The sequence below is a fragment of the Loxodonta africana genome, chromosome 16, assembly GCF_030014295.1.
Source record: "Loxodonta africana isolate mLoxAfr1 chromosome 16, mLoxAfr1.hap2, whole genome shotgun sequence".
In the NCBI taxonomy this organism is placed as follows: Eukaryota; Metazoa; Chordata; class Mammalia; order Proboscidea; family Elephantidae; genus Loxodonta; species Loxodonta africana.
The window spans coordinates 82,468,415-82,612,593 of NC_087357.1; the positions used below are offsets into that span (position 1 = coordinate 82,468,415).

The window sequence follows — 144,179 nt, forward strand, 5'->3', positions numbered from 1 at the left end:
AGCAGGATTGGGGGGCCAGGCCCCACGCAGTGGCTATCAGAACTCTCAGTAGTGGTCAGCATGGGCTCTGTGCCTCCTCTGGGCGAGGGATGTATTCTGCCCTTCGCTTTGTGCCATTTTGACTTTCTGGGTGCTTCCCCACTCCCCTTCCCTTGCCCTTTTAGGTTTCCCATGAAAACAGGCCCCAACAGAAGGTATCCCCTGCCGTCACAGCCCCTCAGGACAATCCCAACTCTGACTCTCTCTGAACTGCCTGCTCTTTCCCAGCTGCAGACACAGGGTGCCCCCTTAGTGCTGGCTCAGGGCCTGGCCATCCCCTTGTCCCAGGCGCTCTCAAGCCAGCTGCTGCTCAGGCCCCAGGCCGGCAAAGAGCCCTGCTCTGTGCCCCTCCACCCCACTTTTAGTCTGAACCCAAGCAGAGATGTTTGGGCTACTTTTTTCTTTTTCTGAAATTAATGTCATAGTTGTTTTCTTAAAAACCAGCAAACAAAAACAGAAAAAAGAAACTCTGAAGCAATGCTCTCCCTCCTCCACAGGTGTAACAGGCCACCTCTGGGGCACATTTTGTGGGAAAGGGAGCAAGAAAACAACCAGAAAGAGCACAGGGCAGGGCCCTTGGTAAGTGCTGGCCCCTGCATCCTTACAACGCACCCCCTGCTGGGCTGTTTGCCCCTTTCCCTCCATCCCTGGCTGTCCCTGAGGCCACGGAAGCAGAGAGGAGAGCGGCAGTGACTCTGGGTCAGCAGAGACTAATGCTTCTTTCCTCTCCGAACAGCCCAGCTAGATTTTCTGACTTCAGCTGAACGCTCCCTTTGGAGAGGAAAGAAGAAAGGCATGCGTGGTTCCGGGTCAGTGTGCTCTAGATCAACCTAGGCTTTAAGTGTGTGTGTGTGTGAGGGCGTGTATACCATGTAAACCCACTGCCCTCGGGTCGATGCCGACTCACAGTGACCCTACACAACAGGGTAGAACTGCCCCATAGGGGTTTCCAAGGCTGTAATCTTTACAGATGCTGACTGCCTCATCTTTCTCCCTCAGAGGCTGGTGGGTTAGAACTGCCCACCTTTGGGTTAGCAGCCAAGCACTTAACCACTGCACCAGTAGAGGCCATCCTTAATGCCAAGATCGGACTGTCTGGGACTTGAAAACAAAGCCCCTACCTACCCTTCCTCTGTGATTCACTTACTATATTGCAAGTAATATAGTGACTCATTCTTTGGTTGTACAAAAACCTCACCTGGACAGACCGGGTCATGCTTGGTGGGGAACAGAGGTGCTAGGCTTCCAGAGGGGCACGGACAGGCCCTACCTCCCCCAGGCCAACCTGAGCCAAGCTGGGCTCACTTCCCATGCCCAGGCCAAAGGGCCCCTTGACAAGAAATGACGATGTCCATGCACAAGGGGGACACTTTTCTCCTAAAACTCCAGCTTTTGTGATGCCTCCAGGTAGTCCGTGAATTGGGCATGAGGATTGGGGGGCTGTAGAAAGCTGGATGAAGGGTGGGAGCAGGGGTTTGGAAGGGTCTGGCAGCTGCAGAATGTGGAGCATAGGGGAAGGGAAACCTAGCAGAAGGAGTCAGGGCTAGGCCTGGTGGCCTTTTCCTTGGCTGCCTGCGGCTTGTCCGCAGCAGGAGGGGGCAGGAGGCAGAGCTCTCGCATTGCAAGCAGGCTTTCTTCCACCGCTTTTGCAAACTTGGTAGAAGAGGTCTCTTTGCAGCTGTGGAAGCTGGAGATACAGAAAAGGATGTTCTCTGGCTGTGGGTTGTAGCAGGCACCATACCCGTCGGGGACCACAGGACCATAGCAGCAAAACATCTCCATAGTAGTGGGCACCTGGAGGGGAAGACAGGTCAGGGGTGCTTACTCTGAAATATAACTTGAGAGCCAGGTAGGACGTGGGGTGCTGGAACAAAGTGAGATACTTGGGCAATGTGGAGCGCTGGAATAATGTGGGTGCTCAGACAACATGGGGTGTTCAGACGACGCAGAGCACTCAGATGACAAGGGGTGCTCAGACAACCTAGGAGCCTCGACTTCATGTTTGTTCCTTTCATGCTCTCCCACCTGTGTGTGACCAAATTAACCAAATCCACCAATTGTCTGAGCACGAACGGGCACAGCTACGGTCATAAAAAGAAGCCCATCTAACTTATCTTTTAGAGGTTCATCTGCATGAGGTCAGAGGAAGAGGAGCAACAAGCCCACTCCCCTTAGGAAGCACGCCTTCCTTGTGGAATCAGCCGCTCCCGGAGTGAGCTGGTGCAGCATCTAGGTGGAGTGTCTCCTTCATCTGGGGCCGTCGGAGGCACCGAGGCAATCAAGTTAATTTACTAACTGGCCCCTGATGGCACCTGACAGTTAAATGACTTCCCAGAGGGAGTCATTTACGAATTGGAAGAAGTCTGGCCCATCTTCTCTGTTGCTTTCCCCCAGATCCTTAATTACCGTCAGGGTTGCCTGGCTGGTCTGATGTCCCCCCACAGCCTGGCCATGCACAATTACCCAGCATTGGGAATTTCACAGATTGCCATTAACTGGAGTCTTAGTTATGCGCCTAATATGCTTTGAATTCACAGCTCTGAGATTTTGTAATCTGGGATCACATACCAAGGAAATGTGTTTCTGAAGGTATTCAAGTCATAAATGCTATTTTTCTTTGCAGCTGAAAAAAACCACCACACCTCAAATTACATTTATGAGCTGCTCCTAGGGGAAAATAGCATTCATGGGCAGGTGCAGGGTGGGGTTTGTTTTAAACACACAGGTTTGTGGTGTTGTGTGCTTGGGCCTTCAGAAGAGACACTGACCATTTTAATGGGGCAGAACAAGCCATTAGTCTTGCTAAGAGTCACCGCATTGTCAGATAAATTTGCCGTGCAACAGCCGCAGGCCATAAAGCCGGTGGGAAGCACTTTTTGCCCTTGGATGGTTTCCTAAAGAACTAATGTTGTGCCCTGCCCTCCTTCATTCATGTCTGCGGACTCACTCCTATCATGGCAAACCTGAATTACTGAGCGGGCTTCTATCCGCCAACACAACCTTGTCAGTCCCTTTGTCCACATCCAGTCTTTTCCAGATGAGGGGGGTTTAGTAAATTACAACGGGGGCTGTTCCTCTTCTAGGAGTCCCTGGGTGGCACAAACAATTAAGTACTCAACTACTAACCCACAGGTTGCAGAGGCAGGAGGGGACAGGAAAGCTGGTAATAGGGAACCCAAGTTTGAGAAGGGAGAGTGTTGACATGTCGTTAACCAATGTCATAAAACAATATGTGTACTAACTGTTTAATGAGAAACTAGTTTGTTCTGTAAACCTTCATCTAAACTACAACAAAAAAAGAAAAAGTGACATATAATAGAGAAAAGGAACCCACATTGTATTAAATACTTGACATGGCTAAAAAAATGTTGCAGGTTCAAATCCACTCGGAAGTGCCTGAGAAGAAAGTCTTGGTGATCTGCTTCTGAAAGATCACAGCCCCTGAAAGCCTCGGGTGCAGAGTTCTACTCCAAAACCCATGGGCCACCGCGAGTTCTACTCCAAGACCCATGGGCCACCGCGAGTTCTACTCCAAAACCCATGGGCCACCGCGAGTTCTACTCCAAAACCCATGGGCCACCGCAAGTTCTACTCCAAAACCCACGGGCCACGGCGAAGCAGAATCCACTGAGGGCAATGGGTTATTCTCTCTCCTAAACTGTTGCCCCTCTCTAATGGGGCTCTTCCTGTCATGGGGACAGTGGTCTTCCAACAGAACGAGCCATAGCCCTGGTTAAGAAACACTGGGGTGCACTGCTTATCTTCACTGGGCTGTTGCTTACAGAGCCCTTTGTAATAATGCCCAAGACCGGCTTGGAGGGCCTTGTCTAGCCAGGCATGGTGCTGGGCTTTCCACCTGCTTTGTTGCATCTGGCTGAGCCAGAACTCCACTTTCAGCCTGGGGGCCTTAGAGCCCGTGGCCACCATGATGGGATGCTACCTTCTAGGCCATGGTTTGAAAGGTATTCAGGCTGGGTGGGCTCCTAGGCTGTCTCCATCTCTGCTAAGGTAGAGTCTAGGATTCTGCCATTTGGAAGGTGGGGACACCTGAGCTCTGAGAGTTTCAGTCATTTTGCTGAAGGTCACATGGCTCATAAGAAGCAGAGGTAGGATTTACCTGACACCTACTAATGGGCTCTTAGTGTTAGGGGCTGAATTGCATCCTACCAAAAGGTATGTTCAAGCCCTATGAATGTGACTTTATTTGGAAGTCAGGTTTGTTGTAGATTAAATTGTGTCCCCCCACCAAAATATGTGTTAGAATCTTAACTCCTGTACTTGTGGATATAATCTTATTTGGAAATGGGGCTTCCTTTGTAGGACGTGTCCTAAACCCAATCACTTCTGAGTTAAAAAGAGCAGATTAGACACAGACATAAGCACAAATGGGGGAAGACAGACACCACATGAAGATCACCAAAGAACTGAGGAATGCCGGGAGACAAAGATCTTTTCCAAGAGCCAACAGAGAGCCTTCCCCTGGAGACGGTGTCCTGAATTTGGACTTCTAGCCTCCTGAACTGTGGGAAAATAAATGTCTGTTCTTTAAAGCCACCCACTCGTGGTATTTCTGTTATAGCAGCACTAGGAGACTAAGGCAGGATCTTTGCAAATATCATTAGTTACTTTAAGGTTAGGTCATACTGGAGTAGGGTGGGCTCTGTGCCAAAATGACTGGTGTTCTCATAAGAATAGACGCAGAGACAGACACGTGACGATGGAGGCAGAGATTGGAGTGATGCTGCCACAAATCAAGGAATTCGTGGGGCTGCCAGAAGCTGGGGGAGTCAAGAAAGGATCCTCCCCCAGCGCCTTCTGAGAGAACATGGCCCTGCTGACACCCTGAATTTGGACATCTGGCCTCCAAATGTCAATAAATTCCTGTTGCTTTAAGCGTGCAGGTTGTGGTGCTCTGTTACGGCAGCCCCGGAACACCCATACAGGCGGTAAGCCCTTCAGAAAGCCAGCTTGTGATGCCAAGTGCACATGGCCTCTGAGTGCTGGCCATGCTACGACTGTACCTGGCTGGTGGAGAGGACAAAATGGTTGCTCATCAAGTACGTTTCCTCCGTGAACATCTCCGGCAGCTCCTGGCACACTTCCCGGGCCAGCTCCCGCAGCGCCAGCAGGTGGTTGTCGATGGCCATGCCTGTTAAGGCCTGGGAGTTGGGGACAAAGAACAGGAAAGGTGATGGGGATCCACTGGCCTCCTCCTCCCCTCTCTCCAGTTCACTGGCGCAGCACGATGATGGTGTGCGGTCGCCCAGGGCGGCTGTTCATGCCTTGTGTGGTGGCCTGTGCTCCCTCCTGGGCCTGCGCATTCCCACATGCATGGAGTGAGCTCAGGGCTACTTGGGCTTTACCTTCAGGAGGTTCCAGTTAAAGGTCACTGACACACTCCCTCCCTCTCCCCACACACACAAAGCTGGTGCTGCTGACCCGACATATGAACAACCCGATGGTGCTCTACATGGGAAGTGCGTGGACCTGGCCATCCTTGGCACTGCCTCCTCGGGTAGAGTGGGGAAGGCCGGTCCTTAAATCTTGTCTGCTATTTTATGGGCCCAGAACCAATTCAACTAAACTGGATTCATAATCTAAGAAATTATTTTGAAGCAGGAACGAGACACCTTACCAGAGGCTTACTTGATGTTCTCAAGGGAAATCTAGTGGAATGATGAAAGGGTTTCCCCTTTTTATCACAAGGTGTTTCAGCTCTTATCTGGAAATAGCAGGGATGAATCCCAAATTGCTGTATAGGAGGGCCTCAGGAAAGGGAATGTGGAAGGAATTAGGGCTAGGCTACATTTTTTTTTAGTTGTGCTTTAGGTGAAAGTTTACAAATTAGTTTCTCATTAAACAATTAATACACAAATTGTTTTGTGACATTGGTTGCCAGCCCTGCTATGCGTCAACCCTCTCCCCTTCTCCACCGCGGGTTCCCCATTTCATCCAGTTTTCCTGTCCTTTCCTGCCTTCTCTTCTTTGCTTTTGGGTGGCATGCCCATTTAGTCTTGTGTACATGGTTGAACTACGAAGCACATTTCTCACGTGTGTTATTGTTTGTTTATAGGGTTGTCTAATCTTTGGCTGAAGAGTGAACTTCAGGAGTCACTTCAGTACTGAATTAAAAGGGTGTCCAGGGGCCATACGTATGAGGTTTCTCTAGCCTCTGTCAGACAGTAAGTCTGGTCTTTTTTTTGTAAGTTCGAATTTTGTTCTATATTTTTCTCCCACTCTGTCTGGGACCTTCTATTGTGATCCCTGTCAAAGCGGTTGGTGGTAGTAGCTGGGCACCATCTAGTTGTTCTGGACTAGGTCTGGTGGAGGCTGTGGTAGTTGTGGTCCATTAGCCCTTTGGACTAATCTTGTCCTTGCATCTTTGGTTTTCTACATTCTCCTTTGCTCCAGATGGGGTGGGACCAAAAGGTGTATCTTAGATGGGTGCTCACAGGCCTTTAAGACCCCAGACGCTACATATAAGAGTAAGTGTTTTATACCTCTTCCATAGTAGGCATATTGTTCTTGCTTGAGTTACATGTTTATTTAGGGTCACTTTGGGGATGATGGAGATTTGGGGGACACCCCGGCTTCTCGCAATAACCTTTGAGCCAACATCAGAGTAATGAATGATTACTCTATAACCTCCCACTCCCACCCCATGACACCACAAGCCCCATGAGGGCTGACTCTACAAGTTAAACTTTTGTGAGTTTACCAGTTATATAAGATGGCCATTTTGCTGTTAAAACTCACAAAGGAAGAAACCTCCAATCACAATTGACTTTGCCTTAGTTACAAGGCACGTTTTGGGTTTTGACAGCTGTTCCTTTCAGTTGAGAATGAATGCCTAGAGATGAATCTGAGGCCCCAGTCACTCCAAATGCACCTAATATGTGGAACAAAATAAGCTATACAACCACAGTTCGTTTTAGATGTGACCCCATTAGGATAGAGGGGGAGAACTGTGAGCTGATGTAAGAAGTAGAGTTAATTTCTGTGGTTTCCTCAATTTAATCCCTGGATTGTGAAGGTACACAGAAGTAGCTGCTCTGTGGAGCGGTCAACCCACCCCTGTTTTTACCATCTCTGAACTGACTGTAGCACCTGGCGCTCAGTTAACAGGTTGTTTGGATTAAAGCCATGAGTAGCAATGAGTAAAATGGCTCATCATTCAGTCTTTCATTCCTTCTGGGAATCTGAGTGCTTACTGTGTCGGACGCTGTTAGGTTCTGGAGCTACAATAAAGACAAAGCCATTGTACACTCAATCCTCATGGAGCTTATGTGTCATTGGGGCATAGACAGTAATCATTCATACAAATAAATACGTGATCATAAATTGAGGCAAGTGCTATGAAAGAAGAGAATAGGAGGCTGGGAGAGCTTGTGATGGGGGACCTGGACCACATTTGGTCCTTCACTGGAATTTCCTTTTTCCATTACCATTTGTTATGGATTGAATTATGCCCCCACAAAATAGGTGTTGGAATACAAACCTATACCTGTGGACAGAATCCTATTTGGAAATAGTTCTCTTTTGTTATGTTAATGAGGCCATATAACTATGTATTTATATAGTTTAAAAAGCCTAAGAAGCCAATGGATTATATCACCTTGCCACTGCTGATTGTCATTCTATAGAGGTAACTACTTTCAACCCTTTTAGCTATTTCTTTTGGCATTTACTTCCATAGTTCTAAATAACATGATTAGACTGTCATTACTGCATTTTTTCAGTTTCACTTATAATCTTCTGACAGTAGAAGAGAAAGCTTTAGCTCTTTTGTATCCTTCTCCCCAAACACGGGTTGGGTTCCCCAAACACACTTCCACTATCCCATTCTCCCAACAGAGTTACATTTTAACTCTGTTGTTTGATCAACACTCAGTGTTTACATGATTATAACCATGCAAATATTTACAACTGAGCCATGTAATAGTGTACTATAATTAGATTTCCTTTCTTTTTCAATTTTTTGTTTTCCCTAGAATTGACAATTTTTAAAAATTATTAAATAGTAGGTTTTTTTTTTAACTTGCTTAGCTTTCTAAATATCTATTATTAGTTGCTTCCCAAATATTCAGCCAGAAGTGTAAAGCTTCCCTCAATACATTAAAATATATCATCAGATAGTCTATCAATTTCATTCCTCTGCTTACTTCTTGCTCCTCTATGGACTGATGGCTCCCTAGGTCTGTTGAACAGCTTGCTCACTTCATTTCATCCTGGGGAGTCCCTTTATCTCGTGCTGAATCTTCTGATTTTTTTTGGAGCCTATGACTTATTTTATCCTATATTCTCTCAATTTAGTGGTTTACATCCTCCAGTAGCTTTATAAGAAAAAGTACTTAGTAAATAAACATTTTTGAGACCTTGTCTGTTGGAAAATGTTTTCATTCTACCTTCAAACTTGGTGATGGTTTAGCTGGGTATAGAACGTTTGTTGAACGTAATTTCCCTCAGAAATTGAGGGCCTTTCTTCCCTGTTTTCCACCTCAGTGATGCTGTTCACAAATTCAATTCTGTTTTGATTCCTGGTATTTGTATTTATTTTTCCTTTCTGAGAGACTCTAGGATCTCTCTCTCTCTTTTAGGATCTCTTAATATTGTGAAATTTCCTTGGTATGAGTATTTTAATCTATTATTGAAGGAATTTGTAGGTTCTCTCAATATATAAACTCATGTCCTTCAGTTCTGGGAAATTTTCTTGAATTATTTTGTTGCCCTCACCCCCCTCCCTCAGCCTCACCACCACCACATACCCCATTTTCTCTTCCCGAACACCTATTATTTGGGATGTTCATCCACCTGAACTGAGCCTCTATTCTCTTCTATATTTCACCTCTTTGTTTTGTTGGTATTGAGGGGAGATTACCTCAGCTTTATCTTCCAATCTTTCCATTGAATTTTTTCAACCATCATATTTTTCCCCAAGAGTTGTTTTTATTTCCTGAAAAAGATTTACAGGATTTTCTGTTCTTATGTATAAGGAACCCTGGTGGTGCAGTGGTTAAAATGTTCAGCTGCTAACTGGAAGGTTGGCAGTTTGAACCCACCAGTTGCTCCTCAGGAGAAAGATGTGGCAGTCCGCTTCCATAAAGATTTACAGCACTGGAAACCCAATGGGGCAGTTCTACTCTGCCTTATAGAGTGGCTATCAGTCAAAAGGAAACCCTGGTGGTGTAGTGGTTAAGTGCTATGGCTGCTAACCAAAACGTTAGTGATTCAAATCCACCAGGCACTCCCTGGAAACTCTATGGGGTAGTTCTACTCTGTCCTATAGGGTTGTTATGAATCGGAATTGACTTGATGGCAGTGGGTGGGGTTTTTTATGAGTCAAAATCAATCGATAGCAATGGGTTTTGGTTTTTGGCTCTTATTTATGAATACAATAATTTCCCTCATAGAGGATCTCGATTACAATTAAAAAAAAAATTTTTTTTCTGTTTCCCGCATTATTTTACTTCCTTTGAGTTGTTTTTAAAATATCTGTTTGTTATATTGGTCTCAGTCTTTCATGTTAGCAGCTTTCCTCAGTGTCTAATGATCTATGGCTATCTGTTTATATTGAAGAATAAAGCACTGAAAAGATGATTAAATTATATGTGTGTGAGAATGTGCTTGTCAACTGGTGGGCTTCACTGCTGGGTGATCTGGTTGGGTGTTTTCACTGGAGTACCTCAAGTGTCAGCAGCTGTGAGTCTGTTCTCTTGGCCTGATGAGTTTCACTAAAGAGAAATCTTTTAATCTCCTATTTGGGGGAGAGGGTGCTAATAAAGTACCCATGGAGCTGGGTGGCTAGAAGACTTACTATTGAATAAGTAGACTTTCATTAATCTCCCTTTTTTCTGCACAGTATCCTCTCCCTCAGCTGTACCTGGTATCCCCAAGTCTCTAGTTCCTCTTGTTCAATCTCTCCAGAGAATAATGTCTAGTCCACCATTGAGGATGGGGGAAAGGTAGTAGGCTGGCTACATGTGTGGTGGAGATGATCTGAAGGCCTGCTTCTTGTATAGATCATCAACCAATCTTCTCTTCAGCCCTGCACGCACCCCCACTTTTGGTGGATGTCAATGCCTGAACCATCCTGAGGTCCTGCAGTACAGTTCGTTGGGCTCTTGAGCTACTACCCCCACTGTTTGCTTGGGTTTCTACTTTCTCTGGTCTGCTAAGTCAGTTACCATCTGTTCTACTTTCCAGTTCTAAAATTTTTGTTACCTCCCTTCCCATTCTATTTGCCTTAATGGATTTATGGCTTTGCTATTGTTTTAGAAGGGTTCAGGATGGTGTGAAAGTAAATGCTTATGTTCAATGCACCATATTTAATCAGAAGTTTGTCTCTTCAACCCCCACTGCTCCAGCCCCGTTGCTGTTAGCTGCTTTTGAGTGGCCTGACTCATAGCGACTCCAAGTACTACTTCAGTCTTTATACCAACTCTTCATAAGTATTACATAGACTCCTAATTAGTGTCTCTGCCTCTTGGAAAATCACACCCCCACCCCAACCAATTCTTCTTCTGCCTGAAATCTGAAATCATGAACTTTCCTTCTTCTCTTTCCCTTGCAAAGAACGCATCCTGAACCACTTGCCTTTCCTTGAATGTATCTTATTTTCTCAAGACTTTTTGCCTTTTCGCATGCGCTTTTCTCTTCTTTGGCCATGCTTCCCTTTCTATGTCTGTCTGACAAACACCTCTTCATCCTTCAAGTTTCATATGAAGCACCAGATCCTCTGTTCCCAAGCAGAGTGAAGAGCTTGTCCTCTGTGCCCCTTATTCCTTCCACAGGGGCTCTCTTCATAAGGGATTGTACTTATCTGCATAACCCCCCTAGAGGACAAGCCATGTGGATTTTCATCTTTAATTTCTTGGCACCCAGCGCCTGGCCTGCCATAAAGCAGGAGTACAAAAAATACTTGTGGGATACACAAGAGTGTGCTTTATTTCCCTCAAGCAGAACAAGCACTTCACTATTCAGGTGAATTAGGGACCTAGCAACTGCTTTAGAGAAACGTCTAAATTGGCTAGTTCTAAAAGCCAGAGATGTCCTTGTTCTTAGTATACAGAGTGAAATTTAGTCAAGACTTTTTCACAGATCCTATGATCCTTCAAAGGCTATATCGGCATGATTTGCAATTAACACGTCGATCACTAGCCCAAGCAGTAGCTTATTCTCTGTGGTTTGTATGCAAATGACAGCTTTGCAGGGCTAGAAAATAAATTATTTCCCCAACCTAGGGAAACTTTTCCTTTCCCATTTTGATGTCACTATTAATTTTAAGCAAATATTTTTATTCATAGGTAGTGTAAATACATACATGGAGAACCTGAAGGTACGCCCAGCCCTAGGTGTGGAACAAATATTGCTCTACCTGTGCTTGTGCAAGGTGTGCAAGCCACCACCCTTTTCCAGGCTCTAGCCCCACCCCCTCACATTTGACTCTCTTGCTACATAAACTGTAGAGTGCTCTCTCTGTATAGCAGGTGCTATTATTATCACTGTTGTCATCATTTGAAAATCACTCATTGTATGTTTATAAGATCCGAGTGGAAAAAAAAAAAGAGTAGTTTTATCACTATGAGCGGTGGGGTGGCACTGCCATCACTGGGCAGCTGGTGGCTGAGCTCACACACAGTGTGGTGCCATGCTACCACTCCTGAAGGCCCAGGCACCACAAGCTGGCATAAGCTCAAGCTTGAGGCCACGCGATGCCACTCACCATGACTGTGTACTCAGTCTGCGCACGGATGGCATCCTTGAAGAGCAGCAGCTTCTCTGAATCCTGTCAACAGACCAGAGAGGGAGCACACAGGGTTTTAGGAGTCTGCTTAGCAAGAAACAGAGCAAAGGAGCTGATCATCCAGGAGCCCCCAGCTGCTGTGCCAGCTTCTCTGGGTGACTCCTCAGGACTCACCGAGGTGGCTGCCGTGTGGTCAGTCATGGCCTTCACAAAAGCCAGGGCTTCTGGAGTAGCTGATCGGATGTTGTCCACCCGCCCCTCCTGGAATCGGCGAATGGACGCGCTCTCATAGGTGGGCATGAGTCTCCCGTGGCACCTGCGTGAGATGAAGTAGAAATAGCAAACAGTAATTTATTCCTGGGGAAACATAAACGCTGAAAGAAAGATAGCTGCAGCAGGTTTTATTTTTACAGCCCTGACTTTGGTTGGCAAAGTATTTCGTCTTAATGTTAATAGGATTCTGGAGGAGATTTCCCAAAGATCAATGTTGGGGAGTCTCTAATGTGAAAAGCTGGGTGCACACTTAGACATATTTGAGATTCTGTGTGGATATAAAAATTTTTAAATTTGACTAGTAGCTTTGAAAAAATCCAGATCTAATAGGAACCCTAGACTTTTTTGTGATAATCTGATGAGCGTTTGATTAATAGCACAGAATGTAATAACTGTATAATTAATCATTCACACTCTTGAGGGAATTGTGCTTTATTTAAAACAATTCAAGCACAGCCTATGTCTCCGGGAAGGGCAGGGGCCTGAGTGGTTCTGGGGTGTGAACTGCAGCCCAGGTCCACATCTCCAGGGTTGTTATGGATTGAAGTGTATCCCCTCAAAAGGCATGTTGAAATACAACACCTCCCATCAAGGGATCTGGAACTTGACCTTGTTTGGAAATAGGGTCTTTGAAAATGCTATCAGTTAAGTTAAAATGAAGCTATACTGGGCTTCATATTGGTGGTTCAATGGTAGAATTCTTGCCTTCCATGCAGGAGACCCGGGTTCAATTCCCAACAAATGCAGCTCATGCACAACCACCACGTGTCTGTCGCTGGAGGGTTGCATGTTGCTATGATGTTGAACAGGTTTCAGCAGAGCTTGCAGACTAAAGACGGACTAGAAAGAAAGGCCTGGGGATCTGCTTCTGAAGTCAGCTGGTGAAAACCCTATGATCACAACAGTCCAATCTATGACTGACTATGACGATGGCTCAGTACTGGGCAGCATTTTCTTCCTTGTGCTTAGGATTGCTGTGAGTTGGGGGCCGATGTGACAGCAGCTAACAAAACAGCCCCAACACACTGGAGGAGGGTGGAGCCTAATCCAATCTGAGTGATGTCCTTGTGAGAGAGAAGACCCAGAGAGATGCACAGAGAGGGAAGACCACCATGCGAAGATGCACCTTTGAGCCAGGGAAGCCTGGGGCTACTGGAAGCTGGGAGAGACAAGAAAGGATCTTCCCCTACAGCTTTCAAAGCCTTCATGGCCCTGCTGGCACCCTGAACTCGGACTTTTAGCCTCCAGAACTGTGAGACCATAAATTCCTATTGTTTTAAGCCATCCACTTAGTGGTACTTTGTCATGGCAGCCCAGGAAAAGAAGACACAGGGGCAGCCAGGCTTCCAGCAGACCTATGTGTACTGAGTCTCCTCAGCTGATTCCTGGGACCAGAGTAGCAGTGACCTCTCCACCTTTAGCCAGAGAAAGCCTCTTTCCTTAAGCCCATAGGCTGAGTCCGTGCTCCTCAGCTAGCACACTCCTTTCTCACCAGTCAATAAAGCCCCTTGGTGTTGGAGGTAGGGGAAGAGAAAAACACAGAGCTCAGAGAGGGGTAGTGACTGTCCATTGTCACCCAGCATGTAGCGGGTCCTGTACCTTGGCCCTGTCTACATGCCTCCCCACACAGACTGAGCTCTGGGGCAGGGAAGTCATGTCTAATTCAGCATTGCTGGTGCTGTATTACTTGGGGGATGAGTGAATAAACTGTGCAGACATTCATGTCTAGTCTCCTGAAGACTCTGGCAGAGGCACGTTTTCTGTGTCTCACGGTCCCTGATGGTCTCTGGGTGGTGCAAATAGTTAATGTGCTTACTGCTAACGAAAGGGTTGGAGGTTCAAGTCTACTCAGAGGTGCCTCAGGAGAAAGGGCTGCAGATCTACTTCCAAAAAAATCAGCCATTGAAAACCTTATGGAGCACAGTTCTACTCTGACATATGTGGAGTCACCATGAGTCAGGACTGACTCGATGACAACAGGTTTGGTTTGATCTTCATGGTCCCTAGAGGCAAATACTATGCTGAGCACAAAAGTGGATGCTGTCATTGGCTGCTTTTAGGCTGCCACTTAGGCAGCTTCAAGGTCTCTGCCAAATCTAGGAATAGGTTAAAAATATTTCTGTTACAGCTTAGACTCTGAAGATGTTGGTGGCCTGGGAGAAGCCGATGGCAGTGGAGGTGGAGAGGACAGATTGGAGAGAAACTTTGGAGGAGAATGGACATGGGCATGTGGGGAGTGAGAGAAAGGGAAGAATCAAGGATGAGTCCAAAATCTTTGACTTGCCCAACTGGATGGATCTGGTTCCCTTTAGTTATCATGTTTGGAAAGAGTGGGAAGGAACAGCTTATAGCTACGAGAGCTGGAGGGGAGGGGTAACGGCCAAATCAGGACGAAGAGCAAGCTCCTTAACCCAGCTCCTTGGGCTCCTGATCTGGCTCCACCAACCTTGAGTTCTTCACTGCTCACGTAGCCCACCCTTAGCTCTGCTCTCAGCCACTTTGGGTCACCTGCCGCCAGGCCCTTGCTCAGGCAGTTCCTTCAATGGGAGCATTTTTCCTTCTCCTATCTGAGGCCGGATTCTCACTTTGAAGTCCAGTTCAGATGGCCTCTCTTTCCATGATCATCCTCCCCTCCTCTAGGCCCACAGAAGGCCCTCACTCCCTCCACTGTGCTTCTAGATGCTAGGATCTTGAGCACTTTGTCTGTTAGCCCACTTGGCAAGGACTTATTCTGCCATCAGGCTTGGCTTACCTGTAGAAGGCCAGTTGGAGGGCCACCTGAAGGAAGGCATCGGGGCTGCATTTCTGCTGCTTCATGAATGTTTTCCCATAGTAGTTGAAGTTATGAACAGTGAAGTCAAGGTTCTTCACGATCCTGTGGAAGGAAGAGAAGAGGCTTTGCTTGCATGTAGAGCAGAATGCTTGCACCCCTGAGTCTGACCAGCTTTCTCTAGCACAGTTGATGTCCTAGCACCCTGAAGACGAGGACCAGTCCCTGTGCCCCAGGAATGTGCTGGGAGTCAGAGACGGGCCTTGACACATAGCAGTGGTGGAGGCACACCACACCATGGGTGACTCTGAGCTGAGGGTGAGGCTCACTGGGCAGGGTGGGCTGTGCTCTGGGGGGACAGGCGGACAGGTGGGCCTGGCTGCAGCAGGGAGGGGGACAGGAGAATAACAGACATTTGTATGGGCAGAGAGAACACTGCCCATAAACAGAATTCTAGAAGTCCACGCCCACAGAAGTGGCTTGAAAGAGGTCATTCATTGGGTCTGTTTGAGAAAGTGTGTCCAACATCCCTGAGGATCCTTTTGGCATCGGCCGTCCTGTTGGAACGTGGCAAATTCCCTGCAGCGAGAAGTCTGCAGACTCTTCCCCCTGTTCTGCTATGGAGAGAAGAGGCCTAGGGAGGATGGGTGGCCACGGTCACCACGGGTGCGTTGTCTGTGGCTTTGCCGCAACTGAAAACCATTTTACCCAGAAGCTTTTGCCTCTGCCGCCCTCAGGTCATTGCCTGTCTGCCCCGAGATGCTCTGGGACTCTGGTTCCCTCCTCTCTAGCCCCCCTCCCCCAAGACTGACCTTTCATCCTTAATAATGACATTTGGAGCAACGTCCAGCAGGGTGACTGCATAGTCCCAGTGGGCAGCCCGAGCCCCTCACCCTTCCTGCTGCCCCTCCTTGAATTGTTCCTCACTGTTTGTACCACCCTTGCTCAGCTGCTAACTAACTGAATGGTTGCAGGTTTGAGTCCACCCAGAGGTGCCGTGAAAAAAAGACTTGGTGATCTATACGGAAATATCAGCCATTGAAAGTGCCCTGGAGCCCAGTTCTACTCTGACACACAGGGTTGCCGTGAGTCGGAATCAACCCTAGTTCTACTCTGACACACAGGGTTGCCGTGAGTCGGAATCAACCCTTGCCACAGCCACCTGGAAACCTCTCCCTCAGCCCTGCCCCCTCAGACCTACCCACCCTTCCCTGGGCAGCTCAGGACTCCCAGGCTCCTCCTGCTCCCCACCCACAGGTCTCTCCTGGCTCCCTTGTCCTGTGGAAAGAGAAGCTGAGCGCTTTGCTAGCATGTGCGACCTGTTGGAATCCCTGAAAGTGACAGGCTTCCCCTTAGCCCAAGATTCGCTGACCCACCAGTCCACTCACCTGGCAGCTGACTTGTCCTCTGAACAACCCTGTCAGGGTCCACAAATCAGCGCATTTTATAGATGAACAGCTGAGGCCTCCCCACCTGCCCCAGGGGAGCCTGCTACTCCTCCACAGCGACTTGCAGCCCCCGTGTCAGGCCGCACTCTATCCCGCCCTCCAGAGCTGTGACCAAGTCTCCCCTTTGGCTTCCAGAACCCCTGCTCCAAGTCCTCCAGGGCTTCTCACTGCCAGGCCCCAGAAGGTAAGGGCAGTGATGCTCTTCACAGTTTAGCCTCATTTTCTCTTTTGTGCCCAACTCAGGCTGTCCTGCCCCTTGCTGACCTCCTAACCAGCCTGGATCATCTATAAACCTGCATGTCGGAACAAGCTGTCTTCTGCCCTCTTCCCCACCCACCTGCACCACACACTCCTACACATTCCTCAGGGCCCGTCTCTCCTGCAGAGCCCCCTCACCCTCCTGGCTCCGTTCAGCTCTTGCCTTCTTTGTTTGTTTGGCTCAAAAGCACTTACCTTATTGTATCTTATGTGTTTTGGCCTAGGGGTCTGTATCCTCCACTAAAGAATAAATTCCTTGGTGTATTCATTTCTGTGTTCCCAGACCCTTACCACAGAGCCTGGCACTCACTAGAACCCCACACGTTTGATGAACGAGTGAATGAATGAATGAAGAAGGAAGGAATTAATGAATGAATGAAGCTATCTGCCCCCAGGTCACAATGCTAAGGTGTGGAATGAAGTGATGAACAATTAGGAACCAGGTCTGCTTGCCAGCCTCTGGCTCCCTCCACACCTTGCCAGTATCGGCTCAATACCAGGAACATGGTACCCTCCCCAGACGGCCCATGCTATCCCCAGCCCTCCTATCTGGGCCCATTAGGGCCTGAACTGCCTTCCTCTCCTTGGGGAAAAGGGCCTTTTGTCAAATTGCAGTGTAAATTCAAGCAAATTGAAATGGCTTGGATTCAAATAACCTATTCAAACCAGTTGTTTACTATTCCCCCAAAAGCAGGGGGAGATTTCCTGGCCTTGACTCTGCTCAGTCAGGTGAAACCTGTGGGAAAAAAATAGCTTCACGTTTGCATTTTATGGAAATGATGGCTACTTCAGCAAGGTTATTTCCCAGGGAGTTGTAACTTCCCTTTAGTCTGACTACATTTACATGATGGGGGGCAGACAGAGAGGCAGGGAGAAGCTGGGATCTTTGGAAATTTCGAGGTGCCTCAGCAGCTGCTGGGGGGCACAGTGACTCCCGGAGGAGCACCCCCGGAGGAGACCGAGGCTTCTCCTTACCGTTGAAGCTTTTCTGCAGAGGAGGCTAGGTGGCCTTGAATTTCGGGGGAGCATTTCCACCGGAGCCTCCTGGGGGCTGGGAGCTCACTGACGGAGTCGGCTCGGACCAGCTTCTGGGTGCTTTTCTTCCTGCAGGCACAGAGGGGACATCCTGGGGCCCCGCAAGATGAGAGGTGGTAGTATCTGCCAGCATTTTAACTGCTGGTATATGCAGCCACGGAGCTTCAGTGTGTGTGAGCTGCCCGCCAGCCATCACACAGAAGAAACACGCTCAGAGAAGCCACCAGAATGAGCGAGGGGCGGAGCCCAGGTTCAATCCTGCTCCATCTGACTCTAAGACCCATTATTTCTGTTTCTTCCTTCCTGCTAGCCCACGTTACACCTCTAACACTTAAACAATATTTAAAGGAGTATTTAAGGAGCAAAGTGTATTGTTCTGTCTACAAGTGTTGTCCCCCCGCCCCGTGGCTGAGATCTTTTGGAAGTAGATTGCCAGGCCTTTCTTCTGAAGTGCCTCTGAGTGGATTCGAGCCTCCAACCTTTCGGTTAGCAGTCTAGTGCTTATCTGTTTGTGCCACCCAGGGGCTCCTGGTTTGAGTTTCAGTGATCCTAAAGAATGGAAGGGACTTAGAACTTAGAGCAGAGAGGGTATTCTAGGAGTAGAGAATGAGCAACATGGTGAATGCAGGAAGAAACGTGGGATGTCTGAGGGACAGGGAAGCCCTCACAGCCTGGCTAGGTCTGAAGCTAAAAAAAAGACCCGACCCGAGGAAGGCAAGGGGGGCCCAACTCAGAGACCTCCCCTCTGTGCTGGGTCATCAGTTGGTAGGGCCTGACCCAGGACAAGCAATAGGTATTGATCTGGGCATCCCTGGACCAAAGCAGACTTTCCCGTTTAGCTAAAATTCTTTGCCATGCCTCTCCCTAAGTGCCCCAATCTTTGGCCCAGCTGGCCCCTACTTCTCCTGACTGATAAAGCACATGGTACCACATTAAGCTGGTTTTCAAATTCATCTTTTCCTAGGAGACTTTCTAGACTAACACAGCCTCCCAGTGACCCCCTGAATCCCTGGCCCAGCATGGCAGCAGGGCTTTGCCCCCGTGGCAGCTCCGGAAGAGCCCTGCCCTCCAGACTTACACGTGCTTGAGCAGGTGCTCCACGCACTGCACCAGGATGATGCCGTCAAAAGGGGAGTGCTCACACACCACGCCACAGACCCCGTCCCTGCCCACCACAAACTGCAGAGAGAAAGAGGGGAGTGACAGGACACCTGTGTGGTCAGCATTCCAAACCAGCCCCGTGGCTCCAGACCAGGTCTCCTCCAAACCAAAACCAAACCAACCTGCTGGTGTTGATTCCGACTCATAGCGATCCTATAGGACAGAATAGAACTGCCCTCTAGGGTTTCCAAGGAGCACCTGGTGGATTCAAGCTGCTGATCTTTTCGTTAGCAGGTGTAGCTCTTAACCACTAAGCTACCAGTGTTTGCAGTCTCCTCCAAGGACACCAAAAATACCATCTCTTAAAAAGAAGGCTGTGCACAATCGCTGCAGCCTGAGACTATGGGAGTCTCAAAGCAGCTCTAAGCTGTGCAGCGTCCTTCCAATAAATGTTCTGGGCAGTGAAGGTGGAGCCCAAAGTTTCCCAATAGAAACAATCTAGTGACTCTTGATGAGCTCAAGCTGAGTCTGCACACAGGGTTCCAGGTTGTGGGCAAGCTCTCCAGGCTTCTTTGAGCCCCATTTCCGCTCCATTGGGCTCATTGCAGCCATAACTCTTAGTTTTGTTCATCTGAGTATGTGTTTGATGGACCCTGTTGGTTTTGGCCACTGTTGATCACGTTCCCAGAATCTACACCGCTGTCCACCCATAGTAGGCACACCACAGCTTTGTTTAACAAATGAATGAAAGAGAACTACTCAATTTGGATGGCATGCAGATTCCTCGGGGGGGCGGGGGGGAATACCCCGTAGTGTGGGTAAAGGAAAGGTGTACTAAGGACATTCCTTAACTTGATGCCTGTGCCTGGGGTCAGGATTCTAGTTCTGCTGCTGCCTCCTGACAACTGTGTGACCTTTATCAAGGTGCTTCAGCTCTCTAGACTTCTGTTTGCTCTCCTTTAAAATGGGCCTAATAATGCCCAGCTCACAGGACTGATACAGGCGATAACGCCTGTGGAAGATCTACATAAACTGTCAGGGTTAATTATGGCTTTCTGACCCCCTCTCTACAAATGCTGTGTTGAGCTGACTTGGAAAAGAAACACACAGAGTGCACAAAAGGACTGGCGGAAAATAATGAGGACGAGCTTTGGTTCTTCAAGTGTAATCCAAATAAAGCTGGGCTGCCTTGTTGGCCATCTCAGCACAGCATCTAATATCCATAAACAAACAAAAAAGCGATGGCAATCTTTCCTGAAATATCCTCCAAGGAGCAGAGGGGAGACCATAACAGAGCACACACCCCGAACGGCCTTTCTCCATGTCTTTTCCCCAGGCTCTCCCAGAGGGTGGCAGTTGCCCGAAACTTCAGTCCCATTCTTCAAACAAGCAAGCACATACACCTCCCACAAAGTTTCTCTTAAAACTCATCCCTTACAGGGCTTCCCTCTCTGCCCTATTTCTCCTGTACTGAGACTAGCTCTCGACCTTTCAAACTCAGGTCCACACAGCCTCTCTGACTTCTCCAACCCGCTATTAATCTGTGCAGCCTAGGAAAAGGTTCAGCAGGTAAGCACATGTGAGCAGTACCAGGAGGTCCCTTGGCCAGGTGAGGGAGGAGGGAGGGGGGCTGTGTCCACCCTCGTATTATTGCTTTCTGTCCCTGTCACTAAAAGAAAGGGGTGAGGCAGGGGGGAGAAGGAATGGTGCCTTTAAATAGCTGCTACCAGGGCTTACTCTGTCCCAGGTCCTGGGCATCCATTACTTTATTTAATTTCCACAGCTGCTCCATGAAAGATTGCAGGCCATTAGCATCAGGCGGAGGCTAAAATTGCCTGCACAGCAGCAAGAGAACTCATCAGAAATAACAGAATCAATATGCAAATGAATAAAGAGCAGATCCTGCAGAATGTAAGGGAGGGAGAAAGAAAACGAGACAGTCCCTGGGAATGCTCAGATGTGCAAGCTGCAACCCAAAAGACTGAGACCGTTTGCCCACTTAACACGGCATTCGTTCAAAGCGCGGTGGCTTTAAAAGCAAATGAGATTAGACTCAGAATCGGCAAGTGGGGGGAAAGGCGGGGAGCAGGGATGAAGGGCCCGACTTTACCTTCATCTCCTTCTGCATGGTTGATTCTCTCTAGACCAAATAAATGTGCAGGGCAGCTTGTTTCTAGTCTGATGTCACAGGAATGAAAAATATATAAATTGTTTTATTTTCTGTTACGGCTTTTCTTCCACAGAGATGCTGAGCTGCTCCTTCCTCACAGGGCTTTGAGGGAGGTGTGCTGAAATGGCCAGGCCAGGGTGGAGGATATGCGAAGAAGCCGACATCTCTGTGCATCAAACATCTGCTGAACGCGTTAGGGCTCTTTGGGGAGGGACTGCTGTGCTCGATGACCCTGGCGTGACCCACATTGCAGTGTGTGTGACAGGTGCTAAGAGCATGGGCCCCAGGTCTGACCACAGGCTGCAAGAAGTTTAGGGTAATTTGAGTTTAGCTTGGCCCCTTGCCCCAAGAGAATCCTGGCCAGTGCAGAAGCTGACCCAGTAGAGCACCTCCATGCCCTTCAGCTCCCCTAGCCCTGGCAGTCCAGCATCCTGGGTAGCTGAGGCCAGGGAGAGAGCCGGCCAGACATGACACTGCTACTGGGGCTGGCTGTGTTGTACACTGGGAGGCCAGGCTCACGCAGCACTTACCTGCAAGGACTTGTCATACCAGCGATTCGCCCCATTCTTGCTGCAGCCTCCACCATGGAGGAGCTGGAGGGCCATGTTGGGATCGCTGAGCTCCACACCCCCTGGGGTGTCCAGGCACACCAGGCAGATACAACGCTCAATCATATCCAGTGAGTCTCGGTTGGTGGAGTCTGGGGGGCAGGACAGGCAGGAGCTGAGCACCTGCCCTGCCTGGGATCTTCTCCCAGAGGCCCACACGCTCCAGGGCTGGTGTCCACCCTGTTTTCCCTGAGCACAGAGCTACCCAGATCTAGAGCCAGGCTGACCCCCACTCCCAGTGCTGGGCAGTAATGTCTGCCCCTGTCCTGAGCCCCTCCCTAACTACAGTGGCTCAGCTCCCCCTCAGGGCCCCTGCAGGAGCCCCCCAGATTGTGAGGCTGTGGTTCCTGCCTGCCAGGACCACGTGCATTTGTGCAGGGAGCTACAGAGGCCTCCACAGACACTTAGACCTCTAGGTAGCCCCCCTCAGTGGAGGTGGCTCAAATTCCCCATTCAACACCACCCCCATCTTGGCAGTTCTGGTTCAGAGATGTTTTATTTGTCCTGAATGATAATTTTCAAACATTCAAATCAGCTGTCAAAATTTAAAAATCAGGCAATTTCACATGAAATTCTGAAGTTATGGTGTTACCTTCCCACAGCCATTCAGCTGTTGCTTCGGTGTCAGGGGCGGGTGGGAAGGGCCCAGGCTGCAGGGCCAGCTTGTTGGGGGTGGTTCACGTCCATGGAGCTCGATGGATAAGTAGTCATTGAGCTGTGCAGGAGACGCATTGCCAAAGGGACCCTAAGCCTGGCCTGCATCTGACGCTAAACCCCTAACAACACCCAGACCTCTGCCCCCGTTCCTACAGGAAGGGGCTTTGAAAACTGTGTGGTCCCCAGAAGGTAAGCACCCAATGCCCACCTTGGTGTGGCAATTGATGAATATGGACAAGGACACTGGACATGCAGGTTCCTCCCTGAGAGTAGACCTGGGGATAGCCAGGTGGGCTGCCCCAGGGAACTGCCTCTACTCAGTACGGAAGGCTTGGGAGCCTGCCCAGTGGGACTGATCACCGTGCCTGGTACCTGCTTGGTGTCTCCCGGTCTCCCTTCTCTCAAACAAGAGTCTTTATTGTGGAGGATTCTTTCTCCACTATCAGATGCTGGCGTGTGGGACAGAATCACAAGGTCACAAATCACAAGGAGTTCCATCAGGGCCTGATGGTGAGGCTTGCACTTTGCCCAGAGACTCTGGCCTCTGGGCTAGTTGCTGTACCAGGACGAGGCACAGGGTTGCCCCCAGGATCAGGGAGGAGAGGGGTGAACACATGGGAAGATGGGGTGCATGGATATCTGAAGGCAATGAGGCATGATGTGGCACAGACTGCTAGTTGTATACCCCATACCTATTCTCCCCATAGTCATAGAGCTCCTGGTTTTTGTCTTGGCACATGGACAACCAGAGCTAAAGTTACATTTCCCAGCTTCCTTTACAGCAAGCAGTAACCAGGTGTCTAAATCCAGCCAAGAAGATCCAGAAACACTGTATTGCAGCTCCAAGGAACCCCCTGGAAGATAGACAGCATGTGCTCTTTGCCCATCTTCCCACCTTCTTCTATCCTGCCGCCTGGAAGAGAGGTGTGATAACCAGTGCTCTAGCCTCCATTCTGGACCATGAGGATGAGGGCCACACTCTAGGCATGGCAAAGCAGTGAGATGAAGAACCCTAGACTGCTAATGACCTCTTGAGCCACCAGGTATCGGCTCTCAACAGTTCACCTCTGGTCCACATGAGATAGAAACCTCTGTTTTCTTTAAGTCACCATTATTTTGGGTTTTCTGCCATATGAGGCTAAATTAATCCTAACTTTTACCATGTGGTAATGTTGGGCTCACATTCCTACACTGAGAACACCGTGGGTTTGCCACTGCACCCCCTCACTCATCTCAGCTGCTGGCCATTCTCTTTGTCAGGGAGAAATATCCAGGGGCTGTGGACTCTCTCCAGGATGGCAGTCCCAGCCCTTTCTGCCCCCTGTGGTTTCCAGCACTGGGATAGGCTTGGCCCGTAAGTGTGGTCTCTTGCTATTTCCCACAGCCAGCTCTGTGCCCTCAGATTCTGAGCCTAGGCCTGTGGTCCTCTGTGCAACCTTTCTGCACCACACTTCGAGGTCGCAGCTTGCCGGGGTGTGCCCTGTGTGGCCCTACACCCGTCTCAGCTCCTGCCTTTCCCTGTGACTGCTGAGTTGGAACTCCTCTTTCCAGAGCCCCCTTCGCCCCCCGCCCTGGAGGCATCACTCCTAGATGTTGAGCCTCAAGCCCATCGTCTCTCTGAGTCTTTGAAAATCTGCCTTCCTGAGGTCCAGGGACATGTCCGAGGAAGTCAGGCGTCCACACCCTCATGCTCAGGGTCTTCACTCAATCATGACCACTCCTTCTGCCTCTGTCCACCAGCCAGTTTCTTCCCATGGCTCTGAGCACAGCCCAGTAGTGGCCCCAGTCACACCTGAACTGCACCCCCACTGCTCTCCAACAAGCTAGTGAGGCCCTGCCTGCTCCTCCCAGGCCCTGGTCTCACTCCTGTCTCCCTGGGCTGCTCCTTCCCCTGTAGTCTGCCTTGAGGGGGTAGAACTACACTTGCCCTGCCTGTTGTAATCCCTCAGACCCTCCTGGGGTCTCCTCAACAACTTCAGAGCACACCGCTGCTAAGCCACTTATGGAGACCTGCTCTGCACAGATTTCTCCAGTTTCCTGGTAGGTGTCCACAGGTGTCCTCTGGTGAAAGCAGTCTCCAAGTTCACTGCCCATCCATCTTTTTCCTGGTACTTGCAAATCCCAGGGAGATGTCAGGGTCACCCCATGTGGCCGGCAAGTCAGTTCCCCCTTCCTCTCTAGGATGAGGGTTCAGGGAAGACTGGAGTTGCAGGATGCTTTTGGTACCTAGGCAGCTAAGGGGCCTTGTAACCTTCCTCAAGGCCTCTTGGACTTCGCTGCCCCAATCCATGCAGTCAAGTCAGTTCAATAGGCCCAGGCTTGGTGCCTGCCTTTGCCAAGGTCTCCTTAGAAACAGCCACTTGTCTAGACCTGGGAGAGTGGGCCATAGAGGACAGGCTGCAGCTCCCCAGGAAGCCCATAGCAAGCCTGTCCAGCCAGGAGGCAGGTGAGTGGAGGCTGTGCGGCAGTGCGAGGCTGGCAGCCAGAAAGGACAGCTCCCCTAGGCAGCACTGCCCTGCACCTCCAGGCAGAAGAGAGGGATCCGTGAGGTGGGGCCGATGTCTCTTTGCCACTGGGAGACATGCAGGCTTCTCAGGGCCCAGAAGCTCAGGGCCAGCCAACAGGAACCAGGTCCTGGCTCATTAGACAGACTGAAATGGGAGAGGGACAGCAGTGCCCGGGAGCCAGGTGGCCTTGCAAATGAACTCCCTGAATACAAGGAGCTGATCGGTCAAAATGCTGACAAGTTTATCGTGTAAGGCAGAAAATGAACTACAGCCGAACTCACGCACCATGACTCTGGCCCAAATGTAATGGAAACACTGGGCGGTGGGCTGGAGGCACGCCGCAGGAGCCGTTTGTCTTCTGACATCCTCACTGAGCACACTGAGGCTGGCTTAATGTGGCAAATCCATCTTCCTCAAGGAGCTCCCACTTAATAGTGAGAAGTGGGAGCTGGTAAGAGCAGGAGCTTGCTCTGCCACCCACACCCACTAGAGTTGACAGCTCTGGCAGTGCAGAAATTCCAGAGGCCACAAGACCTTTGAGAGCCCCGATGTTTCTGTCGGAGGCTGAAAACATTCAGACTGTGACTCAGGTGAGTAAAGATAAAATGAGCACTTAGCACCCCTGCCTTGGGAGAGCTGGAGATCTCACAGGTGCTTCCGCCAACATGTGCCTGTATGCCCGCGCACACAAACACACACACCCCGGCTGTGTCTACCTGGACAGATAGTCCTCTCTGGGGCACTTTCTCTTTCTGGTCTAATTCCTGGGAAGCTGGCACAAGTCTTTAACGGCCTCAGATTTCTACTCTCCTGTCCATCTTCCCTCACATGGCCCCTGGAGCTGGAGGCACTGGGTTCCTTCCGGGTACTTAGAGCTTCTAAACCTCTGTCAGTCCCATCCGAGGGTCTTCCTTCCGCAGACAAAAGGGTTTTCCCTCTGTTTGAGAGGGAAACCTGCCATCACACTTGCTGTATTCTTCCCTACTCTATGGCCTATAAAACAAAAAACCAAATGCGTTGCCATAAAGTCGATTCTGACTCATGGTGATCCTGTGTGTCACAGACCAGAACTATCCTATAAGGTTTTGTTGGCTGTAGTCTTTACAGAAACAGATTGCCAGGCCTTTCTTCCATGGCACTGTTGGGTGGGTTCAAACCACGAACTTTTAGGTTAGAAGCCAAGCACAAGCCATTTGTGCCATCCAGGGGTCTTATGGAGCCATGGTGTTGTAGTGGTTAAGAGCTATGGCTGCTAATCAAAAGGTTGGTAGTTCAAATCTACCAGCTGCTTCTTGGAAACCCTCTGGGGTGGTTGTACTCTGTCCTATAGGGTCACTATGAGTCAGAACTGACTTGATAGCAATGAGTTTGTTTTTTGAGTTTAGGGACCTTATGTTTCAATGGGTATGGCCTGTAGAGTAATCTTTATACTCCCAGTTTCCAGAGGCAAAGCCAATTGTAAGGATTTCAACAAAAGTATTTCTTGTCCGTTGAAATCTGGCTCTTGGAAACCAGAAGTGCTTTAGCATGACTTATAGAGCCTCTTTTAAAGAACTCAGGAAGGAGGGTCTTCTGCTTCAAAGAAGATGAAGTAGACTTTTCCCTAATTCTCCCTCTACAAATCCTGAACATCACATATAAATCAAGTACAGGAAGACTCTGAAAACTGGAAAGAGGGAGGAGGACCAGTAGGGGTGTCAGACTCAAGGAAAAACATGGTGGTGAGTTCCCTGGGGTTTCTTTTTGCCTCACGTAACCCAGACTTGGAGCTGAAGAAGCCAGCAACACAGAGACACAAATGGGTGCAGACAAACAAAAAGCCCAAACAAAGAAAGCACCAACAAAAGAGTCCTCTCTCTGGCCAAAAGAACAGGAAAGGGGCACCTGAGCAAGGAAGAAAACTTTTAGACAAAAATCATTCTACTTTAGCCGAACACCACAGATAAAACTCTGCCTTCCAACCCTGATGCCAACAAAGGCCTAGTGCAGAACTTAGACCTATATGATCACCAGGCTGTAATGAGGCATCCCAACCTCTGATGTTGTCAGAGAAGCAGCTACCCTCCCCATAGTATCAGTATAGACCATATGGAGAGCATGAACTCCCACCGCCACCCAGCAGTAAGGGGGAGCTCTCCCCACTACCCCAGCCCAGGGGTGTCAATAGACAGCAAGTGAAGAACCTGGACTCCTAACCCCACCTAGGGCAACACAGTGCTTACTCTTCTCCCACTGGAGCAATGTCAGAAAAAGCCAGCTAAAACAGAAGACAGTTTAAGTAAGATCCAGACTCATAACATAATACAAAAATGTCCAGGATTTGACAGAAAGTCACTTGTCAGACCAAGAACCAGAAAGATCTCAACTTGAATAAAAAAGACAGTCAATAGATATCAACACTGAGATGACAGAGATGTTACAGTTAGTTATTTGACAAAGATTTTTAAAGCAGTCATCATAAAAATGCTTCAAAAAAGTAATTATAAATACACTGAAAACAAACAGAAAAAAAAAAAAAAGGAAAGTCTCAGCAAAGAAATGAAAGATATAAGAAGAACCAAATGGAAATTTTGAACTGAAAAATACGAAAACCAATATCTAAAGCTCAGTGCAAGGACACGACAGCAGATCAGAGGAGAAAGAGAAAAGAATCACTGAACTTTCAGATTAAATAATAAAAATTAGCCAATCTGAACAACAGAGAGAAAACAGATTAATAATAGTAAAAAAACAAAATAAAACAAAAAACAGAACCTCAGGGGCCTGTGGAAAAATAGATCTAACATGTGTCATTGCAGTCCCAGAAAGAGAGCAGAAAGACTGGAAGTGTGGAAAAGTACTCAGATAAATGATGGCTGAAAACTTCCTACATTTGGAAAAAGACATAAACCTACAGATTCAAGAAGCTGAGTGAACCACAAACAGGATATATCCAAAGAAATCCACACCAACACACATCATTGTCAAACTTCTGAAAACTAAAAACAAAGAAAAAATTTTGAATGCAGCAAGAGAGAAATGACACCTTATCTATAGGGGAAAAACAATTTGAATGACAGCAGAGTTTTCAACACAACCCGTGGAGGGCAGAAGAAAGCAGCACAACACTTTTCAAGTGCTAAATGAACTGTCAATCTAGAATCACATACCCAGCAAAAATATCCCTCGGGAAAGAATGGGAAAATCAAGACATTCTCAGATGAATGAAAAGTAGGAGAATTTGTCAACAGCAGATGTACCTTAAAAGTATAGTTACAGAAAGTTTCCTAAAAAGAAAGGGAATAATAAAAAGAAAAATATTGGAACAACAGGAGTAAGAAAGAACAACGGAAAGAGTAAAAATCTGGGTATATATAATTCATTTTCATTCTCCTTTTGAGTTTTCTAAATTGTTTGATGGCTGAAGCAAAAATTATAACACTGCCTAATGTGGTTTTAAATGTATGTAGAGGAAATACTGAAAACAATTGTTATAAATGTCGCAAGATTTCTGTACTTTGCTAGAACTGGCGAAATGTTGACACTGATAGACTGTGATAAGTTATGTGTATATAAGGCAACACCTAGAGAAACCACTAAAAAAAGCAATACAAATAGAAACACTAAAAATCAATCAATCAATCAATATGGAATTCTAAAATATGTTCAAGTAATTGATAGGAAGCAGGAAAAAGAAAACAGAAATGAAAAACAGAGAAAACAAAACAAGCAAACAAAAAAAGATGGCAAACTCAAGCATTATCATATCAACTATTAAGCTCACTTCAAATATAATGATATAGATTGGTCACAAGTAAAAGAATGGGAAAAGATGTATCATACAAACATTAGTCAAAAGAAAGTAGGGGGTAGCTATATTAATGTCAGATAAAGCAAACTTCAGAGAAAAGAAAATTAACAGAGTCAAAGAGGGTCAATCCACCCAGAAGATATAGCAATCCTGAACGTATATGTACCAAACAACAGAGCTGCAAAATACGTGAAGCAAAAACTGACTGAACCAAAAGGAGAAACAGACAAATCCACAACTGTGGATATTTGACCCCAAAACAGCAGAATGCACTTTCTTTTCAAGTGACCATGGATCATATGCAAACATAGACCATATCCTGGGCCATAAAACAAACCTAAGAAATTTTTAAAGAATTGAAATCATACAGAGTGTATTCTCTGGCCACAATGGAATTGCAGAAAAAATAAGTGACATAAAAATAATAAGAAAATTTCCAAATACTTGGAAACTAACTGTTATGGACAGAATCGTGTCCTCCCCCAAAATACGTGTCAACTTGGCTAGGCCAAGATTCCCAGCATTGTGTGGTTATCCACAATTTTGTGATCTGATGTGATTTTCCTATGTTTTGTAAATCCTAACCTCTACGATGTTAATGAGGCGGGGTTAGAGGCAGTTATATAAATGAGATAAGACTCAACCTACAGGATTAGGTTGTATCTTGAGTCAAACTCTTTTGAGATATAAAAGAGAGAATCCAGCAGAGAAGAGAAGGGACCTCATGCCACCCAGAATGAGGAGCCGTGAAGGGAGCACTTCCTTTGGACTCAAGGTCCCTGCAATGAGAAGCTCCTAAACCAGGGGAAGATTGATGACAAGGACCAGAGCGAACAGAGATAGAAAGCCTTCTTTGAGAGCTGGTGCCCTGAATTTGGGCTTCTAGCCCCCTAAACTGTGAGATAATAAATTTCTCTTTGTTAAAGCCATCCACTTGTGGTATTTTTGTTACAGCAGCACTAGATAACTAAGACACTAACCAATATACTTCTAAATAATCCATGGGTCAAAAAGGAAGTCGAAAGGGAAATTAAAAAAAAAAAAAAGATTGAACTGAATGAAAATAAAGATACAACATATCAAAATGTGTGAGACACAGCTAAAGCATTGATGAGAGGTGAAATTTATAGCACTAAAAGCTTATATGAGAAAAAAAGAAAAATCTAAAATCAATAATATAAGCCCTCACCTCAAGAACCTAGGAAAAGAAGAGTAAAATAAACCCAGAATGAGCTGAAGGAAGGAAATAAGAAAGATAAAAGCTGAAATCAATGAAATTGAAAACAGAAAACAAAAGAAAAGTCAATGAAAAAAGAAAGTTAGTTCCTTGGAGAGATCAATCAAATTGCTAAACAAGGGATACGACTACAGACCCTGCAAACATCAAAAGGATAATAAGACGATACTATTAATAACCATACAACATAAATTTGACAACTTAAATGGACTAATTCCTAGAAATATAAAACCACCAAAACTCACTGAATATGAAACCAACCATTTGAATAGCCCTATAAATATTACAGGTACTGAATTTTTAATCTTAAAACCCCCCAAAAAGAAGTCTCAGGCCCAGATGGTTTCACTGGAGAATTCTACCAAACATTTAAGGAAGAATTAACACCAGGTCTACACAATCTCTCCAGAAAATGGAAGAAGAAAGAACAATTTCCAATTCATTTTATGAACCAAATGTTACACTGATACCAGAGAAGGAGTGTACAAACAAAACTATAGACCAATATCCCTCATGAATATAGATTTAAAAAATGCATGACAATGTATTATTAGCACACAGAATTCAGCAATATATAAAAGACATTATATACCCTAAGTGGGGCTTATTCCAGGGTTGCAAGCTTTGTTCAATATTTGAAAATCAATCAATATAATCCACCGTATTAAAAGACAAAAGAAAAAAAAATCACACGATCATATCATTTAATGTAGTAAAAGCATTTGACAAAATTCAGCACCCATTCATGACAAAATCTCTCCAAAAACCTAGAATAGAAGGGAACATCCTCGTGTTGGTAACGAGCATCTATAGAAACCATGCTAACGCCACATTTTATGGTGAAAGACTGAATACATTCTCCACTTAGATCGTGACTAAGACAAGGATGTCCATTCTCATCGTTCTCATTCAACATATTACTACAAGTTTGGGCCAGTGGAATAAGACAAGAAAAGAGAACAAAAGAAATACAGATCAGAAAGAAAAATATAAAACTGTCTCTATTTTCATCTGACCTGGTGATTTATGTAGAAAATCCCAAGCAATCTGCAAAAAATAAAAATAAGAAATGGTTAAGCCTGGGAAAAAAATTTTTGACTAGGACATATCCGATCAGGGTCTAATCTCTAAAATCTACAAGTTACTGTAAAACCTCAACAACAAAAAGACAAATAACTCAATTAAATAACGGGCAAAAGATGTGAACTGGCACTTCACCAAAGAACGCATTCAGACAGCTAGCAGATGCATGAGGAAATCCTCACAATCATTAGCCATCAGAGAAATGCAAACCAAAACTATGAGACACCATCTCACCCCTACAAGGCTAGCATTAATCCAAAAAACACAAAATAATAAATGCTGGAGAGGTTGTGGAAAGACTAGAACACTTACACACTGCTGGTGGGAATGTAAAATGGTACAACCATTTTGGAAATTGATTCGACATTTCCTTAAAAAGCTAGAAATAGAAGTACTATACAATTCACCAATCCCACTCCTTGGGATATACCCCAGAGAAATAAGAGCCCATCAGTCACAGGAATATATGCACACCCATCCATGTTCATTGCATCACTGTTCACAAACACAAAAAGATGGAAACAACCTAGGTACCCATCAGTGGATGAATGGATAAACAAATTACGGTATATTGACACAATGATAAAGAACAATGACGAATCTGTGAAACATCTCATAACAGGGAGGAATCTGGAAGGCATTATGCTGAGTGAAATTAGTCAGTTGCAAAAGGACAAATATTGTATGAGACCACTACTATACTATAAGAACTCAAGAAAAGGTTTAAACACAGAAGAAAACATTCTTTCATGGTTATGAGGGTGGGGAGGGAGAGGGGTATTCACTAATTAGATAGTAGACAAGAATTATTTTAGGTGACGGGAAGGACAACACACAAGACAGGAGAGGTCAGCACAACTGGACTAAACCAAATGCTAAGAAGTTTCCTGAATACAACCAAACACTTCAAGGGACAGAGTAGCAGGGGCGGGGTCTGGGGACCATGGTTTCAGGGGACACCTAGGTCAATTGGCATAACAAAATTTATTAAGAAAATGTTCTGCATCCCACTTTGGTGAGTGGCGTCTGGGGTCGTAAAAGCTTGTGAGAGGCCATCTAAAATGCATCAATTGGTCCCAACCCACCTGCAGCAAAGGAGAATGAACACTAAAGACACAAGGAAAATATGAGCCCAAGAGACAGAAAGGGCCACATAAACTAGAGACTCCATCAGCCTGAAACCATGAGAACTAGATGGTACCCGGCCACCACCAATGACTGCCCTGACAGGGAACACAACAGAGAGTCCCTGATGGAGCAGGAGAAAAGTGGGGTGCAGAGCTCAAATTCTAGTAAAAAGACCAGACTTAATGGTCTGACTGAGACTAGAGGAACCCACGACATGGCTCCATGACTCTCTATTAACCCAGAGCTAAAACCATTCCTGAATCCAACTCATCAGACAAAGAGTAGACTGGACTATAATACATAAAATGATACTTGTGAAGAGCACGCTTCTTAGTTCAAGTAGATATATGAGACTAAATGGGCAGCCCCTGTCTGGAGGTGAGATGAGAAGGCAGAAAGGGGCAGGAGCTGGTTGAATATACGAGGTGGAAAGGAGGAGTGTGCTGTCACATTATAGAGGGGGCAACTAGGGTAAGATAACTATGTGTGTATAAACTTTTCTATGAGAAACTAACCTGAGCTGTATACTTTCGCTTAGAGCACAAAAAATAATAATAATAATAATTGAAAATCGCCCCCCGCCAAAAAAAAGATTAAGCACTTGGCTGTTAACTGGAAGTTTGGCCATTTAAACTCGCACAGTGGCTCTGCAGGAGAAAAGACCAGGCAATCTGTTCCAGTAAAGATTACTGCCTAGGAACCCTATGGGGCAGTTGTACTCTGTCGTATAGGGTCCCTATGAGTCTGAACCGACTCAGTGGCACACAACAACAACAGAACTTATAACTGAGCTCGGAAAGGTTGCAGGATACCAGATCAACATACAAAAAGCAATTGTATTTCTGTACACTAGCAACAAATACATGAATATGTGGATACCAAAATTAAAAATATAATACCATTTACAATCATGCAAAACAAAAGAAGTACTTCACCGTAAACCGAACAAAACATACACAGAACTCGTACACTGGAAATTACAAAACAAGAATGAAAGAAATCAAAGAATAAATAAATGGGGAGATGTACTGTGTCCATGCACTCGAAGACTCAGCATAATAAAGATGCCACTTCCCCCAACTGATATACAGGTTTAACAAAGCTCCCAGCAAGATTTTTTGTAGATATAGACAAGATTATTCTAAAATTTATATGAAAGAGTGAAGGAAATAGAATACCTAAAAACACTTAAAAAAAAAAAAAGAGCAAAGTAGGAATCAATATATGTTAATTATAGACTAAATGATCAAGAATATGGCCACTCCATGTATTACAGAGTAGAACGGCTCCACAGGATTTTCTTGGTTGTAATCTTTACAGTTACCACTAGTCTGTCAGTTTGTTGTACTGTCATGCTTGCATGTCGCTATGATGCTGCAAGCTATGCCACCAGTATTCCAAGTGCCAGCAGGGTCACCCATGATGGACAGGTTTCAGCTGAGCTTCCAGGCTAAAACAGACTAGGAAAAAGGACCTGGCGATCTACTTCTGAAAAAACTGGCCAGTGAAAACCTTATGAATAGCAGCAGAACATTGTCTGATATAGTGCTGGAAGATGAGCCCCTCAGGTTGGAAAGCACTCGAAACACAACTGGGGAAGAGCTGCCTCCTCCAAGTAGAGTCAACCTGATGACATGGATGGAGTTAAGCTTTTGGGACCTTCATCTGTTGATGTGGCATGACTCAAATGAGAAGAAACAGCTATGAAAATCCATTAATAATCAGAACATGTAACACACGAAGTATGAATCTAAGAAAATTTGAAGTTGTCAAAAATGGAATACAATGCTTGAAGATTGATATCCGAGGAATTAGTGAGTTGAAATGGACTGGTATTGGCCATTTTGAATCAGACATAGGGTCTACTATGCCGGGAATGACAAATTGAAGAGGAATGGTATCACATTCATCATCAAAAAGAACATTTCAATACGCATCCTGAAGTACAATGCTGTCAGCAATAGGACAATATCCATGTACCTATAAGGAAGACCAGTTAATATGACTATTATTCAAATTTATGTACTAACCACTAAGGCCAAAGATGAAGAAACTGAAGATTTTTACCAACTTCTACAGTCTGAAATTGATCAAACATGCAGTTACAGCGCATTGATAACTACTAATGATTGGAATGTGAAAGTTGGAAACAAAGAAGAAGGACCAGTAGTTGGGAAATATGGCCTTGGTAATAGAAACAATACTGGAGATTTCATGTCAGAATTTGGTAAGACCAACGACCTATTCATTGGAAATACCTTTTTTCAATAACATGAACGGCAACTATACACGTGGACCTTGCCAGATGGAATAAACAGGAATCAAATCGACTACATCTGTGGAAAAAGACAATGGAGAAGCTCAACATCATAAGTCAGAACAAGGTCAGCCGTTGACTGCAGAACAATCAATTGCTCATATACAAGTTCAAGCTGAAGAAAATTAAAACGAGTCCACAAGAGTGAGTACGACCCTGAGTCTAACCCACCTGAATTTGGAGACGATCTCAAGTACAGATGCAGCTTACTGAACACTACTGATAAAAGACCAGATGAGATGTGGAATGACATCAAGGACATCGTACATGAAGAAAGCAAAAGGTCATTAACAAGACAGGCAAGAAAGCAAAGACCAAAGTTGATGTCAGAACAGACTCCGAAACTTGCCCTTGAACATAGAGCAGCTAGAGCAGCTAAAGTGAACAGAAGAAATGATGAAGTGAAAAAGCTGAACAGAAGATTTCAAAAGGATTCTGGAAAAGACAAAGTAAAGAATTGAAATGTGCAAAGACCTGGAGTTAGAAAACCAAAAGGCAAGAATATGCTCAGCATTTCTCAAGCTGAAAGAATTGAAGAAAAGTTCAAGCCTCGAGTTGCGATATCGAAGGATTCTAAGGGGAAAACCTTGCATGACACCAGAAGCATCAAAAGAAGATGAAAAGAATACAGAGTCACTGCACCAAGAAGAATTGGTCAACATTCAAACATTTCAGAAGGTAGCATATGTTCAAAAACTGATGGTATTGAAGGAAGAAGTCCAAAGTGCACTGAAGGCATTGGCGAAAAACAAGTCTCCAGGAACTGATGGAATACCAAGTGAGATGTTTCAGCGAACAGATGCAGTGTTAGAAGCACTTGCTTGTCTATGCCAAGAAATTTAGAGGAGAGCTACCTGGCCAAATGACTTGGAAGAGATCCATATTTGTGGCGATTCCAAAGAAAAGTGATCAAACAGAATGTGGAAATTATCATTAGTATCACATTATCATTAACATTACACACAAGTAAAATTTGCTGAATATCATTCAAAAGTGGTTGCAGCAGTACATCAATAGGTAACTGCCAGAAATTCAAACCAGATTCAGAAGAGGATGTGGAACGAATGATATTATTGCTGATGTCAAATGGATCTTGGCTGAATGCAGAGAATGCCGGAAAGATGTTTACCTGTGTTTTATTGACTACGCTAAGGCATTCAACTGTGTGGATCATAACAAATTATGGATAACATTGCAAAGAATGGAAATTCCAGAACACTTAATTCTGCTCATGAGGAACCTGTACATAGATCAAGAGGCAGTTGTTCGGATAGAACAAGGGGATACTGATTGGTTTAAAGTCAGGAAAAGTGTGCATCAGGGTTGTATCCTTTCACCATTTGTATTCAATCAGTATGCTGAGCAAATAATCTGAGAAGCTGGACTATATGAAGAAGAATGGGGCATCAGGATTGGAGGAAGACTCATTAACAACCTGTGATATGCAGATGACACAACCTTGCTTGCCTAAAGTGAAGAAGACTGAAGCACATACTGATGATCAAAGACCACAGCCTTCAGTGTGGATGACATCTCAACATAAAGAAAGCAAAAATTCTCACAACTGGACCAATAAGCAACATCATGCTAAATAGAAAAAAGACTGATATCAAGAATTTCATTTTCCTTGGATCCACAATCGACACCCATGGAAGCAGCAGTCAAGGAATGGTTCCATCTCAGAGCAACCCTACAGAAAAAAGAACTAAACGCTGCCCAGTTCTGCACCATCCTCACAGTTGTTGTTATGCTTGAGCCCATTGTTGCAGCCACTGTGTCAATCCACCTAGTTGAGGGTCTTCCTCTTTTTTGCTGACCCTCTACTTTACCAAGCATGATGTCCTTCTCCAGGGACTGGTCCCTTCTGATAACATGTCCAAGTGTGTGAACCATAGTCTCACCATCCTTCCTTCTACGGAGCATTCTGTCAGTACCTCTTCCAAGACAGATTTGCTCATTCTTTTGGCAGTCGATGGTATATTCGATATTCTTCACCAACACCATATTTCAAAGGCATCAATTCTAATCCAGTCTTCCTTATTCATTGTCCAGCTTTCGCATGCATATGAGGCAATTGAAAATACCATGGCTTGGGTTGGGTGCACCTTAGTCCTCAAAGTGACATCTCTGCTTTTTAACACTTTAAAGAGTTCTTCTGCAGCAGATTCGCCCAGTGCATATTGTATTTGATTTCTGGACTGTTAATCGTTTGCACCACCCAGAGACTCCTCCTAATATGTAAAAACCTATGATTCACGCTTCTGTTGTGGGAGGGAGGCATTGTCCCCAGCTCCTTGCAAAAGAAAGATATTCCGCCTCAAGAGCCCAGGAGGAATTTTTGGGCCAATTAAATCAGAGAGATTTTTATTGCTAATATGTAATTAGTTTTAAAACTAGCAGACTTGGCAAGCCCTGGATGACAATATTTAGATAGAAAAATGGCCCCATCTTGAGTGCTTCTGCAAACCATGACTGAGGCTTTCTGTGGCTGCAGCTGCCTTCTGCCAGAGCTCTCCTTGAAGACCAAGCTCGGCTCTAATTGGTAACTGGACATAAATGTTGACGGAGCTGTGCATACGCAGAACATCTGCCTTGCAAGTCTGCTGCTTGGGATGTCCAGGCAGGCACCCAGGAAAGCCAGCAGCTCAGGAGCTCTCTGAGCCGCCATCCTTTTCCCACAAATTGACAAGCACTGCTGTCTTCTAGACTCAGGGCCAAGTACCTAATTAAATTTCCAGACCAGGATAATTCTGTTGGCTCCTCCTGGGATCAGGAAGGCTCCGTGAGAGGGAAATCCTGAAAGGTCGTGCAGGTCCCTCTGAGACCCCCAGCTCTTCTTTAGCCCCTTTGGTGAACCCACCCAACCTGCTGGGCCCAGGCTTCTGGGCAGATGCTTCTAGAAGTTAACCCTAGCTCTGCCACTTCATCAGAAGGTGTTAACTCCTCTGTAGTGTTGGGCCAGAACTCTGGGGCATGCAAGTTCCTCTTGCGTTCTGTGGGGATGAAGTCCCCTCCTCTCAGGTTGTAATGAAGACTTACAGCACCAAGGGGCAGAAAGCACCCAGGACAGGGCCCAGCATCAAGCAGGAACATGATGCATGCCAACCACAATGTGACTGAATGAGCAGGTCCCCAGTTGGCTGTACATGAAACACCAGGGTGCTTTAGAAGTAGACTCCTGGGCCTCATTCCTGCTCAACTGGGTGAGGATCACGAGGACTCAGGAATTTGTTTTTGTTTTGGCTCTTTAAAGAAACTCTCCAGATAATTCTCAGGTAGTCAGCCAACCCCAGTATACAGCCAGGGGTTAAGTCACACTGACTTAAACCCACCTGGTTTTAGCCTTAAGTTCACTTCCTATAGGAAGCCCTCCTGGGTTATGGCAGGTGGGAGGGATGAGGCCTCTGCATCCTCAGAGGGACTTGCTGAGACACTCCTTTGGCTTTTATCTTGGACACTCTTGTCTTAACAACCCGTTGCCATTGAGATGACTCCGATTCACGGCAACCCTGTGTGTGTAAGAGTAGCACTGTGCTCTGTAGAGCTTTTAATGGCTGGTTTTTTAAATAATTTATTTGATCGTTGTTGTTGAGCATATACACAGCAAACATACACCAATTCAACAGTTTCTGCTTGTATAATTCAGTGACTTCGACTACATTCTTCAAGTTGTGCAATCATTCTCATCTTCCTTTTCTGAGTTCTTCAATTAACATAAACTCACTGTCCCTTAAGTTTCCCATCTCATCTTCTGAGTTGTTGTTGTCAATTTGATCTCATATAGATAGATCTTAAAAGGGCACAATGCTCAAGGCAGGCATTCTTTACTAGTTAAGCTAAACTATTGTCTGATTTTAAAAAGATTTCAGGGGATGTTTTTGGTTTAAGGTTTAAAGATTACCCCAGGGCAATAGTTTCAGAGGTTCATCCAGCCTCCATGGCTCCAGAAAGTCTGGACTTCATGAGATTTTGAAATTCTGTTCTGCATTTTCCCCTTTTTGATCAGGATTCTTCTATAGAATCTTTGATCAAAATGTTCAGTAACAGTAGCCAGGCACCATCCAATTCTCCTAGTCTCATGACAAGGGAGGCAGTTGTTCGTGGAAGCAATTAGCTACACATTCCATTTTTCTCCTCCTATTCCCAACTCTCCTTCTTCCTCTGTTGCTCCAGGTGAGTAGAGATCAATTGTTGTGCCTTGGGTGGCTGCTTTCAAGCTTTTAAGACCCCAGGCACTACGCAACAAAACAGGAGGTAGAACAGAAGCACTAAACACGTTATTAAGCCAATTAACTGGGATGTCCCATGAAACCATGACCCTAAACTTCCAAACCAAGGAACCAAATACCATGATTGGCTGATTTTTTGTAAACAGATCACCAGGCCTTTCCTCCAAGGACCCTCTGGGTAGACTCAAACCTCCAACCTTCTGGTTAGCAGCCTAGCATGCTAATTGCTCCTGACTCCCCAACAAGACCATAGGCTCCTCGAGGGCAGTGACAGTCCTTATGGGTCTTGTACCCATCAGCACCCAAAAAGGCCCTTTATGTCACCCGTGGATGACCAGGTGCTGATAGCAATAACAGTGCCCACGCTCATTCTGTGCAATACTCTGAGTGAGCTCTGTGCAGAAAGCCCATGCAAGGGGCTCTGGGATGCGAGGACATAGGAGCACAAGAGGGTGGTGGTCAGGGGCTTTGGGGGTAGACAGCCCTGCTTGACCACTGGAGGGCAACTTGCTTCTGTGAGCTCTGCCACCTTTCAGTATTGTGGAGGAGGGTCAGGTTGGGTGAGCAGCCTGTGGCTCCCAAAAAGAAGGGTCCTACTTGGGGGTGAGGGGTGATGCACAGGGTCAGGGCAGGCTCTCAAAGGAGAGAGGGTTGATGAAATGAACGGCTGGGGTGGATAAGCCCTGTCCCTGTAGGCCTCAGTTGGCAGCATGAGGATTCAGACACTTTTCTCTAAGCTCAGGCTCTTCATTGCAGCCCTCAGCCAGGATGAGGGAAGATCAGTCTCTGGTTGAGGCCTCCCGCTGGACAGCGCCTGCCTTAGGGTCCAGTGCCCCAGCCCTGGTCATATCCCAGGACCTAGGAAAGGAGCTGAGGACCTCAGGACTTCGGCCCAGAGGACTTGGGGACTACGATGCCCTCAAATGTTCTACCTGTAAGTCCGCATGTTAACTGGGACACTACTGTGGACCAGAGAGATCCTCTACCCCTAATACTATGGGCAGGTAGCCAAACCATTGCAGCCTCCCACAAGTTAAGAATTTGAGCTATCGTTTGCAGTGATTGCCCACCATCCCCAAGGAACCAGCAGGACAATCCCATCTCATGCCACATATCCATTTACAGGGACACTGTCAGAACCCCAAGCCTGTTCCATGTGATCCCTAATGGACACAGACCTCACCACCTCTCCTTTCCTCCTTCCTAAACCCTTCACCATGCCTGCCTTGGGACTGCCTGCTCTATTGTATCACTCACCTCCTCTGGAAACATTCCATTTACCTCAGCGTCCACGGGGTGTGGGGCTCCTCTTGGGGCCCACCTCCCCTACGGCCTCTTCCACTCTCCAACTTGTGGCCAGAAGGTTGGGGTGAGGGCTTCCTTGCTCTCTTTTTTCACTTCTAAACCATTCTCCTCCTTCTTTCCCTTCACAGCGGGAGCCACTAGACTTCATCCTGTAGCTGTGCTCTACCAATCTCCTCATAACTCCCTGTCATAGATTGAATTGTGTCCCCAAAAATGTCTGTCAACTTGGCTGGGTGACGATTGTGTGACTCTCTACCATTTCATCAACTGATGTGATTTCTCTATGTGTTGTAAATCCTATCACCATGATGTAATAAAATGGATTGTTGTTGTTAGGTGCCGTCGAATCAGTTCTGACTCATAGCGACCCTATGCACAACAGAACAAAACACTGCCCGGTCCTGAGCCATCCTTACAATCGTTGTTATGCTTGAGCTTATTGTTGCAGCCGCTGTGTCAATCCACCTCGTGGAGGGTCTTCCTCTTTTCCACTGACCCTGTACTCTGCCAAGCATGATGTCCTTCTCCAGGGACTGATCTCTTCTGACAACATGTCCAAAGGATCTTGCGATCCTTGCTTCTAAGGGGCATTCTGGTTGTACTTCTTCTAAGAGAGATTTGTTCGTTCTTTTGGCAGTCCATGGTATGTTCAACATTCTTCTCCAACACCACGATTCAAAGGCATTAATTCTTCTTCGGTCTTCCTTATTCACTGTCCAGCTTTCACATGCATATGATGTAATTGAAAATACCATGCTTGGGTCAGGAGCACCTTAGCCTTCAGGGTGACGTCTTTGCTCTTCAACATTTTAAAGAGGTCCTTTGCAGCAGATTTGCCCAATGCAATGCATCGTTTGATTTCTTGACTTCTGCTTCCATGGTTGTTGATTGTGGATCCAAGTAAAATGAAATCCTTGACAACTTCAATCTTTTCTCCGTTTATCATAATGTGGCTCATTGGACCAGTTGTGAGGATTTTTGTTTTCTTTATGTTGAGGTGCAATCCATACTGAAGGCTGTGGTCTTTGATCTTCATTAGGAAGTGCTTCCAGTCCTCTTCACTTTCAGCGAGCAAGGTTATGTCATCTGCATATCACAGGTTGTTAATGAGTCTTCCTCCAATCCTGATGCCCTGTTCTTCTTCATACAGTCCAGCTTCTCGGATTATTTGCTCAAAATACAGATTGAATAGGTATGGTGAAAGAATACAACCCTGACACACACTTTTCCTGACTTTAAACCAATCAGTATCCCCTTGTTCTGTCCGAACAACTGCCTCTTGATCTATGTAAAGCTTCCTCATGAGCACAATTAAGTGTTCTGGAATTTCCATTCTTTGCAATGTTATCCATAATTTGTTATGATCCACACAGTCGAATGCCTTTGCATAGCCAATAAAACACAGGTAAACATCCTTCTGGTATTCTCTGCTTTCAGCCAGGATCCATCTGACATCATCAATGATATTCCTGGTTCCACGTCCTCTTCTGAAACTGGCCTGAATTTCTGGCAGTTCCCTGTCAATATACTGCTGCAGCCATTTTTGAATGATCTTCAGCAAAATTTTGCTTGCGTGTGATATTAATGATATTTTTCTATAATTTCCACATTCGGTTCGATCACCTTTCTTGGGAAAAAAACCACCCAGTGCTGTAGTAGGCATAAATATGGATCTCTTCCAGTCAGTTGGCCAGGAAGCTGTCTTCCATGTTTCTTGGCATAGACAAGTGAGCACCTCCAGCACTGCATCTGTTTGTTGAAACATCTCAATTGATATTCCGTCAATTCCTAGAACCTTGTTTTTTGCCAATGCCTTCAGAGCAGCTTGGACTTCTTCCTTCAGTACCATCGGTTCCTGATCATATGCCACCTCTTGAAATGGTTGAATATTGACTAATTTCTTTTTAGTATAATGACTCTGTATTCCTTCCATCTTCTTTTGATGCTTCCTGCGTAGTTTAATATTTTCCCCATAGAATCCTTTACCATTGCGACTCAAGGCTTGAATTTTTTCTTCAGTTCTTTCAGCTCGAGAAATGCTAAGCATGTTCTTCCCTTTTGGTTTTCCATCTCCAGCTCTTTGCACATGTCATTATAATACATTACTTTGTCTTTTGGAGATGCCCTTTGAAATCTTCTGTTCAGTTCTTTTACTTCATCAATTCTTCCTTTTGCTTCAGCTGCTTGTTGTTCGAGAGGAAGTTTCAGAGTCTCCTCTGACATCCATCTTGGTCTTTTCTTTCTTTCCTGTCTTTTCAATGACCTCTTGCTTTCTTCATGTAAGATGTCCTTGATGTCATTCTACAACTTGTCTGGTCTTCGGTCACTAGTGTTCAATGTGTCAAATCCATTCTTCAGGTAGTCCCTAAATTCAGAAGAGATGTACTTAAGGTCATATTTTGGCTCCCGTGAACTTGCTCTGATTTTCTTCAGTTTCAGATTGAACTTGCATATGAGCAATTGATGGTCTGTTCCACAGTCGGCCCCTGGCCTTGTTCTGACTGATGATATTGAGCTTTTCCATCGTCTCTTTCCACAGATGTAGTCGATTTGATTTCTATGTGTTCCATCTGGACAGGTCCATGTGTTGCTGAAAGAAGGTATTTGCAATGAAGAAGTCATTGGTCTTGCAAAATTCTATCATTCGATCTCCGGCATTGTTTCTATCACCAAGGCCATATTTTCCAACTACTGATCCTTCTTCTTTGTTTCCAACTTTCCCATTCCAATCACCAGTAATTATCAATGCATCTTGATTGCATGTTCAATCAATTTCAGACTGCAGCAGCTGACAAAAATCTTCTATTTCTTCATCTTTGGCTCTAGCGGTTGGTGCATAAATTTGAATAACAGTCGTGTTAACTGGTCTTCCTTGGTCTTCCTTGTAGGCGTATGGATATTATCCTTTCACTGACAGCATTGTACTTCAGGATAGCTCTTGAAATGTTCTTTTTGACAATGAATGCCACACCTTTCCTCTTCAAGTTGCCATTCCTAGCATAGTAGACTATATGATTGTCCGATTCAAAATGGCCAATAGCAGTCCATTTCAGCTCACTAATGCCTAGGATATCGATGTTTATGTGTTCCATTTCATTTTTGATGATTTCCAATTTTCCTAGATTCATACTTTGTATATTTCAGGTTCCAATTATTAATGGATGTTTGCAGCTGTTTGTTCTCATTTTGAGTAATGCCACTTCAGCAAATGAAGGTCCCGAAAGCTTTACTCCATCCATGTCACTAAGGTCGACTCTACTTTGAGGAGGCAGCTCTTCCCCAGTCATCTTTTGAGTGCCTTCCAACCTGAGAGGCTCATCTCCCAGCACTATATCAGATAATGTTCTGCTGCTATTCATAAGGTTTTCACTGGTTAATGCTTTTCAGAAGTAGACTGCCAGGTCCTTCTTCCTAGCCTGTCTTAGTCTGGAAGCTCAGCTGAAACCTGTCCTCCATGGGTGACCCTGCTGGCATCTGAATACCGGTGGCATAGCTTCCAGCATCAGAGCAACACGCAAGCCCCCACAGTATGACTCCCCCACGTGTCTGTAAAAATGGATTAGCAGCAGTTCTATTGATGAGATGTACAAGATTAGATAGGGTCTTAATCCAGTCTCTTTTGAGATATAAAAGAGAGATGTGAGTAGAGAGACATGGGTACCTCATACCATGAAGAAAGCAGCAGCAGGAGCAGAGCTCATCTTTTGGACTTGAGGTTCCTGTGCTGAGATGCTCCCAGACCAAGGGAAGCTTGATGACAAGGAACTTCCTCCAGAGCAGACAAAGAGAAAAAGATTTACCCTTGAGCTGACACCCTGAATTTGGACTTGTAGCCTACTAGATGTGAGAGAATAAATTTCTCTTTGTTAAAGCCATCCACTTGTGGTATTTCTGTTATAGTAGCACTAGATGACTAAGACATTCTCCATTGTGGAGATTTAGGCTCCTAGTTCACCTTCTTCCTCCCCATCATTGCTAATATCATTCTCAGCAACTTTGATATCCATCTGGATGACCCAGACAATATTCTCATCTCTCAATGCCCCAACCACCCCATGATCACATCTTTGAACCTCTCATTTCCAGGAACTGACCATCTCTGAAATTTGTTTCAAGTCTCTCACACTCTGACCACACTCTTAACTTTCTAATTCAAAAGCTTTTCATAGCCCTCACTGAGATCTCCAAAATCCACCAGCCCACAACTTATTTTACAGTAATCTCCCCTTATCTGTAGGGATACATTCCAAGACCTCCCGTGGATGCCTGAAACTGCAGATAGTACAGAACCCTACATATAAGTTGTTTTGTCCTACACATACATACCTATGATAAAGTTTAATTTATACATTATGCACCGTAAGAGATTAACGACAATAACTAATAATAACATAGAACAATTATAACAATATACCATAATAAAAGTTATGTGAATGATGGAGCAGGATGGTGTGAGATTTCATCACGCTACGTACTCATTTAACGTTTTCAAACTGCGGTAACTGAAACCGAGAAAGGTGAAACCGCAGATGAAGGAGGGCCACTGTACTATCCATCCTCCTCCCGTCTTTCACTTCTCTCCTTACTCAGTTTAGATTCCAACATTGCAACCGCTTCCTTACCATACCTTCTCCCTCTCCCTTGGTTGCATTCATCTGGCTAAACCCAACAACCCATCTTCTCCTTTCCCAATCCTCAGGAGCTGAACATCGTGGGGGCAAAAGTCATGTAACAACACTAATTAGTTTCTCCTAAAATGTATGACCTCAAACTGTCATAAATATGAGCTCAACATAGTCCAGAAATCTTACTAAGTTTCTGAGTAAATCTCTTTCCCAGTTTCCTAGCGGCTGCTTCATATGTTCTCTTTCGTCTTCTGAGTCTCTGTGTAGCTTAAACGGTTAACATGCTCAGCTGCTAACCAAGACATTGGAGGTTTGAGTCCACCCAGAGGAGCCTCAGAAGAAAGGCCTGGTGATCTACTTCAGAAAAGTCAAAACATTGAAAACCCTGTGGACCATACTTTAGATCACAAAGCAGGTCTTGAAAAATTTAAAAAGACTGAAATCATACAAAGTGTTCTCTCTGAACACGACAGAGTAAAGCTAGAAATCAATAACAAAAAAAAAACCTGGAAAATATACAAAAAAAATGGAAGTTAAACAACATGCTATTAAACTACCAATGGGTCAAGGAAGAGATCACAAATGTCTTAGAGTCAGATGAAAATGAAAGTATAACATTCCAAAGCTTGTGGGATATGGCAAAGGCTTTACTCAGAGGGAAACTTATAGCAATAAAAGCCTGCATAAAAAAAGAAGAAAGATCTCAAATTAACAGCCTAACTCAACAACTCCAGGAACTAGAAAGAGAAGAACAAGTTAAGCCTAAGAAAGGAAATAACAAAGATCAGAGTTACAATAAACAAGATTGAAAACAGAAAAACAATAGAGAAAATCAATAAAACTAGAAGTTGGTTCTTTGAAAAGATCAATAAAATTGACAAATCTCTAGCCAGGCTGACAAAGAAGCGAATAACCAGAATAAAAAATGAAAAAGGGGACATTACAACTGACCCAATAGAAATTGCTACAGATTAAATTGTGTCCCCCAAAAATGTGTTACCAACTTGGCTGGGCCAATTGTGTAACTGTCCACCATTTTGTCATCTGACATGATTTTCCTGTGCTGTAAATCCTACCTCCATGATTTTTGATGAGGCAGGATTAGGGGCAGTTATGTTAATGAGGCAGATCTCAATCAGCAGGATTAGGTTATATTTTGAGTCAACCTCTTTTGAGATATAAAAGAGAGAATCCAGACGAGAGGAGGGGGACCTCATGCCACCAAGAAAGAAGCACCAGGAGCAGAGCACGTCCTTTGGATCCAGGGTCCCTGTACTGAGAAACTCTTAGACCAGGGAAAGATTGGTGACCAGGGTCTTCTCCCAGATCCACTTGTGGCATTTCTGTTATAGTAACACTGGATGACTAAGACAGAAATAAAGAGGATTTGACAGAATATTATGAACACCTGTATGGTAACAGACTGTATAACCTAGATGAAACAGATAAATTGTTAGACGTACACAGCCTACCCAAACTAGCTGAAAAGGAAACAGAAAGTCTCAACAGACCCATAACAAGTGAAGAGATTGAATCAGTAATCAAAAACCTCTCAACAACAACAACAAATGTCCTGGACCAGAGAGCTTCACTGGGGAATTCTACCAAACATTTAGAGAAGAATTGACATTGATACTCTTTAAAGTCTTCCAAAAGATAAAGAAGGAAGGAGTAGTCCCTAATTCATTCTATGAAACAAACATAACCCTGGTACCCAAGCCAGACAAAAAACCACAAGAAAAGAAAACTACAGGGCAATATCTCTTATGAATATAGATATAAAAATCCTCAACAAAATACTAGCTAACAGAATTCAACAGCATATTAAAAGAGTCATACACCATGACCAAGTGGGATTTATTCCAGGAATGCAGGGATGGTTCAATATTAGAAAATTAAATCAATGTAGTACACCACATATCATTGCTGATGTCAAATGGAACTTGGCTGAAAGCAGAGAATGCCAGAAAGATGTTTACCTGTTTTTTATTGACTATGCAAAGGCATTTGACTGTGTGGATCATAACAAATTATAGATAACACTGCAAAGAATGGGAGCTCCAGAACATTTAATTGAGCTCCTGTGGAACCTGTGCATAGACAAAGAGGCAGTCATTCGAACAGAACAAGGAGATACTACTGCATGGTTTAAAATCAAAAGAAAGGTGTGTGTCGGAGTTGTGTCCTTTCACCATACTTATTCAATCTGTATAGTGAGCAAATAATCGGAGAAGAACGTGGCAGATGACACAACGTTGCTTGCTGAAAGAGAAGAGGACTTGAAGCACTTATTGATAAAGATCTGAGACTACAGCCTTTAGCAAGGATTATACCTCAACATAAAGAAAACAAAAATCCTCACGACTGGACCAATAAGCAATATCATGATAAATGGGAGAAAAGATTGAAGTTGTTAAAGATTTCATTTTACTTGGATCCGTAATCAACACCCATGGAAGCAGCAGTCAAGAAATCAAACGATGCATTGCATTGGGCAAATCTGCTGCAAAAGGCCTCTTTGAAGTGTTAAAAAGCAAATATGTCACTTTGAAGACTAAGATGCACCTGACCTAAGGCACTGTATTTTCAATAACCTCATACGCATGCAATGAATAAGGAAGAGCAAGGAAGAACTGATGACTTTGAATTATGGTTGCTGAAGAATGTTGAATAGACCATGGACTGCCAGAAGGACAAACAAATCTGTCTTGGAAGAAGTACAGCCAGAATGCTCCTTAGAAGCAAGAATGGTGAGACTTTGTCTCATGTACTTTGGACATGTTACCAGTAGGGACCAGTCCCTGGAGAAGGACATCATGCTTGGTAGAGGGTCAGTGAAAGAGAGGAAGGCCCACAATGACATGTATTGACACAGAGGCTGCAACAATGGGCTCAAGCACAGCAACAATTGTGAGGAGGGCACAGGACTGGGCAGTGTTTTGTTCTGTTGCGTAGGATGCCTGTGAGTCAGAACCAACTCATCAGCACCTAATGACAACAATGACATACAGCTACAGTAATCAAAACAGCCTGGTACTGGTATAATAATAAACACATAGACCAATGGAATAGAACTGAGAGTCCAGAAATAAACCAACACATTTATGTTCAACTGATTTTTGACAAGGTTGCTAAATCCCTTCAATAGTGAAAGAAGAGTCTCTTCAATAAATGGTGCTGGGATAATGGGATTTCCACATGCAGAAAAATGAAACAGGATCCATGCCTTACACCATACACAAAAACAAATTCAAAATGGGATTAAAAACCTAAATGTGCAAATTAAACTGAAAAAAAACTGGTTGCCATTGAGTCGATTCCGACTCATAGCAGCCTATAGGACTAAGTAGAACTGCCCCATAGGGTTTCCAAGGGGTGCCTGGCGGATTGGAGTTGGCAACCTTTTGGTTAGCAGCCTAAGCTGTTAACCAGTACGCCACCAGGGTTTCCAAATGTGCAAACTAAAACTATAAAATTCTTGGAAGAAGAAGCAATGGCAATGCTGTCAGGCCTAGCTTTTAACAATGGATTATCTAATAACAAAAGCACAAACAACAAAACACAAAATAAGTAAATGGAACCTCACAAAAATGTAAAACTTTTGTTCATCAAAAGACTTTACCAAAAAAGCGTGAAAAGACAAGCTACTGACTGGGAGAGTATCTTCAGAAACCATGTATCTGACAAGAATCTAATAGACAAAATATACACGAAATTTCAACAACTTAACAACAAAAAGGCAAATAACCCAATCAGAAAATGGGCAAAGGACTTGAATAGACATTTCACCAAAGAGGACGTTCAAATAGCCACCAACCACATGAAAAGGCGCTCAGCATCATTAGCCATCAGAGAGTGGCAAATCAAAATCACAATCAAAACCTTTTCACTCCCACTAGAATGGCTAAGATTGAAAAAAAAAAAAAAAACCCAGAAAATAACAAATGGTAGTCAGGATGCGGGCAAATTGGAACCCTTATCCATTGCTGGTGGGAATACAAAATGTACAGCCATTGAGGAAAACAGTGTGGCAGTTCCTCAAAAAAAAACTAAAAATAGAAATACCGTATGACCCAGGAATACCACTCCTAGGCATACACCCAAAGACTTGAAAACAGAGACTCAGAAAGAGACTTGTACAACAGTGTTCATTGCAACACTATTCACAGTAGCCAAAAGGTGGAAACAACTTAAATGTCCATGAACAGATGAATGGACAAATGAAATGTGGTACATACATATACTCCGCCAGTTGGAGAAATGATGTCTTGATACATGCTACAGTACGGATGGAGCTTGAAGACATTATGCTGAGTGAAATAAGCCAATCACAAAAGGACAAACATTGTATGACCTCATTTATATAAGAAGATACAAACATATATATAAAGACAAGAAAAGACAAATGTTCTACTCTGCCACACAGGCAGTCACCATATAATATGAAGCCAACTCGATGGCAACTAGTTTCCTTTGCCTTCAGAATACCTCCTCCTGCCACCTGAGAAGTGACCGTTCAGGAGTCCCCCTCCATCAGCTGAAGTCCCACAGGCATCTGTCCCAAGTTTTCTGTTTTCCCTGCATCAATCAATGGCCTCTTAATCTCTGGGCTCCGTCTTCTTTTGCTTTTGAAAGAACCCCAGTCCTCCATTCATCTTCTCTCTCCTTGTCAACAATTCCTTTCTATTACTGCATAATTTCTGTCAGCATACAGCCATGTACTTACATTTCCTACTAAAAAACTTCACTTGACTCCCATCCTTTTCCAGTGACTCCCCCATTTCCCTGCTCCCTTTAATACCAAATTGTCTGAAAAGAGTCGTCTACACTTACTGGTTCTAGTTATTGGCTGTTTCATCAACACTTTCTTTCTGCAATTGAATCATTTCACTGTCCAGCATTCACATGTTTTGTAGAAGGTCAGCAAAATTGAAAGAAACCCTTGATGAGCTGGGTTGACACAATAGCAGCAACAATGGGTTCAAACATCAAAGGTCATAAAGATGGCTAAGACCAGTCAATGTTTCCTTCTGTTATACATTAAGTCGCCACGAGTCAGAGCTGACTTGATGAAAACAGGCAACAAAAACATTGGACCATTCCCATCAGCATCCAATCATTCATTCTTCAAACTACACCAGTCTGAATCATTGGACAAGATCACCAATGACTTCAGGGTTGCTAATTCCGTGTCTCCTCTCTGTTCTGTTCTTCCTTGACCTCTCGGCAGAATTCCATGTTGGCTGGCTGACTCCTTTTCCCCAAAGCCCTCTTCCCTATTGTGTTTTTGTGACTCATCTCCTGGTTTTCCCTTTACTATTCTGGCTGCTCTTTCTCCATCCCCTTCACGTCTTTCTCTACCTGACCTCAGGGCCCCTGTGCTTCCATTTCTGGATGATCTCATCCAGGCTCATGACTTTAAATATCACTTATGTGCTGATGGCTCTCAAATTTATCTCTCTGGCTCGACCTCTCCTCTGAGCTCCAGACACATAGATCTAACTTGACGTCTCCACTTAGGTGACTCAAGGCATCTCAAACCTAACATACTCGGGAACAATTTCTCTATTCCATAGCCACTCCCCCATCCTGTTTCCCATCTTAGTAAACGGTACCACTATCCACTCAGTTGCTCAAATGAAAAACCCTAGGGACCTTTCTCATTTCTCTTTTCCTTCCTGTTGCCTCTACTTTCAAAATATATCTAGACTCCATTCATCTCTTTCCATCTTCACTCTTTAGACAAAGCTGCCATAACCTTTCAAGTTTAAGCTGAAAGTCTCCTGCATGGCCTCTGTGTTCCTTTTCTGTGGACAGGAGTTGCTTCAGGGACCCGCAAGGGCTTCCCTATAGTGCCGACGACACAGTCATCGCTAACTGGCTTAATTGAATTTCCAGACGGAATGCCCATGTTTGTCCTCCTTGCTGTTGCCCTTCCTCAGAAACAGCATTTCCATTCAGAAAGCTGGATCAAATGCCATTAACAAATTAATTCCAATTAGTTCCGCCTAAGCACTCAGGCCTGAGGGCAATCCTGGTCAGTTCTGGAGGGAGATGTCGTGGGCCTGGCCTCTAATAAAGTGTAGACCATATTGGAAGCTGAAGTGATTATGCCTGTCTCTGTCCCTGGAGGGGAGAGGAGTGGGGTTGAATCACACTGGGATCTCCCATGGGAATGAACTCACTTTTAAATGATGTTGTTGTTGTATGCCATTGAGCCGATTCTGATGCATAGCAACCCAATGTGACAGAATAGAATCGCCCTGTAGGGTTTCCCAGGCTGTAATCTTTATGGGGAGCAAATCAAGTCTTTTCTCCCGATGAGCCCTGGTGGCATAGTGGTTAAAGTGATTAACTGCTAACTGAAAGGTCAGCAGTTCAAAATGACAGCAGTGGGCTTTTTTCCTCCCATGTTGCAGCTGGTGCGTTCGAGCTGCCGACATTTTGGTTAGCAGCCGAGCACTTAACCACTGGGCCACCAGGGCTCCTTTTTTCAAATGAGTTACTGATTTCCAACTTGGTGGTCAAGTCCATGGGAAACAAGGTCAATGTCACCTCCCTGTGGCCTGTGCAGCCTGCTATAAGAACTGAGCATTCAGCAGGTGCCCAATAATTAAAAGCTAAAACAAAAAACCCGTTGCTGTCAAATCGATTCCGACTCATAGCGACCCTATAGGACAGAGTCGAACTGCCCCATATGGTTTCCAAGGAGCGCCTGGTAGATTCAAACTGCCGACCTTTTGGTTAGCAGCTGTAGCTCTTAACCACTATGCCACAGGGTTTCCTTAATTAAAGGTAAGAAGAATTAACTGGGAAACATTTGGGGTCCAGTGCCATTAGTAACACTTCATCCTTCTATTTGACAGTTACAACGGGGCCCCTACCGTGTAGGGTACAGCAGATGCACAAGTGAAGCCAAACAGACAAGGTCCCTGTTCTCCTAGACCTCACAGTCAAGGGGAAGGAGACACACAATAAACGTTAATCAAAGGAATGGCAATCAGACTGCAGAGAGGGAGAAAAAATCAAGGCGAGGACACGGGGCCCTTTGAGAGTGTGTGGGTATGAGGGAGGAAACTCGCAGAAGCCTTGCTTCACCTCCTAGAAGAAGGCACTCTATCCATTGCCTGGACCAGGGCTGGCTCTGGATTTGAAAAGTAATTTCAGAAGATTACTGGTTTTCTCGCAGGAATGCCTTGAGACTTTCACAAGACCAGCGGCCAGCGTGAAGGATAAGGGTCCACTTAAAGATGAAAAGACTCAGTACCAAGAGATCACATGATAGAGATGGCCAACTACCCTCCAGAGGTGGCCTCCATCCTGGATCCCCAGTGACCAGGCCTCCAGAATGAGCACCACCCTTGCCCTCCAGGAACCAGCATGGCTTCACAGCAGCCCATCTTCCTCCAGCTCATGTAGCCCCCACCCCACATCCCAGAACAGCGGAAAATTCCAGCTCTGGTTAGCCTTGCCCAGAAAGCTAGGATATGCAGGTGGACACATGTGGGCACAAAGGATTTGACCTTCAGTAGAAGGCCCCTGTACTGACAGCAGGACTGGTTGTCTGTCCTGTGCTGTGGCCCACATGGATGAGTTCATGGCCCCAGACCCTGGAGGATGAGGATGGGATGAGCATGGACAGGAGCCGGGCACTGCTGCTAACCTTTCATGAGGACAGTCCTGGCCTCGGCCCACTCGGTCCTCCCGTCTGACGTCAGCAGGCCGATTGGAGGCAAGCGCTCGTCCTCGTTGGAAGCCATTTTGACTATCTTTCCCAACTGAGTGAACAGATCCCCCTCACTGAGACGGCGGAAATTAATGACAACATCTAAGACAAAGAACTGTGGGGGAAACAGGTCAAACACGTCACTCAAGGCTGCAGAACTCCTCACCGGGACCTAACTGCCAGCTTTCACTGGGCCAGGGAATACTCAGATTCAGGTCCCCAAGGGATTTCATATTCTGGGTGGTCGCAATTTGGAGACCAACCCAAAGCTGTTGACTGTGCTGGACCCCAAGCTGGACCCCCACTCAAAGATCAAACATCTCTAAAAGAAAGTTTGTTTTCGTGGTTCCTAGTTTATGTAAAACCACTGCATTTGTGGGGACTTGGGCTCTCAGACACTGCATGACAAGTGTAAATTGGTAAAAAACCCTTTTGGAAGGCCATGTGTATCCAAACTAAAAATGTGCATACCCTATGTCTCGGCAAGTGTACTTGAAAGACATACGTCAGTCTAAGGCTTAGTGACACGTCCACGTGTTGCCCCAGAATGTGCATATCAGTCTTGTTTGCAACAGTGGAAAAGTAGAAACAGCCTAAGTGTTCTTCACTTAGGGGACGGCTAAGTAGAATGTACTTGTCCAGGGCATTTCTACCCAGCAATTAAAAGGAATGAGCTCATTCAAGGTAGTGATATAGGGTTAGCTTGAACACACTGGTGAGTGGACCAAAAAAGCCAGTCAGTGAATAATATGCAGAGAAAGATTCAAAATGAAGATCAATACACAAAAGGCTGTGTGCATACATGTGCACGTACATTTGTATACGTCCCCGTGCTTTATGTGTAAGCCTGTGGGGCTTCAGCCTGCAGCTTTGATGCAAAGGGTCTTATTCCTTGGCACAGGTCAAGATGCCCTTTTCACCTGGTTGAATGAATCCTCTGCTCAGCCCTGAGCCATGCACACGTGGCCGGGTCCAGAGCAGGAGCTCCTTGAGCACTCCTGGACTGGACGGAGACTGGGATGGGTGGAGGCTGGGAAGGGCTAGTTTGGACTTCGAGAGAAAAGTCTTTGTTTTGTGGCCAGCCAGCCTGGGTATGAGGTGGACTGGGAAGTGTCTGGTTGTCCTTCAGGCCTGGGACGGGGCTGCAGCTGCCCTAATATGGCAGACATTCTCTGAGCTCCCAACTTGCTAAGAACGTGAGATAAGCCTGAGAAGAAATCATTCCAGAGCAATTTCCAGGGGACCCACCTGGTGGGTGTCATCATATGTGCTTTTTAGCAAAAACAAAACGAAATGAATTCTACCTTTTTGTCAGATGAAACATGGAGTCTCGATATGTAGAATCTAGTCTGGTGGGCAATGAGAAGGGGTCTGGAGCCTCCATGCTCAGCTTGTCCCCCTGGCCCCACGGGGCCCTTGTTGGCCCCTGGAACCCAGTCTGAAAACCTCAGCTGCGGGGGACAGAGAATGCAGATTTTGAGGCCCAGCCTGCAGGATCACTGTGGGATCACATGAACGCGTGTAAGTGCTGAGCCCACGCCCAACATGTGGTTCGTCCAGTTGGTCCTTCTGTAACTCTGTCTGTGCGTGGTCTCCAGGAAGATCATGGCTTGGGTGATGGTCTGAGGGTAGAGGGGCCGACACCATGCTGGGCTCTCGTTAAGGACCTTCAGCCCAGCAGGGTCTTCTTCCAACCTGACCTGGCTCTTGGGGGCTCAAGTGCAAGTCCAAGGGAGCATCCGCTAACTCATGGTTCTCCTTGTTCTTAGAGCCAATTAGTGGAGAGAAATGGGGCTGATAAGGTCAGGAGACCTGAGTTCTGGGCCGCTGCACTGCTGCTCACCGTGGGGTGAGCTCTGTGAAGCAGCAGAAAGGGATAAGCATGAGTGGCTACTGCTAGCCCCACGACCCACCCTGACCGGCAGGACAGCAGTGGGAAGGTCTGCCTACCTGGTTTCGGCAAGCCACGATGATGTGCTCAGGCTCAGGCATGACACTGCTCTTCTGGGCCACCAGCGTGTCCTGGGTGTGGCCAGGGAGCCGGTAGGAGGAGAAAAGCCCATAGTACTGCCTCATACAGAGGGGCTGCCCTGCCAGCTGACCCTTGGCACAGTCGGTGGGGAGTGAGTGGCTGGAGGGGCAGACAGGTAAGAGGAGGGAGCCGTGAGAGGGTGGACGGGACAGGGAATCAGAACTGGACGTACTGTCATGGGATCAGGCAAAGCAGGGCACAAAACCATACCTGCATTACCATGGGAGCCTAAGAGATCAGTCCCCGCTTTCTTACAGTAGAGGGGTGCCCCATTTTCAAGGCCCATGGAGACTCCATGATTTTCTCAAAGCTCCATCGACCCACTCTCACCCTGCCTCATGACCACATGGGCAGGCCTGCCATTCTGACCCTCAGGGACTTCGCTTGCTTGGGCTGATTTTGGCTGGGCATGCCCTCACCTCCACCCCTGCACTTAGTTAATCCGTTTAGAGAACTCCTTCACCTTCAAGAGCCTGCTCCTTCAACACCTCTTCAGGAAGCCTGCTGAGTTCAAGGCAGAAAGTTTGCTTTTCTCTGTGGTCTCAGTATATCTCGTGTTCACCATCTTTCCTTCCTTTCTCCCTCCCTCTCTTTTCTTTTCTTCATTCCTTCTATTTGTTTCCCTTCCATCCATCCATTCATCCACCCAATTTCAGAACACTAATGGAATGCAGAAAGGAAGCCAGTGGGGTTGAAGCAGCATGAGGAGAAGGCCAGGGAGGTAGGAAAGGGCCAGATCATGCAGGACCTCGTCAGTAGAAGTAAGGAGTTTTTATTTTATTCTCCGTGCAATGAACACCACTGGAAGGCTTTAGTGTTTTGTGGCATGATTTCATTTATGTTTCGCTTTTTCAATGCCCCTGGTTATATGTGTAGAATGGATCGAAAGGGGTCACATGAAGTACAAGGGAGGAGACTGCGGCCGAGATGGGAAGGTGATGTGGACTACGGGGAGGAGAGACAGGGAGGCTCTGGGACTGGTTTTGGAGGACTGGCTGAGAGCACCTGAGATAAGAGGGGCCTGGGGGGAGAGGAACCGTGGTGAGGTCTAGGTTTCTGGATTTACCACCTGTCAGTGCATTTATTGACCTGACAAGACAGGGTGAGGGCAAGCTGGGGGTTTGAGAGGACATTCAAAGATGCACTGGGGACAAGTTCAGTTTGCAGTGGCTGGGATGTTCCAGGGAGCTGACAGAAGTTTGAGGGAGAAGATGGAGCTATGTGTTATGTCTGCTGATGTGTCTGTCTTTCCTGGTAGTTGAGAGCCTTCTGAGGGCTGGGATGGAACCTTATTTTCCCCTATCTCTCCAGCATCAGTGCATTGCAAAGTGAAAGACTGAATGAGCAAGTGAATCAAGGTGCCCAAAACAGTTACTCAGGAAAATGTTGCAGTCTTGTGACATTTACAGTCATTCGACATAGGACCCTCCATGGGTGTTACGCGTGGATGTACATGGCGGTATGAGTGTGAGTGCACACATATACATGCACACTCACACACACATACTCACAGGCACACATACACACACATGCAACACATACACACATGCACACACATGTACACACAGAGACACTGGCACACGCATGCACACACATACACACTTGGGCACACACACACACTCACACACATGCATGCACATGTGAATCTGGGGTCTAAACTGTCAGCGATAGATGGAACACAGGCCCCAGCCCCAGTGGGCAGGGCCCTGGCCCTCCTTCCTCCACTGCCCAGCTGTGATGCTGTGAGGGATGAGGCTCTTTGAAATCAGAGACTGGAAATCACAGGAAATCAGAGACTCAGAGACTCAGTGTTGTGGGCTGGAGGAGGGAGTGCTCTTTGAGGCAGCTGCTATTACTACTCCCATTGGAAAGACAAGCGACTCTAGCTGGTTTTTTTTTTTAAGGTTGACACATCCAGTGTTGTGGTTGTCAGTATTCAAACTCAGGTCTGCGCACTCCAGGGCCCAAGACCTCAGCTGCTCTGCTTTATGGGTCTCGGGGCCCTGTCCTTCCCTGGAGTGACTATGAGTCTGAGCCTCTGCCCTAAGGCTGGGCAAAGACTTAGTTGGACCCAAGTTGAAAAGAGAGTGAAGTTTGCCTCTTCTGCCCTCCTCATTCTGCCATCTCCTGGCTGTGTGACCACGGGCAAGCCACTTAACCTTTCTGAGCTTGGCTGCCTCATCTGTGAAGTGGACCCTGCTTGGGGCTGATGCCCTTATATTATCTGCTTCCGGGGACCCTGGCTTCTCCAGGCCCTCTCCCTCTTGCTTCTGCTCAGGCACCCTTGGCCAGGACAGGGTCTTGTCTTAAAATCAGTAATACTGCACTGAGCTCATGAGCAATCTCCACCTGTCAGAACACCCTCGTGTCCACTGTGTCATTGTTCCCATCCCTCGAGCTTGGTGGGGTGGAGGAGACAGAGGCTCAGGGCAGGGAAACCACACTTGCCCAAGTGGCAAGGCTGAACTCCCATCTCCTCAGTCCAACTTTTCCGTCTCTACCTTCTGATGCGTTCTCTGATTCCTGACAGACTGCTCATGCCAAGTGCAAACCTAGGAGGCATGGAGGGAGGGGGCATTTTAAAGAGATTAAGGAAGGAGAGGCTACCCCAGGAAAAGGAGCTGGTCCTGGTCGGGCCCGCTGGGGTAGAGGCCATCAAGATGCTGGTGGTCCAGAAAGCAGGCAGCTCCCTGTCTACCGCAGCAGGGAGGCAGAGGCAGGGGCAGCCTGTCCTAATCAGGACATTCCCTTCCCAGGCCGGCCCAGTCCTACCTGTCCAGCAGCGCCTTGTAGCTGAGCACACCGGAGATGAGGTTGGCCGCAAACCTGTAGACAGAGATGAGGCCTCAGCCTTGCCTCCCAGGGGCCTGGGCTTCTCTCCCTCCCTCCCTTCTTCCCTCCCTCCCTGGCTTCCTCCTTCTTTTCTTCTTCCCTCTCCCTCCTGTCTTCCTTCTTTCCCTCCTCCCTTTTTCCCTTCGTTCTCTTCTTCCTCCCTTTTTATCTTCCTTCCTTCCTTCTTCCCTACCACTTTCCCTCCCTTCCTTCTTCCCCACTTCCCCCTCTCCATTTTAAATGCAGGGACTCCTGCCATAGGCCAGGCCTGCGTGGTGCACTACTCAGACCTGGTTCCTGACCCCCTCCAGATGCTGTCGGCCCTTCACAGGCCTTGGATTAAAAATGGTCCTTTGAAGAGAGCTGGGGGTGGGGCAGTTCTGGGGGACAGGAAAGGAACTCAGAGGGTGGATGAGGCAGAGGGAGCCAGGTGAGGCCACAGGGCAACAGGTAGGGGCCAGTCTTGGGGCTGGACTGGAAGGCGGATATTGGGACTCTGGGGAATCCAGCCTCCCAAGAAAGTCAGTAATTTGGTCCTCTTTGGAATCGGTCAACAACAGGTTTGGTTTTTTTGGTTTTTAATGCTAATGAGGAGTCCCCAGGTGGTACAGATGGTTAACACACTCACTCAGCTGCTAACCAAAAGTTCGGAGGTTTAAGTCCATCCAGGCGTGCCTCAAAAGAAAGGCCTGGTGTTCTGATTATGAAAAATTGGCCCTTAAAAACCCTCCGGAGTGCAGTTCTGCTCTGACACACACGGGGTCACCACGAGTCAGAATCAACTCGATGCCCACTGGTTAGCGCTAATGAAGAGGAAGGTGGGTGCTGGGAAAAAGGCACCGAGACGGGGCCGTAGGACTGCCTGTCTTAACTGTCCACGGATGATGAGTTTGGGCTTAATTGCATCTGCAAAATGGCCCCTTGGATGCAATTTTGAGAAATGTTCTCGGAAGTTATTCATCCATTCCCACTCTTCAGTCAGGCTGAGGAAGGGGGTGGGGGCCGCTTGAGCCTAGCTGAGCCCTCGCCCCCAGAGAATGAGGGGTGGGCCCTGGCTAGCCTGGGGGTAGGCACCTGTCCCTTCTCCTGCCTCTGAACTGCCCCCATCCTGTGTGCCATTCTGGTCATGAGACCAGGGACTCAGGTATGGCTCTGAGAGACCCCCACAGGGAGACCCTCCCCTCATCCTCACTCCTGCGTGCATGGCCCCCACCATCATCTGTCAGCCCTCCGCGCGGCTCACTGAGCTCTGAAATTGCAGCAGATGGCGGAGCTCTGGTATGGCGGAGGCTGGCAGGGAGGGACCCATCCCCCCTCAGGAGCCTCTATTTAGAGCCAGGGGCTTTGGAGGGCAGCAGAGGTCCTCTCAGACAGACAGGGTAGCATGTTACCAGTGGCAAGCACCAACGGGGTCTGAGGGCACACACCTCTCTGCTCAGGGCCTTAGCCAGGTCAAGTCCAGCTTGGGGACGCCTCGGGGACCATGACCTCCACTAGCGTCCCCTTCCCCAAATAAACATATTATGTAGAAGGTCATGTGTTCATTATCAATTGCAGCCTCACCTCACCTCTTCCCCAGCCAGGTTGCCTGGAACAGCTGCTGTCTCAGGGACATTGATCAGGCCCTCTGACCCGCAGTTCCCAAGTTCTGAGCCAAGGAGCACCTGGCCTCACCTTAGCTGGTCGTTGGTATCCTGGAAGTGCTGCCGTGCAAAGATCAAAGCTGGGCTGGAGTTGACAGGCAGGGCCAGGCGGTTATTAAGATACATGTCGTTCAGCCAGTACTCAGACACCTGCCGGGGAGGGAAGGAAGAACGGGCGTCGTGACCCACTTGCGGTTGGTCCCAGAGGCCACAGCCCCCTGCCAAGTAAGGCAACAAGCACTCGTCCTGTCAGCCCTAAGGGACAATTGAGGCACTTCATTTGATTACCCATTTCGTTCATTCCACAAACATACACAGAGCCCCAGTTATGTTCTAGGCCCCACGCGCACTACAATCCACCACGCCTGTCCCTCATCTCTGCACCATACCTCTTCCCTCGTGGTTTCCCAGCTTGCTTCTTTGGTTCTTCACTCCTGTCCCCACACCTGTCCTTCTGTGTGTCCTGTTCCTGCCCCTCATCCCTGTCCATTGTCCTGACCTCGTCTCCATTCCCACCTCTTCCTCTGCTGCCTCATCCATGTCCCCTTTGTGTTCCCCATCTCTGTCACCTGTCTCTCCCCATCCTACCTCTTCCTCTGCTGCCCCGTCCATGTCCCCCTGTGTGTTCCCCATCTCTCCCCATCCCCATCTCTATCTCCATCTGTCCCCATCCATGTCCCCCTGTGTGTCCCCATCTGTCCCCATCTCTCCCCATCCCCATCTCTATCTGCCCCCATCCATGTCTACCTGTGTGTCCCCCATATCTGTCCTCTGTCTCTCCCCATCTCCATGTATACCCCCATCTCTTCCTCTCTCTGTCTCCATCTCTAGCTGTCAACCCCACATCTGGTCTGTCCTTCACTCTTACCCTTTGCCATCCCATCTCTCCTCCATCCGTGTTCCCTGTCTGTTCCCATCTGCCCCCCAATCTTGTCTCTCCATCTGCCCCATCCTTGTAATCTTTTTCACCCCCCATCCAAGCCCATCTATCTATCTCCTGTTTCTGCCTCCTGCCCCTCCTGCATGGGTCCATTGTCTGCCCCAGTCTGCCCACTTCCAGGCCACCCACACCGCCCCAGGAGCCTAACAACTCCCACCCAGTTGGCCGTCTTCTCCCGCCGCTCCAGAAGCTTCTGCTGCAGGGCCTCACCGAGGCCATCAGGGTCCCCAAACCGCTGCACGATGGCCTGGCTCTTCCTAAACTGCTCCTCAGGCACCAGGTGCCGCATGCACCGCAGGTAGGTGGCCAAGGTCTGTTGCAGAGGGGGCACTGGCAATTTGGGTAGGCTCTGGAAGAGAAGGGCGAAGCTTGAGCCCCCAATGTCTGTCTCCATCTGCCCTATACTTGTTTTCTATCCTGGGACCTGTGTGTTTCTAAGACACAGTGCAGCAGAATTACCAACTTCAGAGCTCCTGTTTGCTGCCTCCCTCCTCCCCAACCCCCCGGAGGGGACCAAGTGCAGAGAAAAAACCTTGATCTTGGCATCAGACAGACCTGGGTTCATACCCTGACCTGCCACTGACCAGCCTGAAGTCACCTCACCTTTCCATGCCTGTGTCTTTCCCTATAAGATGGGGCTAATAAGCTCACCTCTCACAGAATCACAGAGGTACGTAATGGGAAGGTGCTTATAAACCATAAAGGATGGGGCTGCGATGAAATAGTCCTATCCCTGGTACTGATGTCTGAGGGTCACTCTTCATTTAGGAATTGTCCCCAACTGGAGCTCTAGAATCTAATGAATCCTTTGGGCACATAGGATGCTACTCTGGAGGAGAGACTTGCACAGGCAAGTGATGTTTTTGGATGGGAGGAGCCACATCTCAGTGTTGCTCTGTTGACCAGAATTCTGTGTTTCCTGGGAAGGTAACTCATGCCCTGAGCTCCCTGTTAAATCCAGGCCAGAGTTAGCAAATGCAAGTGGGGGCATTTCATTCCAGGCGTCCATCCATGGAAGAGAGAGCTCAATCTCTCCCCAATCTGTCCAAGCCTCAGCTTCTGCATCCATGTGACAGAAATAACAATTCCTATCTGTTATGGATTGTACTGTGTCCCCCAAAATATGTGCTGTAATTCCTAACCTCTATGCCTGGAGTGGAAACCCTGGTTGTGTAGTGATTACGTGTTACGGCTGCTAACCAAAAGGTCAGCAGTCCAAATCCAGCAGGTGCTCCTCGGAAACTCTATGGGGCAGTTCTACTCTGTCCTATAGGGTGGCTATAGTTGGAATTGACTCAGCAGCAATGTTTGTTTTTTTTTTTTTTTTTAATGCATGTGGTTATAATCCCATTTGGGAATGGGTTGTCTTTGTTATGTTAATGAGGCAGGATTAATGGATGGTGTATCTTGAGTCAATTTCTTTTGAGATATAAAAGAGATTAAACAAGCAAGCTAAGAAGCAGAAATGAGGGGAAAGAGATGCCAAGCCACATGAAGATTGCCCAGGAGCAGAAGCTCACAGAGACAAGGACTTTCCTCCAGAGCTGACAGAAAGAGAAAGCTTTTCCCTAGAGCTGGCACCCTGAATTCAGACTTCTAGCCTCCTGAACTGTGAGAAAATAAATTTCTGTTTGTTAAAGCCACCCACTTGTGGCACTTTTGTTACAGCAGCACTAGATGACTAGGACACCAGAGAAGGATGCAAGAGAATTACACGACGTCAGCAAGTAGCCCCAAATAAGCATGCCATAAAGTGTTAAATCCTTACTGTCCTTGTCTGTCTAGAGGAATTCCTAAGAGGAAAGCCGGCATCTCTAGGGCCCCCAGAGTGTGGGTGGAGTCTGGGCAGAGAGCCCCACCCTGTACTCCCCATATGGACACTGTGCTTCCCCGTTTGCTGTTTGTGTTCACACAGGATCTCATCTGTGTTTTCAACAATTTTGTGACTTAGCCACAGCAGGGGTTTTTGTTCCATTTACAGATAAGGAAACTGAGGCCCAGAGAGTGTAGGGATTAGTCCAAGGTCACACAGCAGTTTGGTGGCAGGGCTGGGACCAGCAATCCAGTCTTTGTCCAACCTCTGTATTGCTCCTGTCTCCTTGATCATTCTCTCACTTTCTCCCTTTGCTTCCTTTTCCATCCCCTCCCTTTCCTTCTCCATCACTTAAGCTACTTGTTGTGGGGCCAGTTCATGTATGTGGAGGCCCCAGGTGTGACGAAGAAGAGCTGTGCTCCATGTTGTGGGGTCGGTTCATGTACGTGGAGGCCCCAGGTGTGACGAAGAAGAGCTGTGCTCCATGTTGTGGGGTCAGTTCATGTACGTGGAGGCCCCAGGTGTGACGAAGAAGAGCTGTGCTCCGTGTTGTGGGGTCAGTTCATGTACTTGGAGGCCCCAGGTGTGACGAAGAAGAGCTGTGCTCCGTGTTGTGGGGTCAGTTCATGTATGTGGAGGCCCCAGGTGTGACGAAGAAGAGCTGTGTTCCGTGTCGTGGGGTCAGTTCATGTACGTGGAGGCCCCAGGTGTGATGAAGACGAGCTGTGCTCCATGCTGTGGGGTCAGTTCATGCACGTGGAGGCCCCGTGGGTGACGAAGACGAGCTGTGCTCCATGCTGTGGGGTCAGTTCATGTACGCGGAGGCCCCAGGTGTGATGAAGACGAGCTGTGCTCCATGCTGTGGGGTCAGTTCATGCACGTGGAGGCCCCGTGGGTGATGAAGAGGAGCTGTGCTCCATGTTGTGGGGTCAGTTCATGTACGTGGAGGCCCCGTGTGTGACGAAGACGAGCTGTGCTCCACAGGGTTTTCCAGAAGTAGATCACAAGGACTTTCTTGCGAGGAACCTCTGGGTGGACTTGAACCTTCAGTCCTTCTAGCAGCAGCTGAGAGCATTAATCATTTGCACCACTCAAGGACTCTCTCCCTCACTTAGCTGATCATAATAGGAAAACTTTTAATATTTTTGGTTAATCTTCAAAAAGTTGGCTGCTGCTGGGTCACCTACTACCAGGAGTTTCCTCCTCTGTGGGGCGGTGGGGGTGGCTGCAGAAGTGCAGGGCCCCTCTGAGAGCACGTCTCAGGTCTGCTCACACTGGCTGCACCCTGGAGACCCCACACAGCCCTGGGCAGAGGCGGAGGATTGTGTCATGTGTGTGTATGCACTGATATATGAACAGAATCTCCGCCCGCCTGATCCTGTCTCTACAGTTCACTGCCCTGGGGGAGATGAGGGTGTCAGGGTCACTGCGGAAGCTTCTGGCCTGGGAATGACTCCAGATGGGTCTGGGCAGCACCCCAGGCTGCCAAACCCACTCCCAGAAGGATCAGATCCCTATCTAGCGCTCTGGTACCCTCCTCCTTCTCTTGGGGACTGGGGAAGTTGAGTGGTAGGTAGGTGGACAAGCATCTACAGAAAGCCCTGCCCAGCTGGTGGCCTGGCACCGCTTCTAGGAGCAGACCACCCTTTTCAGGTCTCTGACAGTGAGCTGGGATTCAGCTTAGAGTAATAGAAAGTCATGCGATAGGTAAAAACGACTGAGGTGGGACATCTCAATTCTATGTCCAGCCCTGTGAGATCCCACCCCAAACTCTCAGTGGCTTCTGGCCAAGGCCTGGGGCCAGAGACAGGGACTTGAACTAACGAGGGTTTTTGGACTTTGGGGTCTCAGTAAAAACACATTTCCTGATCAGTTCTTGGAAGGAATGATGGAGAGACAGGCCTACTCTCAAGGAAGCCAAAGGGTGAGACATGCTTGAGACCAGAAGGAACAGAGGTGTTGGAGAACTGCAGAGCCTATGGAACTTGGGGAGCAACTTGGGCGGGGTGGGGTGGGGAGGAGCCAGAGAGCTATGGTCAAGGCTTCAAGCAAAAGTGGGGGAGGAGGGTGGCAAGAAGGCATTTGTGGCAGAGGGACTAGCATGTGTCAGGCCTTGGAGATAAGAGGTGCTACTCTCACAGGGGGCACAGTTACAGAGACTTCCCTGACATAACCAAACATCTTAAGGTATTGGTTTACTGGGTGTGAAGGCTTGGGACCATAGTCTCACGGGACAACTCAGTCAATTGGCATAACACAGTTCATAAAGATGGTAATCTACATCCTAGTTCGGTGCGTGGTGTCTGGGGTCTTAAAAGCTTGTGAGCAGCCATCTAAGATGCAACTATTGCTCTCTACTCTTCTGGAACAAAAGAAAATGAATGAAACCAAATGCTCAAAGAAGAAACTGGTCCACAGGACTAATAACCCACATGAACCATGGCCTCATCTAGCCTGAGGCCAGAAGAACTAGATGGTGCCTGGTACAACTACCAACCATTCTGACCAGGTACACAATGGAAGGTCCCACATGGAAAGGGAGAAAAATGTAGAACAAAACTCAAAATTACTAAAAAAACAAACAAACAAAAAACCATGCTTACTGGTCCAATAGTGACTAGAGGACACCCTGAGACTGTCACCCTGAGATACCCTTTGAAACTGGACCTGAAACCAATCTCAGAGGTCACATTTCAGCCAAATAATGTATTGATCCATAAAATAAGCAGTTACATACAAGAGGAATGTGTGCCTATAAACAACAAACTATGCAAGACCAAATGGTCAACATTTACCCTAAAACAAAGATGAGGAGGTGAAGAGAGGCAGGGACTCTAGATTAATGGAAACAGAACAGTCTAGAAATAATTAAAATGTTGACACATTGTGAAAAATGTAACCAGTGTCACGGAACAGTCTGTATAAAAATTGTTAAATGGGAAACTAATATGCTGTGTAAACTTTCACCCAAAACACAATTAAAAGAGAAGATTAAAAGGGAGGATACCTGCCTGGGGTGCGGTGGCTTCATCTCCAGCCAGTGGGGAAGGTGTGCCTAAGGCTCCAGGTGAACCAGCCACACCAAGCGGGGCTGGCTGGGCAGAGATTGGGGTGGAGGATGAGCCTTCCCCTTGCCTGGCCTTACAGCAACCCCATTGAGCTCAAAGCCACTGGAGTGGGGAGATGAGCTTTGGGATAGGGGGAGCACCCTTCTAAGCCACCAGTGCTGGGCCCACTGGAGGTGGTGAGCAGCCCTGGGAGAAAAGACAGGTACCTGACCCAGGTCAAGGCCTCTTTCTGACCTTGATTAGGAAGGTGTCACCATCAGCATTCCATCAGCACCCCCTGAGGCCACTCCCAGCCCCTCCAGGCCCTCCCAGGACCCTCAGCATGCTCAGAGCAGGGCTATTGCCTGGGCCTCATGCCTGGAAGAGGGCAGGGCTGAGGACCAGGCAAGTGCTGGGGCCAGTCCCTCTCAGGACTGTTCTAGGAGTCAAGGCATGTGCGTGCGGAAAGCGGGCATGGGGGGAGGGGGAGCCTCAGAGGTCACTCACAGGCTCCTCTGCACCACTGGCAGGTTTTGCCACCGTCTGATGGGGGACTTTCTCCAGGATGGGCATCTTGGGAACTCTGGGTCTGGGGAAGCAGAGGTGCAGACCTGGGGACAGAGAGAAGGAGGGTTATCACCATAACAGCCACGTAAACTTGCCATGACCCCTTCATCACCAACCTGTGACCCCCTACTGCACCCCAACCTGTGAGGAGGCCAGAGAGGGACAGGAGTATACAGGGACCATATTGCAGGCCAGCCCAAATCTCCTGATCCCTGGACCAGTCCCCCTGACTACATGCCCTCTCTGAACCCCCAAATGGGAGAGGGTGGGTCCTGAAGTGAGTCTCCACCTGGGACTTGCTCTCACAAGGCTGCTGCCACTCCTGGTCCAGCCCAGCCATCCCAGAGACCACCTTGGGGCAGTGTTCGAGAGAGCAGGGCTGGGCTTGCCTGCTCTGATCGACTCCCAGCTGGCCACACCTCCACCTCCGCCTCCATCAGGGGTTGTTGGCAGAGCACTTGTGTTCCTGCCTGGGAGTTCCAATAGGTGTGTGCTTTGCTGATTACATTCTCCTTCCCTTTAGACCGTGAGCTCCATGAGAGTCATACCATACCTGCCGTGTTCAGTGCTTCATCTCTGGGACCTAGCAAGGGGCCCAGCATGTAGAAGGACCAATGTTTGTTAGCTGAGTAAACAAAGGAATGCAGGCAGGCACGTGTGTATGAATAAATAAATAAACGAGTGAATGGGTGCATACAGGGATCTTTAAGGCCCTGGGATCCAGGATGCACCCTGGGCTGATTGGGAGTCCAGCCTGTGACCAGAGTGGAGAGGACCCTGGGACCTGGCAGAGGAGCTGGGGACTCGGACAGCCTTTGGTCTGTAGGCTCCCAGTGTTGGTAGCTGAAATATGGGGGATGCTGAAGAGTGAGGTGCAGGGAAGGTGAGCAGCTGGGGCCCTGGGAGACCACTGGCCCAGCGGGGAGAGCTCGAATTACTTTAGAAGTTGCAGTAGCAGTGGGCGAAGTCAAGATGAGTAAAGGCCAGTTTTTACTGCCGGTGCCACCCAACCTGTTTCCCGCCGAGATCCCCCACAACTTACGCCTGCAGAGACACACACACAGGATTTCCACCACCTAACCCTACTCCCCCAAGAGCCTAACCCTACTCTCCCCCAAGAGTCCAGAGTTGATACTTTTCCCATTCCACCACCCAGTTCCCCTCCAAGGTGGAACATCCAGAAAGGTGGATGACAAGGGTCCAAAGACCGAGGAGCCTGAGGCTACCTGGTGTCTCTGGTCAGCGAATGTAGGGAGCTCGCAGGCACCGAGCAGGGGCACTCCGAACTGCAGGGGTCTCCTGGCCCGCCGCGCCGCACCGCGAAGCACAGGGACTGCCTGGACCCTCAGAGCAAAAGCAACGGAATCTAGGCCCCGCTCGGTGGTGTTTCCTTGGGGCAGTGAGGGCTGGGTCTGATCGCTAGTAGCCCTGGGGCCCCACGAGGCCGATGCCTTCTCTTGCTTTGGCCTGGGTACCAGAGCCACAGAGACAAGACACTAGTCTGGCTTCAGAGACCCTGCATCTTGGAGAGGCATAGCAGAGAGCAATGATTTCTTAGGGGTATCCCCAGCGCCTGAGGAGTGGAGCGCGGAGGCCAAGGGAGAGCGTTTGCTCCCGGCCTGCAAGCTTCCCCTCCTCCTTGGCCCTTGAGTACCAGCGCCCAGAGGGCTTCTTTCTGTCTGCCTGGTGCCCTCAGGTCCAGTCCCTGCTCCCGCTGGCCTGGCTTCAAAGGCTGCCAGGAAGGGTCCCAGTTCTGCTCTGGAAGCCCAGTCCCAGCCCGGCCCCGCAGCTCAGGCTGTCTGAGCGCTCCAGGGACCTCCTACCACCCCGCTCGGAATTGGCACCCGCAGCCACCTCTGGCTCTCCGCCCCTGCGCCAGCACTTTGGGGGGTCTGGGCAAGGCCCACAGAGCTCAGAAAGAACCACCTCGGCAGTTAGCGGAGGGGTCCAGGTGAAGTGAGATCGAAAACCACCGGGACGTGACGATCAAGCTCCCCAAGCCCTTCCTCCGAACTTCTCATCTGCGAGCAGCACCGCCGCCGCCGCCGCCCTCAGCCTGGCCCCGACGGCCGCGGCTGCCCGGGACCCACAGGGCTTCGCCGGGCCTGGGGCCTCCCAGCCTCAGCGCGGCGCCTGGGCCGAACCTCCTTCCCCACCCGCACCCGCCCGTGAGCCGCGCTCCACCGCCCTGCCCGCCTCACCTGCTCCCTCCCGCTCCTTCGCGGCGGCCGCCACCGAGCTGCACCCGCCGGACCGGGCCGCGGGCAGGGTGTGAGCGGCGGCAGCGCGGCGGAGGGGACTGTCGCCTGAGCCCGGTGCCCGCCGCCGCCCGACTGGCCCGAGCTGGCCGGCCGCGCCTCCCCGCCCCTCCCGCCGCCGCCCTGCCTCCTCGCTCTCTTTCTTCTCTCTCCCATCCCTCCCCCCTTTCTCTCTCTGGGTCCTCGGTTCTCCCGCCCCAGCCTCGCACTACCCGCCGGGGGTCGGGGGCGAGGGGGCTCTCGGACCAGCCTGGACGGCGCCGCGGACCGGCTCGTGAGCTGGACGGCGGAATCCAGACCCGAGAAGGGGGCGCAGAACCTTGGCCCGCCCATGCCAGTGGCCCCCAGCCGGCTTTCCCCCATCCTCGCATCCCGGCTCACCCAACCCCATTAGCCCGGCCTCCAGCCCTGGGGAGGCCGGAGGAAACCTCTGCCCTCCCTACCCCCCCAGCTGGGCTCCAACCCCGCTGCCGTCCCTTTCAAAACAGTAATAATAATCATCCCGTTAGCTGATCACCACGGGATCTCCTCTCCTTTTCTCTTCCCATCCCATCACCGCTGGCACCGTGGGGGTGGGGGTGGGGGGTAGTACAGACAGGCTGACCCTGACGACAGACTTGGGGGTGCACAGGGACACGCAGCCTGAGGCTGACACTCCCTCCAGACAAAAGCCCCCCCCCTTCCAGAGACAGGTCCCCACACACGACCACAGCCCCACACGCAGACCAAGAACAGACGTGCACAGCAGCAGTGCGGACCCGCCGCAGGCGCGGTCTAACGCACAGACGGACCCGGACTCCGCGGTCTCTCCACTCTGGAATCCGAACCCCTTGGGGCCTTCATCAGGCTGCGGGCTCCGGGACTGGCCGTAAACGCGGCCTGGGGCTTCCGGACTACGGGCGGGACTGCGTCGGCCTTACAGACTTCGCTGACAGTCCTGGGTGGCGGCTTCCACTGCCGGGGTGGGGGCGGGGTCGAGGGGCGGGGGCGCTTGGCACCAGCTCCCAAACTCGCATGCCCTTGGGTTCCTACTCAAACCCGCGCCCGCCTGCTGGGACACAGCGCGATCTCCCGCGGAGAGCCCAGACCCACCACAGCTAGTTCTCTAACGAACACACACACCACACACTCGCTCATCCAGAGGTCCAGCCCTGAAAGATGGGGCCCGTTTTTCTTCCTCTGCCCGGAACAGCTCAGCCCCTACTCCTCTCTGGGAGCCTGGACCGAGAAGGACTCACAGCCCGATGTGAACCCCAGCGGGGAGCTTCTGAGCTCTGGGGCTGGTGCAGGGCGTGTCCTTGACGGGCGGGGCCTGACACACTCTCCAGACGTGGGTCCTCGGGCTCCCCTCCCCTCCCGCAGCTAGGTCGGATCCGGCGCTGCCGGGGCCCTAGGAGGACCCGGCTGTGTGAGGACCCACAGGCTGACAGGGAAGGGGGGTGCGCCAGGAGTCTCCGTGGGTGAGAGCCCCTTTTGAATATCTATTCCCTTTTTCAGGTAGCAAAAGAGCCGTAGGCTCCCCAGGCGCCCGCCGCGCTCATGCCTGGATTGGGCCTTGGAGACCCACTTCAACCTCCCCTTTGCCCGGGGCCCTGTGCCTGGCCGCCCACTTCCACCAGGAAAGAGACTCTGTCTCCGACAGACATGGTTTATTGATTTGTGCTGGAGGCACCGCGGTGCTAGTGGGCGAAGTTGGCACTGGGAGGAATGGAAGAAAAGACAGACGGACGCATGGCTCTACTACAGGGGAGCCCCGAGGTGTAGGCTTGTGCGCTTCTTCACCCCTGCAAGGAGCACTTTCGCTTCTCGTGCTTTGATGCTTCACGCCCTGTTAGACAAGCGAGGGGGTGGGGCAGAAAGGGGCACCTAGAGGGAACTGGGGCAGGGGTAGCCAAGAAGGGGGAGGGGCTGGGGTACTCGCTGGAGGGGGCGGTCCCTAAGGCGGAGTTGGCCAGTGCGCTCGCAAGGCAGCCACCTTTACTGGGGCCGTAGGGGCGACCCAGAGGAAGAACCGGGCTACTAGCTGCGGGTGTAGCAGTCGTTGTAGTCGTCCTCACACTCTTCTAAGGGGCCAGGCGGGCTGCCCGGCGCGCCGTCCGGGCCCCGAACTGGGCGCTCACGCAAGCGCACGGCATCGTACAGCCCCTGCGGCGGCTCGTCGAGCAGCACGTCGCGCTCGGAGCGGGAGCGCGTTAGAAGGCCCACGTTGCGCAGCAGCAGCAGGACCGGCGCGTAGAGCAGGTTGGCCAGGCCCATGCCTAGACTGAGTGGCGCAAAGCCCAGTGAGTGCACGATGTGGCCGGCCACAATGGGCCCGAGCGCGTAGGCCACGGAATAGGAGATGTCGGCAATGGCGTAAACGCTGCCATAGACAGAGACGTGGCGCACATCCACAAGGAAGGCGAGTGTGGGCAGCAGCGCCGTGTCTACCAGCGCGATGCCGAAGCAGAGGCCGCAAAGCGAGACCACTAGCGGCCCGAAGGAGCGGCAGGCTGGCACGACGCAGGAGCTGGCGCCGATCACAACCAGCCCTAGCGCGCCATACAGCCACTGCAGGTGTGGATAGCGCGCCGCCAGGCGCACGGTGAGGTAGACGCCTAGCACATGCGGCAGGAAGGCGGGCAGCCAGGCCATGCCCATCTCCCACTCGGACGCCGCCATCGTGTGCTTCATCCACGTGGAGATGGTAGGCTCGAGGAAGGCGAGCGGAATGTTACAGGTGGTGAGCGCGCCAGCCACCACGGCGATGTAGGGGTCCAGCATGAGGCGGTGGATGGGCGTGCCCACCGGCAGGTTGGCCCGCGCCCGCGCTGTGGCGGAAAAGGGCTTGGCTACGGCCAGCAGCAGCAGCGCGTCGAGCAGCGACACGGCAGCGAGCACAAGGAAGGGCACTCGCTTGCCGGCGAACTCATAGAGAATACCCCCGAAGGGTGGCGCCACTAGGCTGCCGAAGCTGATGAAGGCCTGCGCCAAGCCCAGCGCGCGGCTGCGCTCGGCCTCCTCGGGATACTTATCGGCGATCATGGCGATGCCGGACGTGTCTGCGAAGGCCGATCCCAGGCCCTGCAGGCTGCGCGCGGCGAACAGTGTGGCGTAGTCCTCCGCAAAGGCGAACAGCACCGTGGAGGCGAACATGACACCCAGGCCAATGAGCAGCGGCACGTCGTAACTCATGCGGTCGATGAAGGGCCCGCTCAGGGGGTTCACCAGCAGCTGCAGGATGGCCTTGGAGGCGAACAGCACCCCAATCTTCATGTCCTCGCTCTCCGTGGGATAGCGAGGCCGCAGGACCGACCTGGAGGGCCACCCAGCTGTCGGGGGCGCCGAGGTGTTGGCGGTGGCGGCGCTGGCATTGGCTGGAGTGGGCGGCAGCGTGGTGGGCGCCCACACCTCTGGGGTTGGTGTGAGGCTCTCGCTGCCCCCGTGCATGTGGGCGATGTAGTCGGGCACGATGGGCACGATGACCATGTACAGCATGTTGTCCAGCAACAGCACCACACACACGATGACCAGCACCAGGCGCCGCTGTCGCCTGGGCTCCTGCAGCGCCGTGCCCACCGCGTTCGACAGCTTGGTGGCCGCCGCCCGGGCCTGGCCGGCCGGCTCCGCGGGCTCCATGGCCCCCACCCCTCCCCACCGCTCTGCCTAGGACGCCTCCGCCAGGCGGGACGCGGGCGCCCCACAGTGCACAGAGGAAGGTGCGAGATTTCAGGGCGCGGTCCGCGCGGCACAGATCCCTCTGTGCCTCAGGTGGCCGCAAGGCTCATGGCCCCTCACCCCGGAAAAGGCGAGGATCCGGTACGACTAGCCGCCGCCGCCGCTGCTCCGAGCCGAGCCCGGGATCCGGAGCCGCTGGACTCAGGAGCGGCCGGGGTGGCGGGCGTGCGGAGGGGCCGGGGCTGGAGACCGAGTGTGCTGCGCCCGGTGCGCGCCAGGAGCCACCCCCGCCGCGCTAAGAGGCCGCCTGCGCGGGCCGAGGGGCATGCTGCTGCTGGCCGCCAGCTCGCTTCCTCGCCCCGCCGCGGCGCTCCCCTCCCCTCGCGTCGGCTCTTGCCTCCTCCTCCGCCGCCTCCTCTTTTTTCCTTTCCACTCGGGGCTGTGACGCGGCGAGTCCCGGCCCCCGAGTGGTGCCCCGGCCACTTGCGTCGCTCATGCTAATGCGACGTCGGCGGGGCGGGGGCCGAGGGCGGGGTGCGGCCGGGCGGGGGTCTCTTCCCCAGATGTGCCAGGGCTGAAAGCCCCAGGAAGGGGTCTTGGTGCAGAAAGAGTCCTGGCCAAGCCCCTGGGGATGGGTGCACCGCGCGAGGAGCGAGCTCTTTACCCCCAGTTCCGGGACCCGCGGGGTCAACGCTCGCTCTTCTCCCCAGGGGAAGGGAGCTAGGCGGCCGGCTCCCCGCGGCCCGGCAGGAGAAGGGGGCGCCGGAGGCTCGAGATCTCCGCCTCAGCCTGTATCTCGGCACACAGCGGGCAGGGAGCCCCCGAGGTGAGCCGCGGCTGCGTCCATCTGTTCTCGCAGCTGAAGTGCCAGCTGCGATCAGAGAAGCGCCAAGCACGGACCCCCCAACCCTTTCTCTGGCCCCGCCCCTGGACCCATTCACCCCGGGGGAAGGGAGAGGGAGGCGCAGGGACTGCTGGGCCGGGTTCCGACCAAGGGGCCCTTTGGGAGATTGTCACGGCAGCGAATTCCGACTAAGCATCTGGAGATGGAGGGGAGAGGTCTCCTCGCCCCCACCCAGGGCACCGTCCCGCACTGCCCCGCCTCGCTTCCCCAGCCTGGACTTCTCTTCGCTCTAACTGTCCAGGTCCCGCAGCTCCCCCTCCCCTCCCTTTCCTCCCCAGGCCTCTTCCCACGGGGCCAAGCCCTCTATCCTTTCCCGCGAGGCCCCGCCCCTTTTTCCTTCTCCCGGTCCCCCCCCCCCCATCTTCAGAGCTAGATTGTGCCGCCTCTAAAATCAGGGTGGGCTCCCGGAGTGACGTTGCCGGGGTCCTCTCTAAGAGCTGTAGGAAACCCCACGCGGGCGCTCTGCCTACTCTCCGAGAAGGGCCCAGCAGCTTTGATTTCATCCGAGGCTCACCTTCCGTGAGGGCCGCTCCGCTGAGGCGCCCAGTTCTCAAGAGACAAACGGGAGCCGCCCAGGCTGTGCGCTGGGCCTGATGCATACCCAGGGGAGAGCTGACCCTGGATGGCAGACGGAGCCTGTGCCCTGGTCCGCGGGCGGGCTGGCAGGCGAGGGGCTCTGTAGCAGGTGGATCGGTTGAGGGGCTTTTGTTGCTGAAATTAGTCTGTCTTTCTTTTCCAGAGTCAGGAGCCTCCCCATTCTTCTGGACTCAAAAGCAAAGTAGCATTAGATCCACCCCGCCGGGCTCCCCACTCCCCAGGGGTACAACGGTGCAGTGCAAAACACGTGGCTTTAGAGGCAGACAATTGAGGTGACGCCCGGCTCTGGCACTTACAAGTTAGGGATGCCTGGGGGAATTACTTCTCTTCTCTGCCCCTCAGTTTCCTTATCTGTAAAACAGGGTAATAATAGTACCTGCTGCTCAGGGTGGCTGACACACAGTAGGAGAGATGTGAGTACTTGCTATTGTTATTATCTGTATAATGTCCTGTGCTATCTTCATTTTATAGTTGTGGGATTTGTGAAGGGCAGGTGAAATGCCCCTGACACACTGGCTTCCTAGCTGCTTCCTCTGGTTAGGTGGGTATTGTAAGCCTGGGCTCTGTCCTGACTGGTGGGGCCCAGAGGGCGTTGGAAACTTGGCTTCTGTCCCTAAGACAGCTGTGGGATGAAGTGATGGAGACGAGAGCATGAGGGTGAAAAGGCAAGCAGCCTTGCCACCTCTTGCCAAATCTTTCCACCCACCCAGGCAGAGAAAGACATCCACTTAGGGAGTTGGCAGCATGTGCTCTGCAATGGCCACACCGCCCTCTGTCTGCAGTTCCGTCAGAGACAGGGAAGAGCCCCCATAGGCGGCTTTGTGCTAGTCACAGCCCCACTCTGGGCCCAAGCCTTGGCCTGTGTCAAGTAAGGAATTAGGTAAGAGGCCCCTCACTGCAACCCTCTGCAGGCCCAGAGCTGCAGAAGGGCTTTGTTTGGGTAGGAGAATTATCTTAAATTTTATTTGAAGACCTTTAGTCAGTGCGTACGCACTCTCACCAACCACCTCCCCCTCTCCCCCAAGCTAGTTTCTCACATTCCTGTCACCTGCCTGACCAGCTGAGTTTGAGACCTCTGGGTTCTTCTCCCTCTCGTGTTATGAGGCTTTTAAAGGTGCAGTCTTCCACCCTACAGAACAATGACTATATTTTTTAGTGTTACAACAATTATGATTATTTATTGCTTGCCCTGTTAGATTCAAGAAGGGGGAAAAGGATTTGAGGCAGAAGTTTTCTGTCCATGATTGAGAACAGTGAAATCTTTGTGAGCAGTAACTTTTCCCAGGGCCTGCAAGGTGGCAGGCCCCATTCTCCCAGCCCTCTGGCCCACATAATTCATGGTGGTTCCTGAGCATTAAGCCAAGTCACTTCTGGGCTCAGGCCTACCTCTTTGGTCCTCAAACCCCTATGGCAGGAAGCAAACTCATTTATTAAGCCCTTACTTTGTACCAGGAGCATCGTTTATGCTTTTTTACTTAGTCCTCACTCTATCCTGCTGCCATGTAGGTGATATTTCCCCCGTCCTACAGATGAGGGCAGGCCCAGATACCAGCAGCAGAACCTGGATGTAAACCCAGGCTGAAGCCTGTCTTGTGGTCCTCATGCTGGCCCCCTGTGACCTGTGCCTCATTGTGCTGTTGCTGCTCCACAAAGTGGACACACCCTGGCAATGTAAAGAAGAGGGGGAGATGAAGACCCACGGGAGGAGGTCCCAAAGACACAAACTCCTCACTCCCCACTGTCCAGTTCAGAAGGCAACCTTCATCCATCAGCAGCCCCAGAGATTAGGATGGGGGATGGGCAAGGATGCCCTTCAACCAAACGTTAGTGCTGGAGCAGGGCAGGACTTGGGGACAACCTGAGTTTCTGCCTTGTAGTGCAGGGAGCTGTCCGTGGTGCTGGCCACCGGGCTCTGCCACTTGCTAGCTAGCCAGCCTCGGAAGAGGGCCACGGTCCCTCCATCTTCCTGCTCCTGTCGGCTTCCCCTTAAACTGAAAACTAAACCCAACGAGTAGATTCCTACTCACAGTGACCCCACAGGACAGTGTAGAACTGCCCCATAGTGTTTCCAAGGTTGTAAATCTTTACTCGCAGACTGTCACATCTTTCCCTTGTGGCAGCTGGTAACTTCAAACCGTTGATCTTTCTGTTAGCAGCCCAGCTTTTAACCACTGCACCAAACTGACCTCTTGGTAAATTCCTTTCCTGAACTCCCTTGTCTGAGCGTACCTTACAGAAAAAACTTCCAATCCAATCCCACAGGATAACAAGGAAACAGTTTTCTCTCCTTTCTCAACCAGATATAGAAACTGTTGCTGCTAGGTACATAACTGGTACTTGATGTAAGCTGAATGGGTAAAGGAAGGAATTTACTTACTATACACGCTGTTGTTGTCAGATGCTGTTGGGCCAGCTCTGACTCATAGCGCCCCCACGTACAACAGAACGAAACGCCGCCGCGTCCTGTGCCAGCCTCATAAGTGTTGCCGTGCCTGAGCCCACTGTTGCAGCCACTGTGTCAGCCTGTCTTGTTGAGGGCGTTCCTCTTTTGCACTGACCTTCTACTTTACCAGGCATGATGCCCTCCTCCAAGGGGCTGTCCCCCCCTGATAACATGTCCAAGTGTATGAGACAAAGTCTCACCACCCTCCCTTCTAAGGAACGTTCTGGCTGTACTTCTTCCAAGATAGATTTGTTCGTTCTTTTGGCAGTCCATGGTATATTTAATATTCTTCATCAACACCATAATTCAAACGCATTAATTCTTCTGCAGTTTCCTTTATTCATTGTCCAGATTTCACATGCATATGAGGCGATTGAAAATACCATGGCTTGGGCCAGGCCCACCTTAGTCCTCAAGCTGACATCTTTGCTTTTTAACACTTTAAAGAGGTCTTTTGCAGCAGATTTGCCCAGTACAATATGTCGTTTGATTTCTTGACTGCTACTTCCTTCCATGGGTGTTGATTGTGGATCCGAGTAAAATGAAATTCTTGACAACTTCAATCTTTTCCCTGTTTATTGTGATGGTGCTTATTGGTGCAATTGTGAGGATTTTTGTTTTCTTTATGTTGAAGTGCAATCCATACTGAAGTCTTTGATCTTCATCAGTAAGTGCTTCAAGCTCTTTTACTTTCAGCAAGCAAGGTTGTGTCACCTGCATAACGAGGTTGTTAACGAGTCTTCCACCAACGCTGATGGTGAGTTCTTCTTCATACAGTCCAGCTTCTTGGATTATTTGCTCAGCAATATGTATGGTGAAAGGATACAACCGTGACGCTCACCTTTCCTGACTTTAAACCACACAATGTCCCCTTGTTCTGTTCAAATGACTTCCTCTTGGCCTAAGTGGAGGTTTCTCATAAGCACAATTAATTAGACACATAGAAGGGCTTAATCTGTGGCAGGCAGTGTTCTTAGCATTTTACAAGTATTATCTCATTTAATCCTCTCACCAGCCTTATGAGGTAGGGACTGTCCATATTACCTTTTTATAGACAAGGACACTGAGACCAAGTAGTTTACCCAAAGTCACAGAGCTCACAAGTGGGTGGAGACAAGACTCATACTCAGGCATTCTAGCTCCAACAGCCAGCTCTGACCATTTTGTGGTCCTGCTTCAGGACTCCTGAAGGTTATGAGACAACTTATTTGAAAGTATCAGGCTCGGTGCCTTACACTTGTTGGTTAGGAGCTGTGGGATTGGCCCCTGACTCTTAGCACCCCCATGCACAATGGAGCTACAAGCTGTCCAGTCCTGCATCATTGCCATGATTAGTTGCCGATCAGATGACCATTGTCATCCATAGGGTTTTCACTGGCTGACTTTTGGAAATAGATTTCAAAGCCTTTCTTCCTAGTCCGTCTTAGTTTGGAAGCTCTGCTGAAAACTAGCATCAAAGCAACATGCCAGCCTCCACTGGCAGATGGGTGGTAGCTGAATTGACTGGGAATCCCTCCTGGAAGGAAAGAATTCTACCACTGAATCACCAATGTCCCCATGCCTGACACTTAGTATGAGCTTAATTGTCATTTTGTATGGATGGAGACTGCTTGGTGATTTCTGGCTGACAACTTTTTTCTCATTTTATCCACTAGATACAGCTGTGGCCTCAGTCTGATGGAACAGTCTGTTCCGTCCTGGACCTGTGCCGTAGGAGGAGCTCACTGGGGACCCAGGCAGCCCTGGTGAATGGGAGTATGTGTGTGGGAATAGGGATAGCCAGCCAGCCCTAGGGCCAGGTGAGGGCTGGTGTGTGTGAGGGTCTTGGGTGGGTAGTGAAGGGCACTGCTGTAGAGGGAGTCATCAGCCCAGCCTGGCCTTATTTCTGAGAAGGTCCTCGGGCAGAGTGAATTCCAGGGTCTTGCCATTTGTTGCTTCCCCAAGACACCTGGCCCCACTGAGGAGAAACAGCCATATTTCTGCAGAGAAGCAGTTTGGTGTTGGTTGCAGCATGTGTGGGTGGGGCACCCACTCCTGGCTTATTTCTTTGTCTCCTTGGCAGCACTTAAGTGCAGGCTTAGTTCCAGTGAAGCACAGGAGCCTTGGATTCCAGCACTGGAGATAGGGTGCAGTTGCCCAGGCCTTCCCTCCCCTGCCCCTGGTGCTGCCTGGAGAGGGCTTCACCATCACTTAATTACTTTAGGTTTCATATTCTCAGAGTCAAAGGAACAGAGCAGCCCATGTCAGCCTTTCCTGGAAGCTTGTGAGTCTGGTGGCTGAAAGCCAGAAAGACTATGTGCCTGGCTGCCCTTGGCCAGCTCTGTCCTCACATGGCCCAACACAGATGTGTTCATAGGAACAAAAGGGGGACCATGGCTTTGGCCCTATGGACAGGCCTTGGAGCTCCTCTCTACAGCTCCTCAGGGAAAGGGGGCCTCTCCTACCTGCTTCCCTTCCTGAAATTGCCCATGAATCACAGGAGGACTTCGTGGCCTTGAAATCCCCTTTGGTTTCTACTCCTTACATTCACTTCCAATCCTCCAAGACGACCCTGCCCTTGCTCCAGCTCAGACCCTACAATTGCCTCTGCACTGTGGCAGTTAGTTACTTCCCAACTCGTCCCCTACCTCCTGTCCTGGCTAATCCACCCCTGCACAGATGCCAAAAGACTTTTCTTGGTAATATTTCAGGCCCATTCCCAGTCTGCTCACAAACCCATCAGGGGCCCCTGCTGCTTGGGATGTGAGTTCAGCCTCTTCTCTCAGCTGCCATGGCCTTCCAGAATTTGGCTCCACCCTGCATTTTCTGTTTTCTCCTCCTTCTCTAGGCAGGCTCCAGGAGCTCCAACCCCTGGAACTCCTTTCAGCCTGAGGTTCTAGAACCCTACCCAACTTTGCCTTTCCCTGGTTGCTGTAAACTCTTCTCCAGCTCTTTAAATACTGCGAACACACTTCCACCTCCGAATTCCATTGCATATCCTTGTAGTCCTGTTCTGGAATTCACCCCGTGCTACACAGAGTTCCTTGGAGGCAAGACCTGCATCTTACTTGCTATGTGTTGTACCTTGCACTGGCCAGAGCACTTTGCAAAGGAACCAATGTGCCAGTGGTTCTTAAATCCATTTCTACATTTATTAAAATAGAAACTAATCATATAAGTAATACATAAATGGATTCTTCCCATAGAAATTGGAACATGATCACTGTTTGTTCCTGGCCCCCAACCCTGGTCTCCTCTGCCTTCTTTCAGGTATGACCACTGTAACTGTTTTTATAGGTATTTTCCAAGCCCTTTCTAAACCCTTTCCTGTACACCTTTGTGGACCTGTATAAAATATACAGTAAATAGTATTAATGTTTAAATAAGTATATTTTTGTGTTTTTTTATTATAATTTAGATGAATGTTTACAGATCAAACTAGCTTCTCATTAAACAATTAGTACATATACTGTTTTGTGACATTGGTAGCCAACCCCATTACGTGTCAACACTCTCCCCTTCTCGACCTGGATTCCCTATGACCAGCTTTCCTGTCTCCTCCTGCCTTCTCATCCTTGCCTCTGGGCTGGTGTGCCATTTAGTCTCTTTTTGTTTTATGGACCTCTCTAATCTTTGGCAGAATGGTGAACCTCAGGAATGACTTCAGTACTGAGCTAAAAGGGTCTCACTGGGGCCACACTCTCAGGATTTCTCCAATCTCTGTCAGACCAGTAAGTCTGGTCTTTTTGTTTTGTTTTGTTTATGTCTTTTTGTGAGTTAGGATTTTGTTCTACATTTTTCTCTAGCTGTGTCTGGGACCCTGTGTTTGATCCCTATCAGAGCAGTCAGTGATGGTAGCTGGGCACCATCTAGTTGTGCTGGACTCAGTCTGGTGGAGGCTGTAGTACTTGTAGTGTGTTAGTCATTTGGACTAATCTTTCCCTTGTGTCTTTGGTTTTCCTCATTTTCCCTTGTTCCAGACAGGGTGAGACCAGTGGAGTATCTTAGATGGCTACCCACAAGTTTTTAAGACCCCAGATGCTACTCACCAAAGTTTTTTTTAATAAACTTGTTACACCAATTGAGCTAGATGTTCCCTGAGAGGTCCCCACAGCCCCATAGCCCTCAACCCAGTAATTTGATCCCTCAGGGAATTTGGATGTGTCTATGCAGCTTCCATGACCTTACCTTGGACAAGCTGTGCTGGCTTCCCCAGTATTGTGTACTGTCTTACCCTTCATAAAAGTTACAACTTATCTATTGTCTATCTAGTGTTTTTCCATCCCAACCTTTCCCCTCCCTCATAACCATCAAAGATTGTATCTTTTTGTGTGTAAACCTTTTCATGAGTTTTTATAGTAGTGGTTTCAAAAATATTTGTCCTTTTGTGATTCATTTGTGTCACACAGAATAATGTCCTCCAGATTCATCCATGTTGTGATATGCTTCACAGATTCATCATTGTTCTTTATCATTGTGTAGTATTCCATTGTGTATATGTACCAAGTACTACCTTGAGTATATCCCGTCTGAATTTAGAGACCATCTCAAGAATAGATTTGACGTGTTGAACACTAATGGCCGAAGACCAGACGAGTTGTGGAATGACATCAAGGATATCATATGTGAAGAAATCCAGAGGTCATTAAAAAGACGTGAGAGAGAGTGAAAAAAACCAAAGACTCAAGGGAGCAATTAGTCCAAAGGACCAATGGGCCACATGAACCACAGCCTGCAAGATCCCAAGAGCAGTAGAACTACGTGGTGCCTGGTTAGTAGTACCAACTGCTCTGATAGAATCACAACATGTAGAACAAAAAATCAAATTAATGAAAAAGACCAGACTTACTGGCCTGACAGAAACTGGAGAAACCCCCAAGGCTATGGCCCTAAGACACCCTTCTGACCCGGAACTAAAGCCATTCCCAGAGACTGCCTTCCAGCCAAACAATAGACAAGGCTTTAAAATAGACAATAACACCCGAGAAGAATGTGGAAGAGTTGCACATCTCTCACTTTAAATCAAAAGCTAGACATTATTTAAGCTTAGTGAGGAAGGTGTGTCAAAACTTGAGACAGGCTGAAGTTTATGCTGCTGCTTTCAGGGAGTGGGAGGGTCTGTCTTGGAGGAAGTGCGGCTGGGGGCTCTTTGGGGGCGTGGATGGCCAGACATGGTCTTGGATGCTTTGGACGTGTTGTTGGGTGGGGGGGGGGACCAGTCCCTGGGGAGTGACGTCGTGCTTGGTGGAGTGGAGGGTTGGCAGGGAAGAGGGGGACCCTCAGTGAGGTGGATTTGGCGCAGTGGCTGTGGCAGCGGGCTCAGGCGTGGTAACGATGGTGAGGGTTGTGTAGGACTGGGTGGTGTTTCACTCTCCTGTGCGTGGGTTTGCTGTGGGTTGGAGTGGACTTGATGGCACCTAGCAACAACAATATATGTGATATTAGTTGACATTAGAATTGCTTCTGGTCCCTTGTAAATAACTGCAATAAACATGCTTGTTCTTAGTATGTTTTCTGCTTGTAATACTGCCCTAGATATATCTGAAGAGTGGATTTACAGGCTCAAAGGTCTGATTTTGCTTAAAACTCTATTTTTATGTTCAAATAACTTTCTAAATTAAAAATTGCAATTTATATTAGTATCTCAAATGATTGGTAATATCAACTTCACTGTACTATTACTGGCATGGAGCCCTGGTGACGTAGTGGTTAAGAACTCAGCTGCTAACAAAAGGGTCAGCAGTTCAAATCCACCAGCCGCTACTTGGAAACCTTATGGGGCAGTTCTAGTCTGTCCTATAGGGTTGCTGTGAGTTGGAATTGACTCAACGGCAGAAGGTTTGAATTTTAGTTTTTATTATTGACATGGCATATTAGCAATTGACGAAACATTTGATGATTTAATAGATGTACTATCTTTTTGATGTTTAATTTACATTTCTTTAGTTGATAGCCATGTGAAACTACGCATATTTATTAACTTGTTGCTTCTGTTTTTGTGAATTATCTACTCATTTCTTTTGATCAAGTATTAGCTGTGGTCTTGGTGTTCTCTCAACGATTGTATGCTTCTTTGTATAATAAAGTTATGAACCTTTGCTTAAAAAAAAAAAAGACATGAGAGAAAGAAAAGACCTAAATGAATGTCAGAAGAGATTCTGAAACTTGCTCTTGCACATCAAGTAGCTAAAGCAAAAAGAAGATATGATGAAGTAAAAGAACTGAACGGAAGATTTCAAAGGGCAGCTCGAGAAGACAAAGTATTATAATGACAAGTACGAACACCTGGAGATAGAAAACCAAAGGGGAAGAACATGCTCAGCATTTCTCAACCTGAAAGAACTGAAGAAAAAATTCAAGCCTCGAGTTGTAGTACAGAAGAATTTTATGGGGAAAATATTAAATGACACAGGAAGTATCAAAAGCAGATGGAAGGAATATACAGAGTCACTATACCAAAAAGAATTGGCCAACATTCAACCATTTCAGGAGGTAACATATGATCAGAAACCAATAGTACTGAAGGAAGAAGTCCAAGCTGCTCTGAAGGCACTGACAAAAAACAAGGCTCCAGGAATTGACGGAATACCAACTGAGATGTTTCAACCAATGGATGCAGCACTGGAAGTGCGCACTGGTCTATGCCAAGAAATTTGGAAGACAGCTACCTGGCCAACCGACTGGAAGAGATCCATATTTTTGCCTATTCCCGAGGAACGTGACCCAACCCAAATGTGGAAATTATAGAATATGATTAATATCACATGCCAGCAAATTTTGCTGAAGATCTCTCAAAAGCAGCTGCAGCAGTATATTCACAGAGAACTTCCAGAAATTCAAGCTGGATTCAGAAGAGGACGTGGAACCAGGGATATCACTGCTGATGTCAGATGGATCCTGGCTGAAAGCAGAGAATACCAGAAAGATGTTTACCTGTGTTTTATTGACTATGTTAAGGCACCCAACTGTGTGGATCATAACAAATTATGGATCATTGCAGAGAATGGGAGTTCTGGAACACTTAATTGTGCTCATAGAGGAATTTGTACATAGATCAAGAGACAGTCATTCAAACACAACAAGAGGATATTTCATGTTTAAAGTCAGGAAAAATGTGTGTCAGGGTTGTATTATTTCATTGTACCTATTCAATCTTTCTGCTGAGCAAATAATCCAAGAAACTGGACTATATGAAGAAGAACGGGACATCAGGATTGGAGGAAGACTCATTAACAACCTGTGTTATACAGATGATACAACCTTGCTTGCTGAAAGTGAAGAGTGAATTGAAGCACTTAGTGATGAAGATCAAAGACCACAGCCTTCAGTATGGCTTGCACCTCAGTATAAAGAAAGCAAAAATCCTCACCACTGGACCAACAAGCAGCATCATGATAAATGGAGAAAAAATTGAAGTTGTCAAGGATTTCATTTTACTTGTATCCACAATCCACACCCGTGGAAGCAGCAGTCAAAAACTTAAAAGACACATTGCACTGGGCAAATCGGCTGCAAAAGACCTCTTTAAAGTGTTGAAAAGCAAAGATGTCACCTTAAGGACTAACGTGTGCCTGACCCAAGCCATGGTGTTTTCAATCGCCTCATATGTGTGTGAAAGCTGGACAATAAATTAGGAAGACTGAAGAAGAACTGACGTCTTTGAATTGTGGTGTTGGCGAAGAATATTGACTATACCATGGACTGCCAAAAGAATGAACAAATCTGCCTTGGAAGAAGTACAACCAGAATGCTCTTTAGAAGCAGGGATGGCGAGACTACGTCTCACATACTTTGGACATGTTATCAGGAGGGATCAGTCCCTGGAGAAGGACATCATGCTTGGTAAAGTAGAGGGTCAGTGAAGAGGAAGACCCTCAATGAGATGGCTTGACACAGTGGCTGCAACAATGGGCTCAAGCATAGCAACGATTGTGAGGATGGCACAGGACCTGGCAGTGTTTCATTCTGTTGTGCATAGGGTCTTTATGAGTCAGAACAACTCGATAGCACCTAACAACAACATATGTACCATAGTTTGTTTATCCATTCATCAGTTCATGGGTGTCTAGAATGTTTCCATCTTTTTGCTGCTGTGAACAATGCTGCAATGAACATTTATGTTTCTGTATAGGTATCATTCTGTACTTCTCTCTTTCTCCTCTCAATAATGTATCCATTTTAGTCTGTATAGAAGTATCTCATTTTCTTAATTGCTGCATAGTGTTTTCAGTTATGAACATACCACTAAGTTTTCAGATATCTATTGATGGGCATTTAGGCTATTTCTAATTTTTAGGTGTTAGAATGTTGTGATGAGTAGGCTCCTTGTGCATGTGTGAAATTGCCTCACTGCAAGATGTATCAACAAGTGGAATTGCTGAGTCATAGGGTTTGCACATTTTTAATTTTAAAACAAATTTCTGAATTGCTTCAAAGTGGCTGCTTAAATGTGAACTCCCACAAGCAGTGTATGAAAGTGCAGGATTTCCCACACCCTTGCCGACACCTGCTATTATCAGCCCTTTTCCATTTTCGTCAGTCTGATGGGAGAAAAATGATATATGTTATTGTTTTGATTGTTTTAATTGGCTGAGTACTTTTTCATGTATTTATCGGCCATTTGTATTTTCTTTTTTTTTTTCTTTGTGACCTGCCTGTTATTTTGTTTCCCCATTTTTCTATTAAGTTGTTTGTCTTTTTCTTCCAGGCTTGTAGGAATTCTCAATATTTAAAAAATAGTTTATCTTTGCCCGTGGACTTGTCTATTGTGGCTGAAAACTATTATCACTTCTTCACTGTTGGATTTTATGATGTATACTTATTGGACAGCATAAATGAGAGTGGAAGTGAGGTTGCCACACCAATGAAAATCTTCCAGGGCCACTTCATTGTCAACAGGAGAAAGTCTAAATCCTTTAGATTGACATAAAGTGTCTATACAATTCATCTAGGAGTCCCTGGGTGGCACAAACAAGCGCCTGGGTACTAACTGAAATATTGGCGGTCCGAATACACCCAGAGGCACTTCAGAAAAAAGAGCTGGTGATCTACTCCGAAAAGATCACAGCCATTGAAAACTCTGTGGGGTGCAGTTCTACTCTGAAATACATGAGGTTGCATGAGTTGGAATCGATCTGATGGCAACTGGTTGGTTGGTTGGTATAATCCATCTACCTCTAGGGCCTCATTGTAATGCCCAGATTTGATTCTGGATTCTACCACCTACTACCTGTCTAACCTTGAGTGCATTTATTTCAATGCTCAGGGCATTGTTTCCTTCGTCTTTAAAATGTGCTACCTTCAAAGGTGTCCCTTCTCTGCTAGTTTCTGTCTGACTTTGTCCAAATTACTTAATCTCTTCAAACGTCAGTCATACTTCTATAAAATGGGTACAATGGCAGATACCTCTTAGGGCTTGGTATCGATGGAATGTGAATTCTTGTAAAGTGCTTGGCACATGGTAGGTGCTAAGTAAGTGGAGGCCATTGTTAATTGCACCCCCCCATCTGCCTAGATGACTCCTACTCATCTTTTGTGATCAAATCAAGCCTCTCTGTCCACCTCTCAAATTAAACCGATGTCTCACTCCTCTGGGTCACCACCATGCCTCTGTTGTAGTGCTTATCACATCTCATCACTGGTGTGTGTTCATGTGACTGTCTCTTCTACAGACTGTATACTCTTGAAGGTAGGATCTGAGGCGGACAGGTCCCTCTCACCACCTGGCATAAAATACACTCAATACATGACTGTAGAGTAGAAGAAAAAACAGGTTCGTCAGTTTTGAAAATAATAGGACTTCCTCAACTGTGTCAAAATTCTTCTGAGCCTGGAGTGGGCAGGGGAAACTTAGTGGGAAGCTGGAAGGTTCCTGGGGCGGGGGGGGACCCATATACACATTTGGGAGAACAGGGAACCAGAGATCTTCTCAAAGGCACATGAACAGTGCTGCCTTGCTAAAAAAAATTTCCTAGTCAGGTAGACAAAAAGTAAAGAAAAACTCTGCATATTACAGTCAAGTGACTCTGTTGGAAAGACAGATGAAGGTTGCTGACAATCTCTTCTGGTTTGGGAGACTCTTGAATGGAAAAGCAAGCGCTGATCAGCCAGGGGTCCCTCCATTTTCAGGCCTGAAAAGTGTTGGTTTGGGGCAGGGAGATCCTAGGAGGCAGCCATAGAGGGAGGACAAGGCAGTGGGACAGAGGAGTGTCTGGGAAGAATGCTCCATGTAGATGTGTCTGTACAGGGCTGCAAGCTGCTTGATTGCTCAGAGAGAGACACCTGTGTCAGCATAGCTCCAGCACATAGCACAACGTCTGGCACGTAGAAGGCCTTAAGGAAGTTCCAAAGAAGATACTCGTTTTGGAGAAAATTGTTCCAAATCGGTATGTGGTGATTATCTTTATTAAAAACCGAGAAAACCCTATGTGCCTGGTTAATGTGGCCAGAGGTTAAGGATCATCTGTCTTCAAGCTTCTGAATACAGGTTCTGCTATGGATTGAAATGTGCCTCTCAAAAATATGTGTTGACATACTAACCACTGTACCTGTAACTAGACCTTGTCTGGAAATACAGGCTTCCTTTCGTTATGTTCATGAGGCCATACCAGAGTAATGTGGGTCCTAAAAAAAAAATACGTTGCCATTAGTGGATTGCTATTCATAGTGACCCTACAGGACAGAGTAGAAATGCCCTGTACTACTTCCAAGGAGCAGCTGGTGGATTCAAACCGATAACCTTTTGTCTAGCAGCTGAGCTCTTAAGCACTGTACCACCAAGGCTCCTAAGCCTACTCTTTTCTAAGTTATGAAAAGAGCAGAAAAGACACAGAGATATACATGGGGGGAGACAAATGCCAAGGGCTGCCAAGGAACACCAAGGAATCCCAAAGAACTCATGGAGCCACCGACATGGAAGAACTTCCCCCTAGACCCACAACTTCCATTTTGACTTCTAGCTTCCTGAACTGTGAGAACATGAATTTCTGTTCTTTAAAGCCATCTACTTACGTATTTGTGTTACAGCCGCATTACCAAACTAAGAGAGAATTTGGTACCAGAGAGTGGGTGTGCTGCTCTAACAAATACCTAAAATGTGGAAGTGGCTTTGCAATTGGGTAATGGGTAGAGGCTGGAAGAATTTTGATACACTTGATGGTGAGATTCCAGACTGCTTAGAAGAGACTGTTGGTGGAATTATGGACAGTAAGGGTGATTCTAATGAGGGCTCAGAAAGAATTGAGAGCCGTAGGGAAAGCTTCTATTGTCATGAACAGAATGTTACTGGAGGTGTGGATGTTAAAATGTGCTTCTGGTGAGGCTTTAAAAGGAAATGATGAGCATGTTAGTGGACAATGGAAGGAAGACAGTCTTTGTTATGAAGTGGTAAAGAACTTGTCTAAATTATGTTAGAATGTTTTATGAAAGGTAGAGCTTGTAAGTGATGAACTTGGGTATTTATCTGAGGAGATTTCCAAGCAAAATCTTGAAGTTGTGGCGTGGTTTCTCCTTGTTGATAGTAAAATGTGGGAGGAAAGTGATAGATTGAGAAATGAACTATGCAAAAAAGAAAAACGAAAAACAAAAACTTAAGTTTCTGGAAAATTTTGTGGTAAAAACTAAGAGAACTTATCCTAGAAAGGACACCAAAGCTGTGGACACACACCTTCTTGCTAGATATTAGGCCTGTAACGATGGATCTAATCAGCCATCTTAGCAAAAACCTTGCCAACTTAGACTGAAGGATAGAGACAGGACAAAAAGAAGGAAAACTATATGTCTCCTGGAATTCCATGGGCAGGAAATAGGCTAATGTACCTACGTGGTTGCAAACATCTCTTGTCCTCCAAGAAAGGGAAGGACCATTCTGGGAGCAGTTCAAAGATTAGCAGGACTGTGAGAAAAAGCGTGTGGGGACAGAGCCACCACTTCCTTGGTTTCTAAGGACAAAACCACCACTCACTAGGTTTTGGTTTTTTTTTTAAATATACTTTATTATGTTTTTGGTGAAGGTTTACACAGCAGTTTGGGTTCCCATTCAACAATTTCTATACAAGTTGTTTAGTGACAGTGGTTACATTCTTCACAATGTATGAACATTCTCATTATTTCCATTCTGGTTGTTCCATTTCCATTCACCTAGTTTCCCTGTCCACTTACATTCTCATCTTTGTTTTAAAGTAATCGTTGACCATTTGGTCTCATACAGGTGATTTTTAAAGGCACGCAGTATTTACAGGTGACATTCATTATATTTTGAACCAATTTGTTATTTAATTACAAGATGACTTCAGGGGTTAGTTGCAGTTCAGGGTTTAAAGAGTATTTCAGGGCAATAGTCTTGGAGAGTCCTCTAGTCTCAACCAGTCCAGTAAGTCTGGGTTTTTTGTTTGTTTGTTTTTTAAGGAATCTGTGATTCTGTTCCACGTTTTTCATCCATCCTATCAGTGTCCGTCTGTTGTGGGCCTGATTAGAACAGTTAGTAGTGGTAGCCGGGCACCATAGAGATCTTCTGGTCTCAGGCTGCTCACTAGGTTTTAAAGGGTAGGGCTACCACCTAGATTTCGAAGAGCAGAGCTGCTGCCACTTCAGTTTTGATGGATGGGATTGCCCTTCAGTGGCCCACAGAATAGGGCCACCACCCAAAGTTGAACAGATGGGGATACCATGCCAGTGAGCTGGGAGAATGGGGCTACTCAAAGACAAGGGTGGCATCACTGTCCTACAGGGCCTGGAATATGAGGCTGATTTCCAGGTCAGAGGGGCCTCTATCCAGAATCTGAAGAGCATGACGAATGCCCAGGATCCAGAAGGCAAGGCCATTGCCCAGACGTGCCCAGGAAAAAAGAGGATTATTTTCAAGCCTTGAGAGCTAATGAAATTTTCCCTGATGGGTTTTGGACTTTCTTCATACCCGTGACCCCTTCTTTTCCTCCAATTTCTCCCATTTGGAATGGGAATTGTCTACTTTATGCCTGCTTCACCATTGTACTTTGGAAGCAGATAACTTATATTCTAGGTCTCACCAGTCTACAGTTTGCCTCAGTATCCCCAGAGACTCCCCCATACTTGATTTAGATGACTCAGAAGATTATATTTTTGGACTTAGAGTTGATGTTAGAATGGGTTAAGACTTTGGAGGTTAACGTGTTTTGCACATGTGAAGGACATGAATTTTGGGGGGGTTAAAGGGTGGGATGTTATGGCTTGAATAGTGCCCCCCCCATATGTGTTGAAATTCTAACCCCTGTACCTGTAAATATGACCCTGTTTGGAAATAGGAGGTTTCTTTTGTTTTGTTAATGAGGTCATACCAGAGTGGGTTGAGTCCTAAACCTAATCACCTCTCAGTTATGATAGGGCAGAGCAGATACAGGGGAACACACAGGGGAAGACAGACACCATGCGAGGACCTGTCTACACACAGAGGAATGCCAAGGATTGCCCCCAGACACCAGAAGCCAGGAGAGAGGACAACAGAAGGACTGAGACAGAGAAGACCCTGATTTGGACTTTTAGCCTCCAGAACTGTGAGAAAATAAATTTCTGTTCTTTGAAGCCACGCACTTGTGGTATTTCTGTTACGGCAGCCCTGGGGAGATAAGACAGATTCCTCTCAAAAGGGCTCTGGGTGCAGACTGTAAAATCTGAGGAGGGGGTCCATCTTTGGAGAAGACGGGCCCTTCAGGGACATGTGCCACCCACTAACCCTCCTGAGGCTTAGCATTGGCCTGAAAGGGGCAGCGATGTCTACAGAGTCCCAGCCAGTTTCGATGATTGTGTTGGCGTGACTGAAGCTGTCCTTTCTCGGGCTGCTCTTCAGTGCCCACTGCCGGAGTGTCTGTACTCTCACAGAGGGTCAGGGAGCCACGGTCATGCACCAGACCCAGCAGAAGCCTTTTATGAAGATTGGCTTTCTACCTCGTGACACCCTGTGAGGTAAGGTCTATTATTGGCCTCATTTTTGAAATTGGAAATAGGCAGCTCGGGGAGGCTGAGTAATGGGCCAAGGTCCACTAGGCTATCTGACTCATGCCCATGTGTTCATCCACTTGGCATTGTGGCTCCTAGGCTCTGAGGGCCTGTGGAATTCTGCAGTTGCCTTCAAACCCCACTCTTCCCACTGCACCCCCTAACTTGTGTGCAGGGTCATGGCTGCCTCCATCCCCTGCATGTTGGGGATCGTCACCCCAGGTATGGAGGGGACAGGCACCCTTTGTCTCCTCCTTCCCTAGACATTCCAGCATCTGTCCCTACCAGGACTGCTGCAGTGGCCTTTCATCTCCAGTGTTGCCTCCAAGTCCTGATCCCTCAGGCGCTTTCAGAACAGAGAGATTTAAAACATAAATCTTCCCCAGAGTAGGCATTCAGTAGATATTTGTTAAATTTGTCATCTTCTGTTTCAATTCCCTTGGCCTGAGGGTCAAGTTCACAAGCTTACATGGCTTCCAAGGCCCTGGATGGGTGGACCCAGTCCCTCTCCACGCTGCCTCTCAACACCTGGGTCCTGAAATCCTGGCTCTGCTGTTGTCCGTGTGCTCTTCAATGTTTAACCCAAATCTTGCACTCAGTGAAGTTTTCCCACTTCCCAGCAGACTGGGCACTCACCAGGGGAGCGCCTCGGCCCACCAGCACATGCCTCCATCCAGGAGGACTTGTCAGGCTTGCAGTGTGCCTTCTCCCCATCTGGGCTGGAGCTCCCCTGCCCCTGTGGCCTGTTTAATCCATCTGTCTTAGTCATCTAATGCTGCTGTAACAGAAGTACCACAAATGGATGGCTTTAACAAAGAGAAGTTCATTCTCTCGCAATCCAGTAGACTAGAAGTCGGAATTCAGGGTCCCACCTCTAGGGAAGGCATTCTCTCTCTGTTGGCTCTGGAGGAAGGTCCTTTTGATGCATGAGTCTTCCCTTGGCCTGGGAGCATCTCAGCACAGGAACCCCAGTCCAAAGGACATGCTCTACTCCCATCACTGTTTCTTGGTGGTATGAGGTCCCCTTGTCTCTCTGCTTGCTTCTGTCTTTTTTATCTCAAAGAGATCGGCTTAAGACACCATCTAATCTTGTAGATCTCATCAGTATAACTGCCACTAATCCATTTCATTTCAGCATAGTGATAGGATTTACAACACATAGGGAAATCACATAAAATGGCGGACAATCACACAGTACTGGTACTTATAGCCCAGCTAAGCTGACAGATATTTTGGGGGGACACAGTTCGATCCATGACACCATCTAACATCTCCAAAGCCCTGGGCAGGTCTAAGAGGCAGAGAAACACCCACAGATGATTCGCACACACATACATGTATGGATATGTGATATGGAGCCCTCCCGAGAGAGGCACACTCTTTTTCTATTCTGCTTATGTTAAGAGCTGGTCATACCCCACTGGTGTGATTTTATAGCCAAGGAATGGCTGGTGACCTGCAGCTTAAAAAACTTTGCATTGACTCATTTATTCTTCAGAACAAACTTACTGTGCTGATACAATTCTTTTCTCCCGTTTTATAGCTGATGAAACTGAGGTACAGAGAAGTTAAAGAACTTACTCAAGGTCACACAGCTAGGAAGCAACAGAGCTAGAGTTGAACCCCAGCAGCATGGTCCCACAGCATGTTTCTAACTCCCACAAAGAAGGCTTTGATGGTTGATGAGGGAATGAGAGTGACTCGGTAGTTCAGGAAACCAAACTGGAACAGGGAAGATGGCTCCAGGCAGGAGTGGCTCCCAAGGCTCCACCTGCCCTCCCCTCTACCACTGCATGTAGGGGTCCACTTTCACCTGCAGGGGTGACCCTGCCTAGAGTGCCGCTCTGCCCCTCCAGGGGTGATGGATGGTTCGCTGCTCACTGGACCTTCCTATGTTGACGTGAGTGGTGTCAGGATCCTCTCCTCATCTGCAATCAGTGTTCAAGGTGCAAAGCTGGGACAAGGACAGTGGAGCAGAAGGGGCCACTGGCAAAGCAGGGATCCCCTGAGAGCTGGGAGATGAGCAGAGAGCAGAACAATGGCTCTCCTGATCACTCCCTGCGACGGCCTCTGCTTTGCATACATCATCTATGGCCCCCTTGAGTCAATACCTGCAGCTCAGCACTGTGTCCCCAGCACCCGCTGCAGCTGCGTTAGGAGGAGGCTACATCCAAGTGGGGGCGCTCACACGCAGAGAAGTGAGTTCTGGAGTCCTCACCCTCTTGCCAAGGCACGAAGATGTCACAGCACATTTGGTGTGCTGCGGTGCCTGGGTGTGTCCATACTGCCAGACAAGTGGGAGCCCTGAAAGGGGAGGACTTGAGGGGTCTGGGCACCCGTGAGAGTGGCTGGAGACAGTGCCTTCATTGTGACTGAACGATCGGGGCCACTTGGAGCACAGACAGCTGGCTGTGGAGCACCCCGGCTGGGCCTAACTCTGGCCACGTCCACTGAGTTGTACAGTGAGGCCTGACTCAGGTTTTCCGAGGGGGAGAGCAATTTCCTGAAAAATTCTCCAAACAGTGGAGGGGCTTCAACGCGAGACTTTGTGACTTGAGAGGTGAATGTAGGTGTGGCCCCATCTCCGCACACGGCCTGAAGTGCGGCACTATGGGCCCAGGCAGACACGCAGCTGGAGATGGTGCGGTAGAGAAAGTCAGCCTGGCATTAAACTCGGCTGGAACCCGATCCACTCTGAGTATCAAGACAAATAACCAGACACTGTTTCCCCGGTAATTAAACTGCTATTGATTCGCTTCATTTAAAGCTAGTTTCAAACTCATTCTTGATGACACACACAAGTGAACCCTCTTAAGAACCGAGCCTGTCTCTTCTGGGCTACAAGGTCTCTGCAGGCAATGCTTCAACCCTCCGTGAGCCCTGGTGCCCACAGGGGCTGACCTGAGATCTGTGGATTGCTGAGTAATAGAGCAATGGGAGGACGGGTGCCATTTCCTCACTTGAACTTCTCAGATGTCATCTGGCAGCAGCTGGCATGACTTGGAAAGTTCTTCTCAACTGATCCCAGATATTGAGCAGATTCCAGACTAAACACTAGTGCAGTGGTTAGTCTGCACATATGGTTAGCTCAGAAAACCTCTGTCCCTTCCCCTGGTGACCAGAGGGAGGGAGAACCAGCAGGGCCAGGCCATCGCTGGTGAGGGGTGGGGACTCCCTGAGCCCTCTTAGAGGCTCAACAGGGGCCCAGGCTCTAGTCCTAGGTGGAGGGCTGCCAGAAAAGACCCTCTAGCTCATGCTGGGAGAGAGCTCCCCAAGCTGTGCCCTCCTTCTCTGTCAGACCAGCTGACTTCAGACACGGGTAGGTGGGGAGGAGAGGCACCTGGTCCAGGACTAGGGCACTTGTAAAAGAAAGGGAGAAGAGGACTTTTTCCTGGGGCTGGGTCTTGGGGAAGGGCAGGGCATGGAGGGCCTGTAGGAAGGCTGGGAGGGAGATGCGTCCTGACCGGCACTGTGGGACTAAGGCAGGTTCTCCAGGTGGGAAGTCAAGGGGAGTGGCCAAAGGCAGCAGTGGAGTACAAAGGTGCAGTTCCCGGGGACTGGGGGGATGGCATGCAGGGCATGGGGACTCCAGTTAGCTCTCCACGGCTAATGTGAAGGGGTCAATATAAGAATTCCCATGTTTGGGATTTTTCATAAGGATGTAGAATTATTGGTCCAGAAGGTAGGGCCATTTTCATACCACCTGAGGGACAATCCAAATGGCCTTCTGGAAGAATGCTGCCAGAATCCACTCTCCCCAGCTGTGAAAGGCACCATTTCTACCTCACAGCACCCAGTGTCATTACCTTAAAAAACTGGATGAACCCCTGAAACTATTGCCCTGAGATAGTCTTTAAACCTTAAACCAAAAATATCCCCTGATGTTGTCTTAAAACCAAATAACAGTTTAGCTTAACAGTGAAGAATGTCTGCCTTGAGCATTACGTGCTTTTAAGATCTATTTCTATGGGAGCGAATTGACAACAACAACTGGAAAGATCGGAGAGGAACTTCAGGGGACAAGGAGTTGATGTTAATGGGGGAGGAACAGCTCAGAAAAGGAGGGTGAGAATGGTTGCACAACTTGAAGAATGTAATCATGTCCCTGAATTGTACAAGTAGAAACTGTTGAATTGGTGTATGTTTTGCTGTGTATATTCTCAATAACAACAAAAATAAAATAAATTACATTAAAAAAAAAAAGCAAACCAGTAAGTGAGCATTGATGTGGTGACCTCTTACGCAGTTACTGCCCTCTGACGATTGGCGATGCCAGCTTCACATCCTCACAGGGGCCCTGTGGTCCTTTCCTGAGGCTTTGGTGGTCCTCAGTGTGCCAGCCCCATCCCGCCCCAGGCCCTTTGCACCTGCTCTCTCCTCTGCCTGGGACGCAGACCACTCTGCCCACCGCATACCCTCATCTCCTTCCAGGCTTCACTTCTTAAAGAAGACTTCCCAGTCCTCCTTATTTGAAATTCCACGCCCCACATGCCTGTCACCTTCACTGCTTTGGTTTTTCCCAGTGTACCTGTCCCCATCTGACATCCTGCATAATTTATTATGTTATTGTCTGTCTCCTTTCCCTGGAATGGACGCTTCATGAGGACATGGGTTATTTTTTTCTTCCAATTCCCACCCAGAGAGGGAAACAACATGCGGAATGCGGAGCTCAATGTCAATGTAGGCTAGAAAGTGGGGAGAACCCCCCACCTCGTGGCCCAGTGCTGGGCTGGAGGGGAGGAGAGCTGATGACCCCGCCGGAAGGTCCTCCCCATGTCTGACCCCACTGCTGCCCTTGAAGGAGGGGAGGGAGGCAAAACACACACACACACACACACACACACACACACACACACGTTAAAGCAGAGACCTCTGGGCCATCTCCCTCAGGTGGGTCTGGGCGATAGTCCCCGACAGGAAGCAATGGCTGCATATATCTCATGTCCTCTCATGGGGACTGGAGGGAGCCAGGTCCTGGATGTGTGCCAGTGCTGGCAATCAAAGGCTGGGGGGTTGTTGAATTAGCCCAGAGGGAGGCTAGAAAGAGACGGTGTCCCTGGAGAAAGTCTGCACTCAGGAGGACTCAGAGGCAGAGGTGTTTGCGGAAAGTGGGCTGTATGAGGGAGTCAGCTGTCCACGGCAAGCCTGAGTGGATGCCGTGTGCCTTTGGGAAGGGAAACAGAGAGGAGCAGGAGGCAGGCCATCCATTCACGGCTGGGACCAGCAAAGACACTTGAAACTCTTCTCAAATGACCTGCATCATGACCTCAGCCCAGGGAGACTGACCTCTGGCCTTGGACTGGTGACCTCTGATCCCAGAGTCACCGGCCTTCCAGGCCTCATTTTGGCTTGTCCAGGGTCAGAGAGGTGCAAATTTGTTTTCCTCCAATAAAACCATCTTAGAGATGCTGGCCTTCCCTCTGGCTGGGAGTTTGGACCAGTCTCCCGTAGGGCTGTGGCCCTGCCTTCCTGAGCTGCTCCCACACTGTTCATGACTGCCTAGGCTGGTGACCGCGTCACAGAGCCCGACCACAGCCCTCCCTGGGGGAGAGGTGGTCACGCCTGGCCCTGGAGCACTAAGCCTGGGTGGGCTGCATCTTGGGGAGCATCATGAGGTCACCATCTGTGGCTGACACCCCACCCTGAGCTACTGAAAAGGGGAAAACACCCAGTTTTATTACGTTGACAAGGCGGTGTCCTTCGTGATGTGAGCCAGATTGGGGAGGGCCACACATGGAAGCAAAGGAGGCCCACAGACCATCTGACGTGGAGCCGGTTTAGAATCATGTGACCCCGTGTGCGTCAGGGCATAGCTGTGCCCTACAGGGCTCTCAGGGGCTATGACCTTTCGGAAGTAGATCTCCTGGCCTTTGTCTGAGGCGCCTCTGGGTGATTCCGGCCACCAAACTTTTGTTTAGTAGCTGAATGCTTAATCGTGATATCCACAGGGGTCCTTGAATGGCTTTTTCAGGGAGGCCCAGAAGTCCCAGGGACAACCAGGAGGAGCCTCTAGGCCTCACACTGTGCTGAATCACCAGGCCTTCAGTTCCGAGGACAAACTGAACGAGCTGGTCCCAGCTTGTAGCAATGGGAGAGATGGGTCCTCCACTGAGTCAGGAATGAGATCCTCCCTTCAATCGGCCCTTCGGCCCTTCAGGGTGGGTGTGGAGGGCAGGGTGGGAAGGAGAAAGCTGCAATCAAAGAGTGCGGTTGGCAGAGTTCCTGAATTTGGGAGGCAGAGGAAGGCCAGGCAGGGCTGGGGCTGACCAAGTGGTATCTGGGGCTACCTGGGGAGGCCAGGCTGATGACCTGCCTGTCCTGTGGGAGGTGCTCACCCAGTGAGGAGAGCACAGGGCTGGCGAAGTCCAGAGGGAGCAGCACGGCTCCCGGGAGCCCTGAGAAAGGAGGGGTGCCGGGGGGGACGTGGGGAGGGAAGGATGACACCACTGCTCCGGAGCCGATCATCACTGCCGACTTTCCTGAGACTTTCCACATGCTGTCCGCTGCCGACAACAGCTTCATCCACAACACCTGCTCTGCCCCACAGTCACCTGTGAGACCCTCATCTGAAGCTGGGCCTGCTGGGCTTAGGAATTCAGAATCTTTCACACTTTAGGAAGACAAGATGGTGCGCATGCTGTATCTTCTATAACTTCCCAGGAGGGTCTGGGGTAGGCACTCCATAATCAAATACAATATTTTTCACAGAGAAATGCGTGCATATTCACACTTCATAGGCTCAATAAAGACTGCAAATAGACCTGTTACGGACTGAATTGTGTCCAGAAAAATATGTGTTGGAATCCTAACCCCTGTACCTGTGGATGCAACTGGTAGTAGGGTTTTCTTTGTTAGGTTAGTGAGGCTACATCGGCGTAGTCTGTGTCTTAAATGTACTCACTCTGAGGTATAAAAGGAGCAGTTTAGGCACAGAGAAGGAGCCCTGGTGGCAGAATGGTTAAGCGTTCAGCGTCTAACCGAAAGTTGGCAGTTTGAACCCAGCCTGCAGCTCTGTGGGAGAAAGACCTGGTGACCTGCTCCCATACACAGTACATCCTAGAAACCCACAGGACAGTTCTACTCTGTCACATGGGGCCGCTAGGAATCGAAATCAACGTAACACACAACAGACACAGAGAAGTGAGACAAGCGGGGAGAGATGGATGCCATGTGGAGACCTCCACGAAATGCCAAGAAGAGCATTAGAGGAGCTGAGACAAGGACCTTCCTCCACAGACAAGGACCTTTCCCCAGAGACAAGGACCTTCTTCCCCCAGAGCAGACAGAGAGACTTCCCCTGGAGCCAGTGCTCTGAGTTCAGACCTCCAGCCACCCAAAAGGTGAGAAAATACACTTGTGTTCGTTAAAGCCATACATTTGCAGTATTTCTGTTATAGCTGTACTGGATAACTAAGACAAGACCCTTGTCAGTTCTGGTCAGGTTTTGCTACCAAATAAGTTTAGGTCACATAAGTTACAAAAAATATTTTGGCTTTTGGAGTTTCAGATTTTGAAATCGCAGATAAAGGATGGTGGTCTGTATTCATCCCTAAACTGAGAGATTAAGCGCTTGCCCAAGATCACACAGCAGGAAGTGGCAGAGCTGGGCAGTGTCCAGGCCCTCTTGGCTCCGGCACACAGGCTCTTCACCAGCACTGTGACATCAGAGCTGGACTACCTCTGTGAGCACTGCTTTGGTCATCCACATCAAGGCAAGGTGTGGAGAAAGATCAGAGCCTACAGAGACTTTGCTGCTTGACATCATGTGAGACTGGGACACCTCAGCTTCTCTGGGGACACCCCAGACTTCACTTTGACTCAGAGACCAGTTCTAGTTCTCATCAAGTTGACCAACTCATGGCGACCCCATGTGTGTCAGAGTAGGACTGGGCTCCGCAGGGTTTTCAGTGGCTAATTTTTCAGAAGTAGATAGACAGGCCTTTCTTCCAAGGCACCACTGGGTGGACTTGAACAGCCAACCTTTCAGTTAGCAGTTGAGTGCGTTAACTACTTGCGTTACTCTGGGACTCCTGACTCAGTCTCCATTTCCTACTCAGGTGGAGTTTCCAAGGCTGCAATCTTTACAGAAGCAGACTGCCACATCTTTCTCCTGTGGAGCGACTGGTGGCTTTGAACTGCCGACTTTTTGGTTAGCAGAGAAGCACGTAACCGCTGACCCACCAGAGCTCCTTCAGTTGTTACTATTAGCTCCATTTCACGGATGGAGAAAAAGAAGCTTGTATTGGTTATTGTGGTGGAGACAAGATGCAAACTCGGCTCTGTGGGGCCAGGATCAGGCTCTTCTCTCCTCGGATGAAACCCCCAAGGCCTCCAGGGGGAGTTTCCTCCTGTCAGAGCTGGGAGTCACCTATGGCAGTGGTCGCCTCTCCTAGAGAAGCCCTTAGGTGGCAAGTCAGCCTGGGCTTCACCTCAAAGCCCACATTTCCAGTTTCTCCTGACCACTCTAGGTCCCCATTTCTACTTGGCAACAGCCCACTGAGGTGAGTGGCAGCCCCGCCCCAGCTCTTTAGATGGGGTACAAGGTCTCCAGTTCTTCTCGGGCCCCACCTAGTCACAGCACAGCTGTCAGCCTCCCGCACCCTGCGGGCATTGCAGTTTGTAATCTCCGCTTCTGCTATCTGGCAAAACGGGCAACAATCTCTGCTCATATCCTGCCAGACACTCGCTGCTTCATGAGGGAAAGGAGGACTAGCGCCACTCACCGAGTGCCTACTATGCACTAGGCTCCGTGCCTGACATTTTCACCTAGTGAACCGTGAGAGCTATACTACTGACTCCATTTTACAGATGTGGAAGTTGAGGCTCGGTGAGGTTTGGTGACTTTCCAAGTCCTACAGAAAGTGCTGGAGCTGGGACAGAGTCCAGGTCTGTCTCTTCCAGAGCCCAGGCTCTTTTGGCTGCTGCACCCAGACTTTCGTGTCAGGGCACTTTGAACAATATCATCTTCGTGTAATCACACACCTCGCTCCCTGCCAGTCCTCCCTCCCTGGTGGGATACTCTTGTGGGCATGACTCTGGGCATGGCCCAAGCTGTGCTGTCACAGGAGAAACCAGGGCAGAGCTGGAATATGAAGGTCAGGCCTGGATTTCCCTCTGGTCTGTCAACGTGGAAAATATGGAGTGAGAACCCCGTGGCGTGTAATGTCTGACCTCCAGAGCCGGAGTTGGGAGGAACCAGGGCTCGGAAATGTAGACCCTGTTCCCTGGGGTCCCTTGTTGATCGTGGGGTCCCTTCCCAAGAGGACACCCCCAGGCAAAGGCAAAAAGCCCTGTCTCCAGGGCATCTGTGTGGGAGCTTCAAGGCAAGAGGCAGTGGGCGAGGCTGGAGACTGGGCTGCAGCAGGAAGACATCAACTAAGGGGGCCAGCCTGGGGTCCTCCTTGCAGACACAAGATTCGGACCCTGTCTATCACGGTTCAGAGCTGGATGCAGGCGTTTTATTTCTTTCATAAAGAAACAGTCTAGAGGCTAGGCAGGATCTGGCAAGATAAACATGTAATCAACTCTGACAGGAATGCCTGCTAATTTTGGAGAAATTGAGCTGTACTTTGCAGGAAAGTTTACCAAAAGGTAGTGTTTCTTAACTCGGTTGTTGTTAGTTGCCATCAAGTCAACTCCGACTCATGGAGACCTTCTGTTACAGCAAAACGAAACAGTGCCCAGTTGTGCACCACCTTCATGACCATTGGTATACTCCAGTCCCTTGTTGTGGCTACCGTACATCTTGGGTGCCTTCCGACCTAAGGGGTTCATCTTCCAGCGCTCTATCAGACAATATCCTGTTGTGATCCATATAGGGTTTTCACTGGCTAATTTTCGTAGTAGGTCACCAGGCCTTTATTCCTAGTCTGTCTTAGACTGGAATCTCCACTGAAATTTGTCCACCGTGGGTGACTCTGCTGATATTTGAAATACTGGTGGCATAGCTCCCAGCATCATAGCAACCTGCAAGCTGCCACAGTAGGACAGACTGACAGACAGGTGGTGGTCCTTTAGCTGCATTCGAATCACCTGGAGGGCTTTTTAAAATACAGATTGCTGGACCCCACTCCTGGGTTTCCGATTCACTGGGTTTGGGAATTGTATTTCAGGTACGTTCCCAGCGGGGCTTTAACAATTTCTCAGCAGAGCTGTACTTGCCCTTGATTGAGAGTATTTTGTACCTCCTGTTTTCTTTGTAACTGGCTGCTGGTCGGGAGACTACCCTTTGAGAACCAGCTGCTGGGGGATGACCCCTCGCTGGTCTTTGCTGCCATCGTCTGGTCACTGTTGAGAATGACATGCTCTTCCTCTGGTTGTGTCAATTACACGTTCACCCACCTAGCTGTTCATTTTACTTTTTATTTCACTGAAAATATTTTCACAGGGATAAATTCTTCACCTTGTAAATTTCTCAGCGAAGATTTGATTTATCCTTTAAAAAAATGGGGCTTTAAAAATCCTTGCCGAGATAGCAAAAATGGTGGCACAATATGAAAAATGTGAGGAATGTCATTGAATTGTAAAGGTGGAAGTTGTATTGGTGTGTATATTTTTAGCACAATTTTTTTAAAAAAGTAGCACCTCCTTAAAAATCTAGAAATAGAAATACCATATGGTCCAGCAATCCCACTCCTAGGAATATATCCTAGAGAAATGAGTAAGTCACACAAATATACATACGCACACCCATGTTCATTGCAGCACTGTTCACAATAGCAAAAAGGTGGAAATAACCCAAGTGCCCATCAACAGATGAATGGATAAAAAAAACCGGCACATACACACAACGGAATACCACACAACAATAAAGAACAATGACGAGTCTGTGAAATATCTCACAACATGTATGAATCGGGAGGGCATTATGCTAAGTGAAATAAGTCAGTCACAAAAGGACAAATATTGTATAAGACCGTTATTATAAAAACTCTACTTCTGAAAAGAATTAGCCAGTGAAAACCTTATGAATAGCAAGAAAAGATTTACACACAGAAAAAAACAATCTTTGATGGTCACAAGGGAGGGAAGTGGTGGGGAGGGAAAATCACTGACTAGATACCAGGCAAGCGTCAACTTTGGTGAAGGGAAAGACAACGCACAATACAGGGGAATTCAGCACAAAGTGTCCATTGCAAAGTCATAGAAGTTTCCCAGAGCCACCCAAACACCTTGAGGGACTGAGTTACGGAGGGCTGGGGACCATGGTCTTGGGGGAAATCTAGGTCAACTGGCATAACGTAGTTCATAAAGAAAATGTTCTACATCCTGCTTTGATGAGTAGCATCTAGAGTCTTAAAAACCTGCAAGTGGCCATTTGAGATACATTTATTGGTCCCATGCCATCTGGAGCAAAGGAGAATGAAGAAAATCAAAGACACAAGGAAAATATCAGTCCAAAGGACTAAATGAACCAGAGACTCCAGCAGCCTGAGCCCAGAAGAACTAGATGGTGCAAGGCTACCACCAAAGACCCCTCCGAGAAGGAACACGGTGGAGAGTCCCAGACAGAGCAGGAGGAAAATGTAGAAGAAAATCCAAATTAACAAACAAACAAAAAAAGATCAGACTTACTGGTCTGACAGAGACTGGTGTCCTGAGACTACAGCCCCTGGACACCCTGCTACCTCAGAACTGAAGCCACTCCCGAAGCCCACATTTTAGACAAAGATTAGACAGGCCTAGGAAATAAGCAGTAACACGCCTGAGAAACGTGCTTCTTGGTTCATTCAAGTACACAAGACCGAAAGGGTAGGTCCTGCCCAAAAGTAAGACGAGAAGGTAGTATGGGAAAGGAAACTGGAAGAATGGATAGAGGGAACCCAGGGTGGAAAGGGGGAGGGTGCTGTCACATTGCGGGGATTGCAACTAATGTCACAAAACAATTTGTATATAAATTTTTGAATGAGAAACTAACTTGTGCTGTAAGTTTTCACCTAAATAAATAAATTCGCCTAAATAAAATTATTATTTTTTTAAAAGTGTAAAAAGCTTAGGACCCTGCCTGCAATGTAACAGACAGACAAACTGACAGGCAGCCACTGTGATGGCTCACGTGTTGCTGTGAAGCTGGAAGCTATGACACTGGTATTTAAAATACTAGCAGGGTCACCCATGGAGGACAGGTTCCAGCTGAGCTTCCAGACTAAGACAGATCAGGAAGAAGAACTCGGCAGTCTACTTCTGAAAAGCACAGTGAAAACCTTATGAATAGCAGCGGAACATTGTCTGATATAGTGCTGGAAGATGAGCCCCCCAGGTTGGAAGTCACTCAGAATATGACTGGGGAAGAACTGCCTCCTCAAAGTAGAGTTGACCTTAATGATGTAGATGGAGTAAAGCTTTCGGGACCTTCATTTGCTGAGGTGGCACGACTCAAAATGAGACGAAACAGGTGCAAATATCCATTAATAATCAAAACATGGAAGGTATGAAGTACAAATCTAGGGAAATTAAGAAATTGTCAAAAATGGAATGGACTGTGTAAGTATCAATATTCTAGGCATTAGTGAGCTGAAATGGACTGGTATGGACCATTTTGAATCGGACAATCATATGGTGTACTATATTGGGAATGACAAATTGAAGAAGAATGGTGTAGCACTTGTTGTCGAAAAGAACATTTCAAGATCCATCTTGAAGTACAACGCTGTCAGCGATAGAACAATATCCGTACGCCTACAAGGAAGACCAGTTAATATGACTATTATTCAAATTTATTCATCAACCACTAATGCCAAAGATGAGGCAATTGAAGATTTTTACCAGCTTCTGCAGTCTGAAATTGCTTAATACCTGGGGATTGTAATGTGAAAGTTGGAAGCAAAAGTTGATAGTTGGAAAATACGGCCTCAGTGATAGAAATGATGCTGGAGATGGCACGATAGAAATTTGCAAGACCAACAATTTTTTCATTGCAAATACCTTTTTTCAACTTTTTTCTCTCCCTGCCCCTCCCTTTCCTCATAAATATCAAAGATTGGTTCTTTTTGTGTGTAAACCTTTTACAGTAGAGGTCTCATACAATACTTGTCTTTCCGTGATTGACTTATTTCACTCAGCATAATGCCCTCCTGATTCATCCATGTTGTGAGGTATTTCACAGATTCATCATTGTTCTCTATCACTGCGTAGTATTGCGTTGTTTGAATATACCGTAATTTGTTTATCCGTTCTCCTGTTGATGGACTCTTAGGTTGTTTCCATCTTTTTGCTGTTGTGAATGGTGCTGCAATGAACATAGGTGTGCATGTGTCTATTCATGTGACACCTCAAAGGCATATTTTGGCTTTCATGGTGTTGCTGTAATTTTCTTCAGCTTCAACTTGAACTTGCATAGAAGCAATTGATGGTCTGTTCCCAACTCAGCCCCTGGCCTACTTCTGATTGATGACATAGAGCTTCTCTATCATCTCTTTCCACAGATGTAGTTGAGTTGATTTCTGTGTTTTCCATCAGCTGAATCTGAAGAAAATTAGAGCAAGTTCGTGAGAGCCAAAATACGACCCTGAGTATATCCCGCCTGAATTTAGAGATCATCTGAAGAATAGATTTGACACATTGAACATTAATGACCAAAGACTAGACAACCTGTGGGATGACATCAAGGATATCATACATGAAGAAAGCAAAAGGTCATCAAAAAGACAGGAAAGAAAGAAGAGACCAAAATGGATGTCAGGAGAGACTCTGAAATTTGCTCTTGAATGTACAGCAGCTAAAGGGAATGTAAGAAATGATGGAGTAAAAGAGCTGTACAGAAGATTTCAAAGGGGGCTTGAGAAGACAAAATAAAGTATTACAATAAGATGTGCAAAGACCTGGAACTAGAAAACTAAAAAGGAAGAAGACATTTGGCATTTCTCAAGCTGAAAGAACTGAAGAAAAAATTCAAGCCTCAAGTTACAATATCGAAGGATTCAATGGGGGAAATACTGAATGAGCAGGAAGCATCAAAAGAAGATAGAAGGAATACACAGAGTCACTGTACGGAAAAGAACTGGTCAACATTCAACCATCTCGGGATATAGCATACGATCAAGACCCAATGGTAGTTAAGGGAGAAGTCCAAGCTTCACTGAAGAGAATGGTGAAAAACAAGGCTCCAGGAATTGATGGAGTATCAATTAACACATTTCAACAAACAGATGCATTGCAGGAGGTGCTTACTCATCTATGCCAAGAAATTTGGCAGACAGCCAACCAACTGGAAAAGCTCCACATTTGTGCCCATTCCAAAGAATGGTGATCCAACAGGATGCAGAAATTACTGAACAATACCATTAATATCGCACACAAGTAAAATTTTCCTGACAATCATTCAAAAGTGGTTGCAGCATACATAGACAGGGAACGGCCAGAAGTTCCAGCCAGATTCAGAAGAAGGCGTGGAATGAGGGTTATCATTGCTGAAGTCAGATGAATCTTGGCTGAAAGGAGAGAATACCAGAAAGATGTTTACCTGTGTTTTATAGGCTATGCAAAGGCATTTGACTGTGTGTATCATAATAAATTATGGATAACACTGCAAAGAATGGGAATTCTACAACACTTAATTGTACTCATGAGGAACCTATTCATAGACTAAGAGGCAGCGGTTTGAACAAAACTAGGGGATACTATGTGGTTTAAAGTCAGGAAAGGTGTGAGTCAGAGTTGTATCTTTTCACCATGCTTATTCATTCTGTATGCTGAGCAAATAATCCGAGAAACTGGGCTACATGAACAAGAACAGGGCATCAGGATTCGAGGAAGACTCATTAACAACCTGCATTATGCAGATGACACAACCTTGCTTGCTGAAAGTGAAGAGGACTTGAAGCACTTACTGAGGAAGATCAAAGACCACAGACTTTTTAATATGGATTACACCTCAACATAAAGAAAACAAAATTCCTCACAACTGGACCAATAACCAACATCATGATAAACAGAAAAGATTGATGTTGTCAAGGATTTCATTTCACTTGGATCCTCAATCAACACCCATGGAAGTAGTGGTCAAGAAATCAATGATGTATTGCATTGGGCAAATTGGCTGCAAAAGATCTCTTTAAAGTGTTAAAAAGCAAAGATGTCACCTTGAAGACTAAGGTGCACCTGACCCAAGCCATGGTATTTTCAATCGCCTCACATGCATGTGTAAGCTGAACAATGAATAAGGAAGTCTGAAGAAGAATTAATGCTTTTGATTTGTGGTGTTGGCAAGAATACTGAATATATCACGGAATGCCAGAAGAACGAGCAAATCTGTCTTGGAAGAAGTGCAGCAAGAATGCTAAGAGGAAGCAAGGATGGCGAGACTTCGTCTCACATACTTTGGACATGTCATCAGGAAGGACTAATCGCTGGAGAAGGACATCATGCTTGGTAAGGTACAGGGTCAGCAAAAAAGAGGAAGACCCTCGACAAGATGGACTGTGCTTAAGCATAGCAAAAATTGTGACGATGGTGCAGGACTGGGCAGTGTTTTGTTCCATTGTACGTAGGGTCGCTAAGAGTTGGAACTGACTCAACAGCACCTAACAACAAAGAAAAAAAAAGTATCGAGGGGGGAATCTGAAACTTTTGGGGTCAAATTTTACAATATAACTTCTTCCTCTGTGAGTTTTATTTAGGGGCTGTGGTAATTATTATTAATTTATCTATTTTTTTCAACTACCTGTCTTCAGTTTGCCCTACTGTGGTGGCTGTGTGTTGCCGTGATGCCAGAAGCTACGCCACTGGCATTTCAAATACCAGCAAGGTATTTGAATGGGTATTTGGACAGATTTTAGCAGAGCTTCTAGGCTAAAACAGACTAGGAAGAAAGGCCTGGCAATCTACTTCTGAAAAGTAGCCAATGAAAACCTGATGGGTCATATCAGAACATTGTCCAACTTGCTTGCTTTGAATATGTCATTAGGAGGGATTAACTGCTGGTGGAAGACATCATGTTTGGTGAAGCAGAGGGCCAGTGAGGGCATAGGAGAGCCTCAGTGAGATGGATTGGCACAATAGCTGCAATAATGGATTTGAACATACCAATAATCGTGAGGATGGGGCAAGACCCAGTAACATTTCATTCTGTTGTATATAGGATCACCTTGTTGTATATAGGATCACCTTGAGCTGGAGTTAAGTTGGAGGCAGCGATCTGTCTATCCATCTATCCATCCATTCATGCATCCATCCATCTATCCATCATCTATCTCTAAGTATTTTTAGCCAATTAAAAATTTTATTGATGCTATTTTACCTATTGTACTTTTTGTTGATTATTCCCAATAAATCTTTCTTTTTTTCAGGCAATTTGGTCAGAATGTCACCGGAGTTAAAATGCCAGGGTCAACATCTCCTGCTCTCTCTGGGTCACCTCAGGGTTATGAACTGACCTCTTTCTGAGAAGAACCAGCAAACCTGAAAATATTAGAGATGGGAGACTTGGATTTGAATTCAGGATCTGCCATTTACTGTACGATCTTGAGCACATCAATGACTTCCGTTTTCCTAACAATTAGGTAAGATCACGTCTGTAAAGCACCTGGCACATACTAGGCATTTGAGGACCTGCAAAGACTGCCTTTGATGGTTTTGTTCTCTCTGAAATGGAAATAGCAGGTCCTCCAGAGCCAGAAGGCAGCATGAGGGTTATTCCCAGTCCCATACAGCTCCAAGTAACACCTAGGCCTCATTTGCAGGTACAGGTGGGATCCTAAGGTGATCCCTGTGATCCTAGTCCATGGAGCTGGTGGGCTTGCTTGGCCATGGTGGTGGACATGGTGGTTTCCTGCAGCCATAGTCAAGTTCCACTAAGGACAACTGGGAAAGTGTCCCAGCAGAAGGTGGGAATGTTCTGACCTTTATTGTTCTTCTATGGGCAGAAATTGGGAGTCCATGGTGACCACCATAAAACATTCCTTAGCCTGGTTGGGGGCGTAAAGAGCTCCTCCCCTTTTTTTATTGAGACATATACCAAAAAATTAAGCAAGTAGAATTTTAAAAACAAATTATGCATGTTTTTATTATATACGGAATTTGAGGTTCGGTGGCCCATAAACCAACCAAGCAAGATTTCTAAAGAAAGAGATTTTCAAGCATCTGTTTGAGGCAGAAGATACGCACCCTCCCCCTCAGAGTGAGTTCAAAGACCCCCTTTCAGAAGAGACACGCAGGTCTTGGTGGGCCTGGCTTAAGAATAACGCACAGTCCATTGTCAGTCCGCTCCCTGGAGAAGAATGGTTTCCCGGCTGTATTAGACAGCATGACTCCCTTTGATCTAAGACCATGCATCAATCACCCCAGCCCTTGGGAGGGTTTGGCCCTGTGGAGAAGATTAGGACAAATGTGTCTGCTGACCTGCGAGGCAGGGAGTCTCTGAAATGTAGTGGTCTGGTTGGCTTCTCCAGTTTTGGGGCAAGGAAGCAGGCCTTTATTTGTCCTTGCCTGAAATCACCTTATCCCTTCATTAACAAACTGTGAGCTTGGTGCTGAGCCAGCTGCTGGGGGCGAGGGCAGAGGTCAACAAAAGTGCGATATCCAGTCTCCTCATTTGTTCTCATGATTTACTGGGGGTGACAAAAAAAAGACTAGCTCTTCGCTGAGTTCCGTGATAGACTGTACTGTGTACACACCCTCTCCTCCTCTGCCCCTGCCGCGGCTCCCTGGGGGAGGTGTGTCCTTCCCTGCCCTACTGGAGTTGGTTTTGGCCTTACGATTCCTTTGGCTTATGGGATTATCATCAGAGGACTTCAGGTGCTTGGTGGTTTGGCTTAGAATCTCGTGCTTTACCTTCTCTGTGAGAAGGTCCTGCCCTGGGGGCTGGTGATGCCAGCCTGGAGCCACACTGAGTTCGTCCCTGCTGAGCCCGGCAGAGCCACAGTGGACCCACAGTTGAAGAGAGAAATAAACACTGGTCAGTGTAAGCCACTGAGTTTGGGGTTGTTTTATGCAGAATGTTTGTGGTGGTAGGGAATCTCTGGGTGTACAAACGGTTAGCATGCTGCTAACCAAAAGGCTGGAGGTTCAAGTCCGCCTAGAGGCACTGCAAAAGAAAGACCTGATCTACTTCAGAAAAATCAGTCACTAAAAACCCTATGGAAGTGCAGACAGGGCAAAGAGCAGCCCCGCCCGCCTCTCCTGGGATCAACTTTCAGCTGATGTGTGCACACACCCTATTGTAGGTTTAATTTTTTGACATTAGGTGATGCTACTCCTCTTGCTTGTGAGAGGTGGTCTGGATTATTTCTTTGGCTTTTAGAATATCCCAAAGAGAGCAAAATGATGCTACATGTCCTGAAGGGGAGGAGAGAGATCAAGTAAGAAGCTGGAGAACTAATCTCTCAATAGCCAGATAGCGGTAGGAGGAGGAAACTTTCCCATACAATGTAGTAGATCCTCTTTCCTGGGTCCTCAAATGGATGCAAGAACAGGATCTAGGCGAGAGGGGAATGATTTTCCAGGAGGAGGCACAGCTCACGTGACAGGGCCCCTGCCCTCTCAGAGAGACCCAGGCAGAGCTAAGCAGGGCTGGAGGGAGATGGCTGGGTGGTGAGAGAGGGCAGAAAGGGAAGCTGAGGCTGAGTTAATCCCTCGGCATCCCCCATAGCACACGAGCCCTCAGCCTGAGCTGGAGTTCTTCACACTGAAGCTTAAAAAAAAGAAAAAGAAAAACCAAACCCGTTGTGGTCAAGTCAACACCAACTCATAGCGATCCTATAGGACAGAGTACAACTGCCCCGTAGAGTTTCCAAGGAGAGCCTGGTGGATTCATACTGCTGGCCTTTTTGTTAGCAGCTGTAGCTCTTAACCGTTTCGCCACCAGGTTGGAAGGTAGCATTCCAGGCAGAGGGAATAGCATTAGCTGAAGTGCAGAGCAGGAACTGCAGGAGATAAGGATGAGTTGGACTGTAGCTTGCCTTCATTAGAGATTTGAATTTGCTTCTTCTATGTTTCCTGAGTCAGCTTTGCCTTGCTTGAAGGAGCGATAGTACATTCACTGACTTGTCTAGCAGTGTATCTGCCCGCCCATGCATCCACCTTGGATTCATTTCTCTGCTGGGTCCTATTCTCTGAAAAGGACCTCCAATTTCTTGGGCTCACCTACTCTCTTCTTTCATCTGTTTTCAGCTCATGTAAACCTGCGGTCTCCTCTATTTTCCCCCATGTATCAGTCTTTCTCTTAGCTTGAAGCCCTTCCCATGGTAGTTAAGATAGATCAGGTGGGCCTGAGCTGGGGTTTGGGTACCAGGAGCTTAAGCTAAGGTGGACAGCCTATCTAAGTGGACCAAGACAAGACACAGTGGAACAAAGCCGGGGGTCTGGGGGACCACAACTGTGAGCTACATCCTTGCATAGCCCTGTACTAGTTAAGCTAAAGTTGCTGGAACAGGACACCCAAAAATTATGTGACTTAAAGAACAAAGAAGTTTCTCTCCTACACCTCAGTCCCAAGTGAATGTTTCATGTGGCCATTCAGAGATCTAGATTCCTTTAATCCTAAGTCTTTACCATCCTACAGGTAAGTGGTTCTCAACCTTGATTGCACACTGAAATCACCAGGTGGATTTTTAAAATTCTGGTGCCCAGGTACCATCCCTGAGCAATCAAATCTGAAACTCCAGGGGTGGGACCTGATGTTGTTGTTGTGTGCCATCGAGTTGATTCTGACTCATAGTGACTCTATAGGACAGAGTAGAAACATCCCATAGGGTTTCCAAGGAGTGGCTGGCAGATTTGAATTGCCAACCTTTTGGTTAGCAGCTGTGACTCTTAACTACTTTGCCGCCAGGACTCCAGGGTAGGACTTAGGTATCTGTATTTGTTAAATTTTCCCTTGTGACTCTAATATTTGAGAAACACTGTTCAAGGGATTATCTCAGATCAATGACTCTCCAACGAGAGAATACATCAGAGTTACCTGGAGGTCTTATTAAACACAGCTGGGCTCCACATCCAGGGATTCTAATGCGGTTGGCCCGGTGTGTATTCGAGTACTTGATTTCTAGAAAGTTTCCAGATGATGCTGACACTGCTGGTTTGGGACCACGTTTTGAGAACTGCTGCTCCAGCTTTATGATTGAAGCTGGGTCCCCGCCTTATCTGGGTTGTATCTTTGGAAAGGGAAAGTGAGTTACCTCTCCAGATTCCAAGGCTCCAGTCTTTTTTTTTTTTTTGCCATTTTCCTATTGGGCTCTTAAGCAGATGGCTCCAGCAGGGAATTCCTATTGAATCTACATAATCACCTAATAAAAGAAAACACCAGCGATTATACCTTTGGCATCCTGAGGTTACTTGTACCAGATGACCATGGACTGACTGTGTGTCTTTCTGTAAATTATCTCTCCCTCCGGGTTCAACCCCTACTAGCCAGTGGTGGTGGTGGGTGTAGAGCTAGGAAATAGTGAAGAAGACAACCACGTTTCTCTTCACACATACCCCTTCTTCCAGGCTTCCTAGTCTGAAACAGGTAAGAATTAAGCCAGGAAGTAGTTTTAAACTGAATGAATTTAAGCAAAATAGACCCAAATGAAACGAATGAAATGGAATTATGTAATTATTATGCTGGACTGGATATTTAGTGCCAAAACCAAGGGTGTATTTTCCTACTATCTAAGTATAACTGGAAAAGTTATGGCATCTAAGGTTTTACCCAGGGGTTACAAAAATAATAGGCTACACAGTAGGTATAAAGGTAGATGAGAAAAAGTATGAAGTTGGTTTCTGCTTACATTCTTTGAATCCAGTTTATTTAAAAAGCTGATTCTCAATTTTGCTGTGTAAAGGGTTGTATTAGTCAGGATAAGATAGGCTGTGGTGCAGTAACAAACCCCAAGTCACAGCGTCTGAATGCATAAAAGTTTATTTCTTGATATTACAACGTCTACTGCGGGTCTGGTGACTCTCTGGGGAAGTTCCCTTCTAAGCTGAGGTTGGCTTTATCTGGTGGAGGGCTTATCTCAATATGTAAACTTCAGGACGACCAAACATTGTAGCAGAAGATGAGGAGTGGGAGGGTCAGACAGGAGCTTTTTATTATTTCAGTTTGGTAGTACCTTCATCACTTCTGCTCACAGTCCTGCTCAGCTACAAAGGTGCCTGAAAGTGTGAAGGAGCACGTATATATTCTGTGAGAATTAAATATCTATGTCACTAGGATAAATGATAAGGGCGAGCAAGAGTGGAGGTGGGAATATTAATAAAGAAGCTGTTTTAGAAATTCAGGCAAGACATGGTGGCTTGGACAAGGGTGATAATGGTGGAGATATAGAGTAGATTTGACATATATTTTGAAGGTGAGAAAAGAGAATTTGTTGTTGGATTAGAATTGAGGATGGCTCCTAGGTTTTTAGTCCAAGACAATTGGAAGAAGTTGGTATCATTTGTTGAGCCAGGGAAGCCTGAGAGAGGGACTCGTTGTTTAAATGAGTGGGAGGAAAACAGATTATTCGTTTTGGACATGTTAAATTTGAAATATCTATTAGAAATCATAGTGGAACTCTTGAGTAGAAAGCTGAATATACATGTTTGGAGCTCAGAGGAGTGGTCAGGCTGGAGAAAAAAGTCATGGAGTCATTGGCATTTAGCTGTTAACTAAAGATATAAAATTAGATGAGATTGCATTAAAAGTGAAAGTAGAGAAACTTCCAGTATCTGGTCTGGAAGTCATCACTCACATCTTATAACAAGAAAAAAGCAGAACAAACTAAATCAATAGCTCTTCTTATATCCATCAGAGAATTGAGGTTATAGGGCAAACTGCTGCCCCCACGTGCTAGAGATGAAGACAGATTACAGAGAATCACAGCTTACCTGGAGCAGAAATCCAGAGGAAGAAAGCCCCAGCTGAAGCCAGTACCAATAGAAACACTTAGACTGCAGTTGAAAAATTGCTGAAGGTTCAGTATAGACCAGCTTGAGAATTAAAAATTCTGGGGAGCAATCTTAGAGGAACCCCCACACTTCCATGAGTTTTACCTCCAGGACCCCCTCTAGGTTATCACTGTGAAGCTCAGAGAAAATTCTCTTCATGCTTCCAACAGGGGGAGGGGAAAATAACTACTTTGAAGTAAGCCCAGATCTCTCTGTTCTCCTTAACAAGGCCTGCCTTTAAGGGAAATTGTGTTACCAGAGCCTAACTGACTTGGGTTTTATGAAGCCTGACTGACTTGGGGAAGGGGAGCTATCCAACTCCAGCCACCTCTAGCCTTCAATGTGGGGGAAGAGAAATACCTAAGTCCAGTCCCCTCTAGCCTTCTTATCTTACCTAAGGTGGGGGATGGGCAAAATCTAGAAGCACTTTTGAAAATCACAACCCAGGGCAGGCTCACTAAAAGAATAAGACTTTATCATAGGATCATGGAACATGTCCCCTCGCCCCACATATTCCCGTTAGATAAACAGGGGATTAAAGCTGAAAGAACAGCAAGCAGCAGACTCCATTTAAGAAGAGTCTCTAGGGAAACCAAAGACAACAAGGAAGACGAAAGCAAGGACATTAGAGGGGATTTTAGCCTCTATACCAAAATACACCAAACAGTAAAAACAGTCAAATTCTAGACAGATAAGCATAACATTTCACACTAAAGAGCAATTTATCTCAGCTCCTTTTACCTAATACAGCATGTCTGACTTTCAACAAGAAATTATAAGACATGTTAAAAGGCAAAAAATACAGTCTGAAGAGATAAGCCAAGCATTGGAATCTGACTCAGATGGCAGAGATTTGGGGAATATCAGACTGGTATCAGGATATCAGAACGTAAAATAACTATGATTAAAATGCTAAAGTTCTAATGACAAAAGTGGACAACATGCAAGACTAGATGGATAATGTAAGCAGAGAGATAAAAACTCTTAGAAAAAATCAAAAGGAAATGCTAGAAATAAAAGATGGTGTAACAGAAATGAAGGGTATTTTTGATAAGCTCCTCAGTAGACTGGACATGGCCAAAGAATCAGTGAGCTCGAAGATATGGCAGTAGAAACTTCCCAAACAGATAAGCAAAGAGAAAAAAGAATGAAAAAAATGGAACAGAATATCCAAGAGCTGCAGGACAATTACAAAAGGATGGGAATAATGAAAGAAGAAGAGAGAGAAAGGAACAGAAGGAATATTGGAAGTAATAATGGCTAAGGAATTTCCAAAATTAATGACAGGCACCAAACCACAGGTACAGGAATTTCAAGGAACACTAAGCAGGATAAAAGCAAACAAACAAATAAACGAAAACCTACACTTAGTGCTGTGGATTGAATTATGTCTGCCCAAAATGTAACCCCTATCCCTTTGGTTATAATCCCATCTGGAAATGAGCTTTTGTTATGTGAATGACGCAGGATTAGTGTAGGGTGTATCGTGACTCAATCTTTTCTGAGACATAAAAGGAGATTAAACAAGTGAGGAGAGCAAAGATGGGGAAGACACATGCCAAGCCACATGAAGATCCCCCAAGAGCAGCTCAGAAGAGACAAGGACCTTCTTCCAGAGCCAACAGAGAGAGAAAGGCTTCCCCTGGAACTGGGCCCCTGAATTTGGACTTAAAGCCTCCTAAACCATAAGAACATAAACTTTGGTTTGTTAAAGCCACCCACTTGTTATATTTCTGTTACAGCAGCACGGGGTAACTGTGACATTTAGGCATGTCATATTCAAACTGCAGAAAATCAAAGACAAACTATCAAAAGAAGCCAGAGGAAAAAAAAACACCTTATCTATACAGGAGAATGGATAAGAATTGTATCAGACTCCTCTTTAGAACCATGCAAGGAAGAAGAGAGTGAAGCGAAATATTTAAAGAGTTGTAAGAAAAAAACCACTAACGTATAATTCTGTATCCAGTGAAGTTATGCTTCAAAAGTGAAGGGACAATAAAGACTTTCTCAGACAGACAAAAATCGGAGGAATTTGTCCCCAGCAGAATTGCCTCACAAATGGTAAAAGAATTTCTTCAGAGACGAGAAAAACTATATAAGCTCAGAAATGTGAATCTAAATAAAGAAAGGAAGAGCACAGGTGAAGGAATAAATGAAGGCAAAGGAAAATGCTGTATTATTCTTATTCTTAATTGATCTAAAAGACAACCGTTTTCTAAAAATAATAGCAACAATATATTGGGTGATTACAGTTTATGGATAAGTGAAATGAATGACAGCAATGCTATGAGGGATGGTGGGGGGAGGAATTGTGAATATTTTTTACAAGATAGCTGCACCGCCTGAGAAGCAGTACAGTGTTATTTGAAGGTGGTACTAGATTAGTTGTAAATGTATATTGCAAACCCCAGGGAAACCACTGAAATATATCTTTTTAAATTATAGTTGATATACTAAGATAGTCAGAAAATGGAATCATATAAAATGCTCACTTAAAACCAGAGAAGACAGAAAAAGAGTGGAAGAAAAAGCCAAAATAAAGAACGAGGGCAGTGAGTAGAAAACAGTTACGGCAGATACCAATCCAGAGAGATCGATAATCACTTTAAATGTGAACGGTCTAAATACACCGATTAAAAGACAGAGACTGTCAGAGTGGATAAAAAAAACGAGACCTGTGGGACAATTATGTTGTCTCCAAGAAACCAAGTTAAATAAAAAGACAGACATTATAAAGAGATGGAGAAAGACATGCCATGCCAACCCTAACATTACCTTATTACCCTTTTAATATCTGTAGGGCCTGTAATAATAAAAGCTCTCTCTCTCCTGATATTGGTGTGTTGTGTCTTCTCCCTTTTTTTTCCTTCCTTAGAAGTTTGGCTAGAAGATTATCACTTGTATTGATCTCAGAAAATCAGGTTTTAGTTTCATTGATTTTCCATATTGTTTTTCTGTTTTCTAGTTGATTACTTTCCTCTCTGATATTCATTATTTCCTTTATTTTGCTTACTTTGGATTTAATTTTATCTTCCTTTTCTAGTTTCATAAGGTGGAAGCTAAGGTAATTGATTTCACATAGGCTTCTTTTCTAATACGGATTTTTAGAGCTGTAATTTTACCTCTCAGAACTGCTCTGTCAGTATCCCACAAATTCTGATATGTTGTGTTTACATTTTCACTTAGTTCAAAGTATTTTCTTATTTCCCTTTTGCATTTTTTCTTTGACTCATGGATTATTTAGAAGTGTGTTATTTAGTTTCCAAATATGTGGGGATTTTCCAGATATCTTTCTGGTATTGATTTCTAATTTAATTCCATTTTGATCAGGGAACATGTTTGGTATGACTTAAATCATTTTGAATTTATTGAGATTTATTTTCCTTTTACTGTGCTTAGGTGAAAGTTTACAGAGCAAATTAGTTTCCGATTTGACAATTTACATACAAATTGTTTTGTGGCATTGGTTGCAATCCCTGTGATTGTCAAGAGTCTCCCCTTCTCCACCCTGGGTTCCCCATCTCCGTTTGTCCCGTTTCTCGTCCCTCCCTGCCTTTTCGCCTTTGCCTTTTTTTTTAAAGCTTTAGATGTTGTTAATTTGGTCTTGTATACATGCTTGAACTAAGAAGCACATTCCTCATGTGTGTTACTGTTTGTTTTATAGACCTGTCTAATTTTTGGCAGAAGGGTGAAATTTGGGAGTGGCTTCAGTTCTGAGTTAAAAGAGTGTCCAGGGGCCATAGCCAGAGGGTTCCTGCTGTCTCTGTTAGAACAGTAACCTGGTCTTTTTTTTTTAATTTTGTTCTACATTTTTCTCCTACTCTGTCTGGGACCCTCTTTTGTGATCCCTGTCAGAGCAGTTGGTGGTGGCACCATCTAGTTGTTCTGGGCTCAGGCTGGTAGAGATTGTCGTACTTGTTGTCCATTAGTCTTTTGGACTGATACTTCCCTTGTGTATTTGGTTTTCTTCATTCTCCTTTGCTCCAGATGGAATGGGACCAGTAGATGTATCCTAGATGGCTACTCTCAAGCTTTTAAGATCCCAGACGTTACTCACCAAAGTTGGATGTAGAACATTTTCTTTATGAGCTATGTTATGCCAATTGGCCTAGATGTCCCCTGAGACTAAAGTCCCCAGGCTTCAGTCCAGTAACTTCAGTCCCCCAGGGTGTTTGCACGTGTCTGTTAAGCTTCTATGACTTGCCTTGGTCAAGTTGTACTGACTTCCCCTATATTGTGTACTACCTTTACCTTAGCCAAATTTACCACTTATCTACTATCTAGGTAGTGATTTTTCCTCACTCCCTTCCCTTCCCTCAAAACCATCAAAGATTGTTTCTTTCTGTGTGTAAACCTTTTCTTGAGTTTTTATAATAGTGGTCTGATACAGTATTTGTCCTTATACCCTTGTGGCATAGTGGTTAAGTGCTACAGCTGCTAACCAAAGGTTTGGCAGTTAGAATCCACCAGGCGCTCTTTAGAAACTCTATGCGGCAGTTCCACTCTGTCCTATAGGGTCACTATAAGTAGGAATCAACTCAACAGCAATGGGTTTGGTTTTCTTTCTTTTTTTTTTTTTTTGGTAATGCCCTCCGGATTCATCCATGTTGTGAGATGTTTCACAGATTCATCATTGTTCTTTATCGTTGCATAGTATTCCATTGTGTGTATGTACCATAATTTGTTTACCCATTCATCTGTTGATGGGCACTTAGGCTGTTTCCATCTTTTTGCTTTTGTGAATATGGCGCAATGATCATGGATGTGCTCAGCTGCAGTGCAGTAAGGTGGAGCTGGCAGGGAAGGAGGGTGCAGGGCTGGTTCTTTCAGCTGCAGCACAGCTGGGCAGAGCCAACAGGGAGGGAAGGGCACAGAGACTTATTTTCTAGCACAGAATATCTTGGTAAATGTTACTTGTGCACTTAAGAAGAAGGAATATTTTACTTTTGTTAAGTAGAGTATTCTATAAACGTCAATCGGGCCAAGTTGGTTGATAGTTTTCAAGTCTAGTTATCTTTGCTGACTTTTTGTCGGCTTATTCTATCAATTATTGAGAGAGAAATATTGAAATTTCTGAATATAATTGTGCATTTGTCTATTTTTCATCACAGCTCTATCAGTTTGTACTTCATGTATTTTGAAGCTCCATTATTAGGGTCATAAATGTTGACTATTCCTATATCCTTTTGGTTAATTGGCCCTTTTGTCTTTATGAAATGACCCTCTTTATCCCTGATATTATTCTTTGCTCTGAAACCTTTGTCTGATATTGATACAATTACTCCAGCTTTCTTTCAATTAGTGTTAGCATGGTCATCTTTTTTTAAAAATCCTTGTACTTTTAATCTATTTCTTTTTTATATATAATGTGTGTTTTCTGTAAGCAGTATGTAGTTCAGTCATGCTTTTTTAATCCAGCCTGACAATTTCTGTCTTTTAATTGGGTGTTTAAATCACTTACATTTAATTTAATTTTCCTATGTGGTTAGGTTTAAATGTATCATCTTATCAGTTGTTTTCTATTTATCTTATCTATTCTTTGTTTCCTTTTAACTCTTTCCAGGGCTTCTTTTGGACTGAATATTTTCTAGTTTTCAATTTTATCTCCTCTGTTGGCTTATTAGCTATAACTTTTGTTTTGTTATTTTAGTAGTTGCTTTAAAATTTGTGGTATACAGCTTTAACTTACTACAGTTTGCATCCAAATGATATCAAAGTGTTTCACATTTAGCAGTGGTTTTCAACTAGGGGCAGCTTTGTCTCCCAGAGGGCATTTGGGAATGTCTGGAGACTAGGGGGAGAGGGGTTGAAATTGATGTCTAGTGGGTACATGCTGGGGATGCTGCTAAAATCCTATAATACACAGGACATCCCTTTACACCAATGAGTTTTCAGGCCCTAAACATCATCAGGCGAGTTGTGGGATGACAACATACATGAAGAAAGCAAAAGGTCACTAAAAAGACAGGAAAAAAGAAAAGACCAAAATGGATGTCAGAAGAGACCCTGAAACTTGCTCTTGAATGTAGAGCAGCTAAAGTGAATGGAAGAAATGATGAAGTAAAAGAGCTGAACAGAAGACTTCGAAGGGTGGCTCGAGAAGACAAAGTAAAGTATTATAATGAAGTGTGCAAAGACTAGAGGTAGACAACCAAAAGGGAAGAACATGTTCGGCATTTCTCAAGCTGAAAGAATTGAAGAAACAATTCAAGCCTCGAATTGTAATATTGAAGGATTCTATGGGCAAAATATTGAATGATGCAGGGAACATCAAAAGAAGGTGGAAGGCCTGAGAGAATGGCCCCTGGACACCCTTTTAGCTCAGTAATGGAGTCACTCCTGAGATTCATCCTTCAGCCAAAGTTTAGACAGGTCCATAAAACAAAATGAGACTAGAGGGGCACACCAGCCCAAGGGCAAGGACTAGAAGGCAAAAGGGGATAGGAAAGCTGGTAATAGGGAACCCAAGATCGAGAAGGGAGAGTGTGGATATGTTGTGGGGTTGGTAACCAATGTCACAAAGCAGTATGTGTACTAACCGTTTAAGGAGAAGCCAGTTTGTTCTGTAAACCTTCATCTAAAGTACAATTTAAAAAATGTATATGTATACATAAAATTTTTAAAAAAGGAAGGTGGAAGGCATACAGAGTCACTGTACCAAAAAGAATAGGTTGACATTCAACCATTTCCAGAGGTAGCATATGATCGAGAACTGATGGTACTGAAGGAAGAAGTCCAAGCTGCACTGAAGGTATTGGCAAAAACCAAGGCTCTAGGAATTGACGGAATACCAGCTGAGATGTTTCAACAAACAGATGCAGCACTAGGAACACTCACTCGTCTATGCTAAGAATTTTGGAAGAGAGCTGTCTGGCCAACCTTCTGGAAGAGATCCATATTTGTGCCCATTCCAAAGGAAGGTGATCCAACAGAATGAGGAAATTACTGAATATATCATTAATATCACATACAAGTAAAATTTTGCTGAAGATAATTTGAAAGTGGTTGCAGCAGTGCATCAACAGGAAACTGCCAGAAAGTCAAGCCAGATTCAGAAGAGCATGTGAAACAGGAGATATTGCTGATACCAGATGGATCCTGGCTGAAAGCAGAGAATATCAGAAAGATGTTTACCTGTATTTTATTGACAATGCAAAGACATTCGGCTGTGTGGATCATAACAAGTTATAGAAAACATTGCAAAGAATGGGAATTCCAGAACACTTAATTGTGCTCATGAGGAACCTGTACATAGACCAAGAGGCAGTCGTTCAAATAGAACAAGGGAATACTGCATGGTTTAAAATTAGGAAAGCTGTGCATCAGGGTTGTGTCCTTTCACTATTCTTATTCAATCTGTGTGCTGAGCAAATAATCCAAGAAGCTGGACTATATGAAGAAGAACACGGCATCAGGATTAGAGGAAGACTCATTAATAACCTTCGATATGCAGATGACACAGCTTTGCTTACAGAAAATGAAGAGGGTTTGAAGCACATACTGATGAGGTTCAAAGACTACAACCTTCAGTATGGATTACACCTTATCATAAAGAAAACAAAAATCTTCACAACTGGACCAATAAGCAGCATCATGGTAGATGGAGAAAAGACCGAAGTTGTCAAAGATTTCATTTTACTGGGATCCACAATCAACACCTGTGGAGTAGCAGTCAGGAAATCACATGACGTGTTGTTTTGGGCAAATCTGCTGGAAAGACCTATTTTAAGTGTTAAAAAGCAAAGATGTCACTTTGAGGACTAAGGTGTGCCTGACCCAAGGCATGGCATTTTCAATTGCCTCATATCCGTGCAAAAGATGAACAATGAGTAAGGAAGACCAAAGAAGAATTGCTGCCTTTGAATTATGATGTTGGTGAAGAATATCGAATATACCATGAACTACCAGAAGAACGACCAACTCTGTTTTGAAAGAAGTACAGCCAGAATGCTTCTTGGAAGCAAGGATGGCGAGACTTCATCTCATATACTCTGAACATTGGACATTGTCATGGACTGAATTATGTCCCCCCAGGAAAGTGAGTATTGACTTGGTGAGGCCATGATTCCCTGTATTCTGTGGTTGTCCTCGATTTTGTCATTGTCATTTTATGTTAAAAAGATTAGAGTGGCATTGTAACACCCTTACCAGGTCACATCGCTGATCCAATGTAAAGGGAGTTTCCCTGGGGTATGACCTGCACCATCTTTTCTCTCTCAAGAGATAAAAGGAAAGGGAAACAAGCAGAGAGTTGGGGACATCATACCACCAAGAAAGCAGCACCGGGAGCAGAGTGCATCCTTTGGATCTGAGGTTCCTGTGCTGAGATACTCTCAGAACAAGGGAACACTGATGACAAGGACCTTTCTCCAGAGCCGACAGAGAAAGCCTTCCCCTGGAGCCAGCGCCCTGAATTTGGACTTCCATCCTACTGGGCTGTGAGAGAATAAACTTCTCTCTTTTTTTTTTTGTTGTTACAGCCATCCACTTGTGGTATTTCTGTTATAGCAGCATTAGATGACTAAGACAGACATGTTAGCAGGAGAGACCAGTCTTTGGAGAAGGAGGTCATGCTTGGTAGAGAAATGATGAAAGAGATGAAGACCCTCAATGAGATAGATTGACACAGTGGCTGCGACTATGGGCTCAAGCATAGCAATGATTGTGAGGATGGTGCAGGATCAGGCAGTGTTTTGTCCTGTTTTACAAAGAATTGCTATGAGTTGGAACTGACTCCGGGGCACCTAACAAAAACATCAATACAGTTGTGCTTGAGAAACCTGACATATAGTATAAAAGCCTTATAAGAGCATGCTTTCATTTTTCTCTCCTGGCCTTTTTACTATTGTTATAAACCTCACAAGATACTGTCATCATTCTTGTTTAAACAATGCTATCTTTTAAAGCAATTTAAAAAATTAAAGTCTTATATATTTACCCTTGGTGAATTGTTTCAGCCTTTCATATGTCAGAAAGTATTTCACCTTTGTTCTTTTTTAATTTTTGTATTTTGCTATTGTTGGGAATATAAACAAAAAAGTGTATGCCAGTTCAACACTTTGTACATGTACAATTCAGCGACATTGATTGAATTCTTTAAGTTGTGCAACCATTCTCATCCTCTTTTTCTGAGTTTTTCCTCACCCACCAACACGAACTCACTCTCCTCTAAGTTTCCTATCCTAGTTGCTGTTGTCAATCTGATCCTGTGTAGATAGATCTTTTTAAAAAGCACAGTACTCAAGGCAGACATTCTTTACTAGTTAAGCTAAACCATTGCTTGGTTTTAAGAAAAGTTCAGGGGATATGTTTGGTTTAAAGTTTAAAGATTATCTCAGGACAATAGTTTCAGGGGTTCATCCAGTTTCCATGGATCCAGAAAATCTGGAGTCCATGAGAATTTGAATTCTATTCTTCATTTTAGTCCCTTTCTATCAGGATTCTTCTATAGAATCTTTGATCAAAACGTTCAGCAATGGTAGCCTGGCACTATCCAGCTCTTCTGGTCTCATGGCAAAGGTGGCAGCTGTTCATGGATGCAATTATCTACATATTCCATATCCTCCTCTTATTCCTGACTCTTCTTCATCCTCTGTTGCTCCAGGCAAATAGGGATCAATTGTTGTGCTTTGGATGGCCACTTGCAAGATTTTAAGACCCCAGACACTAAGCAATGAACTAGGAGGTAGAATGGAAGCACTAAGCACATTATTCAGCCAATTAACTGGGATATCCCATGAAACCGTGATCCCAAACCTCCAAGCCAGAGAACCAAATCCCATGAGGTGTTTAGCTGAACATAAGCAGCCTCAGAAGCTACTGTTTTTTTTTTTTTTGTCATTGTTCCAAATATATCTATCACACAACTTTTATCAATTCAACTCTTTACCAGTGTACAACTTATTGACAGCAAGTGCAATAATGGGCTGTGCAACCCTACCCTTAATCAATGCAATTTTTCATCTCCTTTAATCTCCCCTTTTCCTCTCTCTCCCATCCTTGGTAAACACTAATAAACTTTTATCTGTGTGCATTTGTCTTTTCTTGTTATTTTGTGTAAGTGAGATCATATAATAGCTGTCCTTTTGTGATTGACATATCACTCAGTATAATGTTTTCAAGTTCCATCCATATTGTAGCAGTATTAAGGCTTCATTTCTCCTACAAGCTGAGTAGTATTCCATTGTATGTTCATAACACATTTTACTTACCCATTCATCTGTTCTTGGGCATTTAGGTTGTTTCCACATTTTAGCTATTGTGACAGTGTTGCCGTGAACATTGGTCGATCGCCTTTGTTCTTAAAAGATGTTTTCGTTGGGTATATAATTCTAGATTTACTTAAAAAAAATCAGTGTTTAAAGATCCTGTTCCACTGTATTTCCTGTTTGCATTATTTCCAAAGAGAAATCTGCTGTCAACCATATTTTTTTTCCCCTGCGTGTAACACTTCTTTTTCCTCTGGATGCTTTTAAGATTTTCTCCTTATTACTGGTTTTGAGCAGTTTGATCATGATATGCCTTGGTGTAGTTTTCTTTATGTCTCTTGTGCTTGAGGTTTTTTGAGCTTCAAAGATATGTTTATAGTTTTCATCAAGTCTGGAAAATTTTTTGCCATTATTCTCAAATATTTTTCCATTATTCCAGTCCTTCAGGGACCACGATTACACATATATTAGGTTGCTTAAGGTTGTCCTACAACTCACTGGTGCTATTTTCATTTTTTTAGTTCATTTTTCTCTGTGTGTTTCATTTTTGATAGTTTCTATTGTGATGTTTTGAATTCACTAATCTTCAATTTCTACTCTGTCATTTACCCCATCAAGAGTATTTTTTATCTCATGCATTATAGTTTTCATCTCTGTAATTTGAGTTGGGACTGTTTTTTATAACTTGTTTCTACTTAACTTTTTTCTCATATGGAGTATAGTTAGATCTGTTTTAATGTCCTTATCTGCTAATTTTAACATCTGTTTTATTTCTGTGTCATTTTCTTTTGATTGATTATTGCCCTCATTAGGGATCACATTTTTCTGCTTCTTTGAGTGACTGATAATCTTGGATTGGTTGCCAGACATGTGGAGTTTACTGATTGCTAAATAATTTTGTATTCCTATAAGTCATCTTAAATTTTGTTCTGAGATATATTTAATTTACTTAGAGAATGTTTGATGTTTCAAGTCTTGATTTTATGATTTGTTAGGTGGGTCTGGAGAAGTGCCCAGTCTGGGACTGATTATTTCACACTACTGTGGCATGAACTTCCTGCGTACTCTTACTGTGAATTATGAAGTTTTCCATTCTGACTGGTAGGTAACAACAGTCACTATTCTGGGCCCTCTGTGAATGCTGGACATTGTTCCCCCTAATCCTTTTGAATGGTTCTTTCCCCTGACCTGGGTAATTTCCTTACACATATGTACTGATCAACACTCTGCTAAATACTCAGGCGACACTCTTTGTAAGTCCCTAGAGTTTTTGCTTTGTGTAATTTTCTCTCCGGTACTCTGTCCTGTGAACTCTAGCTGTCTTGGCCACCTTGAACTCTCAGCTCCATGCCCTCAAACTCAGGGAGTCTTCTGGGTTTTATTTGGGTTCTTTCCTTCTGTTCCTTCTCTCTCCTTACCACCTGGCCCCTCTTGTAGTGTGGTAATCTTGCACAATTGTAGGGCTCGTCTCAATTTTTTCCCATTTCCTAGGGATCACTGTCCTTTGTTGCCTGATGTTTTCGATGTACTGAAAACCATTTTCTCTACATTTTCAATGTGTTTTTGTTTGTTTGTTTGTTTCAGGAGGGAGAATAAATCCAGCCCTTGTTATTCCATCTAGAAATCTGGTTTTGTTTTGTTTTAAATTTCTCATTTATTCCTGAATTTCTAGCATCTGGTTTTGTTTTGTTTTAAATATCTGGCATCAAGCACAGGATTTTGTGTTTGGTCAATAAATGTTCATTGGATGGATGAATGAGTTGGTGGGCGAGTGAGTGGATGACGGGCTGGTGCGGAGGTTAGTGAATTATTAGACGATTAAAACCAGAACAAGGTCCCTTTGAAGTGCCAGCACCAGCCACAGGGTGACAAAGCTGAGAACAAGGGACCAGGGAAAGGCTGGAGAACACAACCAGTTGCTAGGGTGGAGTATAATGACAGAGAAAAAGCCACTCAGGAATGAGCCAAAGAGCTGGAGTGGACACAAGAACAAGTCAGGGTAGCACTGTGGTATTTAATGAAGAAGCAAGACAAGGAGAACTAAGCTGTTTGATTGTAAGGACTGTGTGAAATTCTGATGTGGTAGAGTTGGTTATGAAATTTCAGGGCCAACCCCACAGGCGTTTCTGTACTTCCTTCCGAAGATGACAATTAGGTTAGCAAGCATGAGCAACGGCTACTAATTCTTACCTTTGAGCCTTGATCTTTTTAAACAGATGAGATACTGGGACCAGTTTAGGGACCAATGAGAATTCTAAATAATCTGCACAATTTATTTGAATTTTCTATTTGCTTACTATAGAGAATACAATGTGGGATCTTGTTTAGCCAGGTGGAGTTGTATGTGCAACAACAAGCACTTGGAAGGAGAGAGAGAAAAAAGCTGAGACTTAGAAAGATTTATGATACAGAACTATTTCTGGAAATCTGATTTTTAGAAGGTTAATTAATCTCCAAGTTTAATTATCTGACTTGTGATCTCTGTCTCTGACTTTCTTTTGTGCGTTTGATCTCTCTCTCACACACACACATGCATGTGCACAGGCATGCATGCATGCACACACGGGGTCACTCAAGCACCTAAAGGTCATGGTTGTTTTGAATCTTTTATTGTGACTTGTTCAAGACCTGGAGAAGCAATAGAGATCTTTGGAGAGGACTGCGCTGTTTTACCTTTTGAAATACTGGTTTCATATTGCATGCTCTTTTATAGAAAGCCCAAGAGGTTACTCAGACCTCTCTGTCAATCTAACTTCTTTATTAATAATCCATTTTATCAATCAATGTGCAACCAGGACTAACTAGGTAATGTTTGGTCCCATTGTTCTAATGAAGTTTGAAGTAATCGTCTGCTCTTTTTTTGGTATGTCTTGTTTTCTGCATCTTTGGTGAAAACTCTGGTTCTCAGGCACTGTGTTCGTAACCTCTTCATTTCTTCTTTCCAGTCTCCTCTCCCACTGGATCCTTTTGGATTCACTTCATTGAAATTTTCCTGTTTCCCAATGACCATGAACAATTTCTACTGGACTTCATGAGAGGAGGGGAAGAATACTATAATTGCTCTTCATTTTATAGAAGTCACTTCAATTTGGAACAGAGTGGCCCACAGGGGAACACAGGCAGCCTCATGAGATCAGTGGACTCTGAGGGGAAAAATAACAATCCTTTTAACAGCAACAGTTACGGTGAGCCCCCATAAGTGCTTTCATATACAGTATTTGTTCAGTCCTTGAAGCCATCACATGAAGTGGCATAAACATACTGGATCATGCCTTGCTTCTTGGAAGACTCTCCTGTCTTGGTTTGCATGACATCACTCTTTCCCAGTTTCTTTCCTATCCAAGTTGCCTGTCCTTTCTCAGTCTTTTTGTTGGTTTCTCCTTGATTGACCTCTAAATGTTGGAGGCTCCAGAGCTTGGTCTATCTTGTCTACTACACATTGCCTCAAGGTGCTCTCTTCTGGTCTCATGATTTCATATACCATCCATATTCTGATGTGATGGTTAATTTTATGTATTAACTTGGCTAGGCTATGGTTCCCAGTGGTTTGACCAAACACTCGTCTAGTTACTGTTCCATAATGTAATGTAATCATGTTCCATATGCAACCTAATGTAATCAATCGATCAGTTGAAAAGGGAGTTTCCTTACAGTGTGTTCTGCCTCCAGATTATAAGTAGATATTCGGCAGAACTCTTTCTCTTTGCTGGTTTTGTCACCTGACCTACGGATCTTGGGATGAAAGCCTGCAGGGAGTCTCCATCCTAAGTTACAGATTTTGGACTTGCCAGCCCCCCACAACCACATGAGCCAGTAAGAGTCTCCAGCCTGTTGACTACCTACAGATTTTTTGACTTGGCAGTCCCCACAATCACATGACCCAATTCCTTGAAGTAAATCAATCTCTCTCTCCACACACACATACACAACATACATACATATGTACATATATACATACATACATATATACATATATATTTCCACTTGGTTGTCTAAAATGTCTCTCAAAGGTAATCTGGCCAAAAGAGTTTCCTGTTCCCACCCCCACCTGCATATATCTGCATCTCTCCCAGTCTTCCCCATCTCAGTATGTGGTATCTCTGCCCAGCTAGAGTGCAAGCAAAAATTCTTACACTCATCCTTAACTTTTCTTTTCTTAACTACCTCATTAAATCCATCAGCAAGATCTATCAAGTTATTCCAAAGCATATCCCAAGTCTGTCCCTGTTCTTTATCTCCGTTACTTCCACCCCGACCTCCCTCCTGGGAAACTGCAGCAGCCACCTAAATAGTCACCCTGCTTCTACTCCACCTCCCCCACCTCACCCCCATATTCATCAAGTGGCAGAAAGAGCAAAGTTCTGAAAACCTAAGTCTGGGATTGTTCTTCTACCAAAAACCATCCGGTAGTTCTCTGTTGTTATTGCTAGGTGCTGTCAAGTCAGTTCTTACTCATAGCAACCCTATGTACAACAAGACAAAACACTGCCCAGTCCTGCACCATCTTCACAATCTTTGCTATATTTGAGTCCTTTGTTGCAGCCATTTCATCAACACATCTCGTTGAGGGCCTTCCTCTTTTTTGCTGACCTTCTACTTTACCAAGCATGATGTCTTTCTCCAGGGACTGGTCCCTCCTGATAAAATGCCCAAAGTATGTGAGATGAAGTGTCACCATCTTTGCTTTTAAGGAGTATTCTGGCTGTACTTCTTCCAAGACAGATTTGTTTGTTCTTCTGGCAGTCCATGGTATAGTCAATAATCTTTGTCAAAACAGAGGAGATGGGGCCAAGATGGCGGAGTGTTCAGATACTTCCAGTGGTCCCTCTTGCAACAAAGACCTGAAAAAACAAGTGAATTGATTATATGTATATGACAAGCTAGGATCCCTGACCATCAAAGGCAAAGTTGAGAAATTGGACTGAGTGACAAGGGGGGGAGAGACGGTGCAGAAGCAGCGAGGAGTTGCTGAGTTGGTGGGAGCACCTCACTCCTCATTCCCTGGTGTGACTGCGGCGGGGCTGACAGTAGTGTTCGGGGACATGGCTGCTTCAGGAAAAGAAGGCAAGTGAAGTGGCGCATGCCTGGTCCCCTGGTGTGACCGCAGCTGCTTCAGCAAAAGAAGGCAAGTGAGGTAGCACAGCCCCCACCTCCTGGCGCTTCACACATGCCTCCGAAATCTGAGATAAAACGGCATTCTTGGAACAAGATAAGTGATTTTGTCTAATTACCATGCAGACCGAATATCTCCTCCTTTTGAAAGAACTCTTTCCTGTTTATCTGATCCCTCCTCCCTCTGCTACATCTAGCTTCATTAACAGTTGGTTTCCCTGGGCCTGAGATAGGTCTTGCTGATCTATCTAAGCCATTCTCCTGGCCTTGGAGAAGGAACAAATTAACAACGGGGGAAAAATAATCTGCCAACTCCCCTAATCTGGAAACTCAGAGCAGAAGTGGCTCCAGCCCAGGTACAACTGGTCCACAGACTTTGTCTTTCACCCCTGCATGGATCCAGGTGGCCCCATTACAGCAGATAGGATCTGGCTGTTATATTGCAAGGGAAAATCTGTTTGAGGTCTGATTGTAACTGTTTCAGCTATGTGGCAGAGAGGCAGGTTTTTGACGTTTGATACCACTCTGCATATTAAACAGGGCCCTCACCTACCCACAGCTGGGGTCTGAGGACTGATAACTCTACGCACACCACCTAGCCACCGTGACACGGGTCCAAGGATAAACAGTGTGTACCAGTCCTTACAGTTAAAAGCATTGGGTGCCTGTAGTACAGCAGCAGAGCCAACCCACAGAGTGCTCTAGAGAACAGAAGCATGCCTTCCTCACAGTCACCCAGGGGAAGGTTGACATCCCCCTGCCTTCCTCAGAGTGTGACCCCCTGCTGCTACTAGAAACCTGTGCATACACCAATCACCGCTGCTCCTCTAAGATCATAGGTGACAGTCTGTACCACACACTAGGTGCCCGACTACCTGGACACCTGAGCTGAATCTATACAAGCATAGTAAGTGGACTCCTAAGCTCTAGCCTGGTAACAGCTCCAGCCATCTGGTGACAGGACATTAGTGCTTCAAAGACTCCAATAATCAAGTTAGCTCACTCTAGTACCTATTTGGGTATATGAAATAATAATAAAAAAAAAAAAACCAAGAAGCTAGGACACAGTGAGCAAACATAAAATAAATTAATACAATAACTTATAGATGGCTTGGAGAAAACAGTTGATATCAAATCACATAAAGAAGCAGACCATGATCACTTCAATGAACTCCCAAAACAAAGAACTAAAGAATCTTCCAGATGAAGATGTATTCCTGGAATTACCAGATGTAGAATACAAAAGATTAATATACAGAACTCTTCAAGGCATCAGGAAGGAGATCAGGCAAAATGCAAAACAAGCCAAGGAGCACACAGATAAAGGAGTCAAGGAAATTAAAAAGATTATTCAAGATCATAAAGAAAAATTTAACAGGCTGCAAGAATCCACAGAGAGACAGCAATCAGAAATTCAGAAGATTAATGATAAAATTTCAGAATTAGGCAACTCAGTAGAAAGTCAGCAGAGCAGAACTGAGGAACTGGGAGTCAGAATTAGTGAGATTAAAGATAAAACACTTGGCAACAATATATTTAAAGAAAAATCAGATAAAGAATTTTAAAAACTGAAGAAACTCTAAGAATCATGTGGGACTCTATCAAGAGAAATAACGTGCAAAGGACTGGAGTACCAGAGCAGGGAGGGATAACAGAAAATACAGAGAGAATTGTTGAAGATTTGTTAGTAGAAAACTTCCCTGACATAGTGAAAAATGAAAGGATATCTATCCAAGATGCTTACTGAACCCCATACAAGGTAGATCCCAAAAGAAAGTCACCAAGGCATATTATAAGCAAACTTGCCAAAACTAAAGACATAGAGAGAATTTTAAGAGCAGCTAGGATAAACATAAAAGTCACCTACAAAGGACAGTCAATAAGAATACTCTTGCACTACTTGGCAGAAACCATGCAGGCAAAAGGCAACAAGATGACATATATAAAGCACTGAAGGAGAAAAATTGCCAGCCAAAAATCATATCTCCAGCAAAACTGTCTCTCAAATATGAAGGCGAAATTAGGATATTTCCAGATAAACAAAAGTTTAGGGAATTTGCAGAAACCAAACCAAAACTACAAGAAATACTAAAGAGAATTCTCTAGTTAGAAAATCAATAATATCAAATATCAACCCAACACTAAAACGCAGGACAGAAAAACCAGGTATCAACCCAGATAGGGAAGTCAAAAAAATAAATTAAGATTAAAAAAAATGCTCAAGACAAGGAATCAGCAAGGTTGTTATGTAAAAGATGACAACACTAAATCAATACAGAGGGACTAAAAAAAGTAGTCATAGATCTTTCATATGGACAGGAAATCAAGGTGATATGGGCAGATAAAATTTATGTCTAAACTTAGAAAGTAGGGGTAAATACTAAGGTAACAATGAAGGAGATTAACAATCCTGCCCATCAAAATAAAATACAAGAAAAACATAAGACTCAGCAAAAACAAAATCAACAACAATGAAAAAGAGGAATGCACAATTTACAAAGAAAAACTACTCAGCACAAAAAATTAAGTGGAAAAAAAACTATCAACAACACACAAAAAAGACATCAAAATGACAGCACTAAACTCATACCTATCTATAATCATGTTGAATGTAAATGGACTAAATACACCAATAAAGAGACAGAGAGTTGCAGAATGGATAAAAAAAAAAAACATGATCCACCTATATGCTGCCTACAAGAGACACAACTTAGACTTAAAGACACGAACTAACTAAAACTCAAAGGATGGAAAAAAATATATCAAGCAAACAGTAATCAAAAAAGAGCAGGAGTGGCTATACTAATTTCTAACAAAACACATTTCAAAGTTAAACCTATGAAAAAGGATAAGGAAGGACACTATATAATGATTAAAGGGAAAATATACCAGGAGGATATTACCATATTAAATATTTATGCATCCAATGACAGTGTTTCAAGATGCGTAAAACAAACTCTAACAGCACTGAAAAGCAAAAGAGACAACTCCACAATAATAGTAGGAGACTTCAACACATCACTTTCAGTGAAGGACAGAACATCCAGAAGAAACTCAATAAAGACATGGAAGAGCTAAATGCCACAATCAACCAACTTGATCTTATAGGCATATACAGAACAGTCCACACAACAGCAGTCAAGTATACTTTCTTCCCCAACACACATGGAACATTTTCTAGAATAGAACACATATTAAGTCACAAAGCAAGCCTTAACAGAATCCAAAACATCAAAATATTACAAAGCATCCTGTCTGACCATAAAACTAGAAGTCAATAATAGAAAAATAGGGTAAAGAAATAAAACATACAGAAACTGAACAACACTTTGCTCAAAAACGATTGGATTATAGAAGAAATTAAGGATGGACTAAAGAAATTCACAGAATCCAATGAGAAAGAAAACACTTCCTATCAGAATCTTTGAGACACAGCTAAAGCAGTGGTCAGAGGTCAATTTATAGCGATAAATGCACACATACAAAAAGAAGAAAGAGCCAAAATTAAAAAAAAAAATTATCCCTACAACATGAACAAATAGAAAGAAAGCAACAAAAGAAATCCTCAGTCACCAGAAGAAAGCAAATAATAAAAATTAGAGCAGAATTAAAACAAATAGAGAACAGAAAAACAGTTGAAAGAGTTAGCAAGACCAAAAGTTGGTTCTTTGAAAAAAATTAACAAAATTGATAAACCATCGGCCATATTGACAAAAGAAAAACAGGAGAGGAAGCAAATAACCTGAATAAAAAATGAGATGGACGATATCACAACAAACCCAACTGAAATTAGAGAATCATAACAGAGTACTATGAAAAATTGTACTCTAACAAATTTGAAAATATAGAAGAAATGGACAAATTTCTAGAAACACACTACCTACCTAAACTAACACAAACAGAGGTAGAACAACTAAATAAACCCATATCAAAAGAAGAGATTGAAAAAGTAATCAAAAAAACTCCCAAAAAAGAAAAAGCCCTGGCCCAGACCGCTTCACTGCAGAGTTCTACCAAACTTTCAGAGAAGTGTTAACACCACTACTACTCAAGGTATTTCAGAGCATAGAAAAGAATAGAATGCCCCCAAACTCATTCTATGAAGCCAGCATAACCCTGGTACCAAAACCAGGTAAAGACACCATAAAAAAAAAAAAAAAAAAATTACAGACCAATATCCTTCATGAACATAAACACAAAAGCCCTCAACAAAATTCTAGCCAGTAGAATTCAACAACATATCAAAAAAATAATTCACCACTACTAAAGGGGATTCATACCAGGTATGCAGGGATGGTTCAACATTAGAAAAACAGTCAATGTAATCCATCACATAAATAAAACAAAAGATAAGAACCACACGATCTTATCAATTGATGCAGAAAAGACATTCAACAAAGTTCAACATCCATTCATGATAAAAAAAAAAAATAAAACTCTCAGCAAAACAGGAATAGAAGGAAAATTCCTAAACATAAAAAGCATTTATACGAAGCCAACAGCCAACATCATCCTAAACGGAGAGAGACTGAAAGCATTCCACTTGAGACTGGGAACCAGACAAGGATGTCCTTTATCACCACTCTTATTCAACATTGTGCTGGAGGTCCTAGCCAGAGCTATTAGGCTAGATAAAGCAAAAAAGGGCATCCAAATGGGCAAAGAAGAAGTAAAGGTATCTCTGTTTGCAGATGACATGATCTTATACACAGAAAAACCTAAAGAATCCTCAAGAGAACTACTGAAACTAATAGAAGAGTTTAGCAGAGTATCAGGGTACAAGATAAACAAACATAAATCAGTTGGATTCCTCTACACCAGCAAAGAGAGTGTCAAAGAGGAAATCACCAAGTCAGAACCATTTACAATAGCCCCTAAGATAAAATACTTAGGAATAAATCTAACCAGAGACATAAAAGACCTGTACAAAGAAAACTGTAAGACACTTTTGCAAGAAACCAGAAGAGACCTTCTTAAGTGGAAAAACATAACTTGCTCGTGGATAGGAAGACTCAACATTGTAAAAATGTCTATTCTACCAAAAGCTATCTATAGATACAATGCAATCCTGATCCAAATACCAGTGACTTTTTTTTAATGAGATGGAGAAACAAATCACCAACTATATTTGGAAGGGAAAGGGGTCCTGGATAAGTAAAGCATTACTGAAAAAGAACAAAGTGGGAGGCCTCACACAACCTGATTTTAGTACATATTATACCGTCACGGTAGTCAAAACAACCTGGTACAGGTACAACAACAGATATATAGACCAATGGAACAGAATTGAGAATCCAGACATAAATCCACATATGAGCAACTGACACTTGACAAAGGCCCAAAGTCAGTTAAATGGGGGAAAAAACAGTTTCTTTAACAAATGGTTCTGGCATAACAGGATATTCATCTCCAAAAAAATCAAACAAGACCCATACCTCACACCCTGCACAAAAACCAACTCAAAATGGATCAAAGGCCTAAATATAAAATCTAAAACTGTAAAGATAATGGAAGAAAAAATAGGGACAATGCTAGGAGCCCTAATACATGGCATAAACAGTATACAAAACATTACTAACAATGTGCAAACACCAGAAGAGAAATTAGATAACTGGGAGCTCCTAAAAGTCAAACACCTGTACTCATCCAAAGACTTCACCAAAAGAGTAAAAAGGTTGGGACAAAGTTTTTAGCTATGACATTTCCAATCAACGTCTGACCTCTAAAATCTACATGATACTGCAAAAAACCAACAACAAAAAGACAACCCAATTAAAAAATGGGCAAAGGATATGAACAAGCACTTTACCAAAGAAGACATTCAGGAAGCTAACAGATACATGAGGAAATGCTCATGGTCATTAGCTATTAGAGAAATGTAAATCAAAACCACAAGAAGATTCTTTCTTACCCCAAGAAGGCTGGCATTAATCCAAAAAAACACAAAATAATAAACGTTGGAGAGGTTGTGGAGAGACTGGAACACTTATACACTGCTGGTGGGAATGTAAAATGATACACTGAGTTTGGAAATTGATTTGGCTCTTCCTTAAAAATCTTTTTTTTTTTAAATCTAGAAGTAGAACTGCCATAAAAAAAACGACCCAGCAATTCCACTCCTTGGAATACACCCCAAAGAAATAAGAGCCTTCACACGAACAGATGTATGCACACCCATGTTCACTGTACCACTGTTTGTTGTTTTTAGGTGCCATCGAGTCCATTCCAGCTCATAGCGACCCTATGCACAACAGAATGAAACACTGCCTGGCCCTGTGCCATCCTTACAATAGTTGTTATGCTTGAGCTCGTTGTTGCAGCCACTGTGTCAATGCACCTCGTTGACAGTCTTCTTCTTTTCCGCTGACCCTGTACTTTGCCAAGCATGATGTCCTTCTTCAGGGACTGATCCCTCCTGACAACACGTCCAAAGTATGTAAGACGCAGTCTCGCCATCCTTCTGAGGAGCATTCTGGTTGTAGTCCGTCTAAGACAGATTTTTTCGTTCTTTTGGCAGTCCATGGTATGTTCAATAATCTTCACCAACACCACAATTCAAAGGCATCAACTCTTCTTTGGTCTTCCTTACTCATTGCCCAGCTTTCACATGCGTATGATGTGATTGAAAATACCATGACTTGGGTCAGGCGCACCTTAGTCTTCAGGGTGACATCTTTGCTCTTCAACAGTTTAAAGGGGTCCTTAGCAGCAGATTTACCCAACGCAATGAGTCTTTTGATTTCTTGACTGCTGCTTCCATGGCTGTTGATTGTGGATCCAAGTAAAATTAAATCCTTGACAACTTCAATCTTTTCTCCATTTATCATGATGTTGCTCATTGGTCCAGTTGTGAGGATTTTTGTTTTCTTTATGTTGAGGTACAATTTATACCGAGGGCTGTGGTCTTTGATCTGCATTAGTAAGTGCTTTGAGTCTTTTTCACTTTCAGCAAGCAAGGTTGTGACATCTGCATAAGGCAGATTGTTAATGAGTCTTCCTCCAATCCTGATGCCCTGTTCTTCTTCATATAGTCCAGCTTCTCAGATTATTTGCTCAGCATACGGATTAAATAGATATGGTGAAAGAATACAAACCTGACGCACACCTTTCCTGACTTTAAACCAATCAGTATCCCCTTGTTCTGTCCGAACAACTGCCTCTTGATCTATGTACAGGTTCCTCATGAGCACAATTGATTGTTCTGGAATTCCCATTCTTTGCAATGTTATCCATAATTTGTTATGATCCACACAGTCAAATGCCTTAGCATAGTCAATAAAACACAGGTAAACATCTTTCTGGTATTCTCTGCTTTCAGCCAGGATCCTCTGACATCAGCAATGATATCCCTGGCTCCACGTCCTCTTCTGAAACTGGCCTGAATTTCTGGCAGTTCCCTGTCAATATACTGCTGCAGCCATTTTGAACTACTTTCAGAAAAATTTTGCTTCAATTGGGTCACCTTTCTTGGGAATAGGCATAACTATGGATCTCTTCCAGTTAGTTGGCCAGGAAGCTGTCTTCCGTATTTCTTGGCATAGATGCTGCTATTCATAAGGTTTTCACTGGATAATGCTTTTCAGAAGTAGACTGCTGGGTCCTTCTTCCTAATCTGTCTTAGTCTGGAAGCTCAACTGAAACCTGTCCTCTTTGGGTGACCCTGCTGGTATCTGAATACCGTTGGCGTAGCTTCCAGCATCACAGCAACATACAAGCCCCCACAGTACGACAAACTGACAGACATGTAGGGGGCAGCACTGTTTACAATAGCAAAAAGATGGAAGCAACCAAGGTGCCCATGAACAGATGAATGGATAAATAATGGTGTATTCCACACAGTGGAACACTACACAACAGTTAAGAACAACGATGAATCTGTGAAACATTTCATAACATGGAGGAATCTGGAAGGTATATGCTGAGTGAAATTAATCAATTGCAAAGGGACAAGTATTGTAGGAGACCACTATTATAAGAATCTAGATAAAGTTTAAACACAGGAGAATGTATTCTTTGATGGTTATGAGGGTGGGGAGGGAGGAAGAGGGATATTCACTAACTAGATAGTAAACAAATTTTTTTAGGTGAAGGGAAAGGCAATGCACAGCACAGGGATAGTCAGTACAGCTGGACTAAACCAAAAGCAAAGAAGTTTCCTGAATACAACTGAACACTTTAAAGGCCAGAGTAGCAGAGACGGGGGTCTGGGGGTCATGGTTTCAGAGGACATCTAGGTCAATTGGCATAATAAAATGTATTAAGAAAATGTTCTGCATTCCACTTTGGTGAGAGGCGTCTGGGGTCTTAAACTAGCGACAGGCCATCTAAGATGCATAAATTGATCTCAACCTACCTGGAGCAAAGGAGAATGAAGAACACCAAAGACATATGCTAAAGATGAGCCCAAGAGACAGAAAAGGCCACATAAACCAGATACTCCTTCAGCCTGAGACCAGAAGAACTAGATGGTGCCTGGCTACGACCGACCGATCACTGCCCTGACTGGGAACACAACAGGGAATCCCTGATGGAGCAGGAGAACAGTGGGATTCAGATCTTAAATTCTCATAAAAATACCAGGCTTAATGGTCTGACAGAGGCCGGAGGGACCCTGACAGTCATGCTCCCCGGACCCTTTGAAAGCCCAAGATTGGAACCATTCCAGAAGCCAACACTACAGACAGGGATTGGCCTGGAGTATAAGATAGACAATGATGCTGGTGAGGAGTGAGCTTTGTGGTTAAAGTAGACACTTGAGAATATGTGGGCAACTCCTGTCTGGTGACGAGATGAGAAGAGGGGGACAGGAGCTGGTTGAATGGACACGGGGAATACAGGGTGGAGAGGAGGAATGCGCTGTCTCATTAAGAGGAGAGCAGCTAGGAGTACACAGCAAGGTGTGTATAACTTTTTATATAAGAGACTGACTTGATTTGTAAACTTTCAACTAAAGCAAGATAAAAAATAAAAATTCTTCATCAACGCCTTAATTCAAGGCATCAATTCTTCTTCAGTCTTCCTTATTCAGTGCATGCGTATGAGGCATTTAAAAAATACCAAGGCCTGGGTCAGGCACACCTTAGTCTCAAAATAACATTTTTGGTTTTTACCACTTTAAAGGGGTCTTTTGCAGCAGATTTGCCCAATACAATACATCATTTGATTTCTCTTCCGCTGCTTCCATGGGCGTTGATTGTGGAACCAAGTAAAATGAGATTCTTGACAACTTCAATCTTCTCTTCGTTTATCATGATGTTGCTAATTGGTCCAGATGTGAGGATTTTTTTCTTTACATTGAGGTGTAATAGATGCTGAAGGCTGTAGCCTTTGGTCTTCATCAGTGTTCCAAGTCCCCTTCACTTTCAGCAAGCAAGGGTGTGTTGTCTGCATATCACAGGTTGTTATGAGTCTTCCTTCAATCCCGATGCTGAGTTCCTCTTTGTATAGTGTGGCTTCTAGTTCTCTATTTCTGTTAGTATAAACCTCAAACTTCTCTCTGTAGCCCACAAGACTGTACATGGCCCAGCTCCTGCCCGCTTCTTGGTTGCATACCACCCCCTGTAGCCGCTATCTCCGATTGCCTCCCTCTGCTCCTTAAATCTGTCTACTTTGTTTGACTTCAGGCGACTGTGAACTCTGCTCCCCTCTGCAATGCAGTCACCTGACTCTAGATCTTCTCATGACTACCTTCCTCCTGGTTATCAGGCCTCAGCTCCAATATCCCCTTCTCAGAGAGGTCCCTCTGGACAAGGTCTGTCCAGTCATGGCCACTTCATCACATTGTCTTCCTTGATTCTCCTAATGTCATTTGTCACCACCTGGACTTATCTTGGAAACCCTGGTGGCATAGTGGTTAAGAGTTCAGCTGCTGACCAAAAGGTCAGCAGTTCGAATCCACTGAGCACTCCTTGGAAATCCTATGGGACAGTTTTTGTTTGTCCTATGGGTCGCTTTGAGTCGGAATCGACTTGACAACGTGTTTGGTTTTCTCTTTTTTTGGACTTATGTATCGATTTGTTTACTAATTTATTGTTTGTCTTCCTTCCCCTGTGAAAATGTAACCTCCTAGAGAGTAGGAATTGAGTTTTTGTTATTTGCGGTTGTATCTTCAGTGCCTAGAATAGTGAAGGCACATAGTAGGCACAAGCAAGCATTCACTGAGTGAGTGAAAGATGAGGAAACCAAGGCTCAGAGATGTTACTTCACCTGCCAAGGACACACACCAGGTGAGGACACAAACCCAGGCGAGTTGCTCCCAAGCTTGTGCGTCTCCACACATTCAATGGCTCTAGTGAGGAAGAATATGAAAAACCTCTCTTCTAGCTCTATGCATGGACAGTGTCATGGATTGAATTGTGACCCTCAAAACTACGTGTTGAAATCCTAACCCCTGTATCTGTAAATATGACCCAGAGTAGGGTGGAACCTAAACTTAATCACTTGTAAGTTATAAAAAGAGCAGAATAAACACAGAAGCACACCTAGGGGGGAAGACAGATGCCAAGGAGCGCCAAGGATCTCATGAGGCTACTGACAAAGAAAAACCTCCCCCTTAAGCCACGCTCTGAATTCAGACTTCTAGCCTCCTGAACTTGAGGAAACACATTTCTGTTCTTTTAAGCCACCCACTTGTGCCCCTTCTGTTATGGCAGTGCTAAGTAACTAAGACAAACAGAGAGCACACAGATGGTCCCAGAAAGAGGACCAAATCTGATGCCTTTGCCAAGGACTGCCCCAGGACCAGTCTCTCAGGGGAGGAGGTGTATGCCCACGACCTTTCAACTACAGCCGAGCCCTGAAGAAAGGCACAGGGCTAGCAGTGTATGCAGCGGGCTGGAGGTGCAGGCGCCAGCACTGGCAGGAGGTGGTGTGGGCTCCACCGCTGCTGCTGAGGCTGCAGAGCGGCCTGGCTGTTCTTTCAGGAGGCTCTAACCACAGCATCGTCTTTAGGGACCTCAGGTTCTGCTGTCTCCATCTGGATGGAAGTAAACAACAAAGGGAAGGGGGAGTTTCAGCATCTCAAGCTTCTAAGACCCAGAGATACCTGGGGAGTACATGCTTGCCGTGTAACATACCATTCCCTGAGGAAGAGGCTTAGCATTTTGATGGCCAAGGTGGCAAGTGTGGGGACACCAGAGGCACTGAGTAAGAGGGACCACCCTCTTAAAGGGACTGTGATTTGCGGACAGCACCATAGCTGAGACAATCCTTGATTGAGTCCAGGGGCAATTGGGGTGAGCAGAGGGGATATGAAGAGGCTTTCCGGCTCAGGAAAGTATAGAAGGTGTGTGAGGAGGTGCAGACGCATGGCAGAGAGGCAGGGCTCCTTCCAGGTGACGGCTGGCCCAAGTGATCTGGTGACAAATGGGGTGGAGAGGCAGCAGCAATGGGTGTGTCAGGCCTGGAAACTTCTGAAGGTCTTGCCTTATGGGAGTCCTGCTTGGAGCAGAAATAAGAGCATCTTTCAGGTGAGCTCAGGCTCAGCTCCACCTTGTACTTGCTGTGTGACTTGGGATCTCAAGCGTATTCATCAGAGAAGTGTGAAAAATACAAACAATGAAGAATCGTCAAAAGGATAAAGTGTAAATGCTGCATGGAAGGACCGAGAGCACACATGAACACAGAGGAGTTGCATCCGAGTCCAAAGGCAGACACAGTGGGGTTGGTCCTGGTTGTGCTTCATGATGCTCCTTCCTCCAACTTCCTGGAAGTTTGTGCTGCGTCCCAGGGGAACCCTGGCTGGCAGTCAGTTTGGATGCAGACACGATCCCTTACGGGAGCTTCATTGGACTAGGAGGAAGAGGGTTCCTAAGGGATAAAGGTGCATGAGCCTCTAGACCTCCATTTTTTCCCACCCAGCACCCATACCCAGTTTCCTCACAGAAACAGACCCAGGCTAGGTTAGCAAAACCCATCATGCAGCTGCCTCTTTGCCAAGCCTCCTGTGCCCAGTAGCTGTCCCCTGCCCTGCTGGGCACTTGGGCAGATCTGTGTTGCTTCTTCTGAGATTGCTCAGGTCTGATAGGATACAAGCTTGTATTTTTCAAGTTTTATGACGGCAAAGATGACTCATTAGGTCAACACTAGCTCCACTGATTAATCTTACTCATGCACACGTCTTATTTCTCCCAGAAGGCTTGCTGGAGCATTTGTTTCTGCTACACTGGGAACAAACTCACAGGCAGGTGTCCGGAACATTGCATATTGCAGACACCATCTCTTTGGCCCTCTGCATTAATTTCCTTCAAATGACACCAAGGGGCTAATATGTTGCACGCACACCTTTGCTTTGATGAAATTTTTGCTTTCTTTCTAATCATTTGTGTAGAAAGCTCTAGTTTGGGCTTGTTTAGACCTTTACGCAGGGAATTGATCTCCTCCAAACCATTTCCAAATTGCTTCCACTTTGGAAACTTGCTGAACCGGGTGTTTTCTCTGCTGGACCAAAGGCCTCAATTTCATTACCCATCAGAAAACAACACATGCCACATGGGCTGTGATTCCTAACACTCATCCCCAACAAGGATTTTTAATTTTTTTTAATTAAGGCTGTGAACCCAAGGCATTAATTGTTGGAGAGGGTTTTGCATTCTTTTCTCGCATATTGTTTTGTTAAACTGGGATTATTCCCCACCTGGGACAACTGCTCCCTCACTATATAACTTTTGTAAGGACTCAAAGGCTAGAACAGCCAGATGCAAATAAAATACTATCTTTTTAAGTGGGAAATGTGAAACAAGGTACATTTTTGAAAAATACTACCAATTCACAATGATTATTTCTAGTATGTAGGATGGGTCAAGCTGATAGTGGGGAAATAGCCAGGAGGTGGAGTGAATGTAAGGAAAGCAGATGTTGGCCAGACCCAGGGCAGTGTACTGAGGATGAACAGTGAAAGAGGAGAGGAGCTTCCCAAGGGACGGAGGGGTCAGACGTGTGTCACCTGGTCTGGAGGTCCTGGAAGCTGCCTCTCAGCATACTTCTGGTCCCTGGGAGCTGGGAGCCAGACCCATTTCCAGCCCACTCCACACGCCAGCTCTCTGTCTATTTAATAAGTGCCAAACAAAATTGAAAGTACCTAAAGTTCCCTTTGTGCCCCCAGACTGTGTACAAATGGAGCACATGAACAGGCCATAGAACACAGTGCAGTCCAGGCTCACACTGATAGAGTATCATGCCATAGTTAAAAAATATTATGTACTATAAAAAAAAAAAAAACTAAATGCAATGTGTGATCCTGGAATGGATCCTGGACCAGAATATTTTTTATTTTGCCTTGGTAAAATTTGAATACGGTAGTATTAAGTCATCTTAGATAAACAGATAGTATCAGGTCAATAATAACTTCTCACTCTGATAAGAAAATGTGCTGTTTTTAGAAGATATGCATTGAAGTTTTAAGTGGCAAAGGGGCATTAGGTCTGCAATTTACTCTCAAATAATTTATAGATATACATATTGTCTTAGTCATCTACTGCTGCTATAACAGAAATACCACAAGTGGTTGGCTTTAACAAAGAGAAAGCTCCAAATTCAGGCATCAGCCCCAGGGGAAGGTTTCCTCTCTCTGTCGGCCTTCTCATCAATGTTCCTCCGGACTAGGAGCTTCTCTGCACAGGGACCCCGGGTCCAAAGGATGCGCTCTGCTTCTGGCACTGCTTCTTTCTTGGTGGTATGAAGTCCCCCACTCTCTGTTTGCTTCCCTTTTCTTTTATCTCTTGTGAGATAAAAGATGGGGCAGGCCACACCCCAGGGAAACTCCCTTTACATTGGATCAGTGATGTGACTTTAGTAAGGGTGTTACAATCCCACCCTAATCCTCTTTAACATAAAATTACAATCACAAAATGGAGGACAACCACAGAATACTGGGAATCACGGCCCAGCAAAATTGATACACACGTTTTTGGGGGGGACATAATTCAGTCCAAGATATATATATTTACACATGGAGAGGGAGAGAGAATGCTAAAGGAAAAGCAAGTATCATAAAATGTTCTTATATGGGAAATCTGGATGGAGGATATACAGAAATTCTTTGTATTCTTCCAACTTTCTTTTTGTAGTTACATAAAAATTGTTAAAAGTAAAAAAAACAGAATAGAGAAAAAATACTGTAGAGCAAAGGGAGAAGCTACTAAACAAAAACAAAACAAAACAAAAACCACTGCCATGTTTACCTACTGTATGTTTCTCAAAGTCCAGCCTTAAAAATAGTCCCCAGTGCACTTCTTGATCCCTAAGGTCCTCCTGCCAGGGACACAGAGAGAAAAGCAAAGGATTTGGAGTCCCACAGGCTTACATTCCAATGCTCTCCACACTTTCGTAGTTCCTGAGGCTTTCCTCATCAGACAGGAGGAGAGCCGCAGAATCAGATGCAGTCAACCCCATGGACTCTGGCCAGAGCTGGTCTCTGGAGTTCAAGGATGTGGGCTGTATTCCCTCACCCCAGGCTGGAGTATTTCAGGGCCTGAAGAGGGCCCTAGGCTCACTGCAGCTGCTGTGAGCATTACCTTGCTCTAGGGCATTGATTGGCAAAGAATGGGATTCAGAAACTTGGAATGGGAGCATCTGTTTGGACCCAGAGGAACTGACATTCTTGAGTCTTCAAATCAATCTGAGCCTCCCTTATGCAATGGAAATAGCCTGCCCCCTGGTGTCTGAAGAGATTAGCCTTCCTTTGCTTGAAAACCCTGTGATAACCTCACCTGAGGCAGGTGCCTTGAAAGGGGATGCCCATTCTCCTCAAGATTCACCCAACCATCCCCTGTTGCCGCTAGACCTATAACTAGTATGAAACATCAGCATGCTCCAGAGTAATGGTACACACGGTGACACAGAAGGAAATAGCTTATACACCAAAAGATTTACAAGGTTTTGTTAATATATATAGGCAGAAACCTGAATAACATGTGTGGGAGTGGGCTCTAAGTGCATTAGACCAAGGAGAGCCAAATACAACACTAGATCGGACTTAATTCAGTGACGTGAGTACACTTACTAGAGATTCTGGATTTAGCTCACGCAGTCGGAGGTGACTCAAACTTGGACTCAACAGTGGCCTATAGTTAATGAAGTTGAGATGCTAGAGCTGCCTGACTTGATGCGAAGAAAGTAATCCAAGGGCTAGGGAGATTGGAATGTTGAATTGGATTTACCATGTGCACCTGTGTTCCAGGAGAAACCCAGAAGACATCCCCTTCACCAAAGCATTGAGAAATACATCAGTGAACAGAGCACTTGAAAAGCTCTGTGGTGGCTTTCTATTATAGGTCAGTTATGACTTCAGGGAAAGTGGCCATTAAGAAGAGTGTCCCAATTTCAATGGAAATGAGATCCCAGGCTAGCAGACCCCCAGAGATATTTGGCAATGATTCACTGGTCATTGTATTCCTAGGAATGAAATAAATATGCAGCCCACTAGAATATCCCTTGATCCATATAACAGAAAAAACTCTAGGTTTGATGGCCAAAAATCTGACTTGTGTCACTACAGTGGAGAGTCACTACCTTTCTCCCTGCTTCTAAACCTAAGTCAATTCACACACTCGGAGTCCCTTGACTGAAGGAGAGGTCAGGTCTCCTTGAGGAAGATGCTTGCACCATTGCCACAAATATACACTGTGAATCTTAATCCAAGCTTTCCCTCATAGCTTTGGGGAAAAGGAAATTCTCAGACCTTACTGGGATTACCAGACACTGACTTTGAATTGACACTTATTCCTGGGGACTCAAAATGTCACAGTTGCCCCTCAGGCAAAGTGGGCATTTATGCTGGTCAGGTAATATATGGAATCTCAGCCCAGGTCTGACTCACAGTAGTCCCTGTTGGTACATGGACTCACTCAGTAGTTATTTCCCAGTTCTTGAATGCATAACTTGAATAGGCATACTTAGCAACTGGTAGAATCCCCACACAGACTCTTTGAGCTATGAGGTGGGCACCATTATGAAAAAAAATGGCTAAGGACTAACTTAGCCTCCAAGACAGCAAACCTGAAGCAATACTAAATCCCTGGGAGAACCATAGAAGTTAGTGCTACCATAAAAGACTGAAAGAAGTAGAGTGGTGATTGCTATCACATCTCCATTTAACTCAGCAGTCTGGCCTGTGCAGAAGTAAGAAGAACTTTTGAGAATGACTGTGGACTATTTTAAATTTAATCATGTGGTGACTCCAATTTCAATTTCTGTCCCAGATGTATAGCTTTACTAGAACAAATAAATACGGCTCCTGGCACTTGATATGCAGCTGTTGACCTGGCTAATAATTTTATCTCCATACCAATTTATGAGGACCACCAGAACCAGTTTGCTGATTCTTACCTCAGGGCTATATCAATTCTCATGCTTTCTGTCATATTATAGTCCACAGAGATCTTGATCATCTTGACACTAGACAAAATATCACAGTGGTCCACTACGTTGACAATATTATGCTGATTGGATCTGGTGGGCAGGAAGTAGCAAGTACTTAAGATGCCTTATAAGACATATGCCAATTAGAGGATGGGAGACAAAACCATTTCTGATACCAATTCTGTATCAGTCAGGGGCCAATCAGGAGAAAGAAGTCACACAGTAATTTGAGTATGAATACAGAGAATTCAATATAAATAATTATGAACTACAGCAGGGGAATGGAAAAACAAGGGATTGACCTGTAAAAGATAGAGCACCTAAGGAAACCCAGGTGTCTCCTTCAGTCAGTGGGTTGCAGGTCCAAAAACTGACTCAGACACAGAAACTGGACAAAAGATTGTGGCTTTTTATTGGAGCAGATGCCCTCAGGGTTCTACTTATTCTTCCCGGATTTTTAAAAATTGTATCACTTGATCAATCAGTAACCTCATTGACTGACCACCTCTCTTGTTCTTAGAAGTTCCATGTTCTATAATTGCCTTATTTCCATAGCTCTCTGTAGGTCAGGTCCCGTTGGCCACACTCTCCCAGCTCTTGTTGGTATATGTCGGCTAGATCTTACATTTCCCTTGGCATATAATCCCTTTTCTCCCTTACTAGACCCAGCACTCTCCTGGACAGGTTATGCTGTGACTTGCCTCCAGTTTTTGGTCTCGTGGTTAGCATAGAAAGTGGGGCTAGATCTTGAGGAGATGTGTGTTATCCTGCAAGGAAGTTACCTTCCCCTTGTCTTTAAGTAAGGGGGAGTCCTAGCCTTTAGTAAGGAGTAGTGGGCCACTTCTAATGACTCAAGAGTTCAGAAGGACACCGGGTTTCAAAGTTCAAATGCATCAGCCCATAAATACCGATCTTGAGTCTCTGGACCCCCACCTTTCCATCTCTAGCTCTGAATGCAGCATAGGAAACTTCCTGGGGCTGAGAATTCAACCTTCCTTGGAGTTTCACTACTTTTATAATTAATTCCTCATCTCAGCTTTTTCTGCAAGAGATAAGAATCTCTAAGTTGTATGTTCCCAGTGAGGCCCTCTGACTCTCTATGTATTTAGTTGATGATTAATCATCCTCAGCCTTTCACAGTCTTGCTTCAATGCCTCACTGGCACTCAGCCAACCAATTCCACTGTCTTTATAATGATCCCTTCTCCTGAATCTCACAGGTGTCTGAGATGTTGTACCTGCCAGTGCAATATCCTTTCACTAGTGTCTCATTCTAGTTCATGTTTGGTGTTAAGTTTGAACAATCACCCTGCTCCAGCATACTAAGGGCTCTCTACCCGACCTGTCCCAGCTCTGGGGCCCTCATTGCCAGTCAGTGGGTGATACAACACTACAATTTCATTTCAGAGTCTGCTTCCTTGGACCACTCCTAGCTCCAACTTAGGTCACGTTCCTTTGGGAGTGGACTCTGACACAGAGGAAGTTTATTGGGGAGTGCTTTTGGGAAGAACACCTTGTGATAATGAGGGCAGCAGGATGGGCAGAGGGAGGAAGTTTAGTTGGAATGCAGTTACAAGAAAGGCAGAAGCTCTTCTAGCCAACGTGGTGCCATAGACAGAAGCACCATGCCATTCCTCCACAGCAAAGACCTGGAAAAACTAAGTAAAACAGAGACAAACATCATTCCTGGAACCTGAAGTGTCTAATGAAGAGATAAAGGACTCAGCCAAAACACCAAATGGAATAAGAAACTGACAGAGGACAGAGAGCAAGGAGAGCTATGTGTGGAGGTCCCCTATCAGCTAACACAGCATGGATTCGCTATCTTGGACTCCAGTTGGGGATCAGTGGACAGGGAGCATGGGAAAGCAGCTTCATGGAGCTCTTAGCAGAAAACAGAGCTCCCAGTAACCAGCA

The 144,179-nt window shown here is 46.1% G+C and overlaps 2 protein-coding genes across 2 annotated transcripts; both read right to left on the reverse strand.

Annotated features, from left to right (window-relative positions):
- Positions 1 to 1,563: 1,563 nt before the first annotated feature.
- Positions 1,564 to 65,067, reverse strand: CHAT (choline O-acetyltransferase). Its single transcript, XM_023547168.2, has 14 exons — positions 64,864 to 65,067; positions 59,654 to 59,845; positions 58,588 to 58,706; positions 56,854 to 56,907; positions 54,000 to 54,180; positions 51,987 to 52,164; positions 21,368 to 21,537; positions 18,645 to 18,745; positions 17,507 to 17,635; positions 14,808 to 14,930; positions 11,957 to 12,098; positions 11,762 to 11,824; positions 5,061 to 5,198; positions 1,564 to 1,833 (listed from the first exon to the last, which is right to left on the reverse strand). The coding sequence occupies exons 1-14, from the start codon at positions 64,927 to 64,929 to the stop codon at positions 1,564 to 1,566; spliced, it is 1,926 nt and encodes a 641-aa protein (XP_023402936.1). The 5' UTR covers positions 64,930 to 65,067.
- A 4,133-nt stretch (positions 65,068 to 69,200) lies between these two features.
- Positions 69,201 to 70,799, reverse strand: SLC18A3 (solute carrier family 18 member A3). The gene has a single exon (XM_010589287.3). It carries the CDS (start codon positions 70,797 to 70,799, stop codon positions 69,201 to 69,203), a length of 1,599 nt encoding a protein of 532 aa, XP_010587589.2.
- Positions 70,800 to 144,179: the final 73,380 nt, after the last annotated feature.

What these genes read in the sequence shown, in the direction of transcription:
- CHAT (XM_023547168.2), bottom strand. Translation starts at nt 64,929, where the DNA reads ATGCCCATCCTGGAGAAAGTCCCCCATCAGACGGTGGCAAAACCTGCC. An exon ending in GGTATGACAAGTCCTTGCAG is followed by an intron (nt 18,746 to 21,367) that starts GTAAGTGCTGCG and finishes TTCTCTCTGCAG; the next exon opens with TTTGTGGTGGGCAGGGACGG. An exon ending in TCTGCAGAAAAGCTTCAACG is followed by an intron (nt 14,931 to 17,506) that starts GTAAGGAGAAGC and finishes TTCCTTCCACAG; the next exon opens with GATCGTGAAGAACCTTGACT.
- SLC18A3 (XM_010589287.3), bottom strand. Translation starts at nt 70,799, where the DNA reads ATGGAGCCCGCGGAGCCGGCCGGCCAGGCCCGGGCGGCGGCCACCAAG.